General features: G+C 45.2%; 6 protein-coding genes and 1 pseudogene across 7 annotated transcripts; 5 read left to right on the top strand and 2 right to left on the bottom strand.

Annotated features, from left to right (window-relative positions):
- The first annotated feature begins 64,243 nt into the window (after positions 1 to 64,243).
- On the top strand, positions 64,244 to 75,131 carry LOC123191155 (disease resistance protein PIK6-NP). Its single transcript, XM_044603941.1, has 11 exons — positions 64,244 to 65,065; positions 66,808 to 68,680; positions 68,771 to 68,992; positions 69,219 to 69,297; positions 69,604 to 69,671; positions 71,759 to 72,082; positions 72,257 to 72,508; positions 72,625 to 73,038; positions 74,433 to 74,741; positions 74,898 to 74,971; positions 75,064 to 75,131. The coding sequence occupies exons 1-10, from the start codon at positions 64,293 to 64,295 to the stop codon at positions 74,967 to 74,969; spliced, it is 4,386 nt and encodes a 1,461-aa protein (XP_044459876.1). The 5' UTR covers positions 64,244 to 64,292; the 3' UTR covers positions 74,970 to 74,971; positions 75,064 to 75,131.
- Positions 75,132 to 93,035: 17,904 nt separating this feature from the next.
- Positions 93,036 to 121,730, top strand: LOC123191152 (uncharacterized). 2 transcript variants are annotated; one of them, XM_044603938.1, is made up of 5 exons: positions 93,036 to 93,102; positions 119,472 to 119,606; positions 119,729 to 120,682; positions 120,783 to 120,938; positions 121,073 to 121,730. In XM_044603938.1, exons 2-5 carry the CDS (start codon positions 119,499 to 119,501, stop codon positions 121,406 to 121,408), a joined length of 1,554 nt encoding a protein of 517 aa, XP_044459873.1. In that variant the 5' UTR covers positions 93,036 to 93,102; positions 119,472 to 119,498; the 3' UTR covers positions 121,409 to 121,730. The 2 variants fall into 2 exon arrangements, with proteins under 2 accessions (XP_044459873.1, XP_044459871.1); XM_044603936.1 differs by lacking the exon at positions 93,036 to 93,102 and adding an exon at positions 118,755 to 118,985.
- LOC123191154 (uncharacterized) lies at positions 93,616 to 94,692 on the top strand. Its single transcript, XM_044603940.1, has 2 exons — positions 93,616 to 93,663; positions 93,788 to 94,692. Exons 1-2 carry the CDS (start codon positions 93,640 to 93,642, stop codon positions 94,448 to 94,450), a joined length of 687 nt encoding a protein of 228 aa, XP_044459875.1. The 5' UTR covers positions 93,616 to 93,639; the 3' UTR covers positions 94,451 to 94,692.
- On the top strand, positions 112,051 to 116,690 carry LOC123038287 (uncharacterized; annotated as a pseudogene).
- A 587-nt stretch (positions 121,731 to 122,317) lies between the features above and the next one.
- On the bottom strand, positions 122,318 to 124,022 carry LOC123191153 (rRNA 2'-O-methyltransferase fibrillarin 2). The gene is made up of 2 exons (XM_044603939.1): positions 123,804 to 124,022; positions 122,318 to 123,268 (listed from the first exon to the last, which is right to left on the bottom strand). Exons 1-2 carry the CDS (start codon positions 123,891 to 123,893, stop codon positions 122,537 to 122,539), a joined length of 822 nt encoding a protein of 273 aa, XP_044459874.1. The 5' UTR covers positions 123,894 to 124,022; the 3' UTR covers positions 122,318 to 122,536.
- Positions 124,023 to 126,816: 2,794 nt separating this feature from the next.
- On the top strand, positions 126,817 to 128,150 carry LOC123191151 (thioredoxin-like 4, chloroplastic). The gene is made up of 3 exons (XM_044603935.1): positions 126,817 to 127,297; positions 127,382 to 127,545; positions 127,802 to 128,150. Exons 1-3 carry the CDS (start codon positions 126,857 to 126,859, stop codon positions 127,818 to 127,820), a joined length of 624 nt encoding a protein of 207 aa, XP_044459870.1. The 5' UTR covers positions 126,817 to 126,856; the 3' UTR covers positions 127,821 to 128,150.
- Positions 128,151 to 132,540: 4,390 nt separating this feature from the next.
- On the bottom strand, positions 132,541 to 133,089 carry LOC123186682 (cysteine proteinase inhibitor 8-like). The gene has a single exon (XM_044598397.1). It carries the CDS (start codon positions 133,026 to 133,028, stop codon positions 132,642 to 132,644), a length of 387 nt encoding a protein of 128 aa, XP_044454332.1. The 5' UTR covers positions 133,029 to 133,089; the 3' UTR covers positions 132,541 to 132,641.
- Between the last annotated feature and the right edge of the window lie 11,090 nt (positions 133,090 to 144,179).

Genomic DNA, 144,179 nt, shown 5'->3' with positions numbered 1-144,179 from the left:
CACTTATAGCTAGGATCCATCCAGTTCAAACTAATTTGCGGTTTCTTTCATAAATGATATATATAATAACTCATCGTCATCATCACATATTAATAAATAAATAAACTCTTGCATCATATCATCACCAACAACAATATATATATACTAGCTAGCTAAAAATCATCGTAGTCGTCATTAATTACCACTATTTAATCATCATAGTCATTACCGCTATCTAATCACCACCAACACTATCTTAAAGAAGAAACATTCACTTGTAACAGAAGCAAAGATATAATCGAGTTCAACATGGTCATGATATTATAAGAGTTCACAAGCAAATCACTATTTGAGATTAATTAAGTTCAAGACGAGAATACAGACATGATAGGACAAGTACTAAGAGCATGAACTAGCTAAATCACTCCTGCCGCTCCCTCTCAGGTAGAACAGCATAGAACATGTATAGCTCTCCTGATTCATCATACTGGAGCATGCAGATGAATCTGTCTCCTAATCGTGGGTTGCACTTATCCTTGCTGCCCCCTAGTACTTCTCTGCGATCGTTAACAATTTTGCTCCAATCTTTCAATATTAAGCATTCTTCGCTTTTAGAAATCCTGAATGCACTCATGTGCAATGTAGGATATCTTGGTTGTAAGCTAACCATTGACATGCGACCTTTTGTCTCGATCCACTGAGGCACAACTGTCATCGGTAGTCCCTGATGAAGAACATCGTATAGTAATTAATATACTTAGCAATGAAAGTTTAACTTCAAAAATAATGTATGCAAAAGATGCACTAAGGACAAATAGTAAAAATCTTACCATCTTTCCATTATAGATGTGACCGTAGTTCAATACGATCACTATTGGTCGCACGTTTTGAGTACTAACATTTCTAAGTGCAGGAAGAAAATTTGTCTTGACAGTATGAAGATCCTCAAGCCAAGAAACATAATGACTTATCTCCTCGCAGTTTAGTTCAGCCCCGGGGCAGTAGCAGGTCCTGTCTACCAAGCGTCGGACATGTTTGCTTGAACCAAAATAAGCTGACAATACAAATTAGTTGTCAACTATTTTTGAATAAACTGTTGGAAATATGCCCTAGAGGCAATAATAAAAGCATTATTATTATATTTCCTTGTTCATGATAATTGTCTTTATTCATGCTATAATTGTGTTATCGGGAAATCGTAATACATGTGTGAATAATAGACACCAACATGTCCCTAGTAAGCCTCTAGTTGACTAGCTCGTTGATCAACTGATAGTCATGGTTTCCTGACTATGGACATGGGATGTCATTGATAACGAGATCACATCATTAGGAGAATGATGTGATGGACAAGACCCAATCCTAAACATAGCGTAAGATCGTATGGTTCGTTTGCTAGAGTTTTTCCAATGTCAAGTATCCTTTCCTTAGACCATGAGATCGTGTAACTCCCGAATACCGTAGGAGTGCTTTGGGTATACCAAACGTCACAACATAACTGGGTGACTATAAAGGTATACTGCGGGTATCTCCAAAAATGTCTGTTGGGTTGACACGGGTCAAGATTGGGATTTGTCACTCCGTATGACGGAGAGGTATCACTGGGCCCACTCGGTAATGCATCATCATTATGAGCTCAAAGTGACCAAGTGTCTGGTCACGGGATCATGCATTACGGTACGAGTAAAGTGACTTGCCGGTAACGAGATTGAACGAGGTATTGGGATACCGACGATCGAATCTCGGGCAAGTAACATACCGATTGACAAAGGGAATTGTATACGGGGTTGCTTGAATCCTCGACATCATGGTTCATCCGATGAGATCATCGAGGAGCATGTGGGAGCCAACATGGGTATCCAGATCCCACTGTTGGTTATTGACCGGAGAGCAATCTCGGTCATGTCTACATGTCTCCCGAACCCGTAGGGTCTACACACTTAAGGTTCGGTGACGCTAGGGTTGTAGAGATATGAATATGCAGTAACCCGAAAGTTGCTCAGAGTCCCGGATGAGATCCTGGACGTCACGAGGAGTTCCGGAATGGTCCAGAGGTGAAGAATTATATATAGGAAGTGCAGTTTCGGCCATCGGGAGAGTTTCGGGGTCACCGATATTGTACCGGGACCACCGGAAGGGTCCCGGGGGTCCACCGGGTGGGGCCACCCATCCCGGAGGGCCCCATGGGCCAAAGTGGGGAGGGGAACCAGCCCATTGTGGGCTGGTGCGCCCCCCTAGGCCCACCCCATGCGCCTAGGGTTGGAACCCTAGGGGTGGGGGGGGGGGCGCCCCACCTTCCCTTGGGGGCTACTCCAGCCCTGGCCGCCGCCCCCCTAGGAGATCCCATCTCCTAGGGCCGACGCCCCCCCTAGGGGAGCCTATATAAAGGGGGGGAGGGAGGGGGCAGCGAGACCTTGAGCCTTTGGCGCCTCCCTCTCCCCTGCTACACCTCTCTCTCTCGTAGTATACGGCGAAGCCCTGCTACTGTGACACCCTGCATCCACCACCACGCCGTCGTGCTGCTGGATCTTCATCAACCTCTCCTTCCCCCTTGCTGGATCAAGAAGGAGGAGACATTACGCTGACCGTACATGTGTTGAACGCGGAGGTGCCGTCCGTTCGGCGCTAGGATCTCCGGTGATTTGGATCACGTCGAGTACGACTTCCTCATCCCCGTTCTTTGAACGCTTCCGCGCGTGATCTACAAAGGTATGTAGATTCAATCCAATCACTCGTTGCTAGATGAACTCATAGATGGATCTTGGTGAAACCGTAGGAATTTTTTTGTTTTCTGCAACGTTCCCCAACAGTGGTATCAGAGCTAGGTCTATGTGTAGTTCTTCTTGCGCGAGTAGAACACGATTTGTTGTGGGCGTAGATGTTGTCAACTTTCTTGCCGCTACTAGTCTTATCTTGCTTCAACGGTGTTGTGGGATGAAGCGGCCCGGACCAACATTACACGTACGCTTACGTGAGATCGGTTCCACCGACTAACATGCACTAGTTGCATAAGGTGGCTGCCGGGTGTCTTTCTCTCCCACTTTAGTTGGAGCGGATTCAATGAAAAGGGTCCTTATGAAGGGTAAATAGAAGTTGACAAATCACGTTGTGGCTTTTACGTAGGTGAGAAAACGTTCTTGCTAGAACCCTATTGCAGCCACGTAAAACTTGCAACAACAATTAGAGGACGTCTAACTTGTTTTTGCAGCAAGTGTTTTGTGATGTGATATGGCCAAAGTTGTGATGAATGATGAATTATATATATGTGATGTATGAGATGTTCATGCTATTGTAATAGGAATCACGACTTGCATGTCGATGAGTATGACAACCGACAGGAGCCATAGGAGTTGTCTTTATTTTTTATATGACCTGCGTGTCATTGAGAAACGCCATGTAAATTACTTTACTTTATTGCTAAACGCGTTAGCCATAGTAGTAGAAGTAATAGTTGGCGAGCAACTTCATGGAGACACGATGATGGAGATCATGATTATGGAGATCATGGTGTCATGCCTGTGACAAGATGATCATGGAGCCCCAAGATGGAGATCAAAGGAGCTATGTGATATTGTCCATATCATGTCACTTTTATTATTTGATTGCATGTGATGTTTATCATGTTCTTGCATCTTGTTTACTTAGAACGACGGTAGTAAATAAGATGATCCCTCATAATAATTTCAAGAAAGTGTTCCCCCTAACTGTGCACCATTGCGACAGTTTGTTGTTTCGAAGCACCACGTGATGATCAGGTGTGATAGATTCTAACGTTCACATACAACGGGTGTAAGACAGATTTACACATGCAAACACTTAGGTTGACTTGACGAGCCTAGCATGTACAGACATGGCCTCGGAACACAGAAGACCGAAAGATTGAGCATGAGTCGTATAGAAGATACGATCAACATGAAGATGTTCACCTATGTTGACTAGTCCGTCTCACGTGATGATCAGACACGGCCTAGTTAACTCAGATCATGTTATACTTAGATAACAAGAGGGATGTCTATCTAATTGGGAGTTCATTGAATAATTTGATTAGATGAACTTAATTATCATGAACTTAGTCTAAAATATTTACAATATGTCTTGTAGATCAAATGGCCAACGTAGTCCTCAACTTCAACGCGTTCCTAGAGAAAACCAAGCTGAAAGACGATGGCAGCAACTACACGGACTGGGTCCAGAACCTGAGGATCATCCTCATAGCTGCCAAGAAAGATTATGTCCTACAAGCACCGCTGGGTGACGCACCTGTTCTCCCTGCAGAACAAGACGTTATGAACGCTTGGCAGGCACGTACCGATGACTACTCCCTCGTTCAGTGCGGCATGCTTTACAGCTTAGAGCTGGGGCTCCAAAAATGTTTTGAGAGACACGGAGCATATGAGATGTTCGAAGAGCTGAAAATGGTTTTCCAAGCTCATGCCCGGGTCGAGAGATATCAAGTCTCCGACAAGTTCTTCAGCTGTAAGATGGAGGAAAACAGTTCTGTCAGTGAGCACATACTCACTATGTCTGGGTTGCATAACCGCTTGACTCAGCTGGGAGTTAATCTCCTGGATGACGCGGTCATTGACAGAATCCTTCAGTCGTTTCCACCGAGCTACAAGAGCTTTGTGATGAACTTCAATATGCAGGGGATGGAAAAGACCATTCCTGAAGTATTTGCTATGCTGAAATCAGCAGAGGTAGAAGTCAAGAAGGAACATCAAGTGTTGATGGTCAATAAAACCACTAAGTTCCAGAAGGGCAAGGGTAAAAAGAACTTCAAGAAGGACGGCAAGGGAGTTGCCGCGCCCGGCAAGCAAGCTGCCGGGAAGAAGCCAAAGAATGGACCCAAGCCCGAGACTGAGTGCTTTTATTGCAAGGAAAGTGGTCACTGGAAGCGGAACTGCCCCAAATACTTAGCGGACAAGAAGGCCGGCAAAACGAAAGGTATATGTGATATACATGTAATTGATGTGTACCTTACCAGTACTCGTAGTAGCTCCTGGGTATTTGATACCGGTGCAGTTGCTCACATTTGTAACTCAAAGCAGGAGCTTCGGAATAAGCGGAGACTGGCGAAGGACGAGGTGACGATGCGCGTCGGGAATGGTTCCAAGGTCGATGTGATCGCCGTCGGCACGCTGCCTCTACATTTACCTACGAGATTAGTTTTGAACCTCAATAATTGTTATTTAGTGCCAAGTTTGAGCATGAACATTGTATCTGGATCTCGTTTAATACGAGATGGCTACTCATTTAAATCCGAGAATAATGGTTGTTCTATTTATATGAGAGATATGTTTTATGGTCATGCTCCGATGGTGAATGGTTTATTCTTAATGAATCTCGAGCGTAATGCTACACATGTTCATAGTGTGAATACCAAAAGATGTAAGGTTGATAATAATAGTCCCACATACTTGTGGCACTGCCGCCTTGGTCACATAGGTGTCAAACGCATGAAGAAGCTCCATGCAGATGGACTTTTAGAGTCTCTTGATTATGAATCATTTGACACGTGCGAACCATGCCTCATGGGTAAAATGACCAAGACTCCTTTCTCAGGAACAATGGAGCGAGCAACCAACTTATTGGAAATCATACATACTGATGTGTGCGGTCCAATGAGCGTTGAGGCTCGCGGTGGCTATCGTTATGTTCTCACCCTCATTGATGACTTGAGTAGATATGGGTATGTCTACTTAATGAAACACAAGTCTGAAACCTTTGAAAAGTTCAAGGAATTTCAGAGTGAGGTTGAGAATCAACGTGACAGAAAAATCAAGTTTTTGCGATCAGATCATGGAGAATACTTGAGTCACGAATTTGGCACACCCTTAAGAAAATGTGGAATAGTTTCACAACTCACGCCGCCTGGAACACCTCAGCGTAATGGTGTGTCCAAACATTGTAATCGCACTCTATTAGATATGGTGAGATCTATGATGTCTCTTACCGATTTACCGTTATCTTTTTGGGGCCATGCTTTAGAGACTGCCGCATTCACTTTAAATAGGGCTCCGTCGAAATCCGTTGAGACGACACTGTATGAATTATGGTTTGGGAAGAAACCTAAGCTGTCGTTTCTAAAAGTTTGGGGATGCGATGCTTATGTCAAGAAACTTCAACCTGAAAAGCTCGAACCCAAGTCGGAAAAATGCGTCTTCATAGGATACCCTAAAGAAACTATTGGGTATACCTTCTACCTCAGATCTGAAGGCAAGATCTTTGTTGCCAAGAATGGATCCTTTCTAGAGAAAGAGTTTCTCTCGAAAGAAGTAAGTGGGAGGAAAGTAGAACTTGATGAAGTATTACCTCTTGAACCGGAAAAAGGCGCAACTCAAGAAAATGTTCCTGAGGTGCCTGCACCGACTAGAGGGGAAGTTAATGATGACCAAGATACTTCTGATCAAGCTCCTACTGAAATTCGTAGGTCCACAAGGACACGTTCCGCACCAAAGTGGTACGGCAACCCTGTCTTGGAAATCATGTTGTTAGACAACGGTGAACCTTCGAACTATGAAGAAGCGATGGCGGGCCCGGATTCCGACAAATGGCTAGAAGCCATGAAATCCGAGATAGGATCCACGTATGAAAACGAAGTATGGACTTTGACTGACTTGCCCGATGAGCGGCGAGCCATAGAAAATAAATGGATCTTTAAGAAGAAGACAAACGTGGATGGTAATGTGACCATCTATAAAGCTCGGCTTGTCGCTAAGGGTTATCGGCAAGTTCAAGGGGTTGACTACAATGAGACTTTCTCACCGGTAGCGAAGCTAAAGTCCGTCCAAATCATGTTAGCAATTGTCGCATTCTACGATTATGAGATATGGCAAATGGACGTCAAAACGGCATTCCTTAATGGTTTCCTTAAGGAAGAATTGTATATGATGCAGCCGGAAGGTTTTGTCGATCCTAAGAATGCTAACAAGGTGTGCAAGCTCCAACGCTCGATTTATGGGCTGGTGCAAGCATCTCGGAGTTGGAATATTCGCTTTGATGAGATGATCAAGGCGTTTGGGTTTACGTAGACTTATGGAGAAGCCTGCGTTTACAAGAAAGTGAGTGGGAGCTCTGTAGCATTTCTCATATTATATGTAGATGACATACTTTTGATGGGAAATGATATAGAACTCTTGGACAACATTAAGGCCTACTTGAATAAGAGTTTTTCAATGAAGGACCTTGGAGAAGCTGCATATATATTAGGCATCAAGATCTATAGAGATAGATCAAGACGCCTCATAGGTCTTTCACAAAGCACATACCTTGATAAGATATTGAAGAAGTTCAATATGGATCAGTCTAAGAAGGGGTTCTTACCTGTGTTACAAGGTGTGAAATTGAGCTCAGCTCAATGTCCGACCACGGCAGAAGATATAGAAGAGATGAGTGTCATCCCCTATGCCTCAGCCATAGGTTCTATTATGTATGCCATGCTGTGTACCAGACCTGATGTAAACCTTGCCGTAAGTTTGGTAGGAAGGTACCAAAGTAATCCCGGCAAGGAACACTGGACAACGGTCAAGAATATCCTGAAGTACCTGAAAAGGACTAAGGAAATGTTTATTGTTTATGGAGGTGACGAAGAGCTCGTCGTAAAGGGTTACGTCGACGCTAGCTTCGACACAGATCTGGATGACTCTAAGTCACAAATCGGATATGTGTATATTTTGAATGGTGGGGCAGTAAGCTGGTGGAGTTGCAAGCAGAGCGTCGTGGCGGGATCTACATGTGAAGCGGAGTACATGGCAGCCTCGGAGGCAGCACATGAAGCAATTTGGGTGAAGGAGTTCATCACCGACCTAGGAGTCATACCCAATGCGTCGGGGACGATCAAGCTCTTCTGTGACAACACTGGAGCTATTGCACTTGCCAAGGAGCCCAGGTTTCACAAGAAGACAAGGCACATCAAGCGTCACTTCAACTCCATTCGTGAAAATGTTCAAGATGGAGACATAGATATTTGTAAAGTACATACGGACCTGAATGTAGTAGATCCGTTGACTAAACCTCTCCCTAGAGCAAAACATGATCAACACCAGAATTCCATGGGTGTTCGATTCATCACAATGTAACTAGATTATTGACTCTAGTGCAAGTGGGAGACTGTTGGAAATATGCCCTAGAGGCAATAATAAAAGCATTATTATTATATTTCCTTATTCATGATAATTGTCTTTATTCATGCTATAATTGTGTTATCTGGAAATCGTAATACATGTGTGAATAATAGACACCAACATGTCCCTAGTAAGCCTCTAGTTGACTAGCTCGTTGATCAACTGATAGTCATGGTTTCCTGACTATGGACATTGGATGTCATTGATAACGAGATCACATCATTAGGAGAATGATGTGATGGACAAGACCCAATCCTAAACATAGCATAAGATCGTATAGTTCGTTTGCTAGAGTTTTTCCAATGTCAAGTATCCTTTCCTTAGACAATGAGATCGTGTAACTCCTGGATACCGTAGGAGTGCTTTGGGTATAACAAAACGTTACAACGTAACTGGGTGACTATAAAGGTATACTGCGGGTATCTCCGAAAATGTCTGTTGGGTTGACACGGATCAAGATTGGGATTTATCACTCCGTATGACGGAGAGGTATCATTGGGCCCACTCGGTAATGCATCATCATTATGAGCTCAAAGTGACCAAGTGTCTGGTCACGGGATCATGCATTACGGTACGAGTAAAGTGACTTGCCGGTAACGAGATTGAACGAGGTATTGGGATACCGATGATCGAATCTCGGGCAAGTAACATACCGATTGACAAAGGGAATTGTATACGGGGTTGCTTGAATCCTCGACATCAAGGTTCATCCGATGAGATCATCGAGGAGCATGTGGGAGCCAACATGGGTATCCAGATCCCACTGTTGGTTATTGACCGGAGAGCAATCTCGGTCATGTCTACATGTCTCCCGAACCCGTAGGGTCTACACACTTAAAGTTCGGTGACGTTAGGGTTGTAGAGATATGAATATGTAGTAACCCGAAAGTTGCTCGGAGTCCCAGATGAGATCCTGGACATCACGAGGAGTTTCGGAATGGTCTGGAGGTGAAGAATTATATATAGGAAGTGCAGTTTCGGCCATCAGGAGACTTTCGGGGTCACCGGTATTGTACCGGGACCACCGGAAGGGTCCCGGGGGTCCACCGGGTGGGGCCACCCATCCCGAAGGGCCCCATGGGCCAAAGTGGGGAGGGGAACCAGCCCATTATGGGCTGGTGTGCCCCCCTAGGCCCACCCCATGCGCCTAGGGTTGGAACCCTAGGGGTGGGGGGGCGCCCCACCTTGCCTTGGGGGCTACTCCAGCCCTGGCCGCCGCCCCCCTAGGAGATCCCATCTCCTAGGGTCGGCGCCCCCCTAGGGGAGCCTATATAAAGTGGGGGAGGGAGGGGGCAGCGAGACCTTGAGCCTTTGGCGCCTCCCTCTCCCCTGCTACACCTCTCTCTCTCGTAGTATACGGCGAAGCCCTGCTACTGTGACGCCCTGCATCCACCACCACGCCGTCGTGCTGCTGGATCTTCATCAACCTCTCCTTCCCCCTTGCTGGATCAAGAAGGAGGAGACGTTATGCTGACCGTACGTGTGTTGAACGCGGAGGTGCGTCCGTTCGGCGCTAGGATCTCCGGTGATTTGGATCACGTCGAGTACGACTTCCTCATCCCCGTTCTTTGAACACTTCCGCGCGTGATCTACAAAGGTATGTAGATGCAATCCAATCACTCGTTGCTAGATGAACTCATAGATGGATCTTGGTGAAACCGTACGAAATTTTTTGTTTTCTGCAACGTTCCCCAACATAAACAATATCAAAGACATAAACATATGCATGTATGGTTGAGAAAAACTCACATAATGGTAGAACTGGAGGCGTTTGCACATCGACCCGGATGTCTCTATTACCTTCAATATCATCTTCCGGACGAATATCAAAGGTGATAACCATATCAGGCTCAAATTCATAAGCCTTGCATAGTGCTTGCCAAGTTTTGCATTCAAAATGGGTGTATGTGTCTCCATTGTATAATTTGATGTTGAACGTATACCCATGCTCGGTCTTCAAGTAAACTCTCTTTACCTTCATATCATCTATAGCACTAAAACCTATCTTATCCAAGACAAAAATTCTTGCATGGCAGGGGATGCGCTTGTAGAATAGTGAAAATTTAAAATTATAAGTTGAAGCAAATGAAGCATAAGTCATACTTTAAAATTATAATTTAAAATTATAAGTTTTGCATTCAAAAAATAATTGTCGTTGTGACTTACTGTATCCACTTCGAATGTCTCATCCAGCTTGATGCTGAAGCGCCTACCATCAACAAGGAAATTTCTGTCACACAGGCCGCGCTGGTCTTCACAGTGTTCGCACATAATGAAATCTTTTTCGTCGTCAGATGACATTTCCTATGTTCATATAGGTGAAACTTTAAACACTTATTACTATCTAACATTAATTAATATCTAGCTAATTCAAATATATATTCATCTAACATTTGACATTAATATATCTAACTATATTCATCTCTAATAATTAACATTAATATATATTTAACTTTTCTATCTAATTCATCTAACATTCGACATTAATCTAACATTTATATAAACTAAAAATATATAAAAAAATTAAATAAACAGAAAAACTCATTAACAAATAATATTTTAATTAGATCATCAAATCTCAGATACCTAAATTTTCTTACTAAAAATAAACTAGTTCGATTATTTTCTTACTAAAAATAAACTAGTTATATTAATTATTCAACTAGTTCAAATCTCATATACGTAAATAAACTAGTTCGATTATTTTCTTACTAAAAATAAACTAGTTATATTAATTATTCAACTAGTTCAAATCTCATATACCTAAATAAACTAGTTAGATTATTTTCTTACTAAAAATAAACTAGTTATATTAATTATTCAACTAGTTCAAATCTCATATACCTAAATAAACTAGTTCGATTATTTTCTTACTAAAAATAAACTAGTTATATTAATTATTCAACTAGTTCAAATCTCATATACCTAAATAAACTAGTTAGATTATTTTTTTACAAAAAATAAACTAGTTATATTAATTATTCAACTAGTTCAAATCTCATATACCTAAAAAACTAGTTCGATTATTTTCTTACTAAAAATAAACTAGTTATATTAATTATTCAACTACTTCAAATCTCATATACCAAAATAAACTAGTTCGATTATTTTCTTACTAAAAATAAACTAGTTATATTAATTATATTAATTATATTAATTGTTCAACTTGTAAAAAAATGTGTATGTGTGTGTGTATGTGTGTGTATATGTGTGTGTACTGCATGTATACTTACGTATATGTGTGTGTGTGTATGTGTAGTACGCCGCGGGGGCGCCAGTGTACGGGGTGGGGGCAGCGGCGTACGGGGCGGGGGCGGGGGCGGGGGCGCCGGCGTACGGGGCGGGGGCGGAGGCGTACGAGGTGAGGGCGGGGGCGCTGACCGGGGCGCGCGGGTGCGAGGAGACGTACCGGGCGGCGCCGCGGCGACGACGACAAACGGCAGTGGCGTTCGGGGCAGCGGCGCGAGACGACGACGACGGGCGGCGGCGGGGGACAGCGACGACGACGAACGACGGATGACGGGCGGATCGAGCGGCGCGCGCGGTTGGAGACGAAGTCGGGATGAAAACTGAAATTTTCGTAAGTGATATATATATAGGATGGGCCTTTAGTACCGGTTCGTGGCTCCAACCGGTACTAAAGGCCTATTTTCGCCAGGCCAAGCGGCGGGAAACGAACCCCTTTAGTACCGGTTGGAGCCACCAACCGGTACTAAAGGCACGACCTTTAGTACTGGTTGAAGCCACCAACCGATACTAAAGGCCTTGCGCTGCCACCCCGCGGTGCACAAAGTTTAGTCCCACCTCGCCAGGCGAATGGAGGCCGCACTGGTTTATAAACCCAGCCGCAGCTGCCTCTTTGAACTCCTCTATATAGCATGCTTCTGGGCCTAACTTTTGCGCCCTGCCCTGTGAGCCTGTTGGGCCTTTAGGGCCTGTAATTGCATGCCCGTGGCCTAGCAGGCCCACTGGGCAGCGCCCCAATTTTTTTTGTATAGTTTTTTCTTTTCTGCTTTATTTTCTTCTTTTTATTTCTGCGTAGTTTTTTGTATAGTTTTTTCTTTTCAGTTGTATTTATTTTATTCTATTTATTTGTGAGTAGTTTTTTGTATAGTTTTTTCTTTTCTGCTTTATTTTTTCTTCTATTTATTTCTGAGTAGTTTTTTTCTTTTCTGCTATATTTATTTTCTTCTATTTATTTCTGAGTAATTTTTTTATATATTTTTTATTTTCTGCTATAGTTTATTTCTTTTCTGCTATTTTTTCTTTTCTGCTTTATTTATTTTCTTCTATTCATTTTTTTTATATACCATGGTTAAAACTTGATGGTTCAAAGTTTGGAGTTATAACCAAAGTTTCCAAAAATGAAATGCCGGTGTAACAAATGAGTTTTCGTCTGAAACCGGCCCTGATGCTTTGAAAGAGATTGTCCAGTTTGTACACGAAGTGCATCTAGTTTTTGCCATAACAGAATAAGTTATTAAAAATAAAAAAGAGGTGCAATGCTCGTTAATTAGCTTCAAGCCTTTCGGAACAGTGTAAACTGCACTGCACATAGCTCCGTGCAGTCTACCACATATTCCTCAAGGCTTGAAGCTAAGCAACGTGACCATTGAGCCTCTTCTTCATCGTCTCTGCGCTCAGGGCTTATAAACCGCTCCTAGTCCCTCTCTCTTCGCGAGGTGGGACTAAAAAACAGCTTACTAAGAAACTATAGTAATGGTGCATACTGAATGCACAAAAAGTCTGGAGTTGTAATAAGTTCAAAAACATGAAATGCTTTTGTAACAGATGAGTTTAGTTTCTCAGAAACCCGAATACTTCGAAAGAGATTGTCCAGTTTATAAACGAAGTGCATCCAGTTTTTGCCGTAACCCTCTCTACTTTTTTGAACATGTGGGTGAAATGATGATACCATGCCAAGTTTCAACTTTTTCAGAGTTCATTTGTAGTGCTTTTCAATTTCCAAGTCATTTAGTTCTCAAAACAAATCATTAAATGCATGAAAAATAGCAAATGAAGGCAGAAATGGTTGAAAGTTGATGGCGTCACTTTGAATGGTGCATACTGAACGCAAAAAATATAAGAGAATTTAGATCATGATCTTATATTTCTTTACAGTCTGAATTGTCAATATGATCTTATACATCAAAAATACTTTGATCATCAACGATCTTTTTGTGTACAATCTGAATTGTCAATATGAGTCCTCAACGATTTATAAATCGGTGAAGACTCATATTGCGGACACAAATTCTACACATAGAGTTCAATGAAGACCAAGTGCTTGTGATAGTTTGAGAAGTAACATATTTAAGGTGGTAAAAGCCTTGTTAGGGGAGCGAGGTGGGACTAAAAACAGCTTGCCATAACCTCATTAGTACCGGTTCGTGGTACGAACCGGCACTAAATGGTGATGGTGGGGCCATAGCCTGACCGCAGGCTGCCACAGCCTCTTTAGTACCGGTTCGTAGCATGAACCAGTACTAAAGGATCGCCACGAACCGATACTATTGATCCCCACCACGAACCGGTACTATTGATCACATTAGTGCCGGTTTTTTTGCAAACCGGCACTAATGTGCTTCACATTTGACCCTTTTGCTACTAGTGGAACAAGATATGACTCTATATGAATGCCTCCGGCGGGGTACCGGGATATGCAATGAATCAAGAGTGACATGTATGAAAGAATTATGAATGGTGGCTTTGCCACAAATACGATGTCAACTACATGATCATGCTAGCAATATGACAATGATGGAGCATGTCATAATAAATGGAACGGTGGAAAAGTTGCATGGCAATATGTCTCGGAATGGCTATGGAAATGCCATGATAGGTAGGTATGGTGGCTATTTTGAGGAAGATATATGGTGGGTGTATGATACCGGCGAAAAGTGCGTGGTATTAGAGAGGCTAGCAATGGTGGAAGGATGGGAAAAAGTGCGTATAATCCCTGGCCTCAACATTAGTCATAAAGAACTCATATACTTACTGCAAAAATTTAGAAGTTATCAAAGTAAAGTATTACGCGCATGCTCCTAGGGGGATAGATTGGTAGGAAAAGACCATCGCTCGTCCCCGACCGCCACTCATAAGGAGGACAATCAATAAACACCTCATGCTCCGACTTCGTTACATAACGGTTCACCATACGTGCATGCTACGGGAATCACAAACTTCAATGCAAGTATTCTTTAAATTCACAACTACTTCCACTAGCATGACTCTAATATTATCACCTCCATATCTCAAAACAATTATCATGCTTCAATCTTTTCTTATTATTCAACGCACTCAAAAGAAAATTCCACAAATCATGAATACCAAGCATATTAATATTAAGCAATTTACCATGCTATTAAGACTCTCAAAATGATATAAGTGAAGCATGAGAGATTAATAGTTTCTTTAAAACAAGTCCACCACCATGCTCTAAAAAAATCTAAGTGAAGCACATAGAGCAAAATTATCACGCTCAAAAGATATAAGTGAAGCACATAGAGCAAAAACTGCTTAGCTCAAAAGATATAAGTGAAGCACAGAGAGTATTCTAACAAATTTTAATTCATAGATGGCTCTCTCAAAGGTGTGTACAGCAAGGATGATTGTGGCACACTAACAAACAAAGACACAAATAATACAAGACGCTCCAAGAAAAACACATATCATGTTGGTGAATAAAAATATAGCTCCAAGTAAAATACCGATGGAAGTAGACGAAAGAGGGGATGCCTTCCGGGGCATCCCCAAGCTTTGACTTTTTGGTGTCCTTGGATTATCTTGGGGGTGCCATGGGAATCCCCAGGCTTAGGCTCTTGCCACTCCTTGTTCCATAATCCATCAAAAGATTTCACCCAAAACTTGAAAACTTCACAACACAAAACTCAATAGAAATCTCGTGAGCTCCGTTAGAGAAAGAAAACATAAAACCACTTCAAGATACTGTAATGAACTCATTCTTTATTTATATTGGTGTTAAACCTACTGTATTCCAAGTTCTCTATGGATCATACCCTCCAATACTAGCCATAGATTCATCAAAATAAGTAAACAACACGCGAAAAACAGATTCTGTCAAAAACACAACAGTCTGTAGTAATCTGTAACTACTGCAAACTTCTGGAACTCCAAAACATCTACCAAAATTTTAAGACCTAGAAAATTTGTTTATTGATCAGCAGCAATTGGAATAATGATTTTATCACGTTCTGGTGATTTTTAATAATTCGTGCACTAAGCGCAAAGTTTCTGGAAATTACAGCAAGATCAAATAAGTATCATCCAAGAAGATCCAATAGGTCTAGCTTGGCACAAACACTAATTAAAACACAAAACCACATCTAAACAGAAGGTAGATGGGTTATTTATTCCTAAACAGAAGCAAAAACAAAAAAAACTCAAAATAAAATTGGGTTTCCTCCCAACAAGCGCTATCGTTTAACGCCCCTAGCTAGGCATAAAAGCGAGGATAGATTTAGGTATTGCCATCTTTGGTAGGAAATCCATAGGTAGCTCTCATGGTAGTTTCATATGGCAATCTTATTTTCTTTCTAGGAAAGTGTTCCATGCCCTTTTTAATGGAAATTGAAATCTAATATTCCCTTCCTTCATATCAATAATCGCACCAACCGTTCTAAGGAAAGGTCTACCAAGAATAATAGGGCAAGAAGGATTGCAATCTATATCAAGAACGATAAAATCTACGGGCACATAATTACTATTTGCAATAATAAGAACATCATTAATTCTACCCATAGGTTTTTTATAGTGGAATCCGCAAGATGCAAATTTAGAGAGCAATCGTCAAAATCATGGAAATCTAGCAAATCACACAAAGTTTTGGGGATAGTGGAGACACTAGCACCCAAATCACACAAAGCATAAAACTCATGATCTTTAATTTTAATTTTAATAGTTGGTTCCCACTCATCATAGTGTTTTCTAGGGATAGAAACTCTCAACTCAAGTTTTTCTTCATAGGATTGCATCAAGGGATCAACAATGTGTTCGGTAAAGGCTTTCTTTTGACTATAAGCATGAGGAGAATTTAGCATGGATTGCAACAAGGAAATACAATCAATTAGAGAGCAACTTTCATAATTAAATTCCTTGAAATCCAATATAGTGCGTTTAGCAACATCTAGGGTTTTATTTCTTTCAATCCCACTTTCATCAATTTCATCATAAAGGTCTAAATACTCCAAATTTTTAGAACGCCTTCTAGGTAAAGTAAGATCATATTGAGTTTCATCAAGATTCATATTGCAAAACAAAGATTTGATAGGGGACACATCAGTAACTTTTAGATCTTCATCTTGATTTTCATAGGAGTTGGAAGAACACGCATTAATAAAGGCATCTTTCGTAGCACGCATCCTAGCGGTTCTTTCCTTGCACTCATCAATGGAAATTATCATGGCTTTGAGAGACTCATTGATATCATGCTTGGGAGGAATAGATCTAAGATTTAAAGAATCAACTTCAAGAGAAATTCTATCAACGTTCCTAGCCAAATCATCAACTTTAAGCAATTTCTCTTCAAGCAAAGCATTGAAATTCTTTTGTGAATTCATAAACTCTTTGACACTATTCTCAAACTCAGAGGGCATCTTATTAAAATTTCCATAAGAGTTGTTGTAGGAATTTCCATAATTATTAGAAGGATTACTTGGATAAGGCCTAGGATTAAAATTCCCTCTATACGCATTGTTACCACAATTATTCCTACCAACAAAATTCACATCCATAGATTCATTATTATTCTCAATCAAAGTAGACAAGGATCAGAAGAAACACTTTTAGTAGCAAATAATTTCATAAGTTCATCCATCTTTCCACTCAAAACATTGATTTCTTCTATCGCATGCACTTTTTTATTAGTAGATCTTTCAGTGTGCCATTGAGAATAATTAACCACAATATTATCTAGGAGTTTAGTAGCATCTCCTAAAGTGATTTCCATAAAAGTGCCTCCCGCGGCCGAATCTAAAAGATTTCTAGAAGAAAAATTCAATCCGGCATAAATTTTTTGTATAATCATCCATAAGTTCAAACCATGTGTAGGACAATTACGTAGCATTAATTTCATTCTCTCCCAAGCTTGTGCAACATGTTCATGATCAAGTTGCTTAAAATTCATAATATCGTTTCTAAGAGCGATAATCTTAGCGGGAGGAAAATACTTAGAGATAAAAGCATCTTTGCACTTGTTCCAAGAATCAATACTATTTTTAGGCAAAGACGAAAACCAAGCTTTAGCACGATCTCTAAGCGAAAAAGGAAATAGCTTCAATTTAACGACATCATTATCGACATCTTTTTTCTTTTGCATATCACATAAATCAACAAAGCTATTAAGATGAGTAGCGAGATCTTCACTAGGAAGGCCGGTGAATTGATCTTTCATAACAAGATTCAACAAAACAGTATTTATTTCACAAGATTCAGTATTGGCAAGAGGAGCAATCGGAGTGCTAAGGAAATCATTATTATTGGTATTGGTGAAGTCACACAATTTGGTAGTATCTTGAGCCATCGCGACAAACAAGCAATCCAACACACGAGCAAACAAAAGGTAAGCGAGAAAAAGGCAAACGGAAAAAGGAAAGGAGAAGGAGAAGGAGATGGCAAATAAAACGGCAAGGGTGAAGTGGGGGAGAGGAAAACGAGAGGCAAATGGCAACTAATGTAATGCGAGAGATAGGGATTGTGATGGGTACTTGGTATGTTGACTTTTTGCGTAGACTCCCCGGCAACGATGCCAGAAATTCTGCTTGCTACCTCTTGAGCTTGTGTTGGTTTTCCCCAAAGAGGAGAGGATGATGTAGCAGAGTAGCGTAAGTATTTCCCTCAGTTTTTGAGAACCAAGGTATCAATCCAGTAGGAGGCCACGCTCAAGTCCCTCGTACCTGCACAAATCGATAGCAACTCGCAACCAACGCGATTAGGGGTTGCCAATCCCTTCACGGTCACTTGCGAGAGTGAGAACTGATAGATAATGTTTTTTGTATTTTTGGTATAGAGATGCAAAATGAAAAGTAAAAAAGCAAAGCAAGATTAAAGTGATGGAGATTGATATGATGAGAATAGACCCGGGGGCCATAGGTTTCACTAGTGGCTTCTCTCAAGAGCATAAGTATTCTACGGTGGGTGAACAAATTACTGTTGAGCAATTGACAGAATTGAGCATAGTTATGAGAATATCTAGGGTACGATCATGTATATAGGCATCACGTCCGTGACAAGTAGACCGAAACGATTCTTCATCTACTACTATTACTCCACTCATCGACCGCTATCCAGCATGCATCTAGAGTATTAAGTTAGAAACAGAGTAACGCTTTAAGCAAGATGACATGATGTAGAGAGATAAATTCATGCAATATGAAATAAACCCCATCTTGTTATCCGCGATGGCAACGATGCAATACGTGCCTTGCTGCCCCTTCTGTCACTGGGAAAGGACACCGCAAGATCGAACCCAAAGCTAAGCACTTCTCCCATGGCAAGAAGAACCAATCTAGTAGGCCAAACCAAACTGATAATTCGAAGAGACTTGCAAAGATAACCAATCATACATAAAAGAATTCAGAGAAGATTCAAATATTATTCAAAGATAGACTTGATCATAAACCCACAATTCATCGGTCTCAACAAACACACCGCAAAAAGAAGATTACATCGAATAGATCTCCACAAGAGAGGGGGAGAACTTTGTATTGAGATCCAAAAAGAGATAAGAAGCCATCTAGCTACTAACTATGGACCCGAAGGTCTGAGATAAACTACTCACACTTCATCGGAGAGGCTATGATGATGTAGGAGCCCTCCGTGATGACGGCCCTCTCCGGCGGAGCTCCGGAACAGGACCCAAGATGGGATCTCGTGGATCAGAAGGTTGCGGCGGTCGAATTAGGTTTTTGGCTCCTGTTCTGATTGTTTGGGGTACGTAGGTATATATATAGGAGGAAGGAGTACGTCGGTGGAGCTTCGAGGGGCCCACGAGGCAGGGGGCGCGCCCTAAGGGGGGGCGCCCCCCACCCTCGTGACCGCCTCTTCGATGCCTTGGCGTAGGGTCCAAGTCCTCTGGATCACGTTTGGTGAGAGAATCATGTGCCCGAAGATTTTATTCTGTTTGGACTCCGTTTGATATTCTGTTTCTCCGAAACACTGAAATAGGCAAAAAACAGGAATTCTGGGCTGGGCCTCCGGTTAATAGGTTAGTCCCAAAAATAATATAAAAGTGGAAAATAAAGCCCAATATAGTCAAAAACAGTAGATAATATAGCATGGAGCAATCAAAAATTATAGATACGTTGGAGACGTATCAGTCCACGTACCCTCGTAGACCGAAAGCGGAAGCGTTAACTTAACGCGGTTGATGTCGTCGAACGTCTTCTCGAATTAACCGATCAGGTACCGAATGTACGGCACCTCCGAGTTCTGCACACGTTCAGGTCGATGACGTCCCTCGAACTCTTGATCCAGTAGAGGCACGAAGGAGTCGATGAGTTCCGTCAGCACGATGGTGTGATGACGGTGTTGGTGAAGTGATCCGCGCAGGGCTTTGCCTAAGCACTACGACAATATGACCGGAGGAGTAAACGGTGGAGGGGGGCACCGCACACGGCTAAACAATTGATGTGTCTCCAAGGGGTGCCCTGCCCACGTATATAAAGGAGGGAGAGGAGGAGGCCGGCCACCAAGGGGGCGTGCCAAGGGGGGGGGAGTCCTACTAGGACTCCAGTCCTAGTAGGATTCGCCCCCCCCCCTTTTCCTTCTTCCGGGAGGGGAAAAGGGGAAAGGAGAGGGAGTAGGAGAAGGAAAGGGGAGCGCCGCCCCCTCCCCTAATACAATTCGGCCTCCTCCCTTGTGGGTGGGCGTGCTAGCCCCTTTTGGGCTGGTTAGCCTCCCTCCTATGGCCCGTATGTCCCATATCTTTCCCCGGGGGGTTCCGGTAACCCCTCCGATACTCTGGTATGTACCCGATACACTCCGGAACCCTTCCGGTGTCCGAATACTACCTTCCAATATATCAATCTTTACCTCTCGACCATTTCGAGACTCCTCGTCATGTCCGTGATCTCATCCGGGACTCCGAACAAACTTCTGTGACGAAAATACATAACTCATAATACAAATCATCATCGAACAGTAAGCGTGCGGACCCTACGGGTTCGAGAACTATGTGGACATGACCGAGACACCTCTCTAGTCAATAACCAATAGCGGAACCTGGATGCTCATATTGGCTCCCACATATTCTACGAAGATCTTTATCGGTCGAACCGTTATGACAACATACGTTATTCCCTTTGTCATCGGTATGTTACTTGCCCGAGATTCGATCGTCGGTATCTTCATACCTAGTTCAATCTCATTATCGGCAAGTCTCTTTACTCGTTCCATAATACATCATCCCGCAACTAACTCATTAGTCACATTGCTTGCAAGGCTTATTATGATGTGCATTACCGAGAGGGCCCAGAGATACCTCTCCGATACTTGGAATGACAAATCCTAATCTCGATCTATGCCAACCCAACAAAACACTTTCGGAGATACCTGTAGAGCATCTTTATAATCACCCATTTACGTTGTGACGTTTGATAGCACACAAGGTATTCCTTGGTATTCAGGAGTTGCATAATCTCATAGTCAAAGGAACATGTATAAGTCATGAAGAAAGCAATAAAACTGAATTGTCAACATGGTAAGCTAACGGATGGGTCTTGTCCATCACATCGTTCTCCTAATGATGTGATCCCTTTCATCAAATGACAACACATGTCTATGGTTAGGAAACTTAACCATCTTTGATTAACGAGCTAGTGTAGTAGAGGCTTACTAGGGACACAGTGTTTTGTCTATGTATTCACACATGTATCAAGTTTCCAGTTAATACAATTCTAGCATGAATAATAAACATTTATCATGGTATAAGGAAATATAAAATAACAACTTTATTATTACCTCTAGGGCGTATTTCCTTCACGCGAGTCCATCTCCGCGCATCCGACGCCGAGTCTCCACTGCGCCACGCCGCCGAGATCCGCCGCCATCAATGAGTAAGATGAAGCACCGCTCCACCTAAGAAGCCGTCCACTGGTCTCTCGAGCCTGTGTACACCTCCAAGGGGGAAACGACACCAGAGCGCCGCCGTCATCCGATCTACTGATTTAGGGTTTCCCCTAGAGGTAGCGGATAGAGGTTTGGAGCTTCTCCATGGCGATGCCTTCAAGAAGGTGCTGAAGCGGCGAACTGAGCTGGGGCCAGCATAAGGAGTAACAGAGTTATCCTCTACTTTTATTTGTTCATGTTGTCTCCACAAACTGACTTGTGTATGTGTCCATGGATCAGAGACAGCGCGCGCTACCACGAGCATGAGGACATCTGGGCGCGGCAGTCAGAGAGCTCGTCGAGAGGCTCGGTAGGACGGAGGGTGTCCCGCTGGTTACCTGCGTCGTTGCCAACCGTGCCATGGCATTTGTGGTGCACATGGTCAAGGAGATGGGTGTGTGGATTCTTGGGCAACCTCAGCTTCGATCAGCATGTCAAGACAGGATACGTGCTATTCAAAGGTACATGGGTTAAATACATCTTCTTACAAGGTCATAAGAAATCAAATACCGTGCTGGTTGGATCAGAGATGATTTTTCAACTGTACATATTTGAATCTTTGTTGCGTATCATGGAGCAAAAAGTCTTTCAGTGGATATTGTTACCTAGCTAATTAATGTACTTCTTCACTGACTTTCAGAGTGACATAGATTCAGGGTCCTTCCATTGAATTCTAGAGCATCGGGTGCATTTTTGTTCAGGTACTAGAAGGAGAGCTTTGTTTTGTGTTAAAAATGGTGTCCAGCAGTTAGAGCTAATAATTTATCTTCTAAGCACCCATGTTATCACATACTATCGCTTATGCATGGTACTAAATTCAATATAAATCCTCAAATGTATAATCCTTCTGTTTCCCTAAAATATATGTTTCCTGCCTATTCTAGTAGGGTTCATAGTTAGCGTAGTAGCAAGTATTGGCACCATATGTGGATCTTGACTCACTTGCCAATATGACTAATGGGTATTCAGGAAGTGACTTGAAGGCATGTTTATGTAGGTGTGACCCTCTCATGCTCTTCAACGATGAGAAGGTAATATCAAACTCTCATTGACTTCCCTTCCACTTGAACCTCTACGTAACAGCAGAACAGAAAGTTTAGCAAAAGCTGAAGGTAGGCCCGAGCATGTAATACTTGGAAGTGAGGACATCCGACATCTTATAATAGATGATTTTCCCATGATTACACGAGTAAATGCAGTACACATATAGCAGGATGTGTTGATCAATTTACATGGGCATAACCAATCTTCACCCTACTTTTTTACTCTGTATAATCCCGTGCTTGCTCAAGTAGCTCTATAGGATGCTTTTTTTTTCTTCCGGGGTACTTGCTTATTTTGGCTATTCTATCATGATCTGGTAATTACCTGTCCAGCATGTGTGTGTGTGTGTCTATATATATATATATATATATATATATATATATATATATATATTCTCACAAAAAAGCATGTCTATGTATAATATTTTATATAGTAAAATGTATTTCCAAATGAAACATTTACTTGGCTTGATGCTCACTAATATTAATAACTACAAATATATACCCTTTCTTATACTCTTGTGCTAATTTATATGTTATTCTACTTTTCTGTAGATTACAGAGGATGCTTAGCTGTTCGAATTTCTCTACAAATAACCAAAAATTTCCTGTTTGCTTTGGCCTGAGAACATGGTCTAGACCATCTCATCTATTGTATATGTACGAAAACTTGGTTCATTTTTCACTCTGTATGGTACTGTAATAAACCGATATTTATCAAATGGTTCTCACTAGTAGAAAACAGGGCTTTGGTTCAGGCCTGGCCAGCCCATTAGTCCCGGTTTAGTCACGAACCGGGACCCTTGGGGGGCATACGTCCTGGTTCGGGCGCCCAGGGGGCTGGCCGGGGCCTCGTGGGCATTGGTCCCGGTTCGTCTAGACCCATTTGTACCGGTTCCTGGCACGAACTGGGACCAATGGTCCTCGCTCCTGGCCCACATCCATTGGTCCCGATTCGTGGCTTGAACCGGGACCAAAGGGGGGCCTTTAGTCCCGGTTCCAGGCACGAACCGGGACCAATGAGGTGGCTATATATACCCCATCACCGGCGAGCAGAGCACTCCACAGTGCTCTGTTTTTTGCTGGCCGTCGAGGGGGAGGGCATTGGGTGCTCTTGCTCACCTCCTATGCACATGAGGTGTTCGATAAAATGCCCGAGCCACACTAGTTAAGCTTTCTCCTCTCGAAGCTCGACCTCCGAGCTCCATTTTTTTCGAGATTTGTCTAGGTTTATATTAGTGGTCCGTCACGCCCCGTCCCCGTCTTCACCGTCGTCGATCGCCCGCGCCGATCTCGTCGCCGGCACCACCGTGGTGAGCCTCTTGCTCTTATCTTCTTTCTGAAAGAAAAAAATTCTTACTTTACATAGATACTTGTCTAATTTTCTTACTTTTGACACACATAATTATATATAATGCACACAGATGAACCGGCAATGGATGTACGGTGACAGACACACCTCCGAGTACATTAAGGGCGTGCATGATTTTCTCGAAGTGGCTGAGGCAAACAAGCAGAATGGTTGTATGTGTTGTCCAACCCTAAATGTGGGAATACAAAGTCTTACTCTGACCGGAAAATCCTTCACACCCACCTGCTTTACAAGGGTTTCATGCCACACTATAATGTTTGGACGAGGCATGGAGAAATAGGGGTTATGATGGAAGACGGCGAAGAAGAAGAGGACGATGACAACTATGTGCCCCCTGAATACGGTGATGCTGCAACGGGGGAAGCTGCTGAAGATGAAGAGGAACCAGACGATGTGCCCGATGATGCTGCAACGGGGGAAGCTGCTGAAGATCAAGAGGAACCAGGCGATGTGCCCCATGATGATGATCTCCGCCAGGTCATTGACGATGCATGGACGCAATGCGAAATTCAAAAGGAGAAGCTGAAGTTCGATCGCATGTTAGGGGGTCACAAAAAAAGGTTGTACCCCAATTGCGAAGATGGTAACACAAAGCTCGGTACCGTACTGGAATTGCTGCAGTGGAAGGCAGAGAATGCTGTGGCTAACAAAGGATTTGAGAAGCTACTGAAATATTGAAGAAGAAGCTTCCAAAGGATAACGAATTGCCCGACAGTACGTACGCAGCAAAGAATGTCGTATGCCCACTAGGATTGGAGGTGCAGAAGATACATGCATGCCCTAATGACTGCATCCTCTACCGCGGTGAGTACAAGGATTTGAACGCATGCCCGGTATGCGGTGCATTGTGGTATAAGATCAGACGAGATGACCCTGGTGATGTTGACGACAAGCCCCACAGGAAGAGGGTTCCTGCGAAGGTGATGTGGTATACTCCTATAATACCATAGTTGAAACGACTGTTCAGAAACAAAGAGCATGCCAAGTTGATGTGATGGCACCGTGAGGACTGTAAGAAATACAGGAAGTTGAGAGCATCCGCTGACGGGTCACAGTGGGGAAAAATCGAGAGAAAGTACTGGGCTGAGTTTGCAGGTGACCCAAGGAACGTATGGTTTGCTTTAAGCGCGGATGGCATTAATCCTTTCGGGGAGCAGAGCAGCAATCACAGCACCTGGCCCGTGACTCTATGTATGTATAACCTTCCTCCTCGGATGTGCATGAAGCGGAAGTTCATTATGATGCCAGTTCTCATCCAAGGCCCTAAGCAACCCGGCTACGACATTGATGTGTACCTAAGGCCATTAGTTGAAGAACTTTTACAGCTGTGGAATGGAAACGGTGTACGTGTGTGGGATGAGCACAGATAGGAGGAATTTAACCTGCACACGTTGCTGTTTGTAACCATCAACGAGCATAGAAAAATAATATAAGCAACACGTAGAAGTAACTCCCAGGGTTTGACAGTAACAGGGCAATAGGTTCTACCTCCACAGCTACTTCCCAACCCACAAGTTAATGACATCCTAATCATGCAATGTTTGAGGACTGGAACTAATGCATAAAAACTGGGTATGGAAATAGTATGATCAATGTGTTACTTGCCTTGCTGACGATCCACGAATCCTAGGGACTCATACTAACACGCTTCGCACTCCGGGAATTCTATCGCAAACAAACAATAACATACATAAGCAACAAGTAAAGATGCACAAGCAAATCTCAAATAAGAGAGGTTGACCAGAAAGTTCAACTTAAGAACTCTGGTTGCAAAAAGAATCAAATCAAATGGAGCAACGAAATTCAAACGGCAAAAGAAACAAGATCCGTTTACTAATCTGAACTAAGGTAAAATTTTACGATATCAAAATCTTGTTCAATTTGATTAAACAGAAAGAGGGTCTCGAGACGAAGATCTAGGTGCTTGAATCGCCTGATTCCGACTAACGAGCAAAAAGAAAAACAGAAACTAAGATCGGATCAGAAATCACGATCGAGAATAATCGTGGAAAAATCCGATAAAAGAAAACTAACGAACAGACTAACGAACGAGCGTTCGTTAGCTGTAACTAACGGGAGAAAACCGTTCATTAAATCGAACATACGGACGAACGTCCGCTAAATAGAAGAACCAAGAAAAAAATCGCCGAACCAATCTAAAAACGAAACTAGGGTTTCTAAACAAACCGAACGATTTCTTTTAAAAAAACCGGCGGCTCGGATCCGGCACAGTACCTCCGGTTAGGGACTCCGGCGAGGCGGGGTTGGGCGGCGGGGCGGTGGCTCGCGGGGCAGCGGGGCTCGGCGGCGGCTGCGGGCGGCAGGCTGCGGGCAGTGCGGCGGCGACAGGCTTGGTGGTGGTGTGGTGGTGGGGGGCTCGGTGGCGGGCTTTAACGGGGGGGGGGCTTGCTTGGGCGAGGGGGCGCCCGGGGAGGAGTCTGAGCCGGACTCTCCTCGGCGTCCGTGCCGGGCACGGCGGCGCGGGCGAGGGAGGCGGTGGCGCGGGCGGGCCGGGCTGGCTCTGCTAGTCTTCGGCCCAGTCGGGCGCGAGAAGTTTTTTTTTAAATAATTCCACCGAACGGAAAAAAATCCTATAAAATAAAATAAAAATCTAAAAATGCCAAAACAAATTTTCACCGTCTAAATAAAATATTTAGAACGAGATGAACATTTTCTTGGCCCCTAAATGCAATTTTTAAAAACGTGCAATTTTTCTAATGCAAATAAAATCCGAATAAAATCGAATAAAACCAACTAAATGATTTTAATATTTTTCCTCCAATATTTCAATTATTTTGGAGAAGTCATATTATCTCCTCTCATATATTTTTAATATGAAATATTTTACGGAGAGAAAAATAATTAAAATCAAAATCCTCGTTTCATTTTTTGATAATGATCAAATATGAAAACCGGGAAATCCCCAACTCTCTCTGAGGGTCCTTGAGTTTCTTAGGATTTCGAGGATTGCGGAACGAAAATGCAATAAAATATGAGATGCAATAATGACCTATGTATAACATTCCAAATTGAAAATTTGGGATGTTACAAACCTACCCCCCTTAAGATGAATCTCGCCCTCGAGATTCAGGTTGGCTAGAAAATAGGTGTGGGTGGTCTTTGCGGAGATCATCCTCTCGTTCCCAGGAGGCTTCATCCTCGGTATGGTGGCTCCACTGAACTTTGCAAAACTTGATAACCTTGCTGCGGGTGACTCGGCTGGCAAACTCAAGAATTTTAACTGGCTTCTCCTCATAAGTCAAATCACTGTCCAACTGAATCGCCTCCAGGGGTACTGTATCTCTTAAGGTATATCGGCCATCTCAGCATGACACTTCTTCAACTGTGAAACGTGGAACACATCATGAACTCCTGACAATCCCTCAGGTAACTCCAACTTGTAGGCAACTTCTCCCGTATGTTCCAAAATACGATACGGTCCTACAAATCTCGGGGCTAACTTTCCCTTAACTCCAAAACATTTCACACCTCGCAAGGGTGATACTCGCAGATATGCTTTGTCTCCAATTTCATAGGTTACCTCCTTGCGTTTTGAATCTGCATAAGTCTTCTACCTGGACTGAGCAATCTTCAGTCTATCACGAATCAGCTTAACCTTCTCCTCAGACTCCATGATCAAGTCTGGTCCAAACAACTGCCGGTCCCCTACCTCATCCCACATCAACGACGTTTTGCACCTGCGTCCATACCTAATATCACATCCAATCCTTGTGACTCCAAGATAATTAGGTTGGACGGAAAAACATGTGTGCCAATGGTTAGGGGTATCTAATCGCACCATCGGCTAGCCATGTACTCTGCTCTAGGTGAACTCACTAAGAGAGGGGTCCTAAGGGTTTGGGTTGGTAGTTTAAACTTATCCATGAATCCCCTTGATATGTATGAATGCGATGCACCAGTATCAAAAAGAACAAGAGCAGTAAATGACTTAACCAAAAACTTACCTATTACCGCATCTGGCTGCTCTTCAACCTCCTCCACGTTAACGTGGTTCACTTGTCCTTTGTTGAATGGATTAGGCTTCTTCCCAGCGCTCCCATTTCCGTTCCCATTCCTTCCTTACGGGCAATCATTCGCATAGTGCCCTGTCTTCCCGCACTTAAAGCAAGTAACTTGACTTAGGTCTCTTTTGGCGGGTGTGGCTGGGTTGGAGCGGTTCTGATTGTTGCTAGCTCCGTTCCCATTTCCATTCTTAGCACCATTGTGGTTATGCGATCCTCCTCTAGTGTGGTTGTGACCTCCATGGTTATGAAAAAGTCCTCCCGAGTTCGGGGTTAGGCGAGGCTTCTGCTGAGCTCCTGAGTTATACCTCCCTTGTCCGTACTTCCTCTTACGGCTCTCCATCTGCTGTTGCTTCCCTTCAATCATAAGAGACTTATCTACCAACTCCTGGTAGTTGTTGAAGGTTGCTACCATCAACTGCATGCTCATCTCATCATTCAGTCCTTCCATGAACTTCTCCTGCTTCGCGGCATCTGTGGCCACATTGTCAGGGGCATAGCGAGATAACTTGCTAAAATCATCCACGTACTGAGCCACAATACGGTTTCCCTGGCGTAGGTTGCGGAACTCCCGCTTCTTCAACTGCATAGCTCCAGTTGAGACATGGGCTGTGCGGAAAGCTTGCTGAAACTGGTCCCAAGTGACATTGGCTACAGGAAAAGTGGTTGTGTAATTCTCCCACCATGAGGCTGCTGGTCCATCCAATTGATGTGCGGCAAAGCGCACCTTCTCAGCATCTGTGCAACCTGTGGTGGTCAACTTCCTTCCAATATGGCGTAGCCAATCATCAGCAACTATAGGCTCGGTGCTACTGGAAAACACCGGATGCTGTAACCTTAGAAAACGGGCTAGGTTGTCCACTGGCGGCGGGTTGTTGTTGTTGTTGTTGTTGCCCTGGTTCTGAACTAGCAATTGCATCAAGGCATTCTGCTGCTGGATCAACTGGGTGAGCTCCGACAGGAAAGCAAAACCGGTGTCACGTCTCGGAGGCATCTGATGGGTTTAGATGGAAGAGATCAGAATAGAAAAGGGGTCTAATGAGAAAGCACTACCCATATGCACATGAGACAAACACAATCATTTCACTCAATCAATCAAGCAAGAGCATACAAGCGGTCTAGAACTATCGCAAAAGTGCTCAACTACTACTAGATACATGGGGGAATACTAATAATATACGGTGGTCATCTAGAAATTTTGATCGGTGGAAGACTCAATGATGTCTGCTCCAACTTCGTCTTCAAAGTCATCCTCACTAGGATTGGAATCGGTGTCGTTGATGATGATGTAGTTGTCCGGGCAAGTGGAATCGTTGACTTCTACTCCCGGTGCTGGTCCTCCCATGAATACTCCGATCTTTTTAGCCAGGTCGTCATTCTTCTCCAGTAGTGTCTTGATTTCCTCCTCATATCCATCGCGTGTAAACTTGAGTTCTTCCTCCAGCTCGATGATCCTAGTCTTCGCCTTCTTCAAGTCCATCATGTCCGTGCACATCTGGTTCTCCTGACGTCGAATGTGCTGGTTTAACTCCTGGATGAAAGCTGCAATGGATCTATCCTTCTTGGTGCTGATTACTTCCCATTGTTCGTCTCGGCGCCCACATATCTGGTAGATAGTGTCCTTGAGTTCCCTGTTGTAGACTTCTCCAATGCGTCCCATGGTAATGTGGGCTGCCATGCTCTTGCCTAGATTCTAGGTGGGTGCTTCGAAAGAAAACTCTATGGGTTTGGAAGTTGGCGAGAACGTCCTTCCTGGAACTTGTACTTGAATCATCCAGCGCTCCTCTTTTTCTAAGGTGGCATTGTACGTCCCGGTGAAGCTTGGTATTCCAATGTTCAAGTACCTAGTGACTTCCTTCAGGTGGCGTCCAAAAGGTGTGTCTTCATCCGGTTGTGCAAAGTTGTTCTTCATCTTCGTCATCCTAAAGAGTAGAAAATGGAGAGGAGTCAGAAATGAGTAGAGAAGAGTGACCTAGGGTTTATCTTAGTGGTCGTGTCCTACACTCAGCGTGTGCTCTGATACCATCTTGTAACAACCCGACCTCAAACGGTCAAGTCTCTATGCTTCAGTGCCATCCCTGGATCGGTAATGCTGACACACATAGTACTGGAAGGATTTATAACAGAGTAACAATCACACACTTATTACATCGAACGTCTCAAAAGAGAACTTATAACAATAAATATGGCTTAAGACCATCTAATACGATAACAGCGGAAGGCTTGGAAGATAAAGTTAGTCCATCAACTCCAACAGCATAGCTGAGCTGCACGGCAACCACCTAACGAACCTTACTCCTCGTCTGAAAAGTCTGCAACATAATACGTTGCAGCCCGAAAACGGGTCAGCACATGGAATATGCTGGCAATATAACACAGTAGAGCATAAACAGAATAATGCTATCACTACATGCATATTTGGCTGGTGGAAAGCTCTATGATTATAGTTTTTGCGAAAAGCCAATTTTTTCCTACAACAAAGGAATAGATTTTAATTTAACTATCATGGTGGTTGAACAACATTGAGAAGGTACCCCCAACTCAATCCCAAATTAAAGTAGTTAACAAGCCAACAATATTAATTAAAAGTGATGAGATACATGTGATAACCCAAGTACTAGATACTCAAGATCGTCCATAACCGGGGACACGGCTAACCATGATTAGATTGTACACTCTGCAGAGGTTTGTGCACTTTTCCCCACAAGACTCAATCGCCTCCGTTGGATTTCTCGCAATACATGGTGTTTGAGAAGCGGATGACTGAGACACAGTCTTTCAGAAACATTAACTCTTTACTCCGGGTAGACCATACCAAACCTAAAAAACCCACTACCTGCTGATCTACCTCTTCAAGAGCTTCACGTAACTTACTCAGCTATGCTAGAGCCCATAATAGCTTGTGGATGCACACAGAAGTTTCTAGCATGAATCATCTCAGTTCCCTTTGAGCCTGGGTGGCGGTCCATAGGAAGATCACACGGGTACCCCGGGATTTCCAAAAAAATACAGACAACACTGGGTTCCCCAGGTGCCTCAATCCACCCAGATGTTATTTTAAGTTGCCACCTTAAGTTAAACCATTAATTAGCAATCTCACATCTGTCACGCAATACACTCAAACCCAAACCACGTCTACGAGCATAGCAAAATAATATAAGCAACGCGTAGAAGTAACTCTCAGGGTTTGACAGTAACAGGGCAATAGGTTCTACCTCAACAACTACTTCCCAACCCACAAGTTAATGACATCCTAATCATGCAATGTTTGAGGATTGGAACTAATGCATAAAAACTGGGTATGGAAAGAGTATGATCAATGTGTTACTTGCCTTGCTGACGATCCGCGAATCCTAGGGACTCGTAGTAACACGCTTCACACTCCGGGAATTCTATCGCAAACAAATAATAACATACATAAGCAACAAGCAAAGATGCACAAGCAAAACTCAAATAAGAGAGGTTGACCAGAAAGTTCAACTTAAGAACTCCGGTTGCAAAAAGAATCAAATCAAATGGAGCAACGAAATTCAAACGGCGAAAGAAACAAGATCTATTTACTAATCTGAACTAAGGTCAAATTTTACAATATCAAAATCTTGTTCAAATTGATTAAACAGAAAGAGGGTCTCGAGACGAAGATCTAGGCGCTTGAATCGCCTGATTCCGACTAACGAGCGAAAAGAAAAACAGAAACTAAGATCGGACCAGAAATCGCGATCGAGAATAATCGCGGAAAAATCCGATAAAAGAAAACTAACGAACAGACTAACGAACAAGCGTTCATTAGCTGTAACTAACGGGCTAAAACCGTTCGTTAAAACGAACGTACGGACGAACGTCTGCTAAATAGAAGAACCGAGAAAAAAACCGGCGAACCGATCTAAAAATGAAACTAGGATTTCTTAAAAAAACCGAACGGGTTTTTAAAAAAACGGCGGCTCGGATCCGGTGCGGTACCTCCGGCGAGGGGCTCCAGCGAGGCGGGGTTGGGCGGCGGGGCGGCGGGGCTCGGCGGCGGCGCGGGCGGGAGGCAGCGCGGGCGGCAGGCGGCGCGGGCGGCGGCTGCGGGCGGCGCAGCGACGGCAGGCTTGGTGGTGGTGTGGTGGTGGGGGGCTCGGCGGCGGGCTTTAAAGGGGGGGCTTGCTTGGGCGAGGGGGCGCCCGGGGAGGATTCCGAGCCAGACTCTCCTCGGCGTCTGTGCCGGGCACGGCGGCGCGGGCAAGGGAGGCGGTGGCTCGGGCGGGCCGGCCTGGCACGGCTGGGCTTCGGCCCAGTCGGGCGCGGGAAGTTTTTTTTTAATAATTCCGCTGAACAGACCTATAAAATAAAATAAAAATCTAAAAATGCCAAAAGAAATTTTCACCGTCTAAATAAAATATTTAGAACGACATGAACATTTTCTTGGCCCCTAAATGCAATTTTTAAAAACATGAAATTTTTCTAATGCAAATAAAATCTGAATAAAAACGAATAAAATCAACTAAATGATTTTAATATTTTTCCTCCAATATTTCAATTATTTTGGAGAAGTCATATTATCTCCTCTCATATATTTTTAATATGAAATATTTTATGGAGAGAAAAATAATTAAAATCAAAATCCTCGTTTCATTTTTTGATAAAGATCAAATATGAAAACCGGGAAATCCCAACTCTCTCCGAGGGTCCTTGAGTTGCTTAGGATTTCGAGGATTGCGAAACGAAAATGCAATAAAATATGAGATGCAAGAATGAGCTATGTATAACATTCCAAATTGAAAATTTGGGATGTTACACAACCATCAATGTCAAAAGAAAGGCAAGCATTACAAAGGCGAGGCAGATCACCGGAAGAAGCCCGCCATGCGTATCGGTGATCACGTACTTACTATGGTCAATGATTTACACGTAATCTTTGGAAAGGGTCCCGGTGGACTAGCTGTTCCGAATAACGCTAAGGGACGCGCACCCATGTGGAAGAAGAAATCTATATTTGCGTGAACCTTCTAGGCTTCTTCGATCGACGTGATGCACATGACGAAGAACCTTTGCGTGAACCTGCTAGGCTTCTTGGGCGTGTATGGGAAGACAAAAGATACAGCTGAGGCACGGGAGGACCTGAAACGTTTGCACGAAAAAGACGGCATGCCTCCAAAGCAGTATGAAGGTCCTGCCAGCTACGCTCTTACCAAAGAAGAGAAAGAAATCTTATTTGAATGCCTGCTTAGTATGAAGGTCCCGACTAGCTTCTCATCGAATATAAAGGGAATAATAAATATGCCAGAGAAAAAGTTCCAGAACCTAAAGTCTCATGACTTCCATGTGATTATGAGGCAACTGCTTCCGCTTATATTGAGGGGGCTTCTACCGGAAAACGTCTGATTAGCCATTGTGAAGTTATGTGCATTCCTCAATGCAATCTCTTAGAAGGTGATCGATCCAGAAATCATACCAAGGCTAAGGAGTGATGTGGTGAAATGTGTTGTCAGTTTCGAGCTGGTGTTCCCACCATCCTTCTTCAATATCATGACGCATGTCCTAGTTCATCTAGTTGACGAGATTGTCATTCTGGGACCGTATTTCTACACAATATGTACCCCTTTGAGGGGTTCATGGGATTCCTAAAGAAATATGTCCTTAACTGCGCTAGGCCAGAAGGAAGCATCTCCATGGGCCATCAAATAGAGGATGTCATTGGGTTTTGTGTTGACTTCATTCCTGGCCTTAAGAAGATAGGTCTCCCTAAATCACGGTATGAGGGGAGACTGACTGGAAAAGGCACACTTGGAGGGGACTCAATAAAATGCAGGGGCGGATATTCTTGGTCTCAAGCACACTACACAGTTCTACAGAACTCTACCATGGTGACCCCGTATGTCGATGAACACAAGAACAGCCTGCGCTTCAAATACCCGGAGCAGTGCGATGACTGGATTAAATGTGAACACATCAGGATTTTCAGCAGTTGGTTGGAAACACGTCTCAGAGGTGACAACACTATTTGTGATGAGCTGTACTCGTTGTCCAGGGGACCATCTTCAACTGTATTGACTTACAAAGTATACGAGATAAATGGGAATACATTTTACACGATCGCCCAAGATCAAAAGAGCATCAACCAAAACAGCGGTGTCCGCTTTGATGCAGCAACCGAGAGGGGAAAGGGCACATATTATGGTTATATAGTGGACATATGGGAACTTGACTACGGACATGATTTTAAGGTCCCTTTGTTTAAGTGCAAATGGGTCAATCTGTCAGGAGGCAGGGTACAGGTAGACCCACAGTACAGAATGACAACAGTGGATCTGAACAATCTTGGGTACACTGACAAACCATTCTCCCTAGCCAATGATGTGGCACAGGTTATCTATGTGAAGGACATGTCTACCAAACCGAGAAAAAGAAAATATAAGGAAGCGAAGACATCATATGATGAGCCAAAGCGCCACATAGTTCTTTCAGGAAAAAGGGACATCGTGGGAGTGGAGGGCAAGTCAGACATGTCCGAAGATTATGAAAAGTTTCATGAAATTCCTCCCTTCAAAGTCAAGGCTGACCCAAGCATCCTGATAAATGATGAAGATTATCCATGGTTACGGCGCAATAAGGAAAGGACACAAGCGAAGAAAAACTAAAGACTTTCTCTCCACAACTATTATGATGATACCATGTCAACTTTCAACCTTTTCGTAGTTCATTTGAAATCCTTTGTAACAGACGAGTTTCCGTATGAAATCCTGATAATTCGAAAGAGATTGTCCGTTTCGTACACGAAGTGCATCCAGTTTTTGCCGTAACACTATCAACTTTCTTGCACATGCTATGTGGATGAAATGATGATACCATGCCAACTTTCAACCTTTTCAGAGTTCATTTGAAATGCTTTTCAATTTTAGGGTCTTATAGCTCAAAATAATCAGTAAATGTATGAAAAAACAAATGAAGTCAGAAAGGGTTGAAAATTGATGATGTGGCTTTTAATGGTGCATTTTGAACACACAAAAAGTGAGGAGTTCAAATAAGTTTTAAAAAATAAAATCCCTTTGTAACGGACGAGTTTCCGTATGAAATCTACTTCGAAAGAGATTGTCCGTTTTGTACACGAAGTACATCCAGTTTTTGCCGTAACCCTCTCAACTTTCTTGCACATGCTATGTGGATGAAATGATGATACCATGCCAACTTTCGACCTTTTCAGAGTTCATTTGAAATGTTTTTCAATTTTAGGGTCTTATAGCTCAAAATAAAATAAATAAGTAATTAGAAACAAAATAATATAAACTTTAATAAAATATATAAGTAGAAACAAAATAAAATAAACTTTAATAGCATTTATGAAACTAAAATTAACAAAGTATTTGTAAAGAAAGCAAAAAAGAAAACAAAAAACAGTCAAAAAAATATGCTACCTACTGGGCCACCATGGCCTCAATACGACTAGAAACCCATCGATGGGCCTGGATTCAGGCCCCCAGAAGGCCCAGTAGGCCCATCAAGCCTGTAGTGGAGAGGAGCTCGAGAGGGGTGCGGTAGTGGGGCTTAAAAACCACTGCGCGCCCCTCTCAACTAGCGAGGTGTGACTAAACTTTCGACGCGGGCGCAGCAGCACAAGGCCTTTGGTCCCGGTTTGTGGCACCAACCAAGACTAAAGGTGTGCATTGGTACCGGTTCGTGGCACCAACCGGTACCAATGCCCCCCCTTTAGTACCGGTTGGTGCCACCAACCGGGACCAAAGGCCGCCATGGTCCCGGTTAGTGGCACCAACCGGGACTAAAGGGAGCATTGGTCCCGATTGTTGCCACGAACCGGAACCAATGCTTAGTCTATATAATTAGCACTTGTGAAAATTTTCATTCAGTTCGTCTTCCCCGCCGCGACGCCGCCGCCAAGCTGCCCCTCTGTGCCTCGCCGTCGCCGTCGTCGCCCCTACCTCCGACGCCGTCCCGCGCTTCCGCGATGTCGTCCCGCGCCACCCAGACACCGTCGCCGCCCCGCGCCCTCCTGCCTCCTCGTCGCCCATCGCCGCGCCCCTCACCGTCATCGTCGCCGCCCCTGCCTCCTCGTCGCCCATCGCCGTCACCGCCCCCTTCCTCCTCATCGCCCATCACCGTCACTGCCCCCTGCCTTCTCGTCGCCCGCTCGCCGCGCCCCCCATCATCGCCGTCACCGCGCCCCTCACCGTCGCCCCCGTGCCCTGCTTCCTCGTCGATCGCCGCCCCGTGAGCTCATATATATGAATTTTCCTAATTTAGATGTGTAGTTAATTGAGTTGTTGTAATATGCAAAAGTTAGATTTTCTTCTGTTCATAGATTTTTTTGTGATATTATTGTTGAATATGCAAATGTTTGTGTGTTCATATATATATATATATATATATATATGCAAAGAATATGTCAATCTTTTTCATAGAATTTTTATGATTTTTTCCTGTTGTAATTTTGTTCATAGAATTTTTATGATTTTTTCTGTTGTAATTTTGTTCATAGAATAAGAAGAGAAAGTGTTTAATAGAATTAGTTAGAAAAATAGTAGAACTACTTAAACTAGTTTATTTTTAGTAAGTACTACTTTATTCTATTTATAGTAAGTGTGCTTAGTAGTTGAACTAGTTGATTTAATAAAACTAGTTTATTTTACTATAGAAGTAGTTTATTTTTAGCAAGAAAATTAATAGAACTAGTTTATTTTTTTGTTAAATAAATTATTCCCGCATCGACGTCGACGATGTCAATCCCGCATCCTCGTCGTCGACTCGGCGGAGGAGGCTGGCTTGATCAGAGGGGCCATGTCCGGGACTGGGCTCCGCCGGGTAGGTTTTGGGAGGTGCTACCTTCCGGGGGGCGTAGGTTGGTGAGGAGCCGGCCCGTCGTTGACCCGATCCTTGTTTGGTGGCGGTCGCGTGGGCCAGTGACGGTGCCCAGGCTTCCGGACACTGCGGAGGTGGTACGTCACCGTGTCAGCGAGGAGGACGAGCACGTCCGTCGCTACATGGTTGCGTTGGAGGGAAGGTTCGACAATACCTGGCAGGTTCTTCAGGGATCTCACTGGAGCTATGATCCTGTGATGGTTCCTTCTCTTTGGGTGTCCACCACCCGCGCCGATACCCGTCGGGCGCTACGGTTCTAGCTGTACTAGCGATGCTATATGTATCATAGTATTCGAGGTGTATTAGTGATAATATTCGACGATGTATAGACGCATGGAGATGATGTAGTTTTGCTTATAATTGAATGCATCCTAATTTGAATACTATTTTATTTTGTGATTTGATTTTGCTTATTGAATGCTCAAATGGGAAAACTACTCCAACTTTGAATGCTAAAATTGGAGAGCACTATGCAAGGCGTATGCATATGATTAGTTGATAGCTTATAGGGTTTTTGTTTTCGTAGAAATCTAGGAGCCCCCCTCCATCATCCCCGCCGTCGTCCCCGTCACCGACCCCCTCCGACCTCGAGGTGAGACCAGCCACGAACTGGTTTTAGAAAGATAATTAAACGATATTTCGGGTTGACTTTAAGTCTGTTGAGTCTCCACCATATATGAGAGGACGAAGAATCCCGACTGTTGTTGTGGGGGTAGCTTCTCCTTCGTTCCCGTGTGCTAGACAATTTGGTGTAATGCACTCGAGAACGAAAGGAGGAGCTACTATCACCGACGGTCGCAAATGTCAGATAGGAATCAGTGAGGGGGAGTTCCACCATATATATATATATATATATGAGAGGACGAAAAATCCCGACTGTTGTCGTGGGGTCGCCTCTCCTTCATTCCCGTGTGCTAGGCATTTTGGTGTAATGCACTCGGGGATGAAAGGAGGAGCGACCATCACCAACGGTCGAATGTATACACCACGTGAGCTGAGAGTTTTCAAGAAAAGACTCGACAGACCGATAGTCAACCCGTGATGAATAATAATGATCTAACTTAGGTTTTTTAGTACATATATTTAATTGTAGACATTTAATATTTGAATTATGAACATAGGAAATGTTGTACTTGGACGACGAAAGTCTCCCTGGGGAGTGCGACTGGTGCCACCACGATCGAGGTCAGTGCGACAGGTTCATTGAGCTAGACGAAGATCGACGCTTCAGCATTAAGCTCGAGGAGACCTTCGATGCTGAAACGGTACGCAACGACAACAAGTGTTTTTTTGTAATTAAGCACGACTTAAACTATATATTTCAACGTGTACTTATCATCTTTTACAATTCGACTAGCTTATCCCATGCTATGCAAGACGCTATGTCTTGGAGAGGATGGGTTTTGAAGACCATGAAAGTATGGAAACAAAGAAAATTCACCTAAGGACCCATCAAGGTATGGATTTCGAAGTAAAACTGTACAATTCTAAGAGCGTAACCCATTTTGGTTGCAAAAATTGGAAAGCACTTTGCAAGATGTATGGTTTTCATCAGGATATGCTTGTCACCATGGATCTTGGTGATCCTGAAATCGAGCAAAACAATCTGGACATTTGGGTCCTTGTTGATACGCCTCCAATTCTACCGCTATGTGAGTTTCTCAAACATAGTTATTAACTAATTTATATTGTTTATTTCAAAATGTTGACAGCTTATTTCCATTGACAGCTTATTTTCATTCTTCAAAGAATGTGCGGAAGATGGTAGACAAAACCCACTATGATGACTGCGAATTAACTTATCAGGAGAAAAATCCTAATCGCATTTTGTACTGATATTGAGAATTACAATATCTACAATCAAACTCCTCAACATTATGGTCAATACGTGCCACTAGTGCACGTGTTGAACAACAGTAACTTCCATGGAGATACCCTGGTAAGATTTTTTACTATTACGACATCCTTGCATCTTTTGCATACGGATGATTGTGTGCCTCATCTGATGATCAGCATGGTGGTCGCATTGATGTTTTGAACATACTGCCAGCTCATCCTACGAATCTCAACTGTCCATACCGTATTTTTAAAAGAAGTGGAGACATGACAATCAAAGAATGGAAAAATGTATGGACAGTTGTAAGGAGGTTTTTGGAAGCAAAAGGAAGCGAAGCGCAAGAATTGGAGACAGGATGATCTCCATTCTCCATAATGGAGAGTCAGGGTCTATATTGTTTTATGCTATTTTACCTTAAAGAGGGTATTTAGGTCCTCCCTAATACTGATGATCATGTGTCTAGAACAATTAAGTAGGGTTGGTTCGATGACTATGAGGATGATGAGCGTATGACTTGTTATTAATAACGATCGAGTAGAAGTTGTATGATGATGATTAGTAGGACTTGTTATTACGATGATGCATGATGCGGGCATGAAGAGTTATTATATATCAGTGAGTGAAATGAAGATGGATTGGATTGAAGTGAAGGCAACATGCATGTGGTGCATGTCGAAAGTAGTGCAATCCAAACTTGATCAAGTTAGGATTAGTATTACTTTCGACATGCAGCACATGTTGCCTTCACTTCAATCTAAGCCATGTTTAGGCATAGCAGTAGTATTGGTAAACCAAGCACGAAGATAAGAGAGAAGACTTCTCTCTATTAGCTAGCTAACAACCTAAATTAACCCTCAAAACCCCTAAACCACCCCCTTTCAAAAAAACAAAAACCTCAGCTCCTGCCAGCTGCTGACGCCTGGATGCCTTTTGGTCCCGGTTGGTGCCACCAATCGGGACCAAAGGGCCTCCTGCCTGGGCTCGCCGGACGGGCCACGTGGAGGCCCATCTGTCCCGGTCCATGTAAGAACCGGGACTAAAGGCCCAGGGCATTAGTAACGACACTTTAGTCCCGATTCAAAAACCGGGACAAAAGGCCCTTAAGAACCGGGACAAATGGCCCTTTTTCTACTAGTGTCTATGGTAGATTACACGAGCTTTTGACTCAAAATGTTGCTCTTGATACATATGTGGATGTTGCAACATCACTATTATGCTTGGTTGCGGAAGAGTGTATCCAACAGGATGCACCTGACTATGACCAATTGGTGCTTGCACAACATCAGGGAATGATTTTTTGGAGACTTGCGTAGTGGTTGGATATGCATAACTACATGCCTTTCTACTTTGGGCTCGGGCTTGAGCCTCTGATTGTGTCAATCGATGTGTGACTATGGGATCGTTATACCGTGTCTCCTCGTACTGCAGTACGCTACATAGAATAGTTAGAAATTAGGCTATACTATATACATGATTGTATTAGCATTTTATACCACTTTACAACTTTCTTCTCCTATGATCCACAATCTAAGATAATACTTGTTCTCGCCTTCTGATTTATTCACACCATGTTTCAAGAGATAGTGTACAACTCCATAGATGGCAGAAGGCTGATCATGAGTGGGGTTGGAGCTGAAGCCGTGTCGTAGCAGGTCGTCCCCACACTCCAATTCTGCAAACCGACAGTTTCCATGGAGACTGAGGCAGTGCGGGGCACCGGTTAGTGATTCTCTTTAGGATTTGTCCCAATAATGTTTAGCCTCATGGCAACTCACGGGCACATATCTCGTCAATAGTTTTTTAAAGAAAAAAGAGGCGAAAAATCGCATGATATAAATCATTTCGTTTGTCATGGCAGCAAAAGCACATTGTGGTGGTCGACCTCAGTTACGACAGTGTGCATTCCTTGGCACCCGGAATTGGCCTGGGATGCCGAGGAGAGGAGGGGGCCGATGCCGTGGAGGGAAGAAAGGACAACGATAAGAAAGGTGCAGGCTTAATGACGTGGCGTCGTAGGGAGGCGGTAGTGACATGCCGTGGAGGGGAGAGATGGCAGCAATGACGACGTGGCGAGGAGAGCAGGTCGGGGTAATGAGATGTGAGTGTGAGCATTGTGCCATGCGGTGAGAGTCAGAGAGTGAACTGCTTTTTTTTAAGATGAGAAGAAAAGGAGCGGTTGTTTGCTTTTTTTAAGGAAAAGCGATTGTTTGCTATAAGAGAAATGTCACATATTTTTATATAGGAAAAAATATCACATATTCTGGCAAGTCATTTCGGAAGCATAATTACCAACAAGTGATTTATAGGTGAGTCTTGGAAGAGATGCATACAAATCATTGTTCTTCTTTATATATCTTTTGCACATGATAATACAAAAAAATGTATTTTATATGTTATTTTTGCGTAGTATGAGAGAGATGGAGATGTATTATGCTGATGTTCAAAAAGAATCCGTCGATAAGGGTGTTGATGCGATGTTGTTGGAAGGGACCAAAAATTTATCGAGTTATATACAACAATACAGATATGCAATCAACATAAAAAATTAGAAACTCTGTGGCAAAGCACGGGCATTCAACTAGTCACTATAGCAACGATCTAGTCCACCTCAGATAGTGATGGCATCGGTGGGCCGTAAGAAAAATCTGGACACGATATACCACAAGGTGTCACAATTTAGAAGAGTGATGGATCGGGTCAGTATCAGAATTTGAATTACGCTTCCTAGAATACTACCACGCAAGCAAAATTTCGGAGTTATTGTGCGGACACCTGTTATTTGATATGATACGATGGCTCGGGTAATTATTGGATAGGACTGTGATATTTTCCAAATGTTCGTATTTTAGCAATAGATCCGAATAATACTACTCTATATATTAATCCATTCAAATGCGTCATCTTCTTTCTTTTGTCCCTTAATTACTGCATGAGCTGGTCTTATTATAGCAACTAATTGCACGCATACAGAAAAAGACAGAAAAGCTGCGTCATCATATATTCCCTTGGTTTTGAAACTTTAAAATGTTTTGTAGCTTAAATCGTCGGTCCGATTGAAAAACCGTTTTGACGCAAAAGATTCATTGCGACGAGACCTTCGAAACTAGACCATATGTTGATATGTTCTGACGACTTTTTTGACCAAAAGTTACCACGTCCGAGCTACGTAAGTTATCACATCTGTGCTACATAAGTTATCATGATGTTTGCACTGTAGTTATCGGGACATGAAAACTTGTTCCTCCAACCACATCCCACGTGCACATGCATGCATGCACTAGAGGATAAAAGCCGATGCCATCCTATATTTTTTCTTTATTTGAAAAATTCAAAATGATTTATAGCTCAAACCATCGCTCAAATTAAAAATTGCTTTCACAAAAAAGTCATCGGCGAGACCTTCGAAACGAGATGTCATGTTGGTATATTACGACGACTTTTCTTCGGCTCAAAAGTTACCACACCTGAGCTAGAATAATGTATCACTCCTATGGTTCGTATATTAACTCTCTATTTACACATTAATTTTCTGAGTTATGTCTTCAACATTTTTTTCTCATGCGGTAAAATTACCACAGTGTTTTGTACCTAAATTGTTAAATCTATGATGCGTATATTAACATACTATTTGAACAAAAGGCTATGAGGGTATGTTTTCAATATATATTTTTCATTGGGGCAATGTTATCGTGGTGTTTGTAGCTAAGTTATGAGTTCCGGATGCGTATGTTATCATGGTCAAAGTTGTCGCCGTGTTTGTACCTAAATTATCAAGTATGCGGTGCTTATATTACCAAGATACTTATACAAAAAAATTGGGGGACTATATTCAATATTTTTTCCCAAGGTAAAAGTTGCCGCGGTGTTTGTACCTAAGTTATCAGGTCTGTGGTGTTTACATTACCATGCTATTTATACAAAAGTTATCGGCGGTTATTCAATAACTTTTCCCCAAGTAAAAAAGTTACCGCAGTGTTTGTACCTAAGTTATCAGGTCTGCAATATGTATGTTACCATGCTATTTTACACAAAAGTTATCAGCGTTATGTTTCCAACAACTCCCCCCCCCCTCTCAAAGTTACCGTGGTGTTTGTTCCTAAGTTATCAAATATGCGGTGTGTATATTATCATCATATTTATACAGAAGTTATCGGGCACGACTTTTTCCCTAGGTAAAAGGTTACCGCAACTTTTCCCTAGGTAAAAGGTTACCACAATGTTTGTATCTAAGTTATCAGGTCTGTGATATGTATGTTACCATGATATTTCAAGAGAAGTTACCACGGGTATGTTTTCAACATCTTTTTTCTGCCGGTCAAAATCTTACTGTGATGTTTTGTCTGCGGTGCGTATATACCATGCTATTTACATTGAAATTATTGGAGTATTATTTTTAACAAGATCGAAGTTACCACATAAGTTATCAATACATACTTATTTACACAGAAAATATTGAAGTAAGTTTTCAGTAACTTTTTATGGGATACATTTTGTGGCCGATATGGCAGTCAGAGAAGCATAAAGAAATCTATTTTTTAAATAGTAAACAACAACTAAACTTGGTTCGGTTGGTTATGGGTTGGATAATATCCCAGCCGACATGAGTTCAAATCCTTGCATGCACATTATTTTTCTTCCAATCTATGGAACCAGCCATGCATGCAACGAATAATTAGGAAAAAAATCCTTCCTTCTGGAACAGGTTAATTTGCATGCACAATGAATAAAATCTCGTATTTAATGTGGGGAAAGGAGAGAAAACCGAGCGCATTATATGGCAAAGGTGGACCGCTTCGTTCGGATCTAATCACAAAATCCGAACGTTTGGTAGTTGAAAATTTAATTATCGTATTGGATATACTAACTCATATTTCTAAGTACAGTGGTATCAATTTATCGCAGGCACGCTCTGCTTATCTAAGTTCACCAAGAATAATGTTGTGCTTTTGTTAGGTTGATTTACTTACAACTTGATTGTCGAGTGTTTCGTGTGGCTCCATCAATATCGCAACAACCTCAACTTCATGTTCCGAAACATGGATTTCCAACAGGCTATGGGATCTCTCCTGCGACCTCCGAGTGCATGACGAAATGTACTCGGCAAAGACACGGGCACTAAAAAGAACGAATTTTCCAGTAGTGTGACGTTCGAGCAGACTCTAGATATTTTGTCGTTGCCAAGACCGAGTGTAATTGATATCATCTTGATGTTAATATATTATCCTTCCAAAAAATACTACATATATGCATGTGATTACAAAATGAGGGAATGCAGCAGCATGATAATGATATTTCCTCCAGTTTAAAATACTTTGTATTATAGTAGCAATTACCCTGGAAGACACGTCATTTCCATATCAATTCTTGTCAATAATTTTTTTTCAAGGTTTTTTTTCTCTCCATATTGAATACATACAAGTCTACTTGACCCGCTCCAAAAAATATCTTGGAAAAGCAAAGAAGCGAGCCATGACCGCACAAAACATCATGAAAGCACAGTTATAACAAAAAAAAACTTAATTGAGAACGAGAATCTTGGACCAATAAACGGTTCGCACGTTCCTTTGTGTACATCGAAATCACTGAGACATGTCCCACACCAACTCCAAAGATCTATGCGACTATTATCGGGTAGAACAAGGGGCATGCCACAAAGCACCTGTCCAACTCAGGCAGCGGTGGCAACGGTGGGTGGTGAGAAAAAGTTGGGCACATGATAACTGACAAGGCTTTTTTTAGAGATAAGTGACAAGGTTGGCAAATTTGACTATTTTAACCTGTGGACGAAATCAATTCACAAAACGAACTGCCCGTGAAACAATTTCACACCCCTAACTTTTTTGTGTGGCGCCCGCCACGACGGCGCCACACCCTACGGTGCAGCGCCTAGCTCGGGGGTGTTGCACTTTAGTCCACCGTGGCAGCCCCTGGGCCCGCACCCAGCAGTGCAGCGCCTCCGAGCTAGGCGCCACACATGTAATGTGCAGCGCCTTCTGAAGGAAATATGCCCTAGAGGCAATAATAAAGTTATTATTTATTTCCTTATTTCATGATAAATGTTTATCATTTATGCTAGAATTGTATTAAACCGGAAACATAATACATGTGTGAATGTATAAACAAACAGAGTGTCACTAGTATGCCTCTACTAGACTAGCTTGTTAATCAAAGATGGTTATGTTTCCTAACCATGAACAAAGGGTTGTTATTTGATTAACAAGGTCACATCATTAGTTGAATGATCTGATTGACATGACCCATTTCATTAGCTTAGCACACGATCGTTTAGTTTGTTGCTACTGCTTTTATCCATGACTTATACATGTTCCTATAACTATGAGATTATGCAACTCCCGTTTACCGGAGGAACACTTTGGGTGCTACCAAACGTCACAACGTAACTGGGTGATTATAAAGGAGTACTACAGGTGTCTCCAAAGGCAGATGTTGGGTTGGCGTATTTCGAGATTAGGTTTTGTCACTCCGATTGTCGGAGAGGTATCTCTGGGCCCTCTCGGTAATACACATCACTTAAGCCTTGCAAGCATTACAACTAATGAGTTAGCTGTGAGATGATGTATTACGGAACGAGTAAAGAGACTTGCCGGTAACGAGATTGAACTAGGTATTGGATACCGACGATCGAATCTCGGGCAAGTAACATACCGATGACAAAGGGAACAACGTATGTTGTTATGCGGTCTGACCGATAAAGATCTTCGTAGAATATGTAGGAACCAATATGGGCATCCAGGTCCCGCTATTGGTTATTGACCGGAGACGTGTCTCGGTCATGTCTACATTGTTCTCGAACCGTAGGGTCCGCACGCTTAAGGTTTCGATGACGGTTATATTATGAGTTTGTGTATTTTGATGTACCGAAGGAGTTCGGAGTCCCGGATGTGATCACGGACATGACGAGGAGTCTCGAAATGGTCGAGACATAAAGATTGATATATTGGACGGCTATATTCGGACACCGGAAAGGTTCCGGAAGTTTCCGGAGAAAACCGGAGTGCCGGAGGGGTTACCGGAACCCCCCGGGGAAGTTATGGGCCTTAGTGGGCCAAGAGGGGAGAGAGAGGGCCGCACCAGGTGGTGGCGCGCCCCCCCCCCCAAGGGAGTCCGAATAGGACAAGGAGGGGGGGGCGCGGCCCCCCTTTCCCTCTCCCTCTCCCTCTCCTTCCTTCCCCCTTCCTCCTTCCTAGTTGGACTAGGAAAGGGGAGTCCTACTCCCACTAGGAGGAGGACTCCCCCCTCCCTTGGCGCACCTCCTAGGGCCGGCCGGCCTCCCCCTTGCTCCTTTATATACGGGGGCAGGGGGGCACCCTAGAACACACAAGTTGATCCTTGAGATCGTTCCTTAGCCGTGTGCGGTGCCCCCCTCCACCATAATCCACCTCGGTCATATCGTAGCGGTGCTTAGGCGAAGCCCTGCGTCGGTAGAACATCAAGATCGTCACCACGCCGTCGTGCTGACGGAACTCTCCCTCCCCGAAGCTCTACTGGATTGGAGCCCGAGGAGCGTCACCGAGCTGTACGTGTGTCAAGAACTCGGAGGCGCCGGAGTAACGGCGCTGGGATCGGTTGGATCGCGAGGAGAACGTACGACTACTTCCTCTACGTTGTGATCGCTTCCGCTTCGGTCTACGAGGGTACGTAGACAACACTCTCCCCTCTCGTTGCTATGCATCACCATGATCTTGCGTGTGCGTAGGAAATTTTTTGAAATTACTACGTTCCCCAACAGTGGCATCCGAGCCTAGGTTTTTATGGTTTGATGTTTTTGCACGAGTAGAACACAAGTGAGTTGTGGGCGATACAAGTCATACTACCTACCAGCATGTCATATTTTGGTTCAGCGGTATTGTGAGATGAAGCGGCCCGGACCGACATTACGCGTACGCTTACGCGAGACTGGTTTCACCGTTACGAGCACTCGTGCTTAAAGGTGACTGGCGGGTGTCTGTCTCTCTCACTTTAGTTGAACCGAGTATGGCTACGCCCGGTCCTTGAGAAGGTTAAAACGGAGTCTATTTGACGAAGTATCGTTGTGGTTTTGATGCGTAGGTGAGATTGGTTCTTGCTTAAGCCCGTAGCAGCCACGTAAAATTTGCAACAACAAAGTAGAGGACGTCTAACTTGTTTTTGCAGGGCATGTTGTGATGTGATATGGTCAAGACGTGATGCTATATTTTATTGTATGAGATGATCATGTTTTGTAACCGAAGTTATCGGCAACTGGCTGGAGCCATATGGTTGTCGCTTTATTGTATGAAATGCAAACGCCCTGTAATTGCTTTACTTTATCACTAAGCGGTAGCGATAGTCGTAGAAGCAATAGATGGCGTAAACAACAACGATGCTACGATGGAGATCAAGGTGTCGCGCCGGTAACGATGGTGATCACGACGGTGCTTCGGAGATGGAGATCACAAGCACAAGATGATGATGGCCATATCATATCACTTATATTGATTGCATGTGATGTTTATCCTTTATGCATCTTATCTTGCTTTGATTGACGGTAGCATTTTAAGATGATCTCTCACTAAAATTATCAAGTAGTGTTCTCCCTGAGTATGCACCGTTGCCAAAGTTCGTCGTGCCGAGACACCACGTGATGATCGGGTGTGATAAGCTCTACGTCCATCTACAACGGGTGCAAGCCAGTTTTTGCACACGCAGAATACTCAGGTTATACTTGACGAGCCTAGCATATGCAGATATGGCCTCGGAACACGGAGACCGAAAGGTCGAGCGTGAATCATATAGTAGATATGATCAACATAAGATGTTCACCATTGAAAACTATTCCATCTCACGTGATGATCGGTTATGGTTTAGTTGATTTGGATCACGCGATCACTTAGATGACTAGAGAGATGTCTGTCTAAGTGGGAGTTCTTAAGTAATATGATTAATTGAACTTAAATTTATCATGAACTTAGTACCTGATAGTATCTTGCTTGTCTATGTTTGTTTGTAGATAGATGGCTCGTGCTGTTGTTCCGTTGAATTTTAATGCGTTCCTTGAGAAAGCAAAGTTGAAAGATGATGGTAGCAATTACACGGACTGGGTCCGTAATCTGAGGATTATCCTCATTGCTGCACAGAAGAGTTACGTCCTGGATGCACCGCTAGGTGCCAGGCCTGCTGCTGATGCAACTGACGACGTTAAGAACGTCTGGCAGAGCAAAGCTGATGACTACTCTATAGTTCAGTGTGCCATGCTTTACGGCTTAGAACCGGGACTTCAACGACGTTTTGAACGTCATGGAGCATATGAGATGTTCCAGGAGTTGAAGTTGATATTCCAACAGAATGCCCGGATTGAGAGATATGAAGTCTCCAATAAGTTCTATAGCTGCAAGATGGAGGAGAATAGTTCTGTCAGTGAGCACATACTCAGAATGTCTGGGTATTACAATCACTTGACTCAACTGGGAGTTAATCTTCCGGATGATTGTGTCATTGACAGAATTCTTCAATCACTGCCACCAAGCTACAAAGGCTTCGTGATGAACTATAATATGCAAGGGTTAGTAAAGACTATACCTGAGCTCTTCGCAATGCTAAAGGCTGCGGAGGTAGAAATCAAGAAGGAGCATCAAGTGTTGATGGTCAATAAGACCACTAGTTTCAAGAAGAAAGGCAAAGGGAAGAAGAAGGGGAACTTCAAGAAGAACAGCAAGCAAGTTGCTGCTCAGGAGAAGAAACCCAAGTCTGGACCTAAACCTGAAACTGAGTGCTTCTACTGCAAGCAGACTGGTCACTGGAAGCGGAACTGCCCCAAGTATTTGGCGGATAAGAAGGATGGCAAGGTGAACAAAGGTATATGTGATATACATGTTATTGATGTGTACCTTACTAGAGCTCGCAGTAGCACCTGGGTATTTGATACTGGTTCTGTTGCTAATATTTGCAACTCGAAACAGGGACTACGGATTAAGCGAACACTGGCAAAGGACGAGGTGACGATGCGCGTGGGAAATGGTTCCAAAGTCGATGTGATCGCGGTCGGCACGCTACCTCTACATCTACCTTCGGGATTAGTTTTAGACCTAAATAATTGTTATTTGGTGCCTGCGTTGAGCATGAACATTATATCTGGATCTTGTTTGATGCGAGACGGTTATTCATTTAAATCAGAGAATAATGGTTGTTCTATTTATATGAGTAATATCTTTTATGGTCATGCACCCTTGAAGAGTGGTCTATTTTTGATGAATCTCGATAGTAGTGATACACATATTCATAATGTTGAAACCAAAAGATGCAGAGTTGATAATGATAGTGCAACTTATTTGTGGCACTGCCGTTTAGGTCATATCGGTATAAAGCGCATGAAGAAACTCCATACTGATGGACTTTTGGAGTCACTTGATTATGAATCACTTGGCACTTGCGAACCGTGCCTCATGGGCAAGATGACTAAAACCCCGTTCTCCGGTACTATGGAAAGAGCAACAGATTTGTTGGAAATCATACATACAGATGTATGTGGTCCGATGAATGTTGAGGCTCGTGGCGGATATCGTTATTTTCTCACCTTCACAGATGATTTAAGCAGATATGGGTATATCTACTTAATGAAACATAAGTCTGAAACATTTGAAAAGTTCAAAGAATTTCAGAGTGAAGTTGAAAAACATCGTAATAAGAAAATTAAATTTCTACGATCTGATCGTGGAGGTGAATATTTGAGTTACGAGTTTGGTCTACATTTGAAACAATGCGGAATAGTTTCGCAACTCACGCCACCCGGAACACCACAGCGTAATGGTGTGTCCGAACGTCGTAATCGCACTTTACTAGATATGGTGCGATCTATGATGTCTCTTACAGATTTACCGCTATCGTTTTGGGGTTATGCTCTTGAGACGGCCGCATTCACACTGAATAGAACACCGTCAAAATCCGTTGAGACGACACCTTATGAACTATGGTTTAGCAAGAAACCAAAGTTGTCGTTTCTTAAAGTTTGGGGATGCGATGCTTATGTGAAAAAACTTCAACCTGATAAGCTCGAACCCAAATCGGAGAAATGTGTCTTCATAGGATACCCAAAAGAAACAGTTGGGTACACCTTCTATCACAGATCCGAAGGCAAGACATTTGTTGCCAAGAATGGATCCTTTCTAGAGAAGGAGTTTCTCTCGAAAGAAGTGAGTGGGAGGAAAGTGGAACTTGATGAGGTAATTGTACCTTCTCCCTTATTTGAAAGTAGTTTGTCGCAGAAACCGGTTTCTGAGACATCTACACCAAATAGTGAGGAAGTTGATGATGTTGATCATGAAACTTCAGATCAAGTTACTACAGAACCTCGTAGATCAACCAGAGTAAGATCCGCACCAGAGTGGTACGGTAATCCTGTTCTGGAAATCATGCTACTAGATCATGATGAACCTACGAACTATGAAGAAGCGATGGTGAGCCCAGATTCCGCAAAATGGCTTGAGGCCATGAAATCTGAGATGGGATCCATGTATGAAAACAAAGTATGGACTTTGGTTGACTTGCCCGAGGGTCGGCAAGCAATAGAAAACAAGTGGATCTTCAAGAAGAAGACTGACGCTGACGGTAATGTTACTGTCTACAAAGCTCGACTTGTCGCAAAGGGTTTTCGGCAAGTTCAAGGGATTGACTACGATGAGACCTTCTCACCCGTAGCGATGCTTAAGTCTGTCCGAATCATGTTAGCAATTGCCGCATTTTATGATTATGAAATTTGGCAAATGGATGTAAAGACTGCATTCCTGAATGGATTTCTGGAAGAAGAGTTGTATATGATGCAACCAGAAGGTTTTATCAATCCAAAGGGAGCTAACAAAGTGTGCAAGCTCCAGCGATCCATTTATGGACTGGTGCAAGCATCTCGGAGTTGGAATAAACGCTTTGATAGTGTGATCAAAGCATTTGGGTTCATACAGACTTTTGGAGAAGCCTGTATTTACAAGAAAGTGAGTGGGAGCTCTGTAGCATTTCTGATATTATATGTAGATGACATATTACTGATCGGAAATGATATAGAATTTCTGGATAGCATAAAGGGATACTTAAATAAGAGTTTTTCAATGAAAGACCTCGGTGAAGCTGCATACATATTGGGCGTCAAAATCTATAGAGATAGATCAAGACGCTTAATTGGACTTTCACAAAGCACATACCTTGACAAGATTTTGAAGAAGTTCAAAATGGATCAAGCAAAGAAAGGGTTCTTGCCTGTGTTGCAAGGTGTGAAGTTGAGTAAGACTCAATGCCCGACCACTGCAGAAGATAGAGGGAAAATGAAAGATGTTCCCTATGCTTCAGCCATAGGCTCTATCATGTATGCAATGCTGTGTACCAGACCTGATGTGTGCCTTGCTATAAGCTTAGCAGGGAGGTACCAAAGTAATCCAGGAGTGGATCACTGGACAGCGGTCAAGAACATCCTGAAATACCTGAAAAGGACTAAGGATATGTTTCTCGTATATGGAGGTGACAAAGAGCTCATCGTAAATGGTTACGTTGATGCAAGCTTTGACACTGATCCGGACGATTCTAAATCGCAGACCGGATACGTATTTACACTAAACGGAGGAGCTGTCAGTTGGTGCAGTTCTAAACAAAGCGTCGTAGCGGGATCTACATGTGAAGCGGAGTACATAGCAGCTTCGGAAGCAGCTAATGAAGGAGTCTGGATGAAGGAGTTCATATCCGATCTAGGTGTCATACCTAGTGCATCGGGTCCAATGAAAATCTTCTGTGACAATACTGGAGCAATTGCCTTAGCGAAGGAATCCAGATTTCACAAGAGGACCAAGCACATCAAGAGACGCTTCAATTCCATCCGGGATTTAGTCCAGGTGGGAGACATAGAGATTTGCAAGATACATACGGATCTGAATGTAGCAGACCCGTTGACTAAGCCTCTTCCACGAGCAAAACATGATCAACACCAAGACTCCATGGGTGTTAGAATCATTACTATGTAATCTAGATTATTGACTCTAGTGCAAGTGGGAGACTGAAGGAAATATGCCCTAGAGGCAATAATAAAGTTATTATTTATTTCCTTATTTCATGATAAATGTTTATCATTTATGCTAGAATTGTATTAAACCGGAAACATAATACATGTGTGAATGTATAAACAAACAGAGTGTCACTAGTATGCCTCTACTAGACTAGCTTGTTAATCAAAGATGGTTATGTTTCCTAACCATGAACAAAGGGTTGTTATTTGATTAACAAGGTCACATCATTAGTTGAATGATCTGATTGACATGACCCATTCCATTAGCTTAGCACACGATCGTTTAGTATGTTGCTACTGCTTTTATCCATGACTTATACATGTTCCTATAACTATGAGATTATGCAACTCCCGTTTACCGGAGGAACACTTTGGGTGCTACCAAACGTCACAACGTAACTGGGTGATTATAAAGGAGTACTACAGGTGTCTCCAAAGGCAGATGTTGGGTTGGCGTATTTCGAGATTAGGTTTTGTCACTCCGATTGTCGGAGAGGTATCTCTGGGCCCTCTCGGTAATACACATCACTTAAGCCTTGCAAGCATTACAACTAATGAGTTAGCTGTGAGATGATGTATTACGGAACGAGTAAAGAGACTTGCCGGTAACGAGATTGAACTAGGTATTGGATACCGACGATCGAATCTCGGGCAAGTAACATACCGATGACAAAGGGAACAACGTATGTTGTTATGCGGTCTGACCGATAAAGATCTTCGTAGAATATGTAGGAACCAATATGGGCATCCAGGTCCCGCTATTGGTTATTGACCGGAGACGTGTCTCGGTCATGTCTACATTGTTCTCGAACCGTAGGGTCCGCACGCTTAAGGTTTCGATGACGGTTATATTATGAGTTTGTGTATTTTGATGTACCGAAGGAGTTCGGAGTCCCGGATGTGATCACGGACATGACGAGGAGTCTCGAAATGGTCGAGACATAAAGATTGATATATTGGACGGCTATATTCGGACACCGGAAAGGTTCCGGAAGTTTCCGGAGAAAACCGGAGTGCCGGAGGGGTTACCGGAACCCCCCGGGGAAGTTATGGGCCTTAGTGGGCCAAGAGGGGAGAGAGAGGGCCGCACCAGGTGGTGGCGCGCCCCCCCCCCAAGGGAGTCCGAATAGGACAAGGAGGGGGGGGCGCGGCCCCCCTTTCCCTCTCCCTCTCCCTCTCCTTCCTTCCCCCTTCCTCCTTCCTAGTTGGACTAGGAAAGGGGAGTCCTACTCCCACTAGGAGGAGGACTCCCCCCTCCCTTGGCGCACCTCCTAGGGCCGGCCGGCCTCCCCCTTGCTCCTTTATATACGGGGGCAGGGGGGCACCCTAGAACACACAAGTTGATCCTTGAGATCGTTCCTTAGCCGTGTGCGGTGCCCCCCTCCACCATAATCCACCTCGGTCATATCGTAGCGGTGCTTAGGCGAAGCCCTGCGTCGGTAGAACATCAAGATCGTCACCACGCCGTCGTGCTGACGGAACTCTCCCTCCCCGAAGCTCTACTGGATTGGAGCCCGAGGAGCGTCACCGAGCTGTACGTGTGTCAAGAACTCGGAGGCGCCGGAGTAACGGCGCTGGGATCGGTTGGATCGCGAGGAGAACGTACGACTACTTCCTCTACGTTGTGATCGCTTCCGCTTGGGTCTACGAGGGTACGTAGACAACACTCTCCCCTCTCGTTGCTATGCATCACCATGATCTTGCGTGTGCGTAGGAATTTTTTTGAAATTACTACGTTCCCCAACACCTTCGAGGTAGGCACCACACAACTAATGTGCAACGCCCAGCGCGGGGGCGCTGCACTGTGACTTAGATGTCAGCCGCCCGCTAGCAACAACCTAGGGATTCGGTTGTATGCTTCCTTCCATGTACCATACAACATCTTAAATGCGGCTTGCTTCGCCTTCCATGCCTTGCCGTACTTCACCTTGTAATGAAAGATGGCTTTCACAAGGTCAATGACATGTTGGACGCTCATTGTTGAAAGTGTGGATATTGAGTTGGAGAGCCTGTAAGCGATGAACTCGGACGTGAGTTGTTTGTGGTTTTGAGACACGATCTTGCCATCCACCCTCTTGCCTTGGCACATGTGAGTTGGCACACAACTCACTACATGCCAACTTGGACCTCCTTTCCATGGTCTTGCACGCACAATCCACGGACATATTTCATATTCACATGCACATGCAACCGTGTAGCGCACATTGATGTCCGAGTGCACCACCTTGTGTGGACGATAATGCGTAACCGAGTAGTTGTCGAGCCACATTTTCAATTCCAACAAAGTGTCGAACTTAGAACCTTTAGCAATCCGGTTCCTGTCGTCTCCCAAATCACGGTAAGAGCTTGGCCTAACCCCAAGAGGTGCACATTGGCCACCATCTACCACGGCTTCATCCGCGAGACTAACATCCTTGGACAATGTAGTCCGATGATCCCGACGAAATACCTTCTCAAAAGTTTCGGCCTCCTTCACCGTGAACCCCTCCACATCAACTTGTTCATCGGGACCATCGTCATCCGAGTCCGATGCATATGCACGGGAAAAAGGGATGGATTGGTCCATTGTCTCTTGCAAATGATATTTGTCGAGATCACCCACATTGTTGTCATGGAGATCAACTTCATTGTCATCGTCCGCATACTCATCATTGTTCTCTTGCAAAACTTCATCTTGGTTGTTTGTAAACGGGCTCAATGTTGGCCTCACTTCTTGGGTCAAAAGAGGTTCAACAATTTCATCTCGCTTCAAGGGTGGGGGCTACTAGCAACCAAAGGGGAGGGGTTCCGGTTCAAGTCCAAATGCAAGCTAGAATCAACCTTTTTCGTTGCAAATAACTCAAGAGCCTTGTCTAGTGATTCGGCCAGCATCTCCTTGTATGCAACCCAATGTTGCTCTGAGTTGACACGCATTGTCTTCCAACGGACGTGCATTCCAAGACCAACATTATGCCTTCCCTCCAACTCAATGATATCATTAGGGTCCATCAATTCAAATCTTTCCTAACTTGTTGCAAAAGGTCCGCATAGCTAGGACTACTATTAAACACCATGTCAAGCTCATCCGGGTCCGGTTCTATATTGCCTCTCAAAAAGGCGTCTTTGTCCCCATGATGAACAAACACACATGTTCTTCCCATCCCTATAAGCATTCCAAGAAACACAAGGTAACATTGCTTCCATGAGTACTAATCCAAGGATTAACACGGAATAGAAACCCTAATATATATATCAAACAACAACCCTAACCCTATTCATAACCCTAACCATAACCATAACCATAACCCTAGCCCTAAACCTAACCCTAGCACCAACATAAGATCACCCATAAGAGTAACCCTAGCATACTAACAAAGCCTAATCATAGAAATTGGCAAACAAACATCTCATATCTCCATGCAAATCTCTAGATCCAAACAAAACTAGGGTTTCCCCAAACTAGCAAGAAATGAGCAATGGGAGAACTTTACTTAGATCAAAACAAGGGGATCGGAGAAGATTACCTTGAGGGAGGGTTTGACTTCGAAATCCATGGACAAATTCTTCGAATATGCAAGATTTGGGAGAGGATTTGAGAGGGGGAGAGAGTGGGAGAGGGGGCAAAGCTCGGGTTGGGTGTGTGGTGTGGGGGGGGGGGGAGGGGGGGCAGCCAAGTGGCTGGATAAGTCACAGTGCAGCGCCCCCACGCTGGGCGTTGCACTTTAATTGTGTAGCGCCTACCTCGGAGGCCCTGCACATTACATGTGTGGCGCCTAGCTCGGAGGCGCTGCACTGCTAGGTGCGGGTCCAGGGGCTGCCACGGTGGACTGAAGTGCAACGCCCCCGAGCTAGGCGTTGCACCGTAGGGTGTGGCGCCGTCATGGCGGGCGCTGCACGAAAAGGTTAGGGGTGTGAAATTGTTTCACGGGCAGTTCATTTTGTGAATTGATTTCGTCCATAGGTCAAAATAGTCAAATTTGCCGACAAGGTTAGCGGACTCGAGGTCTTTGCTTTTTTTAAGGAAAGGAGGGATGGGATAGGGAGTGACAGGCGGTTAAGTTTGGGGGCCCTCGACCGCCCGCGCGCTGGGGGGGGGTGGGCGAGGGGAGGGATGGGATCTGAAGCGAGAAGACCCGGGGAAAGCGGCGGCTGGAGGAAGCGAAGAGCCACTTGAGATCATTGCTGCATGCAGACCAAATATCTCATTTATACGTTTTATAAATTAGACCCGGGCAATATCTAAATCCCGAAAACTGAAACATGCCCGCGCCGGACCACATCAGCCTCACGGGGCACATCATCAAATGCAGAACCGATGGCTTGTCCGAGCACCGGCGCAGCTCCTAGAGCTAGGGCAGGCGTGTGGTCATCATACACTAGCAGCCCGTCCAAGCAAGGAATCGAATGTAGCCCTAAGCCTGCAGCGGGCAACCCAGTCAGTTGCAATCCCTTGGGCGGCGATCCCGGCATTAAGCCGAGCAATCTAGATGACATTGGCGGGTCGAATACGCCGGCCTGATCTGGAGGTCCTCTACAAGAAGCAGCATACAATTAACAACGGCATAAAAATGAAGGCTATAGGAGACGCCTCCACCAGAACGATAAGGCAATAGCCAATAGGCCACCTCAGCAGAGCTCGATCATGTTGTTGAAAAACTCGATACACATCCAGCCCCTCATTGCTGCCCAGGTTGATAAATAGCCCGCGAGGTGAATGCCGTGCAGCCAATCGTGGAGGCTCAACAGCCCTTGAAATAGTTCCATATGCCCATCATATTTAGTGCCAAGGATCACCCAGACCGCACTTCGGGTGTAGGGTTGTTGCCGTTGGTCGTCTCCTCGACGATCCATAACGTCAAGGTCACCAAAATGCTGGTGGATGGTGGCGCGAGCCTCAACCTCATATCGTCTGCGATATTCAAAGGGATGCAAATCCCCTAATGAAAAGCCTCACCCCACCGGCACGTTCCAACTTCCAAGGCATTAACACTATGTCCACACCTCGTTTCTACTTTCCCATGAGGTTTGACCTTTACCCGCTTTACACCTCACTGATCATTCGTACTCACGTGTATATGCCGTACCCCGAAAAGCTATGTGTTATAGACAGCGCTACATTTGGGAGACATAATAATAATAAATACAACTACCACGCAATCAAAATGGTGCATAAAAAGGAATAAACATTCGTCTGAACATCCCGGTATACAGCCAGCTAGGTGACCCATTGGCTGAACGAGCGCCCGCACAAACGGCTGGAGCCCGGTCAGGTTACTGGGACCGCACACAGCCGGCTCAACTTCCCTCCAAAGAGTCGGGTGGTCGCAGAGCCGGCGTACCCGAGCGACGCACCGCGAACTGCGCACGCACGTAGCCACATGGGGCCAATGAAACGGCCCGCAACAAGCCCCACACGCGGACGCCGACAGACGGGCTATTAGGGCATGGCCAACGTGAGGCGCTAAGAGGGGACGCCATGATCAATTTCCTGCTAGATTGGCAGTTAGGCCCGCGAATCCTGGCGTCACCCGCGACATCGACGCAACAACAGGAGCCGAGCGCTTGCTTCTTTTTCTACCCTGGTCAAATAAAACATTGTGTTCCCAGCGGCTGGGTAAGCGCCTATAATTAGCTGTTCGACTGCACCACTACAGCGCCCCCCAGGTGGATAACCCATCGCACCGGGTCTCTAGCTAGGCTAACTGTCCATACACATCATGCGCCTACGTGCGCCCGCACGCCCTGCATGCCAGGGGGTGCCGTTGTACTCTCCCTCTCTCCCTCTCTGTACTTTCTCCATATAAGCCCATCGAGGCTGATGAAAACTGTGTGAGGGAAAATATACAACTCAACTTGGTATCAGACACCTTCGATCCTTCCTCTTCCTCTCTACTTCCGCTATGGATCGACTCCTTCGTCGCTCCCGCTCTGCTGACCTCGAGTCCGCCTACGTCTCTCCGGCCGCCCGGCGCCTCTTCGCCCCGGACCCAGTCGCCGCGCTCCCCGCTGCCCCGGCCGCGGCCCCCGCCGCCGCGCCCACCGCGGTCCCCGTCGCCACCGGCACGGCCCCCGCTGCGACTCCCGCGGCCCCCGACGCGGTCACCACAGCCCGCGTTCCCCGCCTCACGCCCGCGGTTGTCCGTGGCAAGGAGCCCATCCCCGAGGCTGCTCCACCTTCCTCCTCCACGGCGGCACCCGGCCTCCGTCTCGCCGCGTCTTCTTCTGCTTCGCCCGCTGCGACTCAACTTCGCGTCGCCGGGAGTGTTCCGGTCCCGCGCCTCGACAACGCCATGTTCCCCCACCTGGCCCCGCCGGACGTCGGCTCGTCCTCCTCCGTCGGCCTCCCAGCCTCCATCGCGCATCACTTTCAATCCCGGCTGGACTTGGAATCTGGTAACTACACCAAGTGGCGTAAACTTTTTTACTGCATCTGTCGTCGCCATAACGTGCAGCACCACCTCGACGAGCCCGCCGCGCCTCTTCGCCAGAGCGCGGTTTGGCGCAACGACGACCTCACGGTCGTCCTGTGGTTCCATGGGGTCGTCGCCGACGAGCTCCTGGACGTCGTCGCCTCCCCGGAGAGCACCGCGTTCGACATCTGGTCCGAGCTGCACCTGCTGTTCCGCGACAACCAGGCGGGGCGCGCCGTCATCCTCGGCGCGGAGTTTCGCAACCTGGTCCAGGGGGACCTGTCCGTCGCCGAGTACTGTCGGCGGCTTAAGTCCCTCGCCAACGAGCTCGAGGACGCCGGCGACCACATCACCGATCGGGCTCTGACTCTCCAGCTGATCCGCGGGCTCTCCCGCAAATTTCAGATCATGGCCACTCTTCTTCCAATGCAGACTCCGTTCCCCTCGTTCGTGCAGGCGCGCTCGCGGCTCCTCATGGAGGAAATCGCGGCCAATGAGCGCGCTCGCCTCGACGGACGCCCCGAGGCCACTGCCACCGCCCTCACCATCGCCGGCGGCGCCAACCCCTCCACCGATCGGGTTCCCCAGGGCTCCTCCACGGATCGCACTTCCTCCGCCGACAGGGGCAGAGGGGGCGCGCCATCGCCGCCCGGTGACACCGGCTCCCGCGGCCGTGGGCGTGGCCGCGGACGTGGCCGTGGCCGTGGCTCGTCCTCCTCGGCTGGCTCCTCGACCGGGCGCGGCGCCTCTACACCAACCCCCGGCCCGCCGCTCTCTGGCTTCTTCGCGCCGTACGGCACCATGCTCCCTGGACCGACCCCGCCTCGTCCCGCCTGGGCTGCGCCCAACGCAGTAGGAGTCCTCGGCCCCCGCCCGCCGCCACCACACCAGGCTTACCCGGTGGCCGCCGCGCCGCCGACCGGCGGCCCCTCGTGGGAGCAGTACAACCAGCTTTACGCCACTCTTCAGAACCTGTCTATGCAGCACCACGCCGGCGGCGGCGGCCAGGAATGGTTCCTCGACACCGGAGCCTCCTCCCATGTGACCGGTATGACGCACACCCTCTCCAAGTTTTCTTCCCCATCTTTGCATCATTCTTCTGGTATTGTTGTTGGAGATGGGTCTCATTTACCCGTTACTGCTGTTGGTTCTACTACTGTCTCCTCCTTCTCTCTCAATGACGTCCTCGTTTCCCCCACGATTATCAAAAACCTTATTTCTGTTCGTCGCTTTACCATTGACAATTCTTGCAGTATAGAATTTGACCCGTTCGGTTTTTCCGTGAAGGACCTAGCCACTCGCAAGATAACCATGAGGTGCAATAGCCATGGAGACCTCTACCCCTTCTTCTCCAACACCAACGTGCAAGCCCTTCTCACTGTCATCGGCGGCGACGTATGGCACCAGCGCTTGGGGCACCCAAGCAATAAAACCATTTCCATGTTATCTACTTATTTCCTTCCAAACTGTAATAAGGGTGTGTCCAACACTTCCGTTTGTCCGGCATGCCAATTAGGCAAGCAGCCCCGGCTGCCATTTTCTCATTCTCATTCCTTTACTAGCGCTCCCTTTCAATTAATACACTGTGATTTGTGGACCTCTCCAACTAGCAGCTTTTCTGGTTTTCAATATTACTTAGTGATATTAGATGACTACTCACACTACTCTTGGACGTTTCCCTTACGCCACAAATCTGACACCGTCGACGTACTACACCGTTTCCATGCGTATGTCCTCACTCAGTTCCACGTTCCCATCCAGTGCATGCAATGCGACAACGGGGGTGAATTCCTCACCACCTCCCTCCGTGATCTCTTCTCTCGCTATGGCGCCTCTTTCCGTCTCTCGTGCCCCCACACCTCACCACAAAACGGCAAAGCCGAGCGCCTAATCCGTACCACCAACGACATCTTGCGCGTTCTCCTCATCCACGCCAACCTACCCCCCGCGTTCTGGGTCGAGGCCCTCCATACCGCCACATACATCCTCAACCGGCGACCTTGCTCTTCCATTGCCTCCGAGACGCCTTATCACCGTCTCCTCGGCAAACACCCCACATATGATCACATGCGCGTCTTTGGGTGCCTCTGTTTTCCCAACACCATCGCCACCAGCCCCCACAAGCTCTCCCCTCGCTCATCACGATGTGTTTTTCTCGGGTACCCCCTCGAGCACAAAGGATACCGATGCCTGGACCTCTCTACGCGCAAAGTGATCATCTCACGCCACGTTACGTTCGATGAACGCACCTTCCCATATTTTTCTGGCGACACACCACCTTCCCACGCACCTCGCACGTCCACAGAAAATCCCAGCCCAGATATCTTCCCAGATTCCCGTGCCCCACCTACCTCGTACCAGCCTCGTCTGCCGATCCCTCCCGCTGTCCCCGCGCCTACCCCACCTACCGCTCCGGGATCACCGCCCGCGCCCACCCAATCCCCGCCTCTGCGCTCGCTACCCGCTACCTTCCCCCGATCCCCTGCGGCCCGCACGCGCTCCCGATCCAACGCGGCCCCCACGCGCTCCCAATCCCACGCGCGCACCCCACCGCCCGCGTCCCCAGGCCATGCAGCTTCCCCTCATTCCCATGCAGATCCCCCGTCCCCTCCGAGCCCGCATGCAGCCGCGCCATGCACGTCCCCCGCCACCTCGCCTCCACACGCGACCAGCCCGTCCCCAACGCCCACACCATGCGAGTCTCCTGCCGTTCCGCCTGGCCCCGCGTTGCCTCCTCGAGCCATTCCAGTTACACCTCCAGTCAACCACCACCGCATGCGCACACGCTCGAAAACTGGATTTGCTCAGCCCAAGGCTTTCACCACCTCCACTTCACATCCGACCTCCATCAGCCCCATCCCTTCTTCCTCCCGGGTTGCTCTTCGAGACCCCAATTGGTACAACGCCATGAAAGAAGAGTATGATGCACTGATGCGGAATAACACTTGGAGTTTAGTGTCGCGTCCTGCAGGTACCAACGTCGTCACTGGCAAATGGATCTTCCGGCACAAGTTCCACCCCGACGGCTCGCTTGCTCGCTACAAGGCGCGTTGGGTCCTCCGCGGCTTCACTCAGCGAGCTGGCGTCGACTACGACGAGACATTCAGTCCCGTCGTCAAACCGGCGACCATCCGCACGGTTCTCAGCCTCGCCACCGGGAAGGGGTGGCCCATCCACCAACTCGACGTCAAGAACGCCTTCCTCCACGGTCATCTCACGGAGACTGTCTACAGCGCCCAACCTTCCGGCTTTGTCGATGCGTCCTCACCCTCGCACGTCTGTCGGCTGAACCGTTCCCTCTACGGCCTCAAACAGGCACCGAGGGCGTGGTTCTCACGCTTCACCACGTACCTGCTCTCCATCGGCTTCGTCGCGTCGCGGGCGGACTCGTCGCTGTTCATTCTCCGCCGTGGCGGGGACCTCGCCTATCTCCTACTCTACGTGGACGACATCATCCTCACCGCCAGCTCCGTCGCCGTCCTCGACACCGTCATCCGGGCGCTCCATCGCGAGTTCGCGATGACCGACCTAGGCTCGCTCCACCACTTCCTCGGGATCAACGTCACCAGCTCGGCGCGCGGCTTGTTCCTATCACAGGAGCAGTATGCGTTGGAGATCCTCGATCGCGCCGGGATGCTCAACTGCAAGCCGCTATCGACGCCGGTGAACACGCTCGCCAAACTCTCCGCCGACACCGGGCCTCTCTTCCACGACCCTTCGCTCTACCGCAGCCTGGCTGGTGCGCTCCAGTACCTGACGTTGACGCGGCCCGATCTCTCTTATGCCGTGCAGCAATGCTGCTTGTTCATGCATGCACCGCGCGACTGCCACTTTCAGCTCGTCAAACGCATCCTCCGGTACCTGCGCGGGACGACACACCTCGGGCTCCAGCTCCATCGGGATACCTCCACCGAGCTCATTGCCTACTCCGACGCCGACTGGGCAGGTTGCCCTGACACGCGCAAGTCGACCTCCGGCTTCTGCGTTTTTCTGGGCAGCAACCTTCTCACCTGGTCGTCGAAGCGGCAGAGTACCATCTCGCGGTCCAGTGCCGAGGCCGAGTACCGCGCCGTGGCAAACGCGGTTGCCGAGGCCGTCTGGCTACGCCAACTGCTCGGCGAGCTTCATCAACCTCCCGCGCGAGCTACCGTGGTCTACTGCGACAACATCAGCGCCGTCTACATGTCGAGCAACCCGGTGCAACATCAACGAACGAAGCACATTGAGATAGATCTTCACTTCGTTCGTGAACGCGTCATGTTGGGCGAGCTACGCGTTCTTCACGTCCCAACGAGCTCCCAGTTCGCGGACATCTTCACCAAGGGGCTACCGACGCGCGTCTTCAACGACTTTCGATCCAGCCTCAACATCGGCGAACCCCATGTTTTGGCTGCGGGGGGGTGTTCGACTGCACCACTACAGCGCCCCCCAGGTGGATAACCCATCGCACCGGGTCTCTAGCTAGGCTAACTGTCCATACACATCATGCGCCTACGTGCGCCCGCACGCCCTGCATGCCAGGGGGTGCCGTTGTACTCTCCCTCTCTCCCTCTCTGTACTTTCTCCATATAAGCCCATCGAGGCTGATGAAAACTGTGTGAGGGAAAATATACAACTCAACTTTAGCATCCACCGTTGTGTCACATAGCGCCCTGTTGCTTTTTCTATTTTTCTGGTATTTTTTTATGCACTTAAGCGTCCAGATAAGCGCCTCCCAATGGAGATGCCCTTAGGCCATGTACATCGATGTACAATCAGCTGTCTAGAAGGGGTTACAGCTAGGATTATAGATGACGTGGGGGAGAGAAATTGAGGAGAGAGAAAGAGCCCGTCGGTACAATTAACGACGATCTGCAGCGCTTGAAGATCGCACGCTACAGACAGCCTTCCTAGCGTTGTATCGAGTGCGTCTGTAAAAAGTGGCAACTGCTCCTTTTGTAGAGAGTAGGAGCGGTGGGGTCGGCCAGAGGTGGATGGGATTCAACTTCGTAGCTAATTAACATATTTACTAATTTTAGGGTGTTACAGATAGTAAGAAAGAACGGTCTACTGTATGGGGTGTTTTTACCGCTGTCTACAGGTGACGTGGAGGATCGTTGCAGACAACAAGCGTCTAAACTGATGTACATGCCCTTATCACCAACTTAACATCGATAAGTAGGGAGCATGAACGGAGCAAACACACTTCTGTAATTGAGCCTAGCAACTGACATTCTATAGGCGCAGCCAATGGTAATGAGCTCCGCTTCCGCCCTGGTCATGAGGATCCATCGGCCGCCGAGGACGCCATCCGGAGCAGGTTGAAAAGGCAAAGAGGGGCGCACGGGGCAGCAGATAGGGAGGGGCCGGTGCCATCGTCCGCATTGTGGCGCCGCGCGACGGGGGGGGGGGGGGGGGGGGGCAGCACGGATCCAGAGCTTCCGCTTCCGCCCTGGTCCCGCCACGACCGGCATAGCGCGATGCGGATGGGGACCTCGTCCACGTTGTTCGGCTCTGCATTACACAATGGTGACTCCTAGTATGCGGGCTCCTCTCCGCCAGATCTACCGTCGGATGATGCACTGCCAGAGCCTGATGTAGATCGGAAGGGGAGGGGATGGGGATAAGAGGAGACGGTTAGTGCAGTGGGGTGGAGTGTGGTTTGACTGCGATCTAGAGTTTGTTCAAAGTAGGGATATTTGCAGGGTCCTGTTGGGCCAAGGTGGGCCAGTCCGACATGATGGATGTGCCCAGATGCGTTCGTGCCTCCCTATACCCATCAAAGATTTGGGCTGGTTTTGAGGGATGCTCGTGAGACAGGACGTCCGTGGCCGGTTCGAGGAGGCCGGTTGGGTCACAGTTTTGTGATTGACCGGCCCGTCTGTCCGATCCATTTGGGGGTCCTGTTGCAGATGCTCGAAGCTGAACCTTCGGCGTACTCCAAAGTCTGCGACAAAGTCACTGAATGCTTGGCCTTGTCGTGGGCTCCATCATCCCGTGTGGAAGGACTGGCTAAGGAAAAATATAGCTAGGTCGCAGGCACGTGAATTCAGAAGATTTTTCCTCTTAGACCAGCGAGGCAAGGAAGTGGCCTTGGAGGCTTGGATCCAGATCTGGTCAACCAAATGTTTTTGGCTCGAAACGCTAACCATCACTCGTATCTTGGAATATCTTATTTCTAGATAGCTATTAGCTAGCTGCCTAGCTCCACCAGCAGCCAATATATATGTGTGTGTACACGAGAACGGAATTAAGAGCCAGGCAGCCTTGCTATGTACTGTACCTAGCAAGAGCTTCTCAAGGGAAGGAAGTAGAGAGAGAGAGAGCAATAAGAAAGGAGAGAAGAAATAGTCTAGCACGCACCTGCAAGAGAGGTTGATAGTTTTCCCCGAAAGAGAGAGAGAGAGAGAGAGAGAGAGAGAGAGAGAGAGAGAGAGAGAGAGAGAGAGAGAGAGAGAGAGAGAGAGAGAGAGAGAGAGAGAGAGAGAGAGAGAGAGAGAGAGAGAGAGAGAGAGAGAGGGGGGTTGATAGTCCCCCGCGCGCTCGAGCATGGCCTCGGAGGCCGGCTCAGCGGTGCTTGGTGCTGTTGTGCGGTCTCTTGGGAAGCTGCTCAAGTACGAGTTGGGCCTGGCCAAGACCGTGAAGAATGGGATTACCAGCCTCCAGCGTGAGCTCCGTTGCATGGACGCTTTTCTTGGGGATGGCTCCGGCATGCCGCCCCACCAGCTTGAATCACAGTTGCAGCTCTCGGCCCGCGAGGAGGTCCGGGAGCTGTCGCATACCATTGAGACACGCCTCCACTCCTTCCGGGTGCGCATCGAGTCGACCGAGGGCTCCCGTTTTGATGTCATGAGAAAGGTGAGGAAGCTGAAAATTAAGCATGACATAGCCAGTTACATCAAAGATACACAAATCATGGTTAAGGAGATGCGTGATCGGCATGCTCAGTACCGCTCCATGAGTTCCCGGGAAAGTACTTCCAGACGGAAAGGGGACACTCGGAGATTTGCCACGTACACCAGGGAATCTAACCCTGTTGGCATAGACGGGCCAATTGCCGATCTGACCGAAAAGCTGTCCAAGATCGATCATGTCTCCATTGTTGGGATGGGGGGGCTGGGCAAGACCACCCTTGCTCGAGCTCTCTATGACAAGTTGAAAGGGCGGTTCCATTGCGGGGCTTTTGTTCACTTCGGTCAGAGCGCTGACGTTGAGAATGTTCTGAAGGACATCTTGTATGAACTTCACATGGACAAATATGGCAAGGAACCAAACATACACCAGCCAATCAACCGGCTGCAAGATTTCATGCTGGATAAGAGGTACGCATGCATATACAGTTATTCTCATCGATGTTTGCTAGTCATCTACATATAGAAAAGAAATAAATAGAGAGATTATAAATTCATAACAGCACATATGGTTTCCCACATATAAATGGTGAATAATAAATCTACTGTAAAGATTACATTCCCATCAATCATGTTCATATATTAGGTGGGTTATTCTTTAACTGAACTTTTAACAATTATATATACATCTGTGGTGGTGATGTGGTACGTACATGTGGACAGTAAATCTTCTCTAGTATTAATTGCTTATGTGAGTTTTAGACTATATATATATATATATATATATATATATAGGCTTGCCATATATAAAGTGACACTGTAGATTCATTAAAAAATAACTTCTAAAATTTATTGTGATGCCTCTTATAATACCATGTTAAGAATAACACTAAGGGCATCTCTAACCGATCCCTTATAATTTAGAGAAGTATACGGCCGAGTACAGGAGTATATTTGCTCCTCTAAAAAAGTGTGGGTTCTAACCAAACTCCTAGATTTTACTCCTTAAAAAACTGAGCACAAATCTGATTTAAACTACTTCATCAAACTTGATTCGTACTCGATTCAACCACTTACATAAAGTATTTTACATAACATTAAATGAAATTTAAACTAGATTGCATGGGGCTGGTGCCCTCGCCTGCTCCGCAACCACCGCCCCCGCCCCGCCGCCACCGCCCTCACCTTCTTCGTCGCCGTCGGAGACGGAGCCATCGTCGTTGCTGGAGCAAAGGTCGATGGCCATCACCGCCCCTACTTGTAGAGCCCGTACTGCCGGTGCTCCTCCTCGACGCGCTCCGGGTAGAAGCGGCGGAGCTCCGCCATGTACTCCTCGTCGGCACGCTCCGCCTCGAAGTGCTCGTAGACCTCCCTGTCTTCCTGGAGATCACGTGCGGAGACCACCCGAGGGTCGACGGGTGTCAACTATGACAGGCCGTCAGGGAAGTTGAGTCGCGCCTTTGCGTCGTGGAGGCGCACCGACATGATGTCGTTCTCCCATGTAGCCTGCCCCGCCAATTGGAATGACCCTATCAAAATCTGCTCATGGGTTTCACTGTCGGTGATCTCCACCACCCACTTCACCCACACTAGCTATTGCATGCCGAGGTATTTCCTCCGCGGAGCCGACGGCGGTAGCACGTCGGGAAACCGGGACGCGTCGCTGGGGGAGGAGGACGCACAACCGCGACCACGGGCTTAGGTCAGCATGTGGCCGCGTGGATCGGCACTTCTGATCGGCGGCGGGATGCGGTGGCAGTTGGATCCGATCATTTTGGGCGGCGGGGCGACATTGAAGTGGATGCGGGGGCATGCCAGCGGAATGGATAAAGGTGAAGCGGTGTGAGTGAGGAATTTTTACGACAACAGTGCGCAGCCGAGTATATTTAAGGGTGGGGGTGGCCGCAGAGTAAAAATATCCTCCTCTAACACTTTTAAGAGATCAGTTTGGTGCATGTTTGAGGACAAAAAGTGAAATTTTACTCCTCTAAGCGGTTAGAGATTGGTTAGAGATGCTCTATATGTCTAACTTATAAGCACTCAAATGCCATTAGATAAACATTTTAGAAAGAACCTGTGTACTGACTTACTGATAACTCCCCAATCTCTGTATTCCTATCTTTCCCACCTTCTCCCCTACATTTTGAGTTTAATCAAGCAGATTTTTGTTTCATGATCATTCATGCAAGCCACTTGTCTTCTTGTATGAGTAGGTGCTTAATTGTCATTGATGATATGTGGGATGAGGGAAACTGGAACTTCGTCAAAGGTGTTATTAAGGATAGTGCTGGAACTAAAATCATCACCACGACTCGTAACCTTAAGATTGCCGAAGAAGTTGGTGGCGTTTACTTGATAAAACCACTTTCTCCTGACAACTCCAAAAAATTACTCCGTACCAAAGCTGAAGCTGAAAGCCATAATACTGAATTTGATGAAGTGTCGGATAAAATTTTGCGTAAATGCGGTGGTGTGCCAATAGCTATCACTATGATAGGTAGCTTTCTTGCTAATAATAAAAGCAAGGGGTGGCATGGGGCGTATGACTCTATTGGTTTTGATGAGCACAAGAAGGACGGGGCATTCGAGCACATAAGAAAGGTACTGTCCTGTAGCTATTATAATCTACCCTACGATATCAAGAAATGCTTGTTGTACCTAAGCCTTTTCCCAGAAGATCACTGGATCGAAAAGAATATGCTGATATGGAGGTGGGTAGCAGAAGGCCTCATTTCTGATGGGTTATTTGAGACTGGAGAGGCCCATTTCAGCGAACTAGTAGACAGGAGCATCATCCAGTCGGCAGTGAGCCCTCGTGATGTGGGCCAAGGTGGTTGTCGCGTCCACAGTTTGATGCTTGACCTCATCCGTGACCTGTCAAGTAGCAAGAAGGAGAACTTCGCCACTGTGCTGGGCATGAAGCAGGAGAGCACATCTGAAACCGTACACATTCATAGATTAGCCATCCACAAAACAAGCGTAGCTCAAAATCAAAATACTAGCCTGGAAGTGGGGGAGGTGCTGTCATTTTATGCCAGCACGTGTCCCGGTAGTAGCTTTCCCCCACTCTCGAGGTTTAAACGGCTCCGTGTAATAGATCTGGAAGATTGTGATTTATCCGTCGAGGATTGCAAACTGAGGCACCTCGAGAAGTTGGCTGGGCTGGGGTACATTGGGCTTGTCGGCACCCATGTGACCGAGCTCCCGAAGAAGATGGGACGCCTCAAGTTCCTACAAACACTCGACGTGACGGCAACTGGCCTCAGTGAGCTGCCATCATTCATCGAGGATCTGAAGAAACTGAGGTGCCTGCGAGTTGGCAAGGGCACGAGGATCATGGGCCGGATAGGGGAGCTGACGTCCCTGGAAGAGCTGTGGCTGCACTCGGCTGACAAGTCCCCGGGCTTCGTTATTGAGCTCCGAAAGCTGACCGAGCTGCGGGTGCTGGTGATCCACTTCGACGAGATTGATGATGGTATGAAAGAGGCGCTGGTGGAGTCCCTGCATCAACTGGAGAAGCTCCAGGTCCTACAAGTCTGGTCAGACACAGAGGAGAAGGTCCCCCTTGGCAGCTGGGAAGCTAGCATGCCCTTCCCGCAGCTCCGCCAGCTGTTGTTGTTCGGAGTCATCCTACCCAGGCCGATGTCGTGGATCCACCGCTTGTTTGTGCCGAAACTCTCCAAGCTACTGCTGCAGGTGGTGGTCTTGGAGAAGCAGCACCTGGAGATCCTCGGGCAGATGCCGTCGCTCCACTCGCTCTACCTCCACAGTGAGGATGACAAGTACCGGCTGTCATATACCGCCAACAAGAATGAGTTCAAGGTGTTGGAATACATCAACACGAACATAGAGTTGATATGCGGTGACGGGGGGCTACCAATGATCCAGGAGCTGGAGGTCGGCGGCATCAGGGCAGGAAGGGACGTTGGCCTGCGGGGGAACATGCCTCTACTCCAGAGGGCCACCTACCACCTCGACTGTGTGGCCCGCCTCCCTCTCCGGGTGCGGAAGGCAGAGGAAGAGCTACGGCAGGCGGGGAAAGCACACCCCAACCGTCCCGAAATCACCATAAGGAGATGGAACAACGTACGTTCTTGCAACTTACATCCCTCATCTCTCCCCTTTCACATAAACTGAGGCCCCGTCTAATTTCTGGTGTGTGCATTTTCGGTCCAGGTCGTGACGGAGATATGGCCCAAGATGGAACAAATCCAAGGGACCTCCCTGAGGCTTGTGAGGCCCTCATCCTCGGAAGAAAATATATTTCTAGATAATAACCCTGAAAGTTTAAAGCAAATGTCGGAAGATTTTGCCCGGCTTGAGCTAGACAACCCTATCGGAGCACCACCGGCCCTCAGAGTGGATGACGCTACAGATGCCACAGGCTCTCCATCTCAGGTAATAAATCCGGTAGGTCAGCAGATTTCAAAAATTACTTTACTGGGTCTTCGTCAGTGAACTGAACCCGCTGCATTCTGGAAGACAACGATTTTAAATTAAAACTACACTGATGCTGCAAGTGATGTGGCAGCCCCATTGTCATCGTTCAGTTCATTAATAGTCTAACTCTTTCTGTAGCATCTGCATTTTTGCGCTGATCGACTATTTTTAACCACACACGCAGGGAGCAGCTCTTATCGAGTTCTATTTTAAGTCCATGCTCAAGGTCCATGAGGATATTACTGACATCACGCGAAATGAGGGTTTGTCCAGTCCCGGCTCTACCTCCTCTTCTAGTAGGACGTTGGTTTTCAATTCTTAGAATGACGCCATTCGCGTTATGTCCTTCTCATATACTCCCTTTGTTCACAAATATAAGATGTTTTGTAGATTTCAATATGAACTTCATATGGACTGAAATAAGTGACCAAACACACTAAAACATGCCAATAACTCGATATAATTCCAATTAACAAAAAAGTTAGGACATCTTATATTTGTGAACAGAGGGAGTATATCTCAATTTCTCCAGTTGACACTCGTTTTATCCTCCGCTATATATGGTTCAGACGCAGACGCAAACGCAAGTTCAGAAGGAAACGATGGTGCAGGTCCCATTGGTGAGCTGCTGCCTGAGGTACCACTAGCAAATTTACATGCATGCATCATCATCAGTAGCGTTAAGATCTGTACTAGCCGGTAGCCGCGTGCGCGTTGTTATTTCAGCCTGCATCTCAGTTGCTGTCCATGCATATATATGCACGATCAGGTCGACGCCGAAAGCGTGCCATGCTGGCTCAACAGCCCGGATGGAGTCGCTCTTTCGTCGAGGGTGGCAGTTGAGTTAGGGATGGGTCATGTTGCCTTTGCTAGACTATTTGAGAAGTGCCAGCGGAACCCTAATCCGTTAGCAGTGGTAACAGATAAATACACATCCTGTTTGGTTTGACTGGACCGTAAATAGATAACATGGTATCAAATCGCAGCCCTATGTGAATTTGATTACGCCCAAAATACTACTATGTAATTAGAATCTGTATCTTGGCACACGATGTTTTCTCCCACGATGTGGTCTCCTCCGCATAAAGCTTCGTTGGCTCCACGACAACGCACACTCCCTAGGATATGATACAAGGGCTGTGGGGGCATTCCTTGGCAAAAAAAAAATAAAAAAAGTGGCATTTTTTTGCACTACATGGCAATTTTCACTTTCAATCATGGCAAGTTTTGTAAAGTTGTCATGGAAACTTTAGTTGAAATTGCATGGAAATTCAAACATTCGTTGGCAAATCGCTCCCCAGGAATGTTCCCCAGATATTGCGGTCCTTTTTTAGGGACCGTTGCCATAGCTCTCACTGCCTCAACCGGCGGCACAACGGTCGGAACCAATGATGGCAAGCACGGGCTACAGCACCATGTCTGCCTTGCCCCGTCCTATGTGTCGCCGCCTCGATGTTACCCCCGCAACCTCTGGTCTATGACATGGCACAAGTCGACTTTGGCTCAACTGTCGGGCTGGCGCAGCGGACTGACACTGAGCATGGTTTTTAGTTTTAGTTACAGAAAATTTTTGGTGCCAACCAAATTCATCACAATTCAGTGAACTTCGGTGATTTTGGTTTGTATTTCGGCCAAAGGACCGAAATATTCACTTGAATTTAGTTAAATATTTGATTTTTTATAAAATAATTGTTTTTTAACTAATGTGTACCACTGAAATATTTTGGCTGAAAGGTAAATATGTCAGTATCCACTGAAATTCAATGAATTCCATCAAAATCTCATTGAAAGTGAAAACCATGACGCTGAGTTCCAGTCCCGGGGTCTTGGACATGGATACCGGGGTACCCCGGATGGTGGTCCGCTTGGTTGGCTCCTGGCGGACACCATGGCGGCGCGGATGGCCTTACCTCTTGGTCGTGTGGATGGCGAGAGGTGGTGTAGTGGGTGGCTCGGGCGCGCTTTCTGTCTTCATGGTGGCGGTGCCCTGATCCGGATCTGGAGTTCTGTGCTCGGCGCGCTTGCCCTGAAGACCTCGTGGTGACGCGGGGGAGCTGCCGAGCGAAAGCTCTGCGCTTTGTCGCCGCCGCCGACGACGCTTGTGGGCATCATATCTTCTTGAAGTCGTCGTGGTGCTCCTCTCCATGTCCGGGTCCCGGGTGAAAACCTATGTCTGTTGTGGACTCGGCAACGGCGACGCATAGCGCCGTTCTCCCTTCTGGGGGCGTTGTCGTGGAGCTTAGGTGCTATAGGGTTTAGCATGGTGTTGTACTCAGTTCCTCCTGTACTCTATTTCGGCAGCGTAGTCGCATGCGTGCTGTGTGTTCCGGTTATCTTGGGATCGGCATGTTTGAGGGCAACCCCATCTCCTTGTATCATTCGGCCGTATACTCTGCTTGGTTGGTGCTTTATATATAAAGCGGGGCGAAAGCCTGTTTTGAGCAGAGTTCCAGTCCGATGTTGCTGGTCCCAATCTACGACCAGATTGGCTTGGTACTAGTCAAACTCTACATGAGAGATGACGTCGCACTCCTGCTGCTCCTCATGGTGGCCGCAGAGCACGAAGGAATTGACTAACGTTACACTTTGCAACCAAACAAGTTTCAGTTTTGTTCCATTACGTTTAGACTGACGAAGTAACTTCATTGCGTTTACTCATTTGCGTTGCTTATCATGGACCAAACACCTTAATCTTTCGTTGTCCATGCATGTATGCACACTCAGCCCGACGCCACCGGCACTTTGCTCTCCGCTGTGCTCTCCTGGTTCAACAGCCAGGATGGAGCCGCTAAAATGTCGAAGAAAGCTGATATGCATGGAATGGATCTCGTCGCTTATAAGAGAATATGGAAGAAGTGCGTGCTGAACCCCGAGTTGATTGCAATCATGGACAGCGTGGTGCACGAGAATGAAGCTTCTGAATACGTGCGGCTCCACGAGCAGCTGATGGGCCAAGAAATCCTGGATTATATGGCCGGACACGACATCGACGAGCCATCCTCCCCGCCTGGATATGTTGGTAGTAGCCCTGAGCCACTGCCACCTAAGGTACCATTAACAACCCTGCGTGCAGCATCTGTAGCCTTAGGATCTTTACTAGCCACTAATAATCACTGCAACAAATCACGGTAACCCCAACAGCTAAAGAGTATTGGAAGATACTTATTTAACTTTAGAAAACACATCATTTTTTGCCGTTGTCCACACTCCACACTCATGCAGGTCGACGCTGACAACATGCACTCCTGGCTCGTCGGCATGTATGGAGCCGCTCATGTGTCGGCTCTTATGTCGAAGGGAGCTGCTAAGTTTGGAATTGATCCCACTGCTTTCGAGACAATGTGGATGAAGTACGTGCTGAACCCCGAGCAGGTTGCAGACATGGACAGCGCGGTGCAGAACCATGACGGTTCTGAATTCAAGCGGCTCATAGCGCAGGTGATGGAGGCAGAAAACTCCAGGCCACCACCTAAGGTACCGTACCATTAACAACCCTGCATCTGTAGTGTTTGATCCGTGCTAGCCAGGCGTCATTACTTCAACAGCCTGCATCTTAATCTTTTGGTGTTCATTCATGTATGCACACTCAGCTCGACATCTACGACACTTTTATCCTCTGGCGTAACACCACGGATGGAGCCGCTGCTATGTCGGAGGGAGCTGCTGAGTTTGGAATGGATCCCGCTGCTTTTGAGAGAATATTGAAGAAGTGCATGCTGAACCCCGAGTTGATTCCAGCCATGGACAGCGCGTTGCAGGACGATGACGGCTCTTGGATGGAGCTGATGAAGCAGCTGGTGGAGCCAGAAACCATGCATTATTTCACCGAGCAATACATGGACGGGCCATCCTCCACGCCTGGATATGCTGATGATGGACAGGCCGATGGTAGCAGTAGTGGCCAAGATGGTGAGAAGGTCTCCAGGATGCTGAGGCAAGTGTTGCCGACCGTGGAACAGGTCCTTAAAGCTGGTGCGAGCAGTAGACAGCCTAGCGCAGCTCAGGTGAGCCATCTCACGTGTTTAACATATACAGGAGTTCGCCACTAACTGTGGCTCTTCTACTTAGGCCAACTCTAATCGATCCCCTAAAAGTTAATAGAGTAAAAGTCTTAGTAGAGTATACTAAGTTTTGGCCAATCCCATAAACTTAGCGAAGTAAATTTTTTTCATTCGCATTTTGATTTCGGCCGCCGAAACACATGTCTTTCTTTCTTTATTTCATCCAACGACATTGGATTACACAATAATTCACCATTTCTTTGCTAGAAGAGCAAGACCAAAGAAAACAAGAATCACAATTAGACATTTTACAAGATATCCAACATCCATAATTGCGCCCACTACTTTGATTAATATCTTCTCGATGCCTTCATTGTTGATCTGCGGATTCTCGATCTTGCATACTTCATTCTTCTTCTTTGATGCTAAAGAAGTAGATGTTGCTTCCTCTCTAATCTCACATCTAGTCCCATGTTTAGCCTCCTAGCAACAAGTGCAAGAACATCTACTAATTTTCCTACTATGAATAGATCGAAGTACTCTTCTTCCCAATACCAAAACGAGCATCCATCATCCTACACACATAGATGAGCATCAGTGAGCTACCGAAATTGAACCGAGTCATGTGAAAAACAGAATCAAAACAAGCAGATAACCCATTGTTTCTGCATCTGATGAACACCCATCCGGGATATTGCGGAGTGGTACAAACTCGGCGCACCACTTGCCGTGTGCAGTCATCACACTGTATGAGCATTAAGCACAAGCTGGTGAGCCGTTGCACGAGCGCCGAGCCCGGGCGATGGTCGGCCATGTATTTTCCGGCGAACCAACGACGGGAACGATTAGAGTAGCTAGAGTAAGAGCCGGTACCTGCATGCGGCGCGGAGGCTTTGTCGGGGTTGTATGGGCCGCTTCCCGGTCAATCTATGGCAAGGCGCCGGCAGCAGAAGATCCCCTCGATTTTTGGCCGGCGGTGGGACGAGGAGGTGGTGGAAGACAGCGGCGGAGGCCTACAAGTCTTCCCCGGCGACCGGCCGGTGCCGGCGGGGGGGGGGGGGGGGGGGGGAGGAGAAGGAGAGGCAGCAGCCGCGCTGTTTTACTTGGCGGAGCAATGAGGAAGTAAAAATAGGGAAATTTCTAAGGAGAAGAGTAAAATTATACTCCGTTTGGCCGAATTGGGGATCGGCTAGGTGCCGGTTAATGGAGTAAAAAGATAAATATACTCCACTAACTGGTCCTCCACTAACCGGTTATAGGGGATGGGTTTGAAATGCCCTTAATTACTCTTCAATCTCTAACTCTGTGCATTATCTGTAACTTCTGATCTGTACTAGCCGCGCATTGTTACTTTACACTGCATCTCACTTGTTGTCCATGCATGTATGCACGCTCAGGTCATTGCCGACAACGAGCTCAACTATGGAGGACCGGCTGATGCCAGCGGCATGCTCTCCGGTTTATCCAGTAGCCCGGCCCACGCAGCTCAATCTGATATGATAGACGTCGTAGCAAGAAGCACTGCTACTGTGGCGCAGATTATACAAAATGGTGAGAACTCCTTGACGATGTTCAACTGGAATGAACGACTCGCGGCCTTGGAGAAGGCATCTGCTGCTGGTGAGAACTCCTCGACGGTATTCAACTTGAATGAACTAAAGGAACTGAACGAACTGATCGCAGCCTTGGAGAATGGCCCATCTCAGGTAAGCCATCTCATTTAAGATACTATACAGGATCACATCGCCATCAATTTTGGTTATTCCGTTTATCTTCTCTAACGGTATGCATCGCCGTGCTCGGCGTTGGTTCATTACGACACGCGTCAACACTAACTTCTCATGCATATGCCACTCCACCAGCGGAAACAATGTCAGCGACGAAGAAGGCGGAGGCGTGCAAGCAGCCTTAAAAATCATCCCCGTGCGTCCTGAAGGTCCAACCATCGTCTCGTAGTCCATTTCGATTTAGATAATCTGGATCGGCCTTTTGTAACGGCCACATACTATTTGCACCGATTATTTTCAGGTTGATGATGCTTGGTCGGCCTCCGGACTTATGAGCGAAAAAAAAAAGCAAAAAAGAAAAATATAAAAGCAAAAAAAATCTAAACCCCAAAAAAGCAAAAAAATGTTTTATTTAAAAAAATGAAAAACGCAAAAAGGACATATTTTGGGAGGGTGGGTGGGGAACTCCGCCTATGCCATTTGCATAGCCGGTCCCAAGCCCGGATAAAAGGAGGAGGGGCCAACCGTATGTTAATTTAGAGCGTAATAATGTGTTGTATTGGCTAAACCATTTTATAGCACAACTCCAACTTCCTGTAGAAAGAGTAACTATAACAAACACCGAATATGATTTCTCCCAGTAATTCCCAAATAAAAAATTACTCTATTTTAAAAAAACTGTGTGGGTGTTTTTAGAGGGTAACTGACTCCACTTTATTTAATAAAAAACGTCTGCAATCTCCGCCGCTACTACATGCAAAATGCAATCCGGCGGTGATTAATCTGCATGTGTGTTGGGAAGAGGGTCTCAGCTTGAGGTCAAATCCACAGTTCAACACGACAACACGGACAAGTGGTATAACAACTCACCCTCTCTTTCTTTTTTTTACGAGAACTCGCCCTCTCTTTATTAGCATGAAGGAGTTGATCCCTTCTTTTGTGACAGGAGGAAATACACCCAGACCACGCCGGGATAAGCCGAGTGTGTTGGGCAAGTGCCACGCATGATGAGGACAACATTGCGCGCAACCGCAGTGCGTTGCATTGCAGACAAGTCGGCGACCATGCGCCCACAAGCACCCCTGGGCATGCATGCTGGACAAGATAGCGAGCAGGCATCGGTGCACGATCTTGAGCATGAAACCTACTCCTCCGTTCCTAAATATTTGTCTTTCTAGATATTTTAAATGACTACTACATACGGATGTATGTAGACATATTTTAGAGTGTAAATTCACTCATTTTGCTCCGTACGTAGTCACTTGTTGAAATGCCTAGAAAGATAAGTATTTAGAAACGGAGGGAGTAGGCAACATGGCGAGCACACATCAACTAGTGGTCCCAGGCATGAACCCATATGCAAGATGGAGATGTTGCACCCCGGCGCGCGGCTCCCCTCGAGTAATATATATATGGCGAGCGTACACCTACGTTCAATCCCAAGTAAGATGGCGAGTGCGCACCTGCATGCGACCCCAGCATAAAGCTCTGGCAAGAAGACAGCATGTCATGCGGTGTCTGTACAAACTAGAAAAAAGATATGTCTAAGCATATGCCTTAGGATAGGGCATCAGATTATAAATTACCGCAAGTGTTACGATGTGATCAGGATAAGAGTAAGATCATAAACTGCCTAGGGGCAGAAATGAAATTTCACACGTGCCTCTCAAGCGTATAAATAAGAGAGCACCCACTTTTAATAAGTTGAATATTTAGGCGAGCACTCAGCGAAAAAAGGGCATCGACGCTAAGGTTTTGATTTAGAGGGTAAAAACAGGCTAACATTTGAAAATATTCTGCCAAAATCATTCGTAACACAATCTTTATAGGACTTCTAGGAACCTCAAAGGTATATTAAAACCACATAAATTCAAAAAATGGTTTAGATGTAAACAAATATTTAAAAGGTGAATGCTAGTCAACGGCTAGTCGAATGTTCCAACCGATCATTTGCCTACCATGTTGTCCTTCATTTAAGCATGAGATCTGGACCATCTTGTATTATATATAACCCCCCACACAGTATTGTTTTGAAAGTATGCAACATTTTTTATTTTTCCCTTGGTGTGTAAAAAAAAGGGCAAAAAGTTCACAACAATTTAAACACTTTCATGCAACATAAATAACAAGGTATGCACCAAATCCGTGTTCACTGGAAACAAAATTGTTGAAAACAATGTCACAACATATGCAACAGAAAAAATCATTGTAAACAACATTTAGAAATAGCGTTCACAACAACGCAAAAACAAATTTTGCAATATTAGAAACACCCCTTGTAAATACGCATAAACTGATGCAGCATAATGCCTATGTGATAAAGACGCTTGTAGCATGTCAAAACAGCTTATGCAACATAAAAAATTGCAAATTCATTGACCTCATGCTGCCAAGTTTTGAGGAACTGGTTCAGACTCATTGGGGAAAGAATCAGGCTGATCGGGGCCTTTCGGAGTTGGATCGGGTGACCATGGGGCGGTTTTCCTCGGTCCACCATCTCTGGGGCTGGGCACCATGGAGAACCTTAGATTCGAGATCTACCATGGCCCTGTTAATGGCAACACAATGAGCTCTGCAGATTCCCAGCCGTGACAGGAGAGGAGAAGGTGCTAAGGAGTAAGGAGAGCTGAGGAGGACAAGCACTAGAGATGGAGAACCATAGGTGGAGACATGGATCAGGGAGGAGCGGTGAAGGAGGAGAGGCCAAGGACGAGCGTCGTGTAGGACACTGCACTACTGTAGAGAGAGAAAATGATCTTGGTTGATTGATCGGTTGATCAGTTGATTTGAATTATTTTCCTATTTAAAAACACATTTTACTTATAATTTTATACTTACATTTCATCTACCTTGCCATATCGATCTAACTTCTATTTGAAAAAGTTGATGCAACACCGATATGGTAGGAACACACAATATAAGATGCATTTAATTAAAGAGTGCAGTATGATATATGGTTGTTGTGATCAAGCGCATACCGAAAACCTCGTTCTGTGATTTAGTAGTCATCCCCAGGATTCGCTCCCTTCTTTCTACCAGTAGTCCACGTATTATTTAAGGGTCCAAGAAGCTGTCCTTTGGGTTGTCACACATGGAAAAACAAGACAAATTTATATACATGGCTATCGATAATACAGGAAGGTAGATACTGTTTGGTAGCAACTTACAAGATGAAGCACCTTACTGCGAAACTAGAAGATGCCGCATGCATTCTAGCAGGCCATCATGCCCTTTTATAAGCACCTCTGAACATGCACGCTGCAAGAATGAAACAAAACAAGCATGACAATGTTAAAGAATTATTATTTTTCATATACAATATATTTAAAAAGATTTAGCAAAAACATTGTATACCCCACCCTCAATACTAAATTCAAGGATCTCTTCATAGAACCACTAAAAAATTACTTATAGAAGCATTGAAACAATTATTGAGGATGGATACTCAGCTTCGCTGATTTAGCTTTGAAAAGGAGTACAAACTTATCACACATAGAGTTTTGACCCTCAAGAACAGTACATTTTGGGCACAAAAATCCGTCAATGGAGCCCATAACTTTGTCACACAGTTAGGAAGACTGGTATTAACATTTGATATGAAAGAGCAGTGTCACATTCACCCTAGACTCGTAAAATGGACAACAGATCAAATAAACTACAGATAAATAAAAAACACCTGGTAAAAACTCAATGAAAAATAATTCCAATCTGCTTCTTAAATTACACTGAAATATGGTGTATTGTAGTTGTGGAACTTGTACCCAAATTTGCAAATTCTCTAAGTTTGTCGTGCTGAAAGAATAAAATGGCAGGGTACAGTCCATGTGCAAATAAGAGCTGCTCGTACATAACTATGTAGAAACGCAAGCTAATTGTTCGTTGTTATGTTTAAAGTTTTGACATGCTATTAGATGTGATATTTAAGATTCGATAGTGCTGAAAAGAGATAGCAATAATAAGCCATAGTAGTATTATACCTACTGAGAATGCTCGTCACGAGATCCCTTCGAGCTTCAGCACAACCCCATCGAGTAGATGAAAGACTGAACTTGCCGAACTCCTTCGGTTCCGACATTGCGAACTGTGAAATAGCTTGATGGACCAATCTACTCCGGTACCATTGACTGTTATCCTAAAAGTATACAGGTCATTACGGATATATTCCTATTTGCAGCCTGCTTGGACTTTCATCAAACACCTTGTGGGCATAAGAAGCTCTGCATAGACAACATGAGAGAAGGAAAAGGGGGTTAGCTCTAGAGCATGGCAGGCCCAAGATGAAAAGTCAAACGGAAAGTTGCAGCGTAGGCCGAGCTCCACGGGACCCTCTATCCATACCGTCCGTTTACATCGCGATCTGTGCTACACGAGCTGTCGTTCTGACATGGCCAGAGTAAATAGCTGGGGCGTCTGGGCAAGCTGTCGGCCCATGAATCAAAAGGGTGTGTGTGGGCAAGCTGCAGGTGCACTGTTCTCTTCCTTCTTTTTCTAATCGCTGGCAAATAGTAGGACTCAGCAGCGGTGCTTGCCAGATGACAAATGTGTCACTTTCATCTGACATGCATGAACCAAAACCACTGTACACACTTTCTCCTCCGTCCCACCTCCGGCACATCATTCTTTGACCCATCTAGAGAAGAGAGTGCTTTTTTCCTAGAGAGAGATGTTGTCAGATGTGAGATTTAAAGGGAGAGAGGTGCATGCAGGTGCTGTTCGTGAGAGAATAGGAAGAGAGAGGTGTTAAGTGATAGTAAGAAAGAGAAAAGGAAGAGAGAGAGGCGTCGTGAACAGTGACAGAAGATGTTGTGTGACAGTGACTTCGTGTTTCTCGCCCTGTCAACTTCTATGTCCCTGTATCAACTCTGCATGCACAACGCAGCTCTTTCTCTATATTTAAATCTTGCATGCGCCAGACTCTCTCTTTGTTGGAATGCACATCGCAACAAGCCTGCAAAACTGGTCAGCTTTTGCTCAAATCTATAGAAACATGATGTTTAGCCAACGGTGTGGATAGAAGATACCATGGAGCTCGGCCTACAAAAAATCATGCTCCAAAATCAAAGAAAAGAAGCGAAGGCAAATGTGCGGTTACAGATTCCAGATCAAGCGGGAAATCCATCCAAGAATCATTACCTTCGGAAGCAGTAAGAGCCATGGCTAATCAGGGAATGGTGTGTATGTTGAGCTCTTTGATGGGAACGTTGGGGGCAGAGGACTGAGAAGGGCAGCCTGCGATCTGGAACGAGGGGAGAACAGGAGGGGGTGCGAATAGGAGGGCGGAGGCATCAGCCATGGCTGGCTGGTTGTTGAGGATACTGTGCGTGAGGGGCTGGAATATGGAGCGGTGAGGAAGCCGGAGGTGCGGCCGCCGGCGAGAGTTTTTTTAGATGCCGGCGAGAGCTTTGGAGAAAGAGTGACGGGCGACTCTTAAAATTTCTTTCATTTCTTTTAGCTTCTTCTCCCTTCTCTATCTTTGCATTTCCACTTTTTTATTTGATTTATTATTACATTGTCAAGTTTGAGTTTTTTTTGCGGGTGAGTCAAACTTGAGCTCTCCTTGCTAACTTATACTCTCAGCCAAAAACTTACGGTCGAAAACACGACGCCAGAGAAAATCAAATAAATACTGGCACATCAGGGCACTGCAATTCTGTCATCTCCTAATATCTCGCGAGACGGTGCTTCGAGGGATCTCAGGCTGGTCATATCCATATCCATGTTTGACTCTTTATCTCCTTCCAGTGAACTCCTACACACATCTGCCTCATGAGCTTCCTCAAAAATCTCCACATTGCCGCCTTTTGGTGCCTCTAGTGTTGTCATTCTCATTGTCGTGCAGTGCCCTTAATTTACACTCTCACGTGGCCAACGTCCACCCTCCATGTGAAGAGTTTTTCATCCGTGTCACTCTCTGAAATCAAGTTATTTTTCATCACTTGTTCTCCCCACTCTCTTCCGCAATTTCCACCCTTCTGGTGGAGAATCTGCACGTCCTTCATACATGTTCGATGAGCCAAAGTCTCCCGTCTCCATTTGCAATCGGGATTGGACAATGACCATCCTCCAGTGTGTGATGCTTCAGGGTTGGCAATGACACAGCCTCTTGATGGTGATTACTCATGGTCCTTGCCGGTGGTTTTGGTGTTGTCTTTATCGAAGCTCTCATGTGGTATTTTTCGGAGTTTGCCACCCTCTTGTGCTATTGTTGCCTTCTTTTTTGCTTATGACATAACCTGGGCTGAATCACTCAACTCTCTAGCTATAGAGGTTATTATTTGTGTTGTCTCATTGTTATGTATTTATTTTTCGTGTGTTCTTGCTTCGCCAAGATGTATAACGCCTTGGGTTGTTAAGGTTATTTATGTTGTGTCATTATTATGTATTCTATTTCCCTTATAAACTGAACCAAAAGAATCGGAATCCCAATGGAAATTAAACTTGAACTAAAACTCCCCTTCCATTCAAAATCTTTAGAAAACTATTTACCTACATTGCTTGGGATGTTCAAAGGTACTAATCTGGTTGGGTGATGCTTGCTCTTTTAATCGCCTTGCAAGTCATGATCTTCTCTTCCCCCTCCTCCATAGTGCTAGGCCTCCTAGGGCATCGCCATGGTGCCCTAGTTTCATTCTGGAGCATGTGCTCTCGAGAGCTAAAACGACCCTTCCAAAAACCAGGGGTCTCTCTCATCCGCTATAGTTTTCTCCATAGAACTCCAGGACGTTTTTGGAAGGCTTGTTTTAGCTCTCGAGAGCATGTGCTCCAGAATGAACAGTAAATAAAGCATGTGAAAGCATGTGCTCCGAATTTAATTTCCCCTGGTTTTCCTACGGTGGCTGCTCCTATGTATGCCAGCTCCTGCTAGTTGGTTCTAGTGGCGGTTTGGTTAAAGTGAAGTCTGAAGCTATTTGCCTGCTACAATACATCGTAATATAACAGACTATTTCCATGGATGAAAATAAAATCGAAAGGAAGTTAGACCAAAAAAAAAATAACGTAGCGCTAATCTTGAAAAAAGATTATGTTCCACAGTTGGTGTTCTTTGCTTTGGTGATAAATATTGCAAACTGGACAGAACTGGACCAATGGAATTTTGTTTAAAATATGTTTCTCAAATGACATAAATATCATAAACCTCGTGACCTCGAGCACACACACGCCACTTATCTTGAAAAAAGATTACGTTCCACAGTTGGTGTTCTTTGCTTTGGTGATAAATATTGCAAACTGGACAGAACTGGACCAATGGAATTTTGTTTAAAATATGTTTCTCAAATGACATAAATATCATAAACCTCGTGACCTCGAGCACACACACGCCACTCACTGCCCAAGGTTATCCAAAATGCTATACCAATAAATTTCCTAGAAAAATCATACGCACCCCTTCCAATCATACTAAACCTCCCCCTAAATACTATGATGTACTGAGTAAATAGGAAATTTTTTAACTAATTTAATCCAAGAATATATAACTAGCATGGCACTGATAGAATTAACAACATGCTGATATTGGATCACAAAAGCACATACTACGGTAACAGTAGATACATCTACGCATAACGCTAGTATGGCAAAGACAGTAATATAAAGGAGCGGGATAAGTGAGTTATACCCTCCGATGGGTCAGGCAGAAGCCGCCGCGGCATACTCAGCAGCCTTCTTGTCGGCTTCAACTTTCTCAGCGGTGGTGGACATGATGGTGATGACGAAGACTATGCGGACATGGAGGAAGTAATGGATCAGAGGCGAGGTTTAGGAGGCCTGCTCTCCCGTTGACCGTGTACGGGATGGAGTCACTGGTGGCAGCAGCAGCAAAGGAACGACGGTGGGCGTGCGCGTGGAGCAGATGTGATCAGTTCGTGGCGGCTAGAGTTAGGAGACACCACACACTTATATAGGCGCAGCAGCATGGAGAGACGTGGGCTCGACCCGAGCTCGGCTCGGCTCATTCCCGCAACGAGGCGTGGCGTGGCGGCGGAGGAGGAGCGCGCATGGGCCTCTTCTATTCTCAAGCTCCAATAGCATGTAGAAAAGAAACCCTTATAAAGAGGTCCAACTCCTTCTCCACTAGCAGGGTGGGACTAAACTTCCCACTACACCAAGTGCCACATAACCCACATGGGCCCTTAGAGATTTTCTGAAATTGTTGGATGGGCCTAAAGCCCACGCCATATTTCAACATGATGGGCCGCAAGTTTTTGCTTCTTCTTGTTCTTGCTATTTGGTCTGGCAAGTCTTTCCTAATTTGGTTTCTCAGGGAGGAGCATGGAGCAGCCAGTTGTTGCTTCCAATGGCAGCGGCAACATCTTCAGTTTGGGATGTGGGTAATTCAACTTTGCAAGCTTCTTCTCCATCTCTTTCCAATTACAGCTTGTTGTTTGTTGTTCATGTATTAGTTTCAAAGGTTTTTTAAGGTCTTGTAGCTCACCAGGTTGTTGCTCTGTATAACATGTCTCTACTACTCTTTCTTCAGCTCATAGGCATTGGTTGTGCTCTTCTCTTCTTACTTGCTTATTTAGGCCATTGTAATACCTGTTGTACTTCACATTTGAGCTGAATGAAATTGGTACCTTTCCTTGTTCAACAAAAAAAATTAGGCTTTTTGTGTGTGTGTGTGGGGGGGGGGGGGGGGGGGCTATGGTCCCCTTAACATATTGCCAGAGGATGGTGATTCCATGCATGAAAACAAGGGAACAACTACTCTTGGCTTTGTTACCTGTGTACGCCATGTTTTCCCACGCTCTCTTCTCTAGTTCTCTTGCCTTCTGCTTTTGAGCACTCGTTCACTCGCTTCCCGCGACTCCTGGACTCCTGTTGGTTATTGATAGTGCTGAAAATCTGGGTGAACTTCTTTGTGACGATCACATTGAGAACTTTCCGTATGTGGTTTTTTCATTCTGTATATCTATTATTTACTTGACCGATGCTTGCACAATGCCTTAATTTAACTTTTCACGTCTATGTTTTCCAGTTTGAAATGAGGGAACCTGAGATGGGTCAGATAGTCTTGCAATATTTCAGTTGTGGAGAAAGAAGCAAAGGTTCTCAAGGAAAAGAGTAAACATGAGCCCCGTGTGAACATTTATGCTAGTCGTTTATTTTCTTGATAGTATAAGAGTTTATTGATGCCTATTAGTAGTCTTGAAATAAATTATTTACACCCAACGGGATTACCTTTCCCATGTCCCTGCTCCCTCTCAATGCCTTAATCTTCTTCTTCCTTGCTAGGTTCCATAGCCACTCGTGCTTCAATGGCTCATTGATTAAGAGTTAGTGTGTGGACGACCAACTGCAATATATGAATGACAAGGTCAAGAACTCTCTCTCCATAAGGGCTTCGGATGGATCAAGGTCAAGTGCACAAAAGTAGTTGATAGGTTTCAAGATCAAGATCAAGGTCAACATACCACATTTGACCTTTTTCTTGGATGCTCTTGTTCAGAATTATGTTGGTTTCATGATTATTCCCCTATTATTAATAAATATTTTTTAAACCTCCATGATGAGTTATCTGGAAAGGATGTGCATCTTTTGATAGTTGCAACATGTTGCAGCAAAACAATAGTATAAATTGAGAGGTAAAGCGGACTCCTGACTTGCAAATACATCTATCAATCAGTCTACCTAGATGGACCAACGTAGCAGTAGAGGATATACTGGAGCCAAGAATGCATCCGTAAATCCTTGGGAATGCAACTGTGCTTGAGGGTATGGTAGTAAATCCATGGTCATATGCCAACATTTACCAATGAAATCCAGTCGTTCAGTGGGCCTGATCATACCAAGGTTAATAACGACGACATCAATCAGAAGAGGATGTTTGTGAAACAACACTTCACAGAGACAAGTTTTGTTATATTCTCACCTTTTTCTTATGAATAACAGTGCTAGGGCTGGTGGCGCTTCTATACATACAAGTCGATGATTGATGGATCAGCTCAGTGCCGGTGTGCCAATCCATCGATATTTCCTTTTCTCTCTTTGAAGCTTTCTGAACTACTTAACCAGGGTAGTAGTGAACTGATTTCTCATTGATGAAATTATTGTAATTATCTGTTTCTATTTATCAAAACAAAAATCGTGTGGGAGACGTATTAATCTGTTCATTGGCAGCTCATCTGATCTTGTATGTGTATATATTATCAGTATGTATGCAGTGAATCAGTTGAGAGTGATGATGCACTGCAAAGCTTCGGTTTCCTTCCTTTTGAAGCTTTCATAAACCTATTAAGGACAGTTAGAAGGTAGGCAGTACAAACTACAAAATAAGGTAATGATGAACTCATATAGTGCTATGTGGTACTATTTCAGTAACGGAGCCTGGAATTATCGTCTTTTCTAGGCATAAAAGAATTGTAAAAAGAATAATGCATAAGGATATTATTTCTTCGTTCCCATTATACGGCCGCATCCTATGATATAATCACATTCTCTTTCTTGCTCATCGCATATTTTCTTGGTAGTCGTTATTTTGATGTTTGTTTTTTCCGTAAATTTGGTTACTTCCACCCTTTAGGAGAAACTCAAACAAATAATCTACTAACCTAGAATATGGGCTCATGTGGCGTGTGTTCAACGAGGGTTGGGGCAATAGAAGGAAGGTACAAGTGGCCGAAGGAAGATGTGTGGGGTCATCGGCATTGAGCTTGCATGTGGTTCCTAGAGGGCAATGAGCACCTTGTCGGGCTTAAACTCATTCCAAGTAAGGGTGAGGTAGCGCCCTAAATTTGATGTTGGACAAGGTGATGGTGTCCGATCCGTGTCAAATTGATAGGAGAGGGGATGCTAGGTAACCGGAAGTACAAGGAGAAGGGGGATGACAGAGTCATGAAATCTGTTTTTTTTTCATGATACAATTAATGGTACAAAGAAAAGGGAAACGATTCAAAACAGTCGGCTCAAACAGAATGCTCCATCGGTCGCGTGCATCACCATTCGATTGTGCTTTATCCTGCGGCTAGGACGTGCTTTACTGGGATAAGAAATTCGTTCGGCACATTCACAACAACACTCTCAACCCACTAGTGCAGAACCGGGCTTTATCACCGGTTCGTAAGGGCCTTTAGTGTCGGTTCTGTAACCGGCACTAAAGGGTGGGGACTAAAGGTCCCCCCTCCTTTAGTACAGGTTCAACACGAACCGCCACTAAAGGGCCACCATGTGGCGCGAGCCAGCACCGGGGGCGGGGAGACCTTTAATACCGGTTTGTAAAACCAACACGTACTAAAAGGTTTGGGGGTTTTTGGGTTTATGATTCCTTTTTCCTTTAACTAGCACATATGCCCGTGCGTTGCAACGTGAGAATGTTTTTGATGTGACCACTAATGTATGCATCAGTGTGGCATGACAACACCCTCAAAAGTAGGGAGGCACATGCCAAGCTCAATAAGAAATAAATAGCACATATGTACATGCATTGCAACAGGAGAAAACCATTTATCCTTTAATGTGTGCATCAGGCATGGCATGACGGACGAGACTTGCCTGCTCCCTCCCATTCTCCTATCCGTGCTCCCGCATACGTGGCTTGATTTGATTGGAAGAAAATAAGGCCCTGCCCTGCCCCTTGAAAATCAGGGGGAAAGATGATTAGATTAGAAAAGAAAAAGGGAAAAGAACAGCCGTAGAATGAAGTGGGAGCACGGATGGAAGCATGAAGAGGAAGCAGGCAAGCCGGATCTTGGCATGACAACATCCGCAAAAGTAGGAAGGCACATGGCGAGCTAGAACTAAATATTATGATTTAATCTTCATTAAATGCAATGCATGCATGCATGACCACCAATTAAGTAGAAATGGTTACATGTATTGGTGAATTTCCTTTGAACCTTTGCATGCAACAAATTTATGGAGCTCAAAATCTAAATAGGTGGGGAAGAGAAATGAAAATAGGACTAACAAACAAAAAAAAATAGTGAGATAAGCCCAACAAACCGAAAAGGGCGGACAATATGCATTATACTCCACAATTATGGTATATACTTTGTCATGTGCATTCTATCTCAAGCATCGGAGGTAAGAAGCATTTATGTTATACATCCTCAGTTTATAAATCAATGATGTGCTCGGCGTATATGTTTTAGAAAAATGATGGAGTTCATATTCCACGAAATTCATGTTAAATACTCTAATGCGCTTTCATGTATAGTACACAATCTACCATGCACAGCCCATAGTCTTTCTAAATTGGAGTGAGTCAGGCTGAGGCACATCCACTACAACAGAAAAAAATGATGTATCCATTTTATTGTTCACCAACGTGGTATGACTACATCCGTACATCACTTGGATAGAGAGGCTCATGGCGGGTCCAGATAAAATGCATATCGTGCTTAACCTCCATCAAGTACGATGCTTGCACATTGATCACTAACATCACAATCCAGATCCAATTGTGCAGTTTAAAACTTTAAAATTTTGCTTAATTAGAACATCTACAATCGGACCTCTCAAATTCGACTCATATGCCTGGGCGGGCCGCTCGGTCACTGACAGGTTGCGAAATTTTGACCCAGACGAGCGCCTCAAACGGCCCTCAAACGCACGGGCTGACAGGCACCCCTCATATCCAGCCCAAATATGAGTCGAATATTGCAGCGCCCAGGCACGCCCGGGCACGTCCGCCACGTCGGACTGATGGTGCGGTCCCACGCGGAAACACCCGGAAACCTGGCGGTCTGAAGCTCGTCTCCTCCGTTGGACCGAAGTCGCCGCATGATGCCGCTCCGTCGGGCAGCGTAGTGCCTAGCTCGGCTATATAAGTCGATCCGCGGCACCAAAACCCTAAAATTCACATTTTCCTCCGCATGTCCGCCCCGCGGCGACTTTCCACTTCGCCACCCCCCCCCCCCCCCCCCGCCGCCGGGAGAGGAGCCACCCATTTCTAACGCCGGAGCGCCAGCTCGAGGTCCTTGAGCAGATCGAGCAAGGCGCGAAGCCCGGATCGCCGTGGGGTACCTCCGGATGGACTCAATCTGGAGGAGTTCGAGGAGGAGGCGGATGTCGGGGACGCTGGCGACGTGGATCTATAAGTGGAGCAGCAGGCCATCCTCGATTCCCTTCGCTCGGAGTTGACTACGGAGGTTAGATGCCGTTGCCGGCAGGAGATGGAGGCCGCGGAGGAGGCGTAGATGCTCGCCTACATGGATGAGGTCGAGCAGGAGGAGGATGAGACAGAGCCCTCCTACCTGCCCGTCCAGCCTGTGCCCGGCATCGTCATCGTGCAGCTCTCCGACGATGAAGATTAGGTAGGGTACTACGTAGTATGTAGTACGTAGGTTTTTTTTTTTGCATGCTTTGTATGGATTTAGGAATTGAAATATAAGAGATTTGGATGCAGAGTGCCTAATTTGAGACGTGACCGATCACTGTCTGCGGATACGTCCGGTCGCGTCCGCGGGCGTTTGAAGTACCGAATTTGCAAAATCTTTAGAGACCACGCACCTACACGCATCGTGCTTCCTTTTTTCCGTTAGAAAATTATTGAAAATCTGCAGTAAAAAAATTTGGCCATAAAACAGCCAAACGTCGGTGGGTCATGCGGCTGCCACGTAACAGCCACCGCTCCATCTAGCATGCCGCCTTTGACAAAGCTTTATCCATACCCTGCAGCCCACATACGAAATTCCGGATGAATAATTAATTTATTTATGTATGCATAAAAATTTAGTACCATCTGGGATAGAAGAAAATATCTGTGACATACGAAAAAAAATCTTAAAAATATGTTGACGGACCAAACCAAGAATATTACCTCCTTTTAATAGTAGGTATAGATTTTGTGTTTTCCATTTAATTTTTTTTCATTTGCTGGTATTTTACGATACTACATATTATACACGTTATGCATATATATAAATAGAATTTTTCGTAGAACCGATTATATATATATATATAATCATTGAATGTCTCGCACCACCATTCACACATACACATGTATATATATGATTTGGTATATACAATTTCTCCTACATGGAGGCATTACCGCGGTAGCGGTTAATGTTATTCTCCTTTGGAATCAATGACCTGGTCGAGCAAAAATCCTGCTATTTTCCTCTTCAATTGCTCGTACGCGATCCATTGATAGGAGCTTATCCTGCACCTCATTGAACTTTTAAGAATGAGATCAATATGCATGTATTAGTCGTTGTGTGATTAGATATCGATAATGATGTAAAAATTGTGAATAGTGTTCTCGCAAACGTACCCATAGCTGTCTAGCATCTTTGGTCCTTTCGAACGCCATCATGCGAATGTTCTCGCAAATGTAGTATGCCCATCTGCTTCATGACCTTTACGATAATATAATTCAATCAGATAATAATTAATCAATCATGATAATTAATGGTATTGAAACTAGAATTAAAGAGATGATAGCTAGCTAGTACTACTTAATTACTTACCTTGGGTCGAAACCAATACAGATTTTGTTTCCATTCGCCTGGAACGTTTTGATGAACTTTTCCAAGCCCTGCCCACCGGCAAAGAAAATGAATAAAGAAGTTATTAATTAGTTGATATCAAGAAATGATGAACTAAAAAGAGGCCGACATATAGTTCAATAATGATTGGAATTACCTGTTGACTATCCCTTTCAGGATTGAGTAGTCTCTAGGTTATTTAAGTAGTGAGTCCAGTACTTCAATTGTTCCTTCTTCAACTTGAATGACTAACAAGATCCAGTGGTATCTGCATGCGCATATGTTTGCATGTATAAATTAAGCGGACATGTGCATAACACTCATCAACTATCCTAAACCCTATACACTTATTAACATCTAGCTAGTAAGCAAAAACAGAATTTGTAGTACAAGACAATGTGACTCACTGGAAGTTGTAAGGAAGTAGTATATCTCGATTGCTATTGAGGCGCTTCAAGAACTCTAGCATGTTTTTCTCTACTTCTTGTCGATGTCATTCATATGTCCATGTCTCTTCATTAATGGTATTTGGGTCAATGAACCCAATGCCATAGCGTCCAGCTTTTTTCATTTCATACATCTTCATCCTGCATAATATCATAGAAAAGAATATAGTGAGGATAATGATAAACCAGAGCACTACAACTAGCTTGAGACTTAAATTACAGAAAGAAATCACTTACAGACAATAGCAACGATTTGTCGAGTGCGTCTTGATTGAATAACTGAAACAATTCTATATACTCAACAGACAGAGTTGTCTCATGAAAGTAATGCTCTTCCTTGACTTTCACCATGAGGGACTCTCGATTGGTACTCTTGGTAATTTCCATGTACCATTGATGCAATTCATACATTCTCGTTGAGAGCTTCTTGACCTTCTCAGGCTTGACCAAAGGTTCGCCGCGGACATATTTCCGTTTTATGTACTCCTCTCTAATCGTATCCATGGGCTCGAGCTCTAGGAGTTGACCAACAGTGATATCGAGCTCTTCAGCCTGCTTTCTATGCTCGTCGGTTATTACCAGCCGATCCGCGCCGGTACTCGCATGTGTTGGTATAATGAGTCGGGGGATCGATTGCACCGCCTGTTCTCCCAGCTGGGGAACGGTTTTCCCACTTTTTTTGGCAGCTGCTTGGCTCGAGCTCGAGCTCGACTCCTTCTCTCGTTGGGGTGCCTTCAAATCTTCACAAATTTTGGCAAAAATGGAGTGTGGCTCAAGAGGAAGAGGAAGAAAACAGAGGAGAGGGGAAAGGGGAAGAATAGAGCGCTCGGGATCGACGAAGGGGTTTATATAGGATGACCTTTAGTACCGGTTGGTTATACGAACCGGGACTAAACGTGCATCTCTAGTCCCGGTTTGTATAACTAACCGGTACTAAAGGTGCTGGTGGGGCCCCAGCCTGACACAAGCCTGCCACCACCTCTTTAGTACCGGTTCGTGCCACGAACCGGTACTAAAGGTTCGCCACAAACCGGTACTAATGATCGCCGCCCGCCTAGCCGTTGAAACCGGCATTAATGGTCACATTAGTGTCGGTTTAGCTACAAACCGGGACGAATGTGCTTCACATTAGGCCCTTTTTCTACTAGTGACCTTATATCTTCGCTTGTCGTCTTCCTCCTCGAAGCTCGACCGCTCTGTCCAAATCAAACATCGAATCCCCCTCAGTTGCTCCCCCGCAGCTCGTAGAGCTGCCACCATTGTTGTTGCAAGTTGTCATTGTCGATCACCAGTGCTACAAGGTGTGGTAGTCTATGCCCTTATCTGTCTTCTTCAATAGATCAACACCTCCAGAATCCTCGCTAATGAGGGATTTTCCCATGTTTGTAGAAGCCACCATGGATGCACCGATCTCTCCCACAAACTAGACGTCCAACTTTGTGGCACGCGCTCCCCCAAGCGAACGTGAGGAAGAGAGATGCTCGCATGGCCGGCAACAGATGCTTCCAAGCTAACAGTTGCGAAAAAGGGTTTCCCCTTGCTTTGTATTACAAAGCAACCATCATCGATACAGTCAACGATAGGTGCTGGGGTGGAAACATCACAGTCATGCCCAAAAGAAACGAAAGAGAAAACAGAAAAAGAAACAATGCGAACAGCGACGGATCAACGAAAACAAAGGAGACCCGCAACCGCTGCGCCCACCGAAGAATTCCACCACACTCCAAGCGCTCTGGACCACCGCATACCAAGCAACACCTTCAAGAAGGATCGTGACGCCGACGACGCTGCTGCCCGGACAAGTCCTTGGGTTTCCCCCGGTACGCAGAGGGGTGCGGGGGAGGGGGTAAACCCGACACCCTTCAGGAAGGCATGGTGGCACCCACGGGCGTCAACGCGTTGGTGCCGGACAAGCCGACAAGGATTTCTCCTGACCATCAACCACCCATGACCCCATACGATCCATCGCACACCACCAAACACGCCGCCCACCAACATGCGCCACCACGGCCGTGCAGTCCCCATCGTCGTCTCACTATGGCAAACGAAGTGAGACCGGCACAGGAACAGAGGAGGTAACCAGGAACGAGGAGCGGTAGCAACAGCAGCCATGCGGGAGGGGACAGCCTCCACCGCCCATGGCAGGAACCGGTCGGACGTAGCAACAGGGGCAAACCAGGCACCCGCGACCCAATCGACCAGGGGAAAGGGGAGGCGGAGAATTGGCCCATGGCCACGACCGACGCTCGTGCTGGCTCCAGCTCCCCCCTCCCCCCGAAACCATGTCTCGCCCCCGCGCCGAAGGCCCCGATGGGCCCGACCTAGCCGGAAACGGGCTCGTGAAGCCCCCGTCGCTGCCACTCCCCGCACGAGCCGCCCCGCCGTCCGCCGGAGACGCCACTAAGAAGCCACGGCCAGGACCGCCCAGACCCAGATAGGGCCCGAAAGGGCCCCAATCTGGGCTGGGAGGGCACCGCTACCAGCCACTGCGACGCCCCGCCGCCAAGCAGCCACGCCGCCGCCAACGCGCCACCCAAGGGGCCGCACCGCCGCCGGATCCACTGCCACCGAGCAACACCGCCGCATCGGGAGGCCCCCGCGCCTTCCCATGCGCGTGCGGGGAAAGAACGGCCCGCCGCCGCCGGCGCCGCGCGGATAGGGCCCGGCGGACCACACCGGCGGCGGGGGGGGGGGGGGAGAGAGGGTCGGGTAGGTGGGGCGGAGGAGAGGGACCAAAGGCCCGCCCGTCGCCCGCGGGAGGGCGAGCGAACGGGGCGGGGGGAGGGGGGAGGGAGGCGGAGCGAGAGGCTCGCGGACGGCAGCCGGCGGCCGGCGGCGGCGGGGGGAGCGGGGAGGAACCCTAGGGAGGAGCCTTCGGTCTGCCCGCTCCTCCACAATTGTATTGAAAGCTAACAGTTAGGTTCGCAGCATGACAGATGTTGCATTAATTGGGCTTTGCAACATGGGCTGTGTTGCGATGGGGGCGGGGGACGAATCGAACGATGATAGGGTTCACAACACGGCCGATGTTGCAATGCTGGGAGGCAAATCGAACGGTCAAATCCGGCAGCTAGGAGGCAACCGATAATTCTCGATTATCAGTCGGAAGACGCATGGCAGCATCCTAAAAAAAATAGCCTTTCTTTTGGAAGAATAGTAATAGTAAAATAAAAATCTAAAAAATAAACTGGAAACAAGAATTGCCCAGAAATAAAGGTTGGGAGAACACAGCTCACGTTGGATGTGAGATGTGCGGCCCAGATTAATCTATGTCTCCCCTTCGTCCCGGCTGCCAGCAGTCCAGCACCGCCAGGGTTAGCGCGGCGGCGACCTTCGATCCAGGCGATTAATGGCGCGGTGGTGAGCTCCTGCGTGTTCGCCGGCAGGATTTTCCCTTGTTCCGGCAATCCCGTTGGGAGAGACTCATCCCCATTCATGCTCCCTTCTCCGGCGCCGCTACTCCATCCATAGGTACCTCACTTCGAATCCCTGTTAACAAATTATGGTCCCGTTCATCAATTCCTCAGAGAAAAACAATCCCGACGCTGATTTCGGAATGGAGGCTAGGATCTTGGTTAATTATCTTACGATCCCCATTGCACAATTTTGAATGTTCACATGAGCGATCCTCATTGTAGTGTAATGTTTCCTCAGGCCGATTTTAAACATGATGAAGTAGCTTCAGGTTACCGGTTTATTTATTCTTCTCCCGGCCAAGGCTAGTAGCAACCTGTAATGTAAGGTAGAGTTACAAAAATGAAGAGAAAAATCCTGTGATGTAAGATACCTCATACAAATTTGTTGCCAAATTATGTTTTCTGTTTTTTTCATAGAACAGAGTTCGCTAGGCAGGATCCATGATCACGAATGTTTGCTCAAAAGTTAAACCAATGATAATGATGCTTGCAGAACTCAGTGATAACGATGCTTGCTGAAATGATTCACAGACAGCTTTATCTAGTTTGTACTTCTTGTTTCAGTAGGGTGCAGAAACCGGACGTGGCTGCAATGCAGCTTCAACTTCTACCCTATGTAAGCACCGAAGCACCTTATTTATATTGGCTATTACCGAATCTTACAAAAATCACTATATATCTTAGGAAGGATCGTGGCTGTTGAGCTCATGCCACAATTTGACTGCTCATGCTCATTACAGGACGTCCTGCGTGACATACTGTCACGGTTGTCGATCAAGGATGTCGTGAGGATAAGCACACTTTCTGGTGAATGGAGACAGCAGCGGATATGCCACCCAGATCTGGTCTTCACCAAAGATACCTTTGGCATCAGTACAGACACGAATACTGACCCAGACCTTGTCACCAAAGACTACTATGGCATCATTAAAGACATGAATACTAAACGAGCATCCTGGGCTGCTAAATTCATCGCTAATGTGGACAGTGTATTGCGCCCACTGTGTTCTACTCCAACTACCATGACGCTGGATAAGTTTGTTGTCAAATTTGGCCTTCGCATAAGGCACAAGTATCACATTGATAGATGGGTTAGATTTTCCATTGCGTTAAGGGCCAAGCACATTGCTTTTGATTTCACGGTTGATGTCACTTGTTATGGCGCTACATATGACAAGTACAAGTATGTTTTCCCGCTGTGCAATCTCAGTGGCCCAAACGGCTCTTGTGTCACATCTCTTGATCTAGGCTACGTATGGTTAAAGCTGCCCCTCAGTTTCTCTGGTATCACAAACCTTAGGAACCTCAGACTAAGTACGGTCTCCATCAGTGATGATGATCTCCAGTGCCTGTTGCTAAGTTGTGCCCTTCTTGAGTGCATAAACATAGAGTGGTGCGCCTAGGACAGAAACTGTGCAGGTTGCAGTACCTGCGTGTTCGCCATTGTGAACTGGACATGATAGAGTTGCATGCTCCAAATCTTACCAAATTTGAGTTTGATGACCATCCGATGCAAACTGTGCTCACTCAATCTTCAAAGTTGTCAGAGGCAATTTTTGTGTCGAACTTGAGAGTACTCGACGGTTATGATGATGTTCTGGATTATATCTTCACTGAGCTTCCAACTGCGCTTCCTCATGTGCACACACTACTTCTACTTTTGACTGTTAATCAGGTATGCTCTAGAAACCAGCTCTTTATTTCATTCTTCAATTTCGCCCATATGACATTTGCATTCAGGTGCTTGTAGACCTGCCATATCGATTGATTCAAAATTAAATATTTGTTGAGTGGCCATGCATTATTTCTGTTCCAGGTAGAAAGGTTCAGTAACACCCACGATTGCTTCATGACTTTGAGGCATCTGAACATGAACCTTGATATCTTTCTCGGTCCATATGATGACAGCTGGGTTATGGGCTTTGTTAATCTCTTGGAATTAGCACCTCTCTTAGAAGAACTGGAACTGCATGTAAGTGGTCACTCTTAATTATGGTATTTTCCTGCGTGTTCTGCCCACTCGAACAAAGATGTATATTGAAATTAATGGATATATGCCCGTGCAGATGGATCATGATAGATTTTGCTCAGAAAATCCGAGGACAGTGTTAGCGACACAAGGGCCTCCGCATCGTCATCTCTAGAGTGTCTACATGTCTGGATTTTGTGATGTATTGGGGCTAGCCGAGCTGGCGCTCTACATCCTTAGGAATGCTACTGTGCTTCAACGTATGGTAGTAGATCCTGTGGCAGGGATGATGGATAATGCGTTGATCGAACGTTTCTGTTCGGTCAGCAATGGCGGTAGCAGTGAAGATATTGTTTTTCCAACCGATGGGACTCGGAAATACGTCAGCAAGAAGAGGATGTTTGCAAAAAATAACCTTGACAAAGAGGAGTTTTGTCGCGTCCTCACCATTTTATGAGTACAATGCAAGAACTGGAGATCCTATCTACAAATGTGGATGAGGAAATCGGCGTGCTGGAAAATAGATCGGGAGCTTCCTTCCCTTCCCTTTTGAGATTCATTCCTGAACCCTTTAAGAAATGCTCAGAAGACAGGCATGCACAAGCTGATTGATTACAGACAAGTAGCATTAGTATGTCCTCAAGAATACAGTAGTTCTTTTTGTATTTTGATCGCGCCCTCGGTTAGGCTGGGTTTGGAGTTCTGAAATTCGGTTGTATAAGCAGAAGCCTCAAACTAGGCAATTATTATCCACTGTTTAACGAACTATGGTATGTGGTATACTCTTTTGATAATAAAATTGGGTAATTAACCAATATCGAGCAATCGCTGTGAGTGCTTTCTACCTACAATTGATCTAACATCAATTCTTTGTATTACCACAATTCAGAACCAACAAAATCAAAGAAGCCACCCCTTCTAACACCAGTAGAGATTTTAATTAGGGTATGCCCTCCCAATTACTAATTCAACCCCTTTTAACCACTCAAATTTTTTAATGGAGAAATTTGAGAAGAAAATGGAGGTGTGGGGAGAGAATATTGAAACGTATTAGTTTAATCTTTTTGGGAATATAAAAATACAATATTATGTCTACGTTTTGCTAAAATCCTAGTTTAATCTTTTTGAGAATATAAAAATACAATATTTAGGCCTTTTTACCTTTTATGCTTTAGGAAAGAAACTGGAGCCCAGTCCCGGCTCAAGGCCATGCTTTTTAGGTTTGGGTTATCAAGCCGGACTACCTAACCCTAGTTTTGCTTGTAACAATATTGATGGATGCCCCACACCATGAACCCCAAAACAATATTGATGGATGCCCCACACCATGAACCCCAACAGGCACAGACTAGGCGGCCCACAACATGAGAGACACATGGATCCTATGTTGTGCAGTCAAAAGAAAGTGATGCACTATGTTGCTATGTGGTGAGCCAAAAGAAGCGTGGCACCCTCGATTGTAGAATTCTAATTTTTCATTGTTTGAACCATGGATTTTGCCTCGTAGAAGTTAGTATTAGAGTTTTAACCATTGCAGACAATGTTTTACTCCCTCCGTAACTTAATACAAGACGTGCTCTTGACACTGTCATAGTGTCAAAAAAGTCCTATATTAAGTTACAGGGGTAGTATTTTATAAGACCTTAGAGACAAACAAAAAATCACGTGCATATGAGGAAAATGGAGAGCAGGAATATTGGTAAACACCGTGGAAATATACCCCACGTCAGATGAAATGTGGCCTATGATTAGTCTCTTCACTTCTTCCTCGAGACCAGTCTATCGGAGTCTCCTATTCGCCGCTCTGTGCAGCAAACAGTCAGCCTTCCGCACAGGCACTAGTAGAAAAAGAGTCAAATGTGAAGCACATTAGTGCCGGTTTGAATTTGAGCCGGTATTAATGTGTACATTAGTGCCGGTTCATGGCGGCGATCAATAGTACCGGTTCGTGGCGAACCTTTAGTACCGGTTCATGCCGCGAACCGGTACTAAAGAGGCTGTGTCAGCCTGCGGTCAGACTATGGCCCCATCATCACCATTTAGTGCTGGTTCGTACCACGAACCGGTACTAATGAGGTTATGGCAAGCTGTTTTTAGTCCCACCTCGCTCCCCTAACAAGGCTAGTACCACCTTAAATATGTTACTTCTCAAACTATCACAAGCACTTGGTCTTCATTGAACTCTATGTGTAGAATTTGTGGCCGCAATATGAGTCTTCATCGGTTTATAAATCGTTGAGGACTCATATTGACAATTCAGATTGTACACAAAAAAATCATTGATGATCAAAGTATTTTTTATGTATAAGATCGTATTGACAATTTAGACTGTAAAGAAATATAAGATCATGATCTAAATACTCTTATATTTTTTGCGTTCAGTATGCACCATTCAAAGCGACGCCATCAACTTTCAATCATTTATGCCTTCATTTGCTATTTTTCATGTATTTAATGATTTGCTATTTTTCATTCATTTACTGATTTGTTTAGAGAGCCAAATGACCGTGAAATTGAAAATCACTACAAAATGAACTCTGAAAATGTTGAATTTTGACAAACTAGATGAAAAACTACTCACAAATAAATAGAAGAAAATAAATATAACAGAAAAGAAAAAACTATACAAAAAACTACGCAGAAATAAATAGAAGAAAATAAAGCAGAAAAGAAAAAAAACTATAAAAAATTTGGGGCGCTGCCCTGTGGGCCTGCTAGGCCACGGGCGTGCAATTACAGACCCTAAAGGCCCAGCAGACTCACAGGGCAGCACGCAGAAGTTAGGCCCACAAGTCTGCTATATAGAGGAGTTCAAAGAGACAGCCACGACTGGGTTTATAAATCAGTGCGACTGCCCTTCGCCCGGCGAGGTAGGACTAAACTTTGTGCATCGCGGGGTGGCAGCGCAAGGCCTTTAGTACCGGTTGGTGGCTCCAACCGATAGTAAAAGTTAGTAAAGGTCGTGCCTTTACTACCGGTTGGTGGCGTACTAAAGGGCTTCGTTTCCCGCCGCTTGGCCTGGCGAAAATAGGCCTTTAGTACCGGTTGGAGCCACCAACCGGTACTAAAGGTCCATCCTATATATATAGCACTTACGAAAATTTCAGTTTCCATCCCCCACTTCGTCTCCAACGGCGCGCGCCGCTCGATCCCGTCGTCGTCGTGTCGCCGCCCGTCGCCCGTCGCCCGTCGCCCGCCGTCTGTCGTCGTCGCCCATCGCCGGTCACCGTCTGTCGTCGTCGCCGCGGCGCCGCGCCCGGTACGTCTCTCCCGGCCGCCCCGTACGCCGGCGCCCCCGCCGCCGCCCCCGCCCCCGCCCCGTACGCCGCCGCCCCCACCCCGTACGCCGCGCGCCGTCCCCGCCCCGTACGCGCGCGCCGGCGACCCCGCGGCGTACTGCATGCACATACGTACATACACACACACGTATACGTATACACACAAATACACACACATACACATACACATTTTTTACTAGTTGAATAATTAATATAACTAGTTTATTTTTAGTAAGAAAATAATCGAACTACTTTATTTAGGTATATATATGAGATTTGAACTAGTTGAATAATTAATATAACTAGTTTATTTTTAGTAAGAAAATAATCGAACTAGTTTATTTAGGTATATGGGATTTGAACTAGTTGAATAATTAATATAACTAGTTTATTTTTATTAAAAAAATTGTCGAACTAGTTTATTTAGGTATATGAGATTTGAACTAGTTGAATAATTAATATAACTAGTTTATTTTTAGTGAGAAATTTAGGTATATGACATTTGATGATCTAATTGAAATATTATTTGTTAATGAGTTTTTCTGTTTATTTAATTTTTTATATATTTTTAGTTTATATAAATGTTAAATGAATTAGATAGAAAAGTTAAATATATAGTAATGTCAATTGTTAGAGATGAATATAGTTAGATATATTAATGTTAAATGTTAGATGAATATATATTTGAATTAGCTAGATTTTAATTAATGTTAGATAGTAATAATTGTTTAATATTTCACCTATATGAATATAGGAATTGTCATCTGACGACGAAAAATATTTCATCATGTGCGAACACTGTGAGGACCAGCGGGGTCTGTGCGACAAAAATTTCCTTGTTGATGGTAGGCGCTTCAGCATCAAGCTGGATGAGACATTTGAAGTGGATACAGTACGTCACAACGGAAATTATTATTTGAATGCAAAATTTATGCTTCATTTGCTTCAACTTATAATTTTAAAGTATGACTTATGCTTCATTTGATTCAACTTATAATTTTAAATTTTCACTATTCTACTTGCGCATTCCCTGCCATGCAAGTATTTTTGTCTTGGATAAGATAGGTTTTAGTGCTATAGATGATATGAAGGTAAAGAGAGTTTACTTGAAGACCGAGCATGGGTATACTTTCAACGTCAAATTATATAATGGAGACACATACACCCATTTTGAATGCAAAACTTGGCGAGCACTATGCAAGGGTTATGCATTTGAGCCTGATATGGTTATCACCTTTGATATTCGTCCGAAAGATGATATTGAAGGTAATAGAGACATCTGGGTCGATGTGCAAACGCCTCCAGTTCTATCATATGTGAGTTTTTCTCAACCATGCATGCATATGTTTATGTCTTTGATATTGTTTATTCAAAAATAGTTGACAACTAATTTGTATTGTCAGCTTATTTCGGTTCAAGCAAACATGTCCGGCGCTTAGTAGACAGGACCTACTACTCCCCCGGGGCTCAACTAAACTGCGAGGAGATAAGTCATTATGTTTCATGGCTTGAGGATCTTCATACTGTCAAGACAAATTTTCTTTCTGAACTTAGAAATGTTAGTACTCAAAACGTCCGACCAATGGTGATCGTATTGAACTTCGGTCACATCTATAATCGAAAGATGGTAAGATTTTTACTATTTGTCCTTAGTGCATCTTTTGCATACATTATTTTTGAAGCTAAACTTTTCATTGCTAAGTATATTAATTACTATATGATGTTCTTCAACAGGGACTCCCGATGACAGTTGTGCCTCAGTGGATCGAGACAAAAGGTCGCATGTCAATGGTTAGCTTACGACCAAGATTTCCTACATTGCACATGAGTGCATTAATGATTTCTAAAAGCGAAGAATGCTTAATAGTGAAAGATTGGAGCAAAATTGTTAACGATCGCAGATAAGTACTAGGGGGCAGCAAGGAGAAGCGCAACCCAATATTAAGAGACAGATTCATCTGCATGCTCCAGTATGATGAATCAGGAGAACTATACATGTTTTATGCTATTCTACCTGAGAGGGAGCAGCAGGAGTGATTTAGCTAGTTCATGCTCTTAGTACTTGTCCTCTCTCATGTCCGTATTGTCCTGAACTTAATTAATCTCAAATAGTGATTTGCTTGTGAACGCTTATAATATCATGACCATGTTGAACTCGATGATATCTTTGCTTCTGTTACAAGTGAATGTTTCTTCTTTAAGCTAGTGTTGGTGGTGATTAGATAGCGGTAATGACTATATATGATGATTAAATAGTGGTAATTAATGACGACTACGATGATTTTTAGCTAGCTAGTATATATATATACTGTTGTTGGTGATGATATGATGCAAGAGTTTATTTATTTATTAATATGTGATGATGATGATGATGAGTTATTATATATATCATTTATGAAAGAAACCGCAAATTAGTTTGAACTGGATGGATCCTAGCTCTAAGTGATCAAGTATATATATATATATATGCCATATCCATATCCATATCAAGTATAACAACTCATTATAACGTAAAACAATCCTAAATTAAATTGATAACACAAATTTAAAGGAAAAATAAAAAATAAAACAAAAACCCACAAACATTTAGTACCGGTTGGTGTTACCAACCGGTACTAATGATCTACCGCCCCCGGAGCTGCCTCGTGCCACGTGGTTTCCCTTTAGCACCGGTTCGTGCTGAACCGGTACTAAAGGGAGGGGGCTTTAGTGCCCACACTTTAGTGCCGGTTGTGGAACCGGCACTAAAGGGCCTTACGAACCGGTGCTATTGCCGATTCTGCACTAGTGAGAGTAGCGCCCCAACTGTGCCGACCCATGGCGTACTACATAGGCTTGACAACAGTAGCTAGCAAGCTACTATAGCGAGTCAGTTGATGTCGCGATAAGTTTTTCAAAAAACATGGGGAAAATATTTTAAATAAATTATGAAAATTTAAAAAAAGAACACTTTTAAAATTTTGACTTTTTTGGAAAAGTGAACAGTTTTTGAAATTATAAACATGTCTTTTAATATTGTGAATGTTTTCTGAAACCCCAAACATTTTTATAAAAATGATATTCTTAAAATTCTCAATTTAAAAAAAATGAAATAATTTTAGAAAAAATTGTGAATACATAAACATTTTTTATTACAAACCATTTTTAAACTTGTGACATTTTTTTTTTGAGAAAAGAACAACCACTGAAGATAAAACAACAAAAGGAAAAATTCCGTGAAGAAACCAACAGAAAAATAATCTCTCCCTAATAATAAAGCACGGATTGAGTCTCCGGGTTCACCGTCGCGGCGTTTTTACACAAAGGTCCTGTGGTTTTTTGATAACTAATACCGCAGTCCAGTAAATAAGTGGATAAAACGTTTCAGATTTCTGCCCCATAGGTGAACGCGCTCGACAAAAAAAACACCCCCGAGTCGAGCGACGGTGCCTCCCACCCCCATCTGAATCCGTCGCCTCCCCGCCGCCGGCCCGCATCTTCCGTCGCGCCGTCCTCCCCGCACTGCGGCCTGCCTCCTCTCCGCCGCTCCCTCCTCCCCGCGCCGTTCGAGTCCTCCGCGTGCGGTGCTGCTGGACACGCTCCTCGCCGCCGCGGGCAACGAGCGTTAGGACGAGGAGAGGGAGGTGGAGGCAGCGGAGGAGCCGGTTGGAGGAGGAGGAGCGGAAGGTGGAGGCGGCGGAGGAGCCGGTAGGAGTAGGAGAGGGAGGTGGAGGCGGCGGAGGAGGAGACGGAGATGACGGGGACAGATCGGACTACACGCCGGAGGACGAGGGCATCGCACCGCCTACCGTCGCGTCTCAGTTACAAGGTCGTTGCTGCCGTCGCCCAGCACCAACCGCCTTGCCCCGATTAGCTTTGGATACGCGGACGACCGGATGTGCTCCAGCGCCGCCGCCTATGGGCGATTCCCCAACGACGGTTCGTCCCTTCCTCATGGTCATGGAGCTATCTTTTATTAGATCTGATTGTATCCCTGTTTGTGGTGATTGGGTTGGGGTAGACGAGTCGTCAACGAAGCTCGGGGACGTGATATGGCGCCCAGTGTAGGTGGCCATGGTGGACCTGAAGCTGGCTGAGATAAGCGATGGGGTCAGTGTTATGCTCCTCCCGTTCTCATTAACCAAATATTGCAGACTGTGGCTGCATGACTGCTGTATATATCCACTTGGACCACCAAAATCAAACTGATAGCAAGAACCAGAAATAGTGCTGATTTATAGTTCGTAAACAGATCCATATTAGTTCAGAGATCCACACAACAAATCTGTACATTCAGAATGACCACCAAAATCCAGCAGTACAATTAACTAGATTGGAAGAATTTATTTGATCAATATGTGCAGATGAAACAATAAATTAACCCGTGTGAACTATCCATGGAATTATGCAATGCACAGACAAATATTCGGAAAACATAATGTTTCATTCCGAGGCTATAGTTACATCACTGAAACCAAACAATTATATATGATTCCCCATAGACAGATTGCACCAAACACTCTGGTTACTTGCCTACAGCTAATTATTTTACTTAATGACAGGGACGTATCAAATTATGGAGCTTGGGAAGCACTTATCACAGTCCGCCAAATAGGCAATCTATGTAACGCAAGGCAAATCTAGCTTAGAAATCTACACGGAACCTGCACTGCGCTTGGCTAAATCAACTTACCTGTCCACCGGGTCTTTACATAATCTGATATAATTGTTAATTATCTCTCTTCCATGACAAAATCCAACTTACTATTTTTTTTCTCACAGAACGACTGTGTTCAGCCACTATCAGACTTTGGTGGTGTACCCCGGCTGCCAAACCATGCTTTGCCAACCTACTAGAGGGAAGGCGAGGCTCGCCAAGGGATGATCCTTCCACCAGAAGTGTAATTAATTTGCATGCCTGATTATGGAAAAAGAAGCCCTTCTGAACATTACTTATCCTTGACGAGGGGAGACCGACCAAAAGAGGTAATCCTTGGGTGCTGAACTTGGAATGGGATATTGGCAAGGAAGGTTCTTTGGTTATCATCAGTAGAAGCGGAGTTGGATTCGTTGACAAATGTTAATGATGGTCAAGGATTTTTCTCTCTCAACGATGCTTGATTGATCTTGTGGTGGCAGTTCTATCGTGTTTCACATGGCTGCATCTTACAAGTTTTGCCGCCTCGCTCTGCAGCCTTCAAGTTATGGTTGTATGAAGGATGAACCTATGTCTCATTTTTTGAGGGTGAACATATGTACCATTTCCTTGCTTTAATAGTTTAATTATTGGAAAAATTAGTATATGTTCAAATTATTCATCTTTGACATCAAGCAAAAACTTTTTTTAAATCCTTTGAAGACTACACGAAATAGCTTCAGAGTGTTCATCATAAACATGTACCTATTTGAAGATCTTATATTAAGTAGTCCTCGATATATTCAGTGGTGTGCTTGCAAAATCATCTGGTATGTCATGCTATGCTGCATCTACTTCCCATTATTTTCGGCTTACATATTAGTAATACTTTGTGGATCCTAAGAAATGGTACTATGCGGAGAAGCATCAAACACTATATATTGCCTAACTTTTTGTTTCTTTTTTTACTTGTAAAGGAACTACCTTAGATAAATATATATTTTTTTATTGGGCTATTTATGTGGACAAAAACGTAATATAAACGAGGTGGTACTAATAATACATTGAACCAGGAATTCGCATGATAAGTCAACGAACCGGTACAGGCGAGAGAAAAAAAAATAGCCCAGCCTCCCGATCCCGTCTCCACCTCCAGCCCGCCCCCGCCTCCTGCCTCCCGCCCGTCGCCGCCGCCTACCTAGCACCTCTCTCTCCCGCACGAGAACGCTGACGCCCCGGCGCTAGGGTTCCGTCCTCCACCGCGCCCTATCCCTCCGCTGTCAGCAACCCTCACCACCTTCTCCTATCCCCAGTCACCGTTATAATACCTTGCCGCCAGTCCGGCGCGCGAGGCCAGGAGCCACACGTGGCACCAGGCCGGCGGGGGCGCGGCCACACGAGGCACCAGGCCGGCGGAGGCGTGGGGGAAGTAGCAAGTCTGAAAGAACCAGGTTCTATTGATATGTGAGTTAACAAGTGCCAGAATTAGAAGAGACAGGATGGGAAGATTTGTTGATTGATTGTAAACCTGTTACTCAATCTTATTAGTATTGATTAGTCTAACTTATCATTATTTTTGATTTCCCTTCTTGATTTGGAGCAAGTGTCTTTGCTTGACTCAGCGTCCCTATGTTGCCATCTCGATAAAAAAGGCAAAACATGTAAATTTGTAGTTTAAGTTTTTTATGTTCACGACATTTTGTTTTTGGGGTAATTAAAGGATCAAGTAGGCTTGCCCTTGAATCCAACTGTTTTTAGTTTTGAAGTGTTCAGGAAAATTTCTTGAGATGATGGAAACGAATTGTCCTCCCCAAAAAGGGTGGAAAACGAATTGGATGGAAAGCTAGAGCTGGAGCAGGTTGACCATGGACACTCGCAAAATCCTTTTTAACTTTACATGTTTTATGATTATCAAATTTTGTTCTGGCTTGTGTCTTTCTGAACATCTTTTGTTCTTGTCTCTTGCAAACACATTTCTTGTCAAGTGGGCATGAAGGAGTTGGGTTGTGGATGGTTCCCATCACACTATGCTGCTGTTCATACTCAGTTCAGCAAAGTTCTGTTCACACTATGCTGCTTTAGAATGTGAAAAAAAAATTGATTTCTGGATTAAACTTAATGTCAATTAGACTGGTTTATATAGAGTGAGTTATGATAGGAACTTGCAGCCCGACTTAGGCATGCAGTTGAGACGAACACACTGAGGGAAGCAGACAGATATGGTTATTGCATGGTTTCTTGCAACTGTGTAATTCTTTCCCTATTCAACTATTCACACATTATTACTTTCTAATCAATACAGGTGTACTTGATCACACATATGCCCTCCGTATGGCTGTTAAATTCGAAACAGAAAGTGGTCACGTTGCCGCACTTGATTGCTGTGTACAAGAATGAGACCGAGTATACTGTGCTTGCAGCACATGACATCAAACATACCACTCTTCTTATTCTAATTAACTTTTGTTGCTCCTAAACTTGATTTTGTTCTAACTATTTTTTCCCTCCCACCAGTGCTCCATAGTACGCCGGAAGTTTGTCTGCCAGTTCTCCATTGATAAGTTAACCTTGCAATTTCTTGATCTGCGTTGTTGCTGAAGCTAATCTAGGATCTCATCTACTAGGATCATGCGCTTCTTACTCTTTGTCTATGGCTTGGTGTCAAAAAACCAAACACAACATGCTGTTATTTAATTCAGTCAAGCCATTAGTTGTCTAATGTACGTAAGTGTAATCCTCTGCTCATGTCTATTCTGATGTTTCAAATATACTACTAATCTTAAGAAGGTTGGAATCAACGAGGCAACACATAACTGTGTTTGATGCATTCTTCAGGTTGACAGCCTGATGATGGACGTAACAGCTACTGAAGAGGAGGTTAAATGATGGAAGATGGAAGGAAGAAATGATACTGCATGCAAACTGTTTGGCAAAATTATGCAAAATTTCTTTCCCTAAAGAAGTTTTTGATAATTGTTTTCAGATTACAGAAGAATGTACCAGCAGTAGAGAACAAATTTCTTTCAAAATGCCACTGAAGGTTAAATGATGGAAGATGGAAGAATGTACCACTGGCATCGACTAGACGACGCCCATCACCGACGCACTCTTCCCTTGGGAGCATTGGCCCAGTGGAAATCCGCCTCGATCGATCGTGCTGCAGCTCATCGCCGTCGCATCACTCTCCCACCGCTACTTCTATCTGGTCTCGATCAGATATTTTGGTTGAGTCAAAAGTGTTATCAAGTTGATTTTAAACAAGAGATGAGATGTTGAGTAAGTTTGGACTATGTATCATAAGATTCAGACCAGTCTAAGTTTTAGTCTACCTAAATTACTTGACCACATGCTTCTAACATATACGTTTTTATAGACGATTCTAACCTATATGGAGTTGGATTGGTGAGTACCTAATTTAAGAAGAAAAAAAAATACTCGCGTCCATCAGGAACATCACGGAGGTTAGGTGTGCAGCGGCGGCGGCAATCATGGATGATTAGTGCTTCGATGGCTACGAGCTCGATCACTTGGATGATGGAAGACACTATGATGAATTAGAGCATGCCATGAACACGATAAGAGGGAGTCTGTTGACGCCACAAGCCACCAAAGCCCTCAAGCCGACCTCGCCCACGCCACTTTGGGCGCAGTGGCGTAGCCAGCCCAATAAGCCAGGGTGGTCCATCAATAGAAATATTTATATAAGTTTATTTATTTTAAAAAAAATATTTTTTTACTACACTATATGCAAGCTATGGGGAAATTCCAGGGTGGTCCATGGACCACCCTGGCCACCCCCTAGCTACGCCACTGTTTGGGCGGCATGTGATTCGTCGTCTCCGTGACTCATCATCAATGGCTTCCTCCTCTTTGCCCACAGCTCCATCCGCATCTCCGTCTACTCACTGGGGCCTTTGTTGAGCTTTTGCTGGTTCATTGCCGATGTCTTTTTGTGAAGTTTGCTCTTTTCTCCCGTTGCAACGCACGGGCATTTGTGCTAGTAATAAGAAAAAGACGGACCAAAACCTTCTAAGAGGTTCTCAAAATGTGTAGAAGTCGGGCAAATAACCTTCCCAAAAGTTCTTTAAGAAAACTATTTTGAACATCGAGATTGGTAGAAGCGTGTAATAATAGGTTAAATGGGCTGACCCATCTCACCTCTCGTCGCTCGCTCGTTCTCCGTGCAAAGCGTTGACATTTTGACGCAACATGTATTTGCCCAGACTATCCCCCGACAACTTCCAACAGAGATGCAATGGCGATGAGCGAATTCCAGTAGGCCTAGTCTCTGGCGAGCTCCTTTATGCGCAACTCTCTCCCATCCGCGGAGCGGCGTCTTCATCCATAAGTATATATATACTGCAACCTGTTGAAAGAACCGATTGCGTCCTTCCTGGATTACGCTGTTGGTGATTGACGTACTCTGATGACGAGAGGACCATGCCTTGTGTCATGACTTGACATTGGTTAACTATCCAATTGCTATGCCAAATCCCTTTCCAAAATTTCAATATCTGACATGATCGTTCCAACGATGTCAGCAACATTTGTGTTCGTTTGTAAATGGTCATGTGCCCACACTTGTTTCGCAAGTCTATAGTTGCCCTCCAACGAATCCGGCATCAATAAAATAGGAGAATGATCGGAAGTCGCGGCTGTGAGATGTTCCACTGTAGCCAACAAGAATTGTGCACACCATTCAGCTGAGCCCAAGGCCCTGTCCAACCGAACACTCGTGAAACAACCCTCAACAACTTTTTTTCTCAAAAGTCCATGGTTTTGCTTGAAAGCCAGGATCAACCAGGCCACAAATATCTATTGCGTCTCAAAACCTTGAATTTGAGTCTGACTACGCTGACCTACACTATCATGTTCATCAGAACGAAATGCATCCATCGAAGATCGTTCAAAGAGCATATATCCTTCATTGTGTCCCATGTTCTATGATGTAGCTGAGTTTGTGCTTCGCCGTAGAAACATGACAACCTCAGGGGGCTGCTTCCAAGTTTAGAAACTTTTACATCTGTATGGTACTTAGAGTATCCCAAAACATAGCTAGACCACCACTTCTACCGGTGATGTCAATAACATAAGCATTATCATAGCCTAAAGAACCAACAAGATTTTCAGCATGGACCTCGCTCTAAGTCACTACAATGCAAAGAACTATAGGGGAAAACTTTATCACGATTTAGGGAGCTCTCCAATTTTCTAGGTGTTGCATATCCCACCACAGTTTCAACACAAGAGACTCATTGTGCCCGGTGGTCCTCCACTTGGGAGGCCACCAATCGTGGATCAATGGTTTTGCCGGTCACACTTAACTTCATAGGGCCATTTTTGTTAGAAGCTTGTCCTGTCTTGGTCCTCTTTGGATCATGTTTCGGGGGTGGGCTTGGAGGAACCTAAGCTTCACGAGGAGCTGTGAAAACTAGGGTACCATCGTTGCCGCAGCCAACATGAACAAATCTCATTTCCAATGATCGTAGTTGAAGCACTCGGATCAACAATTTGCTTGGAGTTACGTTTCCTCCTTGGATTTTCCTCCTCCATGTCAGCATATCGGTCCTCTTGTTCCTCTTCACAACCCATTCCCACGTCATGTCCACTATCACCACTCGCACCACAGCCTCCTCCCCTACAGGTCAGCCCTCGCGACCTCACGAGAGCCACGACTTCTCTGCCTACTTCTCCTGCACGTACTGGAAGGAGCATGGATGTTTTTAACAGCCGATGCTAGGGAAGGGGGAGATTGGACAACCCCCCCCCCCCCCCCCCCCCCCCGCGCCCGTCATCACGCTTTCCGTTGTGTTATTTGCTTCCACCTTTAGCATTCCATGAATGAGTCGACCAAAGAATAAACACATAAATGTATTGCCTCTAGTAGTACTGCCTTGCTTCGCAAAAGTATTGTACCCTATGATGTTGTAATGGTAGTCCCCTAATATATTATGATTTATGATTTATTCTCTATCAAGCTATATCGTCTCCCAGAAGACATGGATCTCTGGGCTGGGACACATGGCCTCTGGTTTGCTGGATCGGGTTGCCACAGCCACTTTCCACCTTTAGGATAAATTCAAACAAATAATCTACTAACTAAGAATATGGGCTCATGTGACGCGTGTCCAATGAGGGTTGGGGAAAGAGAAGGAACATGCAAGTGGCGGAAGGAAGATGTTTGTGGTTGGCGTTGAGCTTGCACGTGGTTTCCAGAGGGCAATGAGCACCCCGTCGGGCTTAAAGTCATGCCTAGTAGCTAGAGTTGTTGTAAGGCCCTAACTTGATGTTGGAGAAGGTGGCGGTGTACGATCCATGGAGAATTGAGAGGAAATGGGATGCTAGTTAAGCAGAAGTAGAAGGAAAAGAGAGACTACATAGCCATAAAATCTGATTTTTTCACCGAACAATGGTAAAGAAAAAAGGGAAACGATTCAAAATAGTCGGCTGAAGAAGAATGCTTCATCGGTCGTGTGCATCACTGTTCAATCGAGCTCGATCCTGTGGCTGGGACGTACTTACTTGGATAAGGGATTCGTTGGACACGTATTCATCGCAAACACCCTCAACCTTATTCCTTAGCTCGTCTTCCTCCTCCTCGCAGCTCAGTTGCTCCTTCCAAATCGAACATTGAACCCCCCCTCGGTTGCTCCCCCAAAGCTCGCATAGCTGCGGCCATTGATGTTGCAAGCTGTCGCCGTCACCAGTGCTACAAGGTGTAGTGGTCTCTGCTCCTATCTCTCTTCTTCATTAGATCCCTCCTCTAGAATCCTCGCCGATGAGGGCTTCGCCCACCTTTGTAGAAGCTGTCATGGATGCGTCTTTGTCCCACAAGCTAGATGCCCAACTTTGTGGCCTGCGCTCCCCCAAGCGAACGTGAGAAAAAGAGGCGCTCGCATGGTCGGCGACGGATGCTTCAAAGCGAATGATGGGGCTCATAGCATGACGGGTGGGGTTCACAACATGGTGTACACGGCCGGTGTTGTGATGGGGGAGGCAAATCGAACGTCCACATCCAATAGTTAGGGAGATAGCTGATAACTCTTAATTATCAGGCGGATGACACATAGTAGTCGCCTAAAAACTAGCCTTTCTTTTGAAAGAATAGTAAAAGGAAAATCTGAAACAAAAAAACAGGAAACAAGAATTGCCCAGAAATAAAGCTTGGGAGAACATATACTGTCAAAAAAAGGTTGGGAGAACATAGCCCACGTTGGATTTGAGATGTGCGGCCCAGATTAATCTCTCCCCTTCTTCGTCCCGGCTGCCAGCATCGCTAGGGTTAGCGCGGTGGCGACCTTCGATCCAGGCGATTAATGGCGCGGCGGTGAGCTCCTACGTGTTCGCCGGCGGGATTTTCCCTTCCTCCGGCGATCCAGTTGGGAGGGGCTCATCCCCATTCGTGCTCTCTTCTCTGGCGCCGCTGCACCATACATAGGTACCTCAGTTCAAATCCTGTTAAGAATTGATGGGCTTGTTCCTCGATTCCTCATCTAGTGTGGTGATTTCTGGATGGAGGCTAGGATCTTTGTTAATTATTATCCAGTTCCAATCCCGATCCTATGATCCCCATTGCAAAATTTTGAATGTTCACAAGAGCGATCCCCATTGTAATGTAACGTTCCTTCAGGCTTCAGGTAACGGCCAAATTTCGTGTTTTGACCCTTTTTGCAAACAAAATCGGGATCTGACCCCAGTTCGGAAAAATTTCGGGATCTGACCCTTTTGCCTACCGCCGGAGGGCCTGGCGGTAGGGTTGCGTGTCCTACCGCCGTACCCTACGACGGTAGGCCCTTTGACGGCGACTGACGGCCATTGGCAGGTGCTGACGTGGAAAAGGGCCTACCGCCATCCCCTACGGCGGTAGATTACTGAAGCCTACCGCCATACCCTCTGGCGGTAGGGTCCTGTGTTGTGGATAAGGTGGGGAGGGGCTGGTTTGTGGGCCCCACCACCACTACTCTTCCCCACTCTTCTTCTTCCCCGTGCTCAGCTCCTCTTCCCCCTCTCTCCCCCTCACAAACCCCCCCTAGATCCACTCCATTTGCTTGGGATTTCATCGGTGGATCCGGAGCATTTTCATCACCCAAGGTGGCTCTCTCATTTCCCCTCATTTTAATTGGTTGATATCTTTGTTTACTTTGCATTTGCTCATTTGATTGCAAACCCTAGCTCATCATTTTAGTGTGGTCTAATCAATTACTATGATCCATTTAGGTTTATGTTTGTGATTTCCTTATGTATGATGTGCTTAGAATTGCTTGTAGAAAAGTTTGTGTGCCTAGATCTAGTGCTAATCTTAATGTACATAATGAGGATTAGGTTAGGCTTAAGAAAGCAATTAAAGCTAACTTACTTTAATAGCAACTTTTCGAATTGTAGGATGGCACCGTTCGTTTTCTTTGAAACTTCTGCTAAGGCGGCGGCGAACCGTGAACGCGAATTGATTGAGGAAAAGATGAATTTGTGGATCAAAGTCATTGATGCGTTGAATACGGAGTGTAGGGCCCTTTCATATAATTATTTCAATAAAGACCGTTCCGAAAATTTTATAACCAAAAAGGAGAGGCTGATGAAGAAGCTCAAGACGGCGGAAAAAAATTGTAGGCGTGATCTTGCAATGCAAATTACGTTGTGTGCGATAACGGCAGAATATGCTGAGATAGACATGGGCAATCATGGTCAGGTCATTGATTGGTTAGTTCGCCAACCATTCTCGTCGGATGAGAACCGGGCATCTCGTTGGGCATGGGTCAAAGAAAGAAATGATGTTATTTGTTGCAACCCGGGACCGTACGCCGCATAGAATTGCATGAGGCTATGTAATCTTTGTCATTTGGACTGTAATGATATGTACCCTATGCTTGGTCGTCGTTTGAACTACTATGACTTGTACCCTTAACATTTGAACTCATTAAGAACTTAGTGTTGAATGTCCTATCAAGTAACCGAGTGTTGTACTCTACTTAATTTATTTTATGTTTTTGTTTATGTCATCTTAAACCCGTATATTCATGTAGGATGGACAGTCGATCCATGACTATGAACTTAGCGTGTCAAAAGATCATGGCGGAGCGACACCGTTGCTTGAAGAAGGAATGTGATGCATGGTTGAAGAGTTGTGATGAGGCAAATGCGGCCATGAAGGATTTCAGAAAGTATCACTTTATCGAGGAACCTTCTGATGCTAAGGAGAAAAAAGCATTCCGAAAGCTTGTGAAGGAGAAAGAGAGGATGCTTGATCAGCTGCAAGACCGGGAATATGCTTGCAGACACGCTTTGGCAATTGAGATTGCGTTCACTGCAGGCAAAGAAGAATTCCGTGAGATGGACTTGAGGAAACCCGGGCAGGTCATAGGATGGGCAATCAAACAGGGCGTGTCAGAGAATCCCGCTCGTCGTGCTGCATGGTCTTGGTTCCATGAAACGAATGGTGTGTTGGGTCATTGGGCAGGATCCACAGACTTTCAACTGAAGCGTAATCAAGCGCGTGATGATCAAATTGAACGTCTGATAAGTATGAGAAATATGTTACCTGTTTAGAAAATGTGCCGTTGAGCATGAGTTATTAGTTTCAAACGATGTCATCCGAACCGGGTCATGTTTTAATAAGTTTGAACATTTGTTATTCGTGAATGTAATGAACTATGTTGAGTTGAGTTATGTATGTGCTTGCGAGATGGTCATTCTAATATTTGATAGAATTGGGTATATTATGCTAACATTCGACACATATGGGGCGAAACAGGGGAGAGGAGTGACCAGACCCTACCGCCATGGCCTGTGGCGGTAGGGTGCTGGACCTTACCGCCAAATGCCATGGCGGTAGGGGGGCAAATGTTCTGTGACGAGAAAAACCAGCGCCCTGGCGGTAGGGGGGACCCTACCGCCACAGCCAATGGCGGTAGGGTCAACCCTACCGCCAGGGCACTGGCGTTTCTCGTCACAGAACATTTGCCCCCCTACCGCCATGGCATCTGGCGGTAAGGTCCAGCACCCTACCGCCATGGCCTCTGGCGGTAGGGTCTGGTCCTATCGCCAATGGTTTTGTTTTCTTCGTCACAGAAACTTTGCCCCCCCTACCGCCATGCAACCTGGCGGTAGGGTCCAGCACCCTACCGCCATGGCCTCTGGCGGTAGGGTTGTAACTCCGAAAACAGAGCACTCTGTTCTGTTCTATCCCAGTTCTCTTCCCAGCACAATAGTTTTTCAATAAAAATCATGACAAATCCCAGAATATAGTAACAAACTAAATTCATTCACAACACATTGCAAACATCTTCACACCAAATTCAATACAAATGGCAAATTCATTCATGACAAGTTGACGACACATGGCTTTTTGCCTTAGTATTACATAGTTCATGATAAATTCTGCATGGCTTCATCCGGTTACATGACGAGTCCACCGAAGCGAAGGCTTTACTGAGTCATACGGGGCCATTTCCCCTTCCTGTCACGTGCCTCATCCTCCTCTTGTGCCTTGCGAGCTCTTGCAAGCTTTCTTGCCCTCTCCTCCTCACGAGCAAGCTTCGCTTGGCGTGCCTTCTCCTCCTCGCGTTGCTTCCGCTCCATCCTCTCTTTTTGACGACGCTCTTCCTCCAAGCATCTTTGAAACCTTTCTTCGAACAGCCGTTGCCGCCGTCTTGAGCTTCTTCATCAGCCTCTCCTTTTTGGTTATAAAATTTTCGGAACGGTCTTTATTGAAATAATTATATGAAAAGGCCCTACACTCCGCATTCAACGCATCAATGGCTTCGATCCACAAGTTCATCTTTTCCTCAATCAATTCGCGTTCACGGTTCGCCGCCGCCTCAGCAGAAGTTTCAAAGAAAACGAACGGTGCCATCCTACAATTCGAAAAGTTGCTATTAAAGTAACTTAGCTTTAATTGCTTTCTTAAGCCTAACCTAATCCTCATTATATACATTAAGATTAGCACTAGATCTAGGCACACAAACTTTTCTACAAGCAATTCTAAGCACATCATACATAAGGAAATCACAAACATAAACCTAAATGGATCATAGTAATTGATTAGACCACACTAAAATGATGAGCTAGGGTTTGCAATCAAATGAGCAAATGCAAAGTAAACAAAGATATCAACCAATCAAAATGAGGGGAAATGAGAGAGCCACCTTGGGTGATGAAAATGCTCCGGATCCACCGATGAAATCCCAAGCAAATGGAGTGGATCTAGGGGGGGTTTGTGAGGGGGAGAGAGGGGGAAGAGGAGCTGAGCACGGGGAAGAAGAAGAGTGGGGAAGAGGAGTGGTGGTGGGGCCCACAAACCGGCCCCTCCCCACCTTATTCACAACACAGGACCCTATCGCCAGAGGGTATGGCGGTAGGCTTCAGTAACCTACCGCCGTAGGGGATGGCGGTAGGCCCTTTTCCACGTCAGCACCTGCCAACGGCCGTCAGTCGCCGTCAAAGGGCCTACCGCCGTAGGGTACGGCGGTAGGACACGCAACCCTACCGCCAGGCCCTCTGGCGGTAGGCAAAAGGGTCAGATCCCGAAATTTTTCCGAACTGGGGTTAGATCCCGATTTTGTTTGCAAAAAGGGTCAAAACACGAAATTTGGCCTCACGTAACCTGTAATGCAAGATAGAGTTACATAAATGAAAAGATAAGTCCTGTAATGTAAGATACTTGATACAAGTTTTTGTCAAATTATGTTCTCTGTTTTGTCATAGAACAGAGTTGGGTTGGCGGGATTCACGGTCACGATTGCTTGCTCAAATATCAAACCAATGATAGTGATGCTTGCAGAAATCAGTGATAACGATGCTTGCTGAAAAAATTGACAGTCGGCTTTATCTAGTTTGCACTTCTTGTTTGCTGCCACGCAGATGCATCTATCTATCGGATCCGCTCAGATGGACAAACAAAGCAGCCAAGAACTTTTGAGCGAAAGCAACGTCGCGGGTTTCAGTAGGGTTCAGAAACCGAAACTGGCAACAGTGGAGCTTCAACTTCTACCCTATGTAAGGATCGAAACTCCTTATTTATTTAAAAATCACAATCTTAGCAAGGGGAGAACTTGACTGCTTATGCTCATTACAGGACGTTCTGCGCGACATACTGTCACGGTTGTCGATCAAAGATGTCGTAAGGATGAGCACACTTTCTCTTGAATGGAAACTGCTACGGATATGCCACCCAGAACTGGTCTTCACCAAACACACCTTTGGCATCAGTACAGACACGAATACTAACCCAGATCTGGTCTCCAAAGACTTCTTTAGCATCATTAAAGACATGGATACTAAACGAGCATCCTGGGCTGCTGAATTCATCACCAATGTGGACAGTGTATTGCACCCACTGTGGTCTACTTGTACTACAACTACGACTACACTGGACAAGTTTGCTGTCGAATTTGGCCTTCGCAGAATGCACAAGTATCACATTGATAGATGGGTTAGCTTTTCCATTGCGTCAAGGGCCAAACACATTGCTTTTGATTTCACGTTTGATGTCAATTTCTTTGGCCCTGGATGTGACCAGTACAAGTATGTTTTCCCGATGTGCAGGCTCAGTGGCCCAAGCGGCTCTTGTGTCACATCTCTTGTTCTGGGCTATGTATTGTTAAAGCTGCCCCCCCCAGTTTCAGTGGCATCATAAACCTTAGGAAACTCACACTAAATACGGTGTCCATTAGTGATGATGATCTCCGGTGCCTGTTGCTAAGTTGTGCCCTTCTTGAGAGTATAAACATAGAGCGGTGCGACTCCTTGTCAAGTTTACGCACAGGACAGGAACTCTGCAGGTTGCAGTACCTGCGTGTGCGCCGTTGTGGACTGAAAATGATAGAGTTACATGCTCCAAATCTTACCAAATTTGAGTTTGATGACTATCTGATGCAAACTGTGCTCAGTGAATCTTCAAAGTTGTCAGAGGCAATTTTCGTGTCAAACTTCAGAGTGCTTGATGGTTATGATGATGTTTTGGATTATATCTTTACCGAGCTTCCAACTGCTCTTCCTCATGTGCACACGCTACTTCTACTTTTGACCGTTAATCAGGTACGCTCTAGAAACGAGCTCCTTATTTCGTTCTCCAATTTCACCTTCATGATATTTACATTCAGTTGTTTGTTTACCTGCCATATCGATCGATTCAAAATTAAATATTTGTTGAGTGGCCATGCATTATTTCTGTTCCAGGTGCAAAGATTCAGTAACACCCGCGATTGCTTCATGACTTTGAGGCATCTGAACATGAACCTTGATGTCTTTCTCAGTCCATATGATGATAGCTGGGTTATGGGGTTTGTTAATCTCTTGGAATTAGCACCTCTCTTAGAAGAACTGGAAGTGCATGTAAGTGGTCACTCTTAGTTATGGTATTTTCCTGCGTGTTCTGTCCACTCGAACAAAGATGTATATTGAAATTAATGGATGTACCCGTGCAGATGGATCGTGATAGATTTTGCTCCGAAAATCCGAGGACAGTGTTAGCGGTGCAAGGGCCTCCGCATCGTCATCTCAGGAGTGTCTACATGTCTGGATTTTGTGATGTATTGGGGCTAGCCGAGCTGGCGCTCTACATCCTTAGGAATGCTACTGCGCTTCAACGTATGGTAGTAGATCTTGTGGCAGGGATGATGGATAATGCGTTGACCGAATGTTTCTGTTCGGTCAGCAATGCCGGTAGCAGTGAAGAGATTGTTTTTCCAACCGACGGGACTCAGAAATGCGTAGGCAAGAAGAGGATGTTTGCAAAAAATAACCTTGATAAAGAGGAGTTTTGTCACGTCCTCACCATTTTATGAGTACTATGCTAGAACTGGACATCCTATCTACCAATGTGGATGAGGAAATCGGCATGCTGGAAAATAGATCGGGAGCTTCTTTCCCTTCCCTTTTGAGATTCATTCCTGAACCCTGTAAGAAATGCTTTAGACAGGCATGCACAAGCTGATTGATTACAGACAAGTAGTATTAGTATGTCGTCAGGAATACAGTGATTCTTTTTGTATTTTGATCGCGCTCTCGGTTAGGCTGCGTTTTGGAGTTATGAAATTTGGTTGTATGAACTGAAGCCTCAAACTATGGTATGTGGTAATACTCTTTTGATAATAAAATTGGGCAATTAACCAAGATCGAGTTATTGATGTGAGTGCTTTCTACCTACAATTGATCTAACGTCGATTCTTTGCATTACCACAATTCAGAACCAACAAAATCAAAGAAGCTGCCCCTTCTAACACCAGTACAGATTTTTATTTGGGTATGTCCTCCCAATTACTAATTCAACCCCTTCTAACCACTCAAATTTTTGAATGGAGAAATTTGAGAAGAAAATGGAGGGGTGGGGAGAAGAGAATATTGAAACATATTAGTTTAATCTTTCTGGGAATATAAAAATATAATATTATGCCTACATTTTGTTAAAATCCTAGTTTGATCTTTTTAAGAATATAAAATTACTGGAGCCCATTCCCGGCTCAAAAGTAATGCTTTTAGGTTTGGGTTATCGGGCCGGACTATCTAACCCTAGTTTTGCTTGTGACAACAGTGATGGTGGCCCCACACCATGAACCCCAAATGGCACAGACTAGGCGCCCCACAAGATGAGAGACACATGGATCCGATGTTGTGCAGTCAAAAGAAGTGATGCACTATGTTCCCGTGTGGTAAGCCAACAACAGATGCGAGCTTGACATCCTGAAATGTGGTACCCTCGATTGTAGAATTCTACTCCCTCCGTTTCTAGATACAAAAAACAATAACAAAGCCTTTAGTTCCAAATAAGTTGAGGTAGATCACTAGAGGTGAAACCCATAAGATCTCGCGACCAACTCATTGCTCTGTCACATGGATAGCAAGCTTTTCACGCACCCCTGTGCCATAGCTAGTTCTTTGGTGATAATCCAGTCCTTCAGGTCTCTCTTAACGGACTCCTCCCATGTCAAAATCGGTCTACCCCGACCTCTCTTGACATTCACTGCACGCTTTAGCCGTCTGCTATGCACTGGAGCTTCTGGAGGCCTGCAGTGATTCGCTGAATATGCCCAAACATTCTCAGACGATGTTGGACAAGCTTCTCTTCAATTGGTACTACCCCAACTCTATCTCGTATATCATCATTCCGGACTCTATCCTTCCTCGTGTGGCTACACATCCATCTCAGCCACACCTAACTGTTGAACATGTCGACTGCTCCACAAACACCTTCATTGGACATGTATTCACCACAAACACCCTCAACCTTATCTCTTCCCTCGTCTTCCTCCTCCTCACAGCTCGACTGCTCCATCCAAATCGAACATCGAACCCCTCTCGGTTGCTCCCCCACAACTCGCAAAGTTGTGGCCATTGATGTTGCAAGCTATCGCCGTCACCAGTGCTATAAGGTGCAGTGGTCTCTGCTCCTATCTCTCTTCTTCATTAGATCCCTCCTCTAGAATCCTCTCTGACGAGGGCTTCTCCCACCTTTGTAGAAGCTGTCATGGATGCGTCTCTCTCCCACAAGCTAGATGCCCAACTTTGTGGCCTATGATCCCCCAAGCGAACATGAGGAAGAGAGGAGCTCTCATGGTCGGCGGCGGATGCTTCAAAGCGAATGATGGGGCTCGCAGCATGACGAGTGGGGTTCACAACATGGTTAGTGCTGCAATTGGTTTCCAACACGACCGGTGTTGCGATGGGGGAGGCCAATTGAACGTCCACATCTGACGGTGATGAAGGCAGCTATAACTCTTAATTATCAGTTGTATGCCGCGTGGCAGCCGCCTAAAAATAGCCTTTATTTTGGAAGAACGGTAAAGAAAAATCTGAAACAAGAAAAAACTGGAAACAAGAATTGCTCAGAGATAAAGGTTGGGAGAACATAGCCCACGTTGGATTTGAGATGTGCGGCCCAGATTAATCTCTCTCCCTCTTCGTCCCGGCTGCCAGCACCGCTAGGGTTAGCGCGGCGGCGACCTTCGATCCAGGCGATTAATGGCGCGGTGGTGAGCTCCTGCGTGTTCGCCGGCGGGATTTTCCCTTGCTCCGGCGATCCCGTTGGGAGAGGTTCTTCCCTGTTCGCGCTCCCTTCTCCGTCGCCGCTACTCCACCCATAGGTACCTCAGTTCTAATCCCTGTTAAGAATTGATGGGCGCGTTCCTCAATTCCTCATCTGGTGTGGTGATTTCTGAATGGAGGCTAGGATCTTTGTTAATTATTATCCAGTTCCAATCCCGATCCTACGATCCCCTTGTCAAATTTTTGAATGTTCACATGAGCGATCCCCATTGTTCCTTCAGGCTGATTTTAAACATGAAGTTACTTCAGGTTACTGGTTAATTTATATTCTTCTCCCAGCCAAGGCTATTAACCTATAATGTAAGATATAGTTACAAAAATGAAGATACCTGATACAAGTTTGTTGCCAAATTATGTTACCTGTTTTGTCCTAGAACAGAGTTGAGTCGGCCGGATTCATGATCACGGTTCCTCTCTGATATCAATGATAACGATGCTTGCCGAAACCAATGATAACGATTGCTTTCTGAAACAATTCACCGTGAGATTTATCTGGTTTGTACTTCTTCTTTGCTGCCACGCAGATCGATCTATCTATCGGATCCACTCTGATGGAGAAACAGAGCAGCCAAGAACTTTCGATCGAAAACAAAAGCGCTGGTTTCAGTAGGGTGGAGAAACCTAAGGTGGCAGAGATTCAGCTTCAACTTCTACCCTATGTAAGGATCTCAACGCCTTATTTACGTCGGGTATTACCGACTCTTTTAAAAAGCAGAGTCTTAGCAAGGGGAGCGTGGCTGTTGAATTGGTGCCACAACTTGACTTCTCGTGCTCATTACAGGACGTTTTGCGCGACATACTGTCACGGTTGTCAATCAAGGATGTCGTGAGGATGAGCACGCTTTCTGGTGAATGGAGACAGCAGCGGATATGCCACCCAGATCTGGTCTTCACCAAAGACACCTTTGGCATCAGTACTGACCCAGATCCGGACTTCACCAAAACCATTGATGCCATCATTAGAGACACGGATACTAAACGAGCATCCTGGACTGCTGAATTCATCGTCAATGTGGACAGTGTATTGCGCCCACTGTGGTCTACTTCCACTACAACTACGACTACGCTGGACAAGTTTGCTATCGAATTTGCTCTCCGCAGAAAGCATAAGTATCACATTGATAGATGGGTTAACTTTTCCATTGCGTCAAGGGCCAAGTACATTGCTTTCGATTTCACGTTTGATATCGATTGCGCTGGCCCTGGATGTGACCAGTACAAGGATGTTTTCCCGCTGTGCAAGCTGAGCGGCCCAAGTGGCTCTTGTGTCACATCTCTTGTTCTGGGCTATGTATGGTTAAAGCTGCCCCCCAGTTTCTGCGGTATCACAAACCTTAGGAAACTCACACTAAAAACGGTGTCCATCAGTGGAGGCGATCTCCAGCGCCTGTTGCTAAGTTGTGCTCTTCTCGAGCATATAGACATAGAGTGGTGCTCCCCCTTGTCAAGTTTACGCATAGGGCAGGAACTGTGCAGGTTGCAGTACCTGCGTGTGCGCCGGTCTGAACTGGAAATGTTAGAGTTGCATGCTCCAAATCTTACCAAATTTGAGTTCGACGAAGATCTCGCACAAATTGTGCTCAGTGATTGCTTGAGGTTGTCGGAGGCAACCTTTGTATCAAACATGAGGACTCAAGAGTTCAATGATTATGATTTTGATGACTTGGCCTTCACCTTCACCGAGCTTGCTCTTCCTCATGTGCAAAAACTATTTCTACTTTTGAATTTGGACCAGGTCTGCTCTAGAAAGAAGTGCTTTGTTTTACTTTATTTAAAATTTTGCTATCACAAAGTTTAATTATTAATTTTGTATCCGTGCACTGTTTCTCTTCCAGGTGCTAAGATTCAGTGAAAACCAGACTAGCTTCATCAATTTGAGGCATCTGAACATGAACCTTGAGATCGGGTGGGATCCATATGATGATAGTTGGGCAATAGGGTTTATTCATCTTTTGCAATTATCACCTCTCTTAGAAGAATTAGAACTGCATGTAAGTAATTTAACTGTTGATTATGAAAAAAAATTCAACACATTAATTAGGATAGTTATGCCTGTTGCTTCTGTTTAACCCCTGCCCCCCTGAAGAATATTTATAGTAAAATTAACGGATATATGTGTGTGCAGGTTGGTCGTGATAGATTTTGCCCTCCTACTATGAGGATGGTGACGGCTGTGCAAGGGCCTCTGCATCATCACCTGAAGAGAGTCCACATGTCTGGATTTTGTGATGTATTGGGGCTAGCCGAGCTGGCGCTCTACAGCCTTGGGAATGCTACTGCACTTGAACGTATGGTGGTAGATCCAGTGGCGTATGCCGAGACTCTTCACACTGATGATATCTATTCAGTCAGCAAGGCTGGTAGTATCGAGGGGGACCATTACCACGTCGATCAGAATAGGATGTTTGCAGAGCAAATCCTTGGCAGTGAGGAGTTCCGTCATATCGTCACCATTTTGTGAAGTACAATGCTGGGGCTGGAGATGCTATTTATATATGCCAACGATGGATGGAATGGGCTTGGTGGAAAAAGGATTGATCGGGAGCTTAATGAAGATTTATAATAATACTCAGAAGGGAAGCATTCATGTACAAGCCGAATGATTGGATGCAGTAGTGTGTGCACCAAAATTCAGTGTTGTGAGCATTTTGGTTGCAATCTGGGTTAACTATGCTTTCTTCTTTTTCGGCGTTGCTATTATGAACATAAGCAGTTGGTAGCAATTTTGAGTGATATATATGTGGTACACTGTCATTAATAAAATCATGGAATCATTCATCCTATTACATGCATGGTCTGTGTATGATACTGTCAAGATTACATCCTATTATATGTTTTCCTTGCTGCAACTAATCTTCCCCCAGTTCCTTCACAATATTACATTCTTCTCTGAACCTTCAAAACCAGAGAAGTCACTCCTTCTAACTACATAGAGATTCTAGTAGTTAAGTTCTAAATAACCACCCACTAATTCACCCTTCTAATTAACTGCAAAAGGGATCTCAACAGATAAATTTTAGTGAGAGGAGAAGAGGGAATATGAAGGGAGTTCTGCATATTTTGGCCTACAGAGTTTGAATTTTGTCTTGCTTGAAAGAATCGCAGACAAAGTTTAATTTTATAAAAAACTCAGAATATTTTCTTGTCGGATAAAAAAAGAAAAATACGGGGACAGAGCCAACCATTAAAGCAGAACATTATCTTAATGTGGAAGAGGGATGCAACCCTTCCAAATTACTTAAGACTTCAAACTTTTTCTCTTCTTGAAAAACAAGAAATTAGCAGCTTCTCAACACATACACTTGCAGTGCTGTAACTATATAGGAGCTCCACAAAAGGAGAGGGAACTGCATGCAATGCAACCATGCCATATCAAAACAAATCCATCACTTCAGCAACATTACAGGAAATGACAAAAATGTTTGTCTTACAAGAGCCAATCTAAGACTGTCTAATAAGTATTCATAAATACTTCCAGGCTCATGACATTATTACAAAACCTGTCGATACATACATATCGTTCTTAATTTGTTTCTCCTTGGGACAGGATATTGATCTCCGCACTTCTTGCTGGGGGCTATTATCAGTCTTACTTCCTTACCTTTTTGGGCAGCCGGCATCCATTATGCGCGAGCTGGGTCACGTCATGGACGTACATGATAGGAGATGGGGTTCTCACTCTTTCGCCCCGGAAACCGTCCGCGAAGCCCATGATCACCTTCTTCTTCTTCCTGAAAAAGGAGTATCCTTTCACCTTCACGACGACCGACTTTAGGCCAATCTTGCTGGCGACTCGCCCCATGTGTTCCCCTGTAGCTTCACCAGCATACCGAGCAAGACGAGACCGCCCCTTTCGATCCTCCAAGCAGCCAGCGGAAGCCCCAGCCTTCCTGTTCCCCTTGACGTCCGTCACCGTCACAAAGGTCTTCTTCCCCTTGAGCGTGACGTGGAGAACGTCCCTCTTTACTCGCGGAGCCCCTGCTGGCCGCAGCATTTCCATGTTAAACCGGCCCGACCTGCCACCAGCTGTGAATCCGTTTCCACCCATCCTGGCACCACCGGCTGTGAATCCAATTCCGCCCATCCTGCTATCACCGACTGTGAATCCAACTCCACCCATCCTGCCATCACCGGCTGTGAATCCGTTTCCACCCATCCTGCCATCACCGGCTGTGAACACGTTTCCACCCATCCTGCCACCGCCTGCGGTGAATCCGTTCTCAGCAAAGTGAGGGGAAAAACCGCCGCCAGTCTGGTTCCGTGCTTGCATGATGAGGCGGCTCATCGGATCACCGGCGTTCGCAAGGCCCTGCAGTGGGCTCTGCAAAAGCACAAATCGAGATTCAAATTGTATCAAGCACCAGATAACAAGATGGACCACTCTGTTCATGTCTAGGCAAAACTGGGTAAAAGAGCAGGAGTATATAGCAATGCGGCTGTAAGAATTAAGATCAAATAATAAGATTTATGGCTATAGTAGCAAGCATTTGTGGTCAATAACATCAACAGCACTGGACTTAGTTAATTTGGTAGGTTAGTTGGCAATGGCAAAGGGGCCGGCACCCTCAGAACAGCAGTAAAAAAACAAGGACATATATGATGGCAAGAACACCTCTGTTTTCTTCTTCTATTCATTCCCCATGAAATGAAATAACATCGCAGTTGAATTGGTAGGAAGCACGCGCGCATTTGCCTAGCTCACGAATCTATCCTATCTCTCTGTTTCATTTCAAGATTCACTTCACCTGCCTACCTACCTCGCTACCATCGTATTGCGAGTTAGATGGATCTGGATCGAGTTTCTTGCGGGGAAATGCAATGGAAGGAAGGGAGGGATGGGGAGCTGGCGAACGTACCTTGTCAGTGGATAGCAGCCGCTGGGCGCCCGGTGAGGAGAGCGGCCGCAGGAGCGCTCGGCCGGCGAGCCCAAGCGCCCTCGCCGCCATCGCCGTCTGCTGGCCGGGAGGAGGACGAGATCCGGTCGTGGCCGCGGCGGCGACGAGAAACCCTCGATTGAATTTTCTGGTCGTGTGATTTAGGCCGTCTTTCCTTCTTGGGCTTTAACTGGACCTGCCTACCGTTTAGTGCCCACATCAAATGTTCTTACTTGTCTCAAAAACAAATACTTGTTTCCCAAAAAAAATCGAATTTTCTGACTATATTCTCAAAAACCAAATAGCAAATGTTCTGATTTTTTTTTACTTCTGAAAAAACATGTTCTGGCTTATTATTTTTATTCCTAAAAAAACATGTCTGAACTTTTAATTTTTTTCTAGCTATCAGTGTTGTGCGGGTTGACCATTGGCCAAGGATAGCCATGTAATTGTAACTATTGTGACAGATGAATTTATTTTTATTATTATATTGCTTGTTCTGATGTTCTCTCTTCTTTTTCATATGAACATTTACGAATCGTAAGATCTTTATTTGTATTCCCATTTGAAGGACGTAAGTAAAATACACCAAAAAAATCCACGTCAAAAGAGCTAATAAATTCGACGTCTGATTAGTTTTACATTTCTTTTATTTTTTAGGGCAAACTCCATTTATTTTGTACTTACACTCTTCGCCATTGATTGCCTACAATGGTTAGCATCGGGACTAGCTGAACAAGAACAATGCATCTAACATACTAGCATACTAGAATGGACTAACCATGAAGCTCATCACACTACCACGTCTACCATATTGACATGGACTGATAATGAAGCTCAACGCACTATGACTTACTGTACTACACATGGACTGATCATAAAGCTCAACACACTACCACATCTACAATACTAGCGTGAAAACCGACATGGAAACACATGTAATACTAGCACATAAGCATCGATCTACCACAACACCATGAACATCATCACTGCAATCAAGCAAAATCTACCATACTACCAAGTACCAACACAACACCACTAGCATATGATCTACCACATCCTGACCCAACATCATGAAGCAGTACTTGCATAACATGTCATACTACCTTTAGATCTACTCTAATCTACCAAATGATCACATATATAAGCTACAAAAACTAGGGTGTAATGCTACTTAAAGCCATCGGGGGAGCGGGGAGGGGGAAGGAAACAAGTCGGAGAATAGGAGGAAGAAGTATCGACGTCGTCGACCATCGATGGACGTAGAAGATAACACCACCGGCCTGCTCATCGGTGAACAAGCTTCTCGGGACAAAGAGCTTGAGGATGGGGAGGGGGGTTGGGGTGGTGAGCCGAAGGGGGTTAAATAGGGTAACAGGCGGGAATCAACCGGAGGTGACAAAGTTACTCCAGCCATTTTTTCCGAGGGACGCATGCGTGTTCGTGCCATCCCCGCGCCATGTTTTCTCTCCCTGCATGTAGTGAGTCTGGCTCCCTGAAAACAATCGACTCAGGCGTTCCTTGAGCGCTAGCCTGAGATGTGCGTCAAAGTTTGTGTGGCCCACTTTGATGATGTAACCCAACTAACCAAACTGGCCAAATTTGCTCCCAAGAGCCAGCACGGGGCTTACGAGCAACCATACACGCCCCAAGGGGACCTCCTATACGACACATTTTGCGTCAAAAGAGCGGCACGGCGCATACAGAAGCCCAACTGGGTCGTAGCGAATGGCACTATAATCTAATCGGTGCAGCGTAAAAAAATTCTAAAATAGCAGTGCATTCTCATGGGTTCGAACTCACGATCGCTCATCTCAGACTGCTTGTTGCTAGCCACTAAAGCTGGTGAGCATTCATGACTGTTTGTAGTGCGGAGACTTTATGAACTGACAAGAGAGGCGGGTCAAACATTTATGAACTTTTTCGAATATTTCCTAAAGATTGAAATTTTATTTTCTGGAAAAGAAAACAAAATTTGAAATTCTGAACAAGTTTTGGAAAAATTAAACAAAAATTGAAGTTTTGAACTTTCTGAAAGCATGAAAAAAAAGAAATTCCAAACAATTCATGTATTTTTTAATCATTTTTTGAAAAAGTGAAATTCTGAAATATAATAACTAAAAACATGATTTTTTTAAAACTTCAAAAAATATATAAGAACGAATTTGTTTTATAATTTTTGATCAAATTTGAAATATTTGAATTTTTAAAATGGAACAATTTTTTAAATTCTAAAAAAAATGATAACATTAATAAAAAAATGAAATTCTGTTTTTAAAGAATCAAAGATTTTTGTAATTTTTAAACATTTTTGAAGTACTGACCTTTTTTGAAAATTTCGAATTTATGGTAAAAAAAAGTAAAAATAAACGAAAAAGGGAAAAACCAAAAGAAAAAGAAAAAACTAGCTCAAAATGGCTCAGTAACCTTCTAGAAGATTCCCAAACCGATAAAAACCAGAACGAAGCTATGCACACCGCTAAAATGGATCAGCCCAATTGCTCAATATGTCGACCATACCTGTGCGAATCAGTAATACTTGACAGAGAGAGAGAGAGAGCATCACATAGGGTTTTTCCTCCCAAGCGCAAGCCATGAGCCGTAAACAGCGAGCCCGCCATTTAATTGTGTGTGATTTTTGCATGGCATTTAAATTGTTGATGTGAAGTGTGATACCGATTAGTACCAGAATTGAATTTTAGACTTGATTCTTTAAAACGTTTTTTATTTTTTTTAAACTAGTACTTCCCCATCCAGAATTACTTGTCGCAAAATAGATAGAAATGGATGTATCTAAAACTAAAAATACGTCTAGATACATCCATTTCTACGACCAATAATTCCGGATGGAGGAGTACAGTACAAGGCAAAAATATCCATGCAAAAAAAAGGGGAAAATATCAAGGACCAAATCAATCCCAGCCACAAACGTAGATGACTTTTTCGTAAAAAAAGAAGAAGAAAAAAGAATCCCACGCAATATCCACAACACCACCTCAAGACAGCAGCCACCACAAATCCACGAGAATGCAGCCATGATCGGCTCCTTCCTCCCCCTCCCCACCACCACCACCTCCGGCCGCTGCCTTCCGCCCCGCGCCACCGCCACCACCACCCTCCCCTTCCCAACAGCCCCGCTCCGTATCCGCCGCCGCCGGATCCGCGTCTCCGTATCGTCGTCGTCGGAGAGCAAGGAGGAGGGCGCGGCGAGCACCAACGGGTCGCTGCCGGGGCTTCCCCCCGTGGGGGAGGAGGAGGAGGAGGACGAGTCCTGCCCGGTGGAGTGCGTGACGGAGTTCAAGACGGACGAGGAGTTCAGCCGGTTCCTGGAGCGGTCGAGGGCGACGGGCGCGCTGGTGGTGGTGGACTTCTTCCGGCCGTCCTGCGGCAGCTGCAAGTACATCGAGCAGGGCTTCATGAAGCTCTGCAAGGGCTCCGGCGACCACGGCTCCCCCGTCATCTTCCTCAAGCACAACGTCCGTTCTTCCCTCCGTCCTTCCTTACACCAGCAAATCTTGATTAGTCAAAGAATTATTGGCATCTGAAAGAGAAGTTTGCAGGTGATTGACGAGTACGACGAGCAGTCGGAGGTGGCGGACCGGCTGCGCATCAAGGTGGTGCCGCTCTTCCATTTCTACAAGGCCGGGGTCCTGGTGGAGTCCTTCGCCACCAGGGACAAGGACAGGATCACCGCCGCCATTGCCAAGTACACCCAACCTGATGAGTAAGCACAAGCATGCATCACACGCACGAATCCATTGTTTATGAGCCTCTAAATTGATAAGATCTCCTTGATTAATCGCCTACACATGCTTAATTACCTTGGAAACTGTTTTTTTATAATGCTCCTTGGAAACAGTTAGTGAAATGAATGACACATGAATCTGCTCCTATGAATTAACTAATTCTCTTAGTATTAACCTGAAGATCTCTGTATATCCCGATCCCGACTGATCTATGTAGGCATTTCCCTTTTGCAGGCAGGAGCCGGAGGAGTAATTTCTACTCCAAATACGTACATACATCAAGAGCCATCTAGCTAGCCTGGTAATCAATCCAGTGGTCTGCCAAAGCTAGCTAGCTAAATGAACCTGCATTGTAGCAGGAAAAACTAAACTGGGATTGGTCGTAATAATAAAGCAGAGTATATCATGAAATAGTTGTATGCAAAGGGATCCATGTAGAATGGTCGAGGATAGATCCTGGTGGATTACTCAATGCCATTCCCGATCCAGCGACCCCCCGTTGCAAGATTTCAGTATTTGACGACCTGATCATTTCAACACCTGAATGAATTCTACTCTGTTTTTGTCCGGAAACAGAGTTCTATTCTATGTGTTTTTGCCTCGGAACAAATTAAGTTGAAATGGTGTGATTCACGATTGCTTGATGAAAACTATAGGGACACAACGCTTTATCTAGCTTGTGCTTCCTCGCTGACACACATATATACTCGCATCTATATCAGTGTACCCCCATTGATAAACTAGGTCGCCAAGAATGCTTCAACAAAGTAACTGATGACCCACAAGTATAGGGATCAATCGTAGTCCTTTTGATAAGTAAGAGTGTCGAACCCAACGAGTAGCAGAAGGAAATGACAAGCGGTTTTCAGCAATGTATTCTCTGCAAATGCTGTAGGTAACAGTGATAGATAGTTTTGTAGCAACATAATTCGTAACAAGCAACAAGTAACAATAGTAGCAAAGGTGCAGCAACGTAGCTCAATCCTTTTTATAGCAAAGGATAGGCCGTAATGTTCTTTTATAACAAACAAAACGTTTTTGAGGACACATGAGGATTATCATCTAGTCACTGGACCTAATTCCTTGAGGGCAGAGTCTCAAACGGAGGAATCCATTGAAAGAGGACATGTTGGCGACGTCCATCCAGATTGATTTTGCGATCAATACAACGATGTCGGCGGTGGCTAATTGCGAGTGCCCTCATGCTAATGCTTCCTCCGCTGCCGGTAGACCAGAGGACGAGTCCCCTTGGGCTTCTGTCCTTGCAGATTTGGCCCGCCTTGTGGGCTGGAGGGTGTTTCAAGAGACCTCCTCGACTACGTCCGGTTCGGCGCCGTTTGCTCTGCCTAGCATTCAGCTACGACCTCTCCACGCGGCCGTGACATCACTGATCCATGGTTTCATCCCAGGCGGTGGATGATGCTGCCTGAGGGCCATGGCCTTCACCCTGCCGGCAAGAAACATTTTTTCAACCTTTCTACTGGAGTCGCCATCGAGTTCCTCTTCTTGCGGATCCCCTTGTTCTTTGCCTGGTTGATGGACAAACTTTTGCCTCTCGATTGTAACCCTATTCTTATGGAATAAAACTCTTTCCTTGCAAACAAAGCTTAACTTTTTTTAGCGTAACATTTTTTAGGAGAATTTTGGATCCAATATTTCTAGACCCGTGAGCAAATAGACATCGGAACAAAAGCCCAACTCAACCATCCCGAGGCCAGGCCTTATGTTAAAAAACAAACCGGCCAGGCCCAGGCAGGCTAATTTGTTGAAGATACTCGTACGAGCGTTGGTACCCGTAGGCTACGCTAGGGTAAAACAGAAAACTACGAAATCGATCGGGGTTCGAGATCGATCGATGTCTTCCTCCTCGCTTCGCAATGGCCCACCGGCCATTACCACCGCCAGCTCCGGCGACGTCTCGCCGTGGACGACCCTGCACGGGGATCTGGTCCGCGTTGTCGGATGGCGGGTGCTCGCCAGGGACCTGCTCGACTACGTCCGCTTCCGTGCCGTTTGCCGGTACTGGCGGTCCAGCACAGTCTGCCCGCGCGGCCGTGGAATAGTCGATCCGCGGTTCCACCCGCGCCGCTGGATGATGCTGCCCGAAGGGCACGGGCTCCATCCCCGGGAACGCAGCAAAAAACGTTTCTTCAACCTGTCCAGTGGAGCTTTCGTCCGCCCTCGACTTCCGCTTCTCAGAGACCACTTCGTCCTCTGCCCAGCCGAGGGCCTGTTCGTCATCGTGCCAGGGCGGCAATACGGCGACAGTGTATGCCTCCTCCACCCTTTCACTGGGGACGTTGTGGAACTCCCGGAAAACATAACTCTCCCAGTAGACATAACTCTCCCAGAAATCTTGCGACCAATCTCGTTACCGGCCAATGCGTTTGCGGCTGTGAGCACGAGTCCGGATGGAGTCGTCTGGGTCATGATCGCGTTCCAGAATACACCGTTCATACTCCTTGCTAGCACAAGGCACAAGCGGTGGAGTTTATCTGCCTTACCCTTCCACCCACATGCGAGCCCATTATCATTCAAAGGAAAACTTTACATGTTGCAGGAGCAGAGATCTAGCTCGGAACTAAATATTTTCCGGATCGACCCACCTTGGCAAGAGCATTCAACGACATCGGGTTTACCTTCCTCTTCCTCGTTGTCACCCAAGTTGGTTGCCACATGTCCGGCGGATAAGTTCCCCGCGCCAGAGCTGGTTGAATGCGACTCCGAGATCCTGGTGCTTGGCAATATAGAAGCTACACAGTCGATGCACATTTACAGATTAGTGGATCTTGCCCAAGAAAAGTTTGTCCCAGTAAAAAGCATAGGAGAAAATGCTCTTTTGATTGATACTGAAAGGAACCCGAGTTTTAGTTTCTCGGCGGTGCCTGCCATCACGGGTGATACCATTGTGTTTGGAGATCGCATCTTTGCTAAATATATTTTGCAATACCACCTCAGCAGCGATACCTGGTCATCAAGAGTTGGGGGATGTGAAGAATATGGTTGTAGCATGGAGTGCTGTACTTGTAGCCTCATTGACCATATGTGCAATATCTGTCGCTGTGTTTCTAAGTGGTGAGCTACTTTTTGCACCCGCCCAAACTTATTTAGTTCACACAAATTTTTTTGAGTCGTAGTTCAGACAACTTAGTTGGCGTGTTAATGATTCCCCTCCTATATATGCATGGAGGAACACAGGTGGTAGAAAAACCAGTTCAGCCAGTTCCAATAATAACCATTTCATTGCCAACAATAATGCAAGGCATATCTAGGCTAGGTGAACCATGGGTGGCAATATGCATGGAGCAAGTTAAATTTGAACTCTAATACCCTGGTTCTTCTTATATATACGCAGGTGTATATCCTTTGTTCACAAGCCCGACTCTTCTAGGTGGTCTTGCACCCATGTCTGGACCATGGGTGGAAATATGCATGGAGCCAATTAAATTGGAATTGTAATACCCTGATTCTTCTTATATATACCCAACAATAGTCGAATAATCTATAGCTGGCGTTCACAAGCCCGACTCTTCTAGGTGGTCTTGCACCCATGTCTTTTGGGATGAACTATTGCTCTGTAATCCTTTTGCTTGCCTGCGTGCAACACACCTCGCTGTGTTTGGTGGAAATTAGTCTGTTTGAGCACCACTATGTAGATCCTAGCTTTTGCTTTTTCAGTCTTTAATCTCTTTGTAATTCTTGGCAGCCTTAGGCTGAGATCTTGTATCATTGCTGGTTTCGTTTTTCAATGAGAAATGGAGCCGGGGAGGTTGCGTCCCTGTTCATCTGGAAAAAAAAAATACCAATTTTTAAAATCATACTTACCACAGATGGTTTTGCTGAGTCTCGGTCGACTCAGACTCCATTATGTCTCAGTCAATACTATATTCCTTTGATCTTGCATGGAGATTCATACAAAAAAATCTTTCTTATTTTCTTTTTTTTTTCTTTTTTTATATACCATGTCACTGGACTGACACTTGATTAAGTCTTAGTCGACTGAGACCTAGCCACACCTTATCATAGGAGTGTTTTTTTTTTCATTTTAGAAAACACAAATTGATGTGTGACAAAATTTTAATCAGACCATGCCCCACTCCCCCCCCCCCCCCCCCCCCCCCCAAATTAATGGTTACGCAGGGACCAGGGACAGTTCGAGTGGTGGGCTCGTGGCCGAGTTGATTCCACTTGATTCACTGATCCCCCGAGGACGCAAGTTCCTTACGCAAGTGTAATAACCAGATCGATCTAGCCTTCTCAAAATCAAAGAGAGAGAAAAACCCAGATCGATCTAAAATATTTGCATCAGATACAATCAATGCTGTCGTTGGCGAGTCGCGAGAGCCCTTCGCCACAACTAGCTCCGACCACACTCCTCCATAGGCAACCCTGCACGAAGATTGGGTGCGCCTTGTCGGATGGCGGGTGCTTGACCGGAGACCTAGACGACCTGCTAGACTACGGTCGCTTCCGCGCCGTCTGTTCAGATTGGCGTTCCTCTCCCCACGTGATCTCCTATTTAGCTAGGTATAAAGCCTGGGATAAAGTTATCTCTGCATTGGTCGATGGTGATTTGGCCTAGGTGCGCCATGGGTGATGACATATAGTATGCGGTATTGATCTGCGAATGGTACCTTTTTGTTATTCCAGTATGCTGGCGATCCAACAACTAATCAGACTTGTTACTTTTTTGCAACTAATAGCGCTAAAGTTATACTCCCTCCGTCCCACAATATAAGATCATCTTTCACAGGTATTGCTTTTGGCTCAGGGAGTATATGCTCCTGCACGCCAAAAATCTATTTTGTCATGGTCATTCAAAAAGAAAAGATAACAGATGTGTTCATTGTCGCACGCAAATGCTACCTGCAAATTTATATGGGAAAGCTTAATCATGTTGTCCTGTAAAAAGAACATCTGGTCTTATCATAGTCAAGTTGCAGATTTTTTTAATGCAATTTGATATGTTCCAAAATGCATGGCAATGCAACAGGAATATTTATTATTCGATTAGAAACCCAGCAAACACATTTGCAACATCACAATTATAACTATTGTTGTTACTGCCACCCGCCTAGTTCACCTTGGCAAAGGAGAGGAGATGGGGTCTGTGAACCCCCTCTTGCACGAGCACCCTTGCCTTGTACTTGCCGTCTACCCCGCGGACGTCCGATGCATCGATGATGAGTTCGTAGTACAATAAAAATGCATGTTGTTGTCTGCCACTCACCACCTTGTTGAACTTGAGCACACAATTTGTGTACTTTCCGAACTCCAACACCGCCCAATTGCCGAGCACCTGGATGCGTTGGTCGTTGATATTTCTGATTGGTTCCAATCCATTCTCTATTGTTGTGTTCCGCAATTGGTTGCCCATCCATTCCCCACAGCCCGTGGTGGGTGAGGCGATGGCGTAGAGGAATGCGGCAGCAACGATGAGAAGGAAGCTCGATGTCCTCATGGCTATTGGATTGCTTAATGGGATTTTAGATATTGAGATAGTTATATGGGACTTTGGTGAATCAATGATGTGATTGAGTGGATGAAAAACAAGCGAGATAGGGATGGTTAAATAGACATAGTTGTAAGAGGCAAATATTAATTGCATTCTTATCCAACTAAGCATTTAGAAGTGCATTTATGAGAACCTTTTGTAGGGTTATTTAAAAGTTAATCAACTGGATGCATATCCAACTAGGCATTTAGAAGCGCATTTATGAGAACCTTTTATAGAGTTATTTAAAAGTTATTAAGGTTTAAATATATGCTTTCTAGATGGTTCTATTTTGAAACAGATGCAGTAACTAGCTCACCCACTAACAAACTGTGAGTAGTATCTTCTCCATAACTTGGTCAAAATTAAAAGGATTTGGGTTGAGATAAAGTAGATAGGCATTGTAAGCTCATAAGAGGTAGTAGAAAGCATGTACTTAAACTTCTATAAGAAAATATATCTAGATTGCTATCATGGAAACATGATACGTCTCCAACCTATCTATAATTTTTTATTGCTAAATGCTATTATATTATCACTTTTTATGTTTTATATGACTTTTATATTATTTTTATGGACTAACATATTAATTTAGTGCCCAGTGTCAGTTTAGGTGTTTTTGCACGCTTTTGGTTTTTCAGAAAATCCATAACTACGGTAATCCAAACACGATGAAACTTTTTGACGATTTTTTCTGAATGATAAAAGGCCCTAGAAGCTTTGGGTGTTGAAAATATGCACTAGAGGCAATGATATTTTTTTTATTATATTTGTATGTTCATATTAAGAGTTTATATTCTATGCTATAACTAATATGATCCTGGAATGTGTGATTCATTCGAAAACTCACATGCACATGTGCAATGTGTTTTGAAAACAAAATACAATGACAAACACAGAAATAATTATGTGAACTCTGTATTTCATTCATCATCGTATTGATTACAAATACATGGATGTTTACATGCTCCCATGGGAGTTTGCCTATTTTGCCTTCTGCCACTATGCTTAATAGCATATTTGACTTGGAGATTGCTGTAGCCTGCTGATTTCCGGTGCTTTTTGCAAAGTGTTCAGTTAATTACATATGCAAGTCAAGCCCACAGAAAACCTCCGATTAAGCTGCGCGTGTGGTCGTTGTTGTGAAATTTTCTCATCCATGATATAAGAGCACCGCTAAGCCAGTTTTGTCCTTTAGGTACGTGGCACAAATTATGCATAGATAAATGGTACTCCCTCCGTCTCATAATATAAGAGCGCTTTTTACACTAGTGCAGTGTCAAAAACACTCTTATATTACGGGATGCAGGGAGTAATACATAGAGGGGAGAAGATTTATGGCACGCAAGTGCGGGGGCACACATGCCCCGGGCGCCCGCTTTTTATTATGGCTTCCGATTTTCAAACATTAATATATTTTATTAAACGACCACATCTTCCAAATTAATCAGATCCATTTTGAATATGTTTGGATGACTTTAAAAGAAAATCTCTTAAACAAAATTTTAAATCCCAATAAAATCAATTATCTTGTGTCTACGACAGATCAAAAAAATTGTTTTAAATTATATCTCTGAAACTGGTTGAAACTTGATAATTTTAGATGCAAGAATCACAAGTTTCATCGTTGAAAAATAAATTCTTTCGAGGGATTTACCTTTTTACCGTTTCCTTGTACGGGATTGAACTACTGCATAAATCGCGAGGCAAAACGAGCGGGCGGTAGGACTTGGCAGGTGAGTGCCCCGCGAGACAAATTTTGATACCGCTAGGCTATTTCACAGATGAAAAATAACAAAGCACCTGGTCCGGATGGCTTCCCTATATAATTTTATAAGAAGTGTCGGGATATTATTAAAGGAGACCTGATGCCTATGTTCCATGATTTGTTTGATGGCCATTTACAATTATTTAAATTGATGTTTGGAACAATTACTTTGTTACCAAAGAAGGATGAAGCGACTCGCATTGAGCAATTCAGACGGATTTGTTTGGAGAATGTAAGCTTCAAGATTTATACTAAAGTGTGACGCCTGCCACAGATTGCTCATTCAGTTGTTCAACCAACCCAAACTGCCTTTATGTCGGGACGACACATTCTTGAGGGAGTGGTCGTACTGCATGAACCTTGGAGGAAATGCATTCGAAGAAACTCGACGGAGTGGTTTTCAAAGTGAAATGGCCATTTTTACAGCAAGCCTTGCGTATGGAAGGGTTTGATCAAGCTAGGAGGAAGCAGGTCGAATCATTTGTATAGGAAGGCAACATTGGGATTAAGGTTAATGAAGATATCGGTCATTTCTTCTAGACGCAAAAAGGACTGACACAGTGAGACCCGATTGCCCCGATCCATTTTAATGTTGTCGTTGATAGGTTGGCCGTTTTCATTAATAGAGCGAAAGAGGATGGCCAAGTAGGTGGTCTTATTCCACATTTGGTGGATGGTGGGGTTTCCATCTTATAATATGCTGGTGACACCATTATATTCATGGAACTATTGGGGAACGTAGCAATAATTTCCTACGTGTCACCAAGATCAATCTAGGAGATACTAGCAACGAGAGAGAGAGGGAGTGCATCTTCATACCCTTGAAGATCGCTAAGCGGAAGCGTTACAAGAACGTGGTTGGTGGATTCGTACACGCAGCGATTCAGATCACGGTCGATTCCGATCTAAGCGCTGAACAACGGCGCCTCCGCGTTCAACACACGTACAGCCCGGGGACGTCTCCTCCTTCTTGATCCAGCAAGGGGAGAGGATAAGTTGAGGGAGAACTCCGGCAGCACGACGGCATGGTGGTGATGGAGCTCATGGTTCTTCGGCAGGTCTTCGCCAAGCGCTACGGAGGAGGGGAAGGTGTAGGAGAGGGAGAGGGTTGCGCCAGGGGAGGGTGCGGCTGCCCTCTCTCTCCCTCACTATATATAGGGGGAAGGGGGGGAGGAGGAGGCTCCCTAGGGTTTCCCTAGGGTAGGGGCGGCGGCCACAGGGGAAACCCTAGATGGGTTTGGGCGCCCCCACCCCTAGGAAACTTTCCCCCAAGCCGGGAGAGGTGGCTGCCCTAGGGGAGGCGCCCTCACCTCTCCAGGTTACATGAGATGGGGTGGGAGGGGCGCTTAGCCCCTTAGTGGGCTGATGTGCCCCCCCTTGGCCCATAAGGCCCCCAACGCTTGACGGGGCCTCCGAAACCCCTTTCGGACATGCTGGTCGTCACCCGGTACCCCCGGAACAATTCCGAACTCCAATACCCTTCGTCCAATATATCGATCTTCACCTTCGGACCATTCCGGAACTCCTCGTCACGTCCGGGATCTCATCCGGGACTCTGAACAACCTTCGGTAACCACATACTATTTCCCATAACAACTCTAGCGTCACCGAACCTTAAGTGTGTAGACCCTACGGGTTCGGGAACCATGCACACATGACCGAGACATCTCTCTGGCCAATAACCAATAGCGGGATCTGGATACCCATATTGGCTCCCACATGTTCCACGATGATCTCATCAGATGAACAACGATGTCAAGGAATCAATCAATCCCGTATGCAATTCCCTTTGCCTATCGGTATGTTACTTGCCCGAGATTCGATCGCCGGTATCCCCATACCTCGTTCAATCTCGTTACCGGCAAGTCTCTTTACTCGTTCCGTAATGCATGATCCCATGACCAACTCGTTGGTCACATTGAGCTCATTATGATGATGCATTACCGAGTGGGCCCAGAGATACCTCTCCGTCATACGGAGTGGCAAATCCCAGTCTCGATTCATGCCAACCCAACAGACACTTTGGAGATACCTGTAGTGCACCTTTATAGCCACCCAGTTACGTTGTGACGTTTGGTACACCCAAAGCATTCCTACGGTATCCGGGAGTTGCACAATCTCATGGTCTAAGGAAATGATACTTGACATTAGAAAAGCTTTAGCAAACGAACTACACGATCTTGTGCTACGCTTAAGATTGGGTCTTGTCCATCACATTATTCTCCTAATGATGTGATGCCGTTATCAATGACATCCAATGTCCATGGTCAGGAAACCATAACCATATATTGATCAACCAGCTAGTCAACTAGAGGCTTACTAGGGACATGTTGTGGTCTATGTATTCACACATGTATTATGGTTTCCGGTTAATACAATTATAGCATGAACAATAGACAATTATCATGAACAAGGAAATATAATAATAACCATTTTATTATTGCCTCTAGGGCATATTTCCAACAGTCTCTGATAACCCACAAGTATAGGGGATCGCAACAGTTTTCGATAAGTAAGAGCGTCGAACCCAACGAGGAGCTAAAGGTAGAACAAATATTCCCTCAAGTTCTATCGACCACCGATACAACTCTACACACGCTTGACGTTCGCTTTACCTAGAACAAGTATGAAACTAGAAGTACTTTGTAGGTGTTGTTGGATAGGTTTGCAAGATAATAAAGAGTACGTAAATAAAAAGTAGGGGCTGTTTAGATTAAGAAACAATAAAGTAAATATAGCGAGTGTGGAAAAGTGGTGGTAGGAGTTGCGAAATTGTCCCTTAAGCAATTGACTACTTTACTAGACCGATAGCAAGTATTATGTGGGAGAGGCAACTGCTAGCATGTCATCCCTTACTTGGAATTCTATGCACTTATGATTGGAACTGTTAGCAAGCATCCGCAACTACTAATGTTCATTAAGGTAAAACCCAACCATAGCATTAAGATATATTGGTCCCCCTTCAATCCCGTATGCATCAATTTCTATGCTAGGTTGAAGCTTCTGTCACTCTTGCCCTCCAATACATAGTCCTATCAACATACAACTAACCCTATGGTGTGATCCATGCGCGCGCTAATATGATGGGCACCAAAGGACAGCAACATAACCACAAGCAAATTAAATCAATCATAGCAATTCATCAACCACCGATAGGACAACGAAAATCACTCAGACATCATAGGATGGCAACACATCATTGGATAATAATATGAAACATAAAGCATCATGTTCAAGTAGAGGGTACAGCGGGTTGCGGGAGAGTGGACCGCTGTAGATAGAGGGGGGAAGGTGATGGAGATGTTGATGAAGATGGCGGAGGTGTTGGTGTAGATCGCGGTGATGATGATGGCCCCCGGTGGCACTCCGGTGCCACCGGAAGCGAGGGGGAGAGAGCCCCCCTCCTTCTTCTTCTTCCTTGACCTCCTCCCTAGATGGAAGAAGGGTTTCCCCTCTGGTCCATGGCCTCCATGGCACGGGAAGGGCGAGAGCCCCTCCGAGATTGGATCTGTCTTTCCGTCTCTCTCTGTTTCTGCGTTCCCAGATTCTTCCATTTAACCGTTTCTTATATTCCCGGAGATCTGTAACTCCGATTGGGCTAGAATTTTGACACGATCTCTATCCAGAAATTAGCTTTCTTTCGGCGAAAGAAGGGCACCAACCTCCTTACGAGGTGGCCACGAGGGTCAGGGGCGCGCCTGACACCCTTGGGCGCGCCCCCTACCTCGTGGGCCTCTCGAGCATCGTCTCACATGGATTCTTCTTCCCAAAAATCATATATATTCCAAAAAAATTCTCCGTCAGTCTTTATTCCGTTTGGACTCCGTTTGATATGGATATTCTGTGAAACAAAAAACATGCAACAAACAGGAACTGGCACTGGGCACTGGATCAATATGTTAGTCCCAAAAATAGTATAAAAAGTTGCCAAAAGTATATGAAAGTTGAATAATATTGGCATGGAACAATCAAAAATTATAGATACAACGGAGACGTATCAGCATCCCCAAGCTTAATTACTGTTCGTCCCCGAGTAGGTAAATGATAAAAAAGATAATTTTTGATGTGGAATGCTACCTAGCGTAATCTTGATCATGTTGGGGAACGTAGTAATTTAAAATTTTTCCTACGCACACGCAAGATCATGGTGATGCATAGCAACGAGAGGGGAGAGTGTTGTCCACGTACCCTCGTAGACCGAAAGCGGAAGCGTTAGCATAACGCGGTTGATGTAGTCGTACGTCTTCACGATCCGACCGATCCAAGTACCGAACATACGGCACCTCCGAGTTCAGCACACGTTTAGCTCGATGACGTCCTGCGAACTCCGATCCAGCAGAGCTTCACGGGTGAGTTCCGTCAGCACGACGGCGTAGTGACGGTGATGATGTTGCTACCAACGCAGGGCTTCGCCTAAGCACCGCTACGATATGACCGAGGTGGAATATGGTGGAGGGGGGCACTGCACATGGCTGGGAGAGATCAACTGATCAACTTGTGTGTCTAGAGGTGCCCCCCTGCCCCTGTATATAAAGGAGCAAGGGGGGAGGCCGGCCGGCCCTCTATGGGCATGCCAGGAGGAGGAGTCCTCCTCCTAGTAGGAGTAGGACTCCCCTTTCCTACTCCTACTAGGAGGAGGAAAGGAAGGAGGAGAAGGAGGAAAAAGAGGAAAGGGGGGCCGGCCCCCTAGTCCAATTCGGTTTGGGCTAGGGGGGCGCGCGCCCTGCCTCCTATCTTCCACCACTTGGCCCATGAGGCCCATTACTTCTTCCTCGTATTCCCGTAACTCCCCGGTACCCTCGAAAATACCCGAATCACTCAGAATCTTTCCGATGTCCGAATATAGTCGTCCAATATATCGATCTTTACGTCTCGACCATTTTGAGACTCCTCGTCATGTCCTCGATCTCATCCGGGACTCCGAACTACCTTCGGTACATCAAATCACATAAACTCATAATACAATCGTCACCGAAACTTTAAGCGTGCCGACCCTACGGGTTCGAGAACTATGTAGACATGACCGAGACATGTCTCCGGTCAATAACCAATAGCGGAACCTGGATGCTCATATTGGCTCCCACGTATTCTACGAAGATCTTTATCGGTTAGACCGCATAACAACATACGGTGTTCCCTTTGTCATCGGTATGTTACTTGCCCGAGATTCGATCATCGGTATCTCAATACCTAGTTCAATCTCGTTACCGGCAAGTCTCTTTACTCGTTCCGTAATACATCATCCCGCAACTAACTTATTAGTTGCAATGCTTGCAAGGCTTAAGTGATGTGCATTACCGAGAGGGCCCAGAGATACCTCTCCGACAATCGGAGTGACAAATCCTAATCTCGAAATACGCCAACCCAACAAATACCTTCGAAGACACCTGTAGAGCACCTTTATAATCACCCAGTTATGTTGTGACGTTTGGTAGCACACAAAGTGTTTCTCCAGTAAACGGGAGTTGCATAATCTCTTAGTCATAAGAACATGTATAAGTTATGAAGAAAGCAATAGCAACAAACTAAATGATCAAGTGCTAAGCTAATGGAATGGGTCAAGTCAATCACATCATTCTCGTAATGATGTGATCCCGTTAATCAAATGACAAATCATGTCTATGGTTAGGAAAACATAACCATCTTTGATCAACGAGCTAGTCAAGTAGAGGCATACTAGTGACACTCTGTTTGTCTATGTATTCACACATGTATTATGTTTCCGGTTAATACAATTCTGGCATGAATAATAAACATTTATCATGATATAAGAAAATAAATAATAACTTTATTATTGCCTCTAGGGCATATTTCCTTCAGTCACCCACTTGCACTAGAGTCAATAATCTAGATTACACAGTAATGATTCTAACACCCATGGAGCCTTGGTGCTGATCATGTTTTGCTCGTGGAAGAGGCTTAGCCAGCAGGTTTGCAACATTCAGATCCGTATGTATCTTGCAAATTTCTATGTCTCCCACTTGGACTAAATCCCGAATGGAATTGAAGCGTCTCTTGATGTGCTTGGTTCTCTTGTGAAGTCTGGATTCCTTCGCCAAGGCAATTGCACCAGTATTGTCACAAAAGATTTTCATTGGACCCAATGCACTAGGTATGACACCTAGATCAGATATGAACTCCTTCATCCAGACTCCTTCATTTGCTTCTTCCGAACCAGCTATGTACTCCGCTTCACATGTAGATCCCGCCACGACGCTTTGTTTAGAACTGCACCAACTGACAGCTCCACCGTTCAATATAAACACGTATCCGGTTTGCGATTTAGAATCTCCGGATCAGTGTCAAAGCTTGCATCAACGTAACCATTTACGATGAGCTCTTTGTCACCTCCATATATGAGAAATATATCCTTAGTCCTTTTCAGGTACTTCAGGATGTTCTTGACCGCTGTCCAGTGATACGCTCCAGGATTACTTTGGTACACATTAGGTCTGGTACACAGCATTGCATACATGATAGAGCCTATGGCCGAAGCATAGGGAACATCTTTCATTTTCTCTCTATCTTCTGCGGTGGTCGGACATTGAGTCTTACTCAACTTCACACCTTGTAACACAGGCAAGAACCCTTTCTTTGCCTGATCCATTTTGAACTTCTTCAAAACTTTGTCAAGGTATGTGCTTTGTGAAAGTCCAATTAAGCGTCTTGATCTATCTCTATAGATCTTAATACCCAATATGTAAGCAGCTTCACCGAGGTCTTTCATTGAAAAACTCTTATTCAAATATCCCTTTCTGCTATCCAGAAATTCTATATCATTTTCAATCAATAATATGTCATCCACATATAATATCAGAAATGCTACAGAGCTCCCACTCACTTTCTTGTAAATATAGGCTTCTCCAAAAGTCTGTACAAAACCAAATGCTTTGATCACACTATCAAAGCATTTATTCCAACTCCGAGAGGCTTGCACCAGTCCATAAATGGATCGCTGGAGCTTGCACACTTTGTTAGCTCCCTTTGGATCGACAAAACCTTCTGGCTGCATCATATACAACTCTTTTTCTAGAAATCCATTCAGGAATGCAGTTTTAACATCCATTTGCCAAATTTCATAATCATAAAATGCGGCAATTGCTAACATGATTTGGACAGACTTAAGCATCGCTATGGGTGAGAAGGTCTCATCGTAGTCAATCCCTTAAACTTGTCGAAAACCTTTTGCAACAAGTCGAGCTTGGTAGACAGTAACATTACCGTCAGTGTCAGTCTTCTTCTTGAAGATCCATTTATTCTCAATTGCTTGCCGATCAATGGGCAAGTCAACCAAAGTCCACACTTTGTTCTCATACATGGATCCCATCTCAGATTTCATGGCTTCTAGCCATTTTGCGGAATCTGGGCTCACCATCGCTTCTTCATAGTTCGTAGGTTCATCATGATCTAGTAGCATGACTTCCAGAATAGGATTACCGTACCACTCTGGTGCGGATCTTATTCTGGTTGATCTACGAGGTTCGGTAGTAACTTAATCTACAGTTTCATGATCATTATCATTAGCTTCCTCACTAATTGGTGTAGGTGTCACAGAAACCGGTTTCTGTGATGTACTACTTTCCAATAAGGGAGCAGGTACAGTTATCTCATCAAGTTCTACTTTCGTCCCACTCACTTCTTTCGAGAGAAACTCCTTTTCTAGAAAGGATCCATTCTTAGCAACGAAAGTCTTGCCTTCGGATCTGTGATAGAAGGTGTACCCAACAGTTTCCTTTGGGTATCCTATGAAGACACATTTCTCCGATTTGGGTTCGAGCTTATCAGGTTGAAGCTTTTTCACATAAGCATCGCAGCCCCAAACTTTCAGAAACGACAACTTTGGTTTCTTGCCAAACCACAGTTCATAAGGCGTCGTCTCAACGGGTTTCGATGGTTCCCTATTTAATGTGAATGCAGCCGTCTCTAAAGCATAACCCCAAAACGATAGCGGTAAATCTGTAAGAGACATCATAGATCGCACCATATCTAGTAAAGTACGATTACGACATTCGGACACACCATTACGCTGTGGTGTTCCGGGTGGTGTGAGTTGCGAAACTATTCCGCATTGTTTCAAATGTAGACCAAACTCGTAACTCAAATATTCTCGTCCACGATCAGATCGTAGAAATTTTATTTTCTTGTTACGATGATTTTCAACTTCACTCTGAAATTCTTTGAACTTTTCAAATGTTTCAGACTTATGTTTCATTAAGTAGATATACCCATATCTGCTTAAATCATCTGTGAAGGTGAGAAAATAATGATATCCGCCACGAGCCTCAATATTCATTGGACCACATACATCTGTATGTATGATTTCCAACAAATCCGTTGCTCTCTCCATAGTACAGGAGAACGGCGTTTTGGTCATCTTGCCCATGAGGCACGGTTCGCAAGTACCAAGTGATTCCAAAAGTCCATCAGTATGGAGTTTCTTCATGCGCTTTACACCGATATGACCTAAACAGCAGTGCCACAAATAAGTTGCACTATCATTATCAACTTTGCATCTTTTGGCTTTAACATTATGAATATGTGTATCACTACTATCGAGATTCATCAAAAATAGACCATTCTTCAAGGGTGCATGACCATAAAAGATATTACTCATATAAATAGAACAACCATTATTCTCTGATTTAAATTGATAACCGTCTCGCATGAAACAAGATCCAGATATAATGTTCATGCTCAACGCTGGCACCAAATAACAATTATTTAGGTCTAAAACTAATCCCGAAGGTAGATGTAGAGGTAGCGTGCCGACCGCGATCACATCGACTTTGGAACCATTTCCCACGCGCATCATCACCTCGTCCTTTGCCAGTGTTCGCTTAATCCGTAGTCCCTGTTTCGAGTAGCAAATGTTAGCAACAGAACCAGTATCAAATACCCAGGTGCTACTGCGAGCTCTAGTAAGGTACACATCAATAACATGTATATCACATATACCTTTGTTCACCTTGCCATCCTTCTTATCCGCCAAATACTGGGGCAGTTCCGCTTCCAGTGTTCAGTCTGCTTGCAGTAGAAGCATTCAGTTTCAGGCATAGGTCCAGATTTGGGTTTCTTCTCCTGAGCAGTAACTTGCTTACTGTTCTTCTTGAAGTTCCCCTTCTTCTTCCCTTTGCCCTTTTTCTTGAAACTGGCGGTCTTGTTGACCATCAACACTTGATGCTCCTTCTTGATTTCTACCTCCGCAGCCTTTAGCATTGCGAAGAGCTCGGGAATTGTCTTATCCATCCCTTGTATGTTATAGTTCGTCACGAAGCTCTTGTAGCATGGTGGAAGTGATTGAAGAACTCTGTCAATGACACTATCAACAGGAAGATTAACTCCTAGTTGAG

The sequence above is a fragment of the Triticum aestivum genome, chromosome 2A (assembly GCF_018294505.1).
Source record: "Triticum aestivum cultivar Chinese Spring chromosome 2A, IWGSC CS RefSeq v2.1, whole genome shotgun sequence".
NCBI classification, from domain to species: Eukaryota; Viridiplantae; Streptophyta; class Magnoliopsida; order Poales; family Poaceae; genus Triticum; species Triticum aestivum.
The sequence above is the reverse complement of the archived record's forward strand: the minus strand, read 5'-3'. Positions and strand labels throughout refer to the sequence as shown.

What these genes read in the sequence shown, in the direction of transcription:
- LOC123191155 (XM_044603941.1), top strand. Translation starts at nt 64,293, where the DNA reads ATGGCCTCGGAGGCCGGCTCAGCGGTGCTTGGTGCTGTTGTGCGGTCT. An exon ending in CCATAAGGAGATGGAACAAC is followed by an intron (nt 68,681 to 68,770) that starts GTACGTTCTTGC and finishes TTTTCGGTCCAG; the next exon opens with GTCGTGACGGAGATATGGCC. An exon ending in GACAGCCTAGCGCAGCTCAG is followed by an intron (nt 73,039 to 74,432) that starts GTGAGCCATCTC and finishes ATGCACGCTCAG; the next exon opens with GTCATTGCCGACAACGAGCT.
- LOC123191154 (XM_044603940.1), top strand. Translation starts at nt 93,640, where the DNA reads ATGCAGCTTCAACTTCTACCCTAT. An exon ending in AGCTTCAACTTCTACCCTAT is followed by an intron (nt 93,664 to 93,787) that starts GTAAGCACCGAA and finishes TGCTCATTACAG; the next exon opens with GACGTCCTGCGTGACATACT.
- LOC123191152 (XM_044603938.1), top strand. Translation starts at nt 119,499, where the DNA reads ATGGAGAAACAGAGCAGCCAAGAACTTTCGATCGAAAACAAAAGCGCT. An exon ending in AGCTTCAACTTCTACCCTAT is followed by an intron (nt 119,607 to 119,728) that starts GTAAGGATCTCA and finishes TGCTCATTACAG; the next exon opens with GACGTTTTGCGCGACATACT. An exon ending in TAGAAGAATTAGAACTGCAT is followed by an intron (nt 120,939 to 121,072) that starts GTAAGTAATTTA and finishes ATGTGTGTGCAG; the next exon opens with GTTGGTCGTGATAGATTTTG.
- LOC123191153 (XM_044603939.1), bottom strand. Translation starts at nt 123,893, where the DNA reads ATGGCGGCGAGGGCGCTTGGGCTCGCCGGCCGAGCGCTCCTGCGGCCG. An exon ending in GGCTGCTATCCACTGACAAG is followed by an intron (nt 123,269 to 123,803) that starts GTACGTTCGCCA and finishes GTGCTTTTGCAG; the next exon opens with AGCCCACTGCAGGGCCTTGC.
- LOC123191151 (XM_044603935.1), top strand. Translation starts at nt 126,857, where the DNA reads ATGATCGGCTCCTTCCTCCCCCTCCCCACCACCACCACCTCCGGCCGC. An exon ending in TCATCTTCCTCAAGCACAAC is followed by an intron (nt 127,298 to 127,381) that starts GTCCGTTCTTCC and finishes AGAAGTTTGCAG; the next exon opens with GTGATTGACGAGTACGACGA.
- LOC123186682 (XM_044598397.1), bottom strand. Translation starts at nt 133,028, where the DNA reads ATGAGGACATCGAGCTTCCTTCTCATCGTTGCTGCCGCATTCCTCTAC.